The sequence below is a fragment of the Ammospiza caudacuta genome, chromosome 1 (assembly GCF_027887145.1).
Source record: "Ammospiza caudacuta isolate bAmmCau1 chromosome 1, bAmmCau1.pri, whole genome shotgun sequence".
Classification (NCBI taxonomy): domain Eukaryota; kingdom Metazoa; phylum Chordata; class Aves; order Passeriformes; family Passerellidae; genus Ammospiza; species Ammospiza caudacuta.
Genome location: NC_080593.1, coordinates 60,647,284 through 60,791,462, shown reverse-complemented (window position 1 = coordinate 60,791,462; position 144,179 = coordinate 60,647,284). Strand labels below are relative to the sequence as shown.

The 144,179-nt window shown below is 39.4% G+C and overlaps 1 protein-coding gene across 1 annotated transcript; it reads left to right on the top strand.

Moving 5' to 3' along the window:
- The first annotated feature begins 37,987 nt into the window (after positions 1-37,987).
- On the top strand, positions 37,988-134,715 carry CTDP1 (CTD phosphatase subunit 1). Its single transcript, XM_058803658.1, has 13 exons — positions 37,988-38,050; positions 51,722-51,805; positions 54,245-54,338; positions 56,194-56,322; positions 57,652-57,802; positions 62,976-63,066; positions 64,202-64,368; positions 65,907-66,992; positions 74,179-74,320; positions 76,595-76,825; positions 82,639-82,804; positions 105,329-105,507; positions 133,698-134,715. The coding sequence occupies exons 2-13, from the start codon at positions 51,765-51,767 to the stop codon at positions 133,837-133,839; spliced, it is 2,619 nt and encodes an 872-aa protein (XP_058659641.1). The 5' UTR covers positions 37,988-38,050; positions 51,722-51,764; the 3' UTR covers positions 133,840-134,715.
- The last annotated feature ends 9,464 nt before the right edge of the window (positions 134,716-144,179 follow it).

Sequence of the window (144,179 nt, the reverse complement as noted above, 5' to 3'; positions counted from 1 at the left end):
CAATGCATAACAAAGATTTATTTCTAAATTAATTCTAGAAAGGCAGTTATGTTCTCAACCAGCACTTATTCCAGGAAACTTCAGTGAATGGTAGACTTGCTCACATCTACTGTCGCACCAATTCAGTATTCAATGAGATCAGGCTAAGTTTGGTGTTTTCTGACCTATGGAAATGCTCATGCAGGACACACAGACACATTCAGGACCCCTGCAGTTCATGTTTGAGGTCATGGTGAGAACAGCCCAGCTTATCTAGTGGCATGGCAAATGCTAAATGCTATGAGTCACTTAGACCCCTGACACACTGCAAAAATGCACATTAGAGGGAAGTTGTTATCCAATCTCTTGGGCTTCTGCAGCTTTCCTTTCTTCCATCCTGAACAGGAACACAGCCAGTAGTGTTTCCACAAAGTCTTCTTAAGTCATGGTCTAAACTCAGCAGTTTTGGAATGGACTGTAAATTATCCTCTGCTACCCAACCCAGCAGATACCACAACAAGGAGCTTGCTGGGTCCTCTAGTTCCTAATGAGATTTTGGTGTTCCAGATGAATTAAAATTCTTCTGAAGCCATAGCTCTGTACATCCTGAAACATTTATTCAGAGCGTGTAAGTTCAATGAAAATCTGATAATTCATTACAAGCTATGGATGATCCTTTTCCTTTGAACATGTGTCACAGAGATGCATTTCCTTTCCTCATTCCACTCAAAGTGGTGTATGCTTATTAGTTTTTTCTTGGAAAAAACAGTCACTTGAAGGAAGATAAGTACTTGGTAGTTTTCTCTCAGGCCGTGATAGACAGAAGAGCTCTGTGCACACGGAGCTTGTTTATTCATGACCTGGTATAATTAACATATTGAGAGCTCTGTCTACTATAAAAACAGAAAACTGAGATCTCTGTTGAACTGAAAACTTTTAATTCTTTTTTGTTTTTAACTACCGTTTGCTTGGAGAGGAGAAAACACTAGTGCTGCCTGAAAATCAGAAAGGCAGAGGGAAAAAACCTCACGTGTAGTCACCTGTGCCAGATGCAGCCCACAAGTAGCTCCATTATTCTTCGTTGTCCTCTCAGTAACCTCTACCTCTTGTGCATAGAAGCACCTGCTTCTCTGACAATTCAGCCTCCAAGGGAGTTATAAGAACCTCCTCAGCCCCACTATGTGGGGACTGCAAGTCCCAAGAGCTATTTTCATTTGGAGCACATTTCTCCTTAAAATAAGGTGATAAGTTTAATGCAATGGTGTATTAGACAGAAGAAAAGGAAAAACTACCTTTTTCCCTACATTTGAGGTTTTCCAACTGACCACAGGAGCAAATGCAGGGAATAAGGCTCAATGAAATTATGGAGTGCTACCAAACTATTCCAGTGAAGTGTTTTCCAGATGTGCTGAGTAAGACTTTCATTGCCATGAACTGATTACTCAGAGTTCAGCAGATTGTAGAGGTTCAAATACTACAAATAGAAAAGTTTGGGGAATTTTGACAGTGATGTACAAGGAAAGAGGGCGAGTCCCATATTTGCAAATCACATTCTGCTTTTACTCTACCCAGCAACAATATCAGGGTTTGGAAGTGGTGTGTCACCTGAAAAATGTTTGGTCTGAGTTTAATTTCACACATGTGAACTCCAGTGAGGCCCAGAGCAGCCAGGCTAGCAGTGTGGGTCTCTCTGATGTGGCATAGCTCCCCAGAAGAGCAGCCAGCTAAAAGGATTTAAGAGCACCATGTACCTGTCTGGGCTTCAGTGTCTGAAAATCAGGTGTGCAGAAAAGGGCCTGTGGTTTCAGTAATGGCACTGGGGATGTGTGATTGAATACCTCACTGTGGACAAATACAGGTGGAACATCCATTTACAGTTGCAGACTATCTTCTCCCAAACCACCTCCAAACTTCTTGGCCTTTCTTGTATGCTGCCATTCATTCCTGTTCTTCCCTGCTTTTTTACCTTGCCTGAGCCTGCTCGGAGCCAGTTGTTACCACTGTGATGACTGCTGGAAGGGACCAGCACAGCTTTCTTGACATCTGTGTACTGATGCCCATTTTAGTCCCTCCCAGCTGGCAGGCTTGGCGAGATGCATTGCTGGAGTGTGGAACCACCAAATACTTTCCACACTGGTTCACTGGCAGCAGAATAGATGTCACTCAGGTGTTTCATCCACTTTAACATTGTAAATCCTGTATTCTACCACTGTAGTGTGTCACAGCTGGATGTGGGTGTCACAGCTGAAACAGCTGGATGTCACTTGTATTTTGATTGTTCTTTAAATCATATGAGCTCTCCCAAACAAAGAATTATTTTTCAACTGAAGTAGATATCAAAAAGGCAGGGACAGAAAGTCTGAAGTCAAGTAATGTTACTTTGAGTCCATCACAGTTTAGACATTATGGCTTCTTGGTAGTACACTAAGTACAACTTAGTCCAGTAGGGTTATTCAGTTTGTGTCTCTGGGGTTGTTTTCAGAAGGAGCTGAGCCAAAGCCCTGATCATAGGATCAGGGCAGCAATCCATCATTCCTGATGTTCAAGGTCACATCTGAGCTGGGTAACTGGCATCATCAGCTACAAGAGTACTTCTGTAAACCAAGATGATGCTGTTACTCTTGTAAGGAGAGAATGTGTTTTGCCGTTTCCTGCCATCCTACAGAAGCTTTCACCCTACCAGTGCCAATACACTGTCTCAGCTCCAAAACACTAGCAAAGGTTAGTAAACAGAGGTTCACCACAATGCTAAGCAAATTATTTCAGCAAGGTCACACCTTTGAAACCTCCAAACCTGTTGCATCTCCTGAAGAGAAAACCTTATATAAATTCTGAGATAAATGTCTTTGATTTTTCAGTCTGCTACCCCTGCCTGAGAACAACTGCTCTCTGCTACCTACGTTTGATAGAAGAAAACTGGAGTTAGGCCTCAGGGTTGAGTATGCCACCTGTGAAAGTCTACCAAAAAACTTAGTGCCTCTTAAAATGTTTCTCCAGCTGTTAGCCCTCAGGCTCACCCTTGGCTAGTCCTGCAGAGAGGAACCTCCTACTTCCCTGATTTTCTTCCTTCCAGGGTGCACCCAGAAGATATTTACTAGGAGGTGCTTATTAGGATTCTCTTGTTTCACATCTATATGAAGAGTGAAACAGCTAATCTCATAGAAGGGAAGGATTTACAGTTCCCATCTTTAGGACAAGAATAGAACTAAATAAGGAAAAGGCCCAAACTGAAGTAGGACTGCTCAGTAAAAGGGTTTCTTCTCCATTGTCAGTCAGCTGCAGACTAAGATAAAAACCCTGTCATGTGCGTGCTCACAAGTCAACATTGAGCTGCTTCAGTCAGCTACAATTACCCTATCACCATGGCATGAAGTGTCTACCCTTGGTTTGTTCCTTATCTCTTTTGACATATCAAAATTTTCAGAAATACAGTATCTTCTAGGTTCTTTACTTTTGTCGTGTTGCAAATTAATTAAACTTCCTGCTACCTCTCCTGCAACCCAAGTTAAAATATGAAACAAATCTTAGACACTTCCTGGAAATTTTTAGCTCATCATTTGTTCTGAGTTGCACTTTGCTCTCTACCTCAATGTTATTTCTTGCAGATTGTGGCTGTCAGGTGGTGGTGAAACATCTTGGATGAAACACCATGACAATTTTATTCTCGTCTATTTTAACTGTTTGTTTGTTTGTTTGCTTCTTTTCATGGCTGCTACTTTCCAAAATGAATATTCTTCTAAAATGATGGGGAGAAATGACACTTTGGGTAATTGCTGAGGACAGGAAGCTTCCTATTTGGACAGAAGTCCGATTCAGAGAAATTGTATTTAATCATGAAATACAGTCTCAGATGTGCAAAGAAATGTAAATACCAGCATGATTCTGCAATTAGGGCAAAACTCACATTGACCTGAGATGAATGTTTTACCTTCAAAGAAGCTGTAGCGTTTTAGTTTGTCTGTAAAACACATGTAGCAGGCCTTTCTTCTTTCCATTTAATTAAAGTTAACACAGTGGTCTGAACTCCTTTTATCTGCCTGCTCCTTCACTTGAATCCAGAATTTGATACATTTTTCAACAGAAATGCTTTAGACTACCCTAGAGAGACGTCTAATATTTTACCATTCCTATAAAACTATCTATCTCAGAGGTGTTTTGATTTTTAGAACTATGATCAGATAAAGCAGCATTGTTCAGAAACTGTTGCTAAATAAAAAAGAATGGGTGGTGCCCTGTTTGGCATCCATGCAGAAAGTGATGTGTGATTTATTATTAGCAAGCCAAGTATAAGAGAAGATTATCATATGAAGGAGTCCCAGGCTACAGGCTCTGTCATGAGTTTTATTTGCTGCTGCTCCCACATTCTGGAGGGATGTGCAGTCCAAGTCCTGGAGGAATTTTGCTTGATGAAGTGACCAGAGTGCCCCAGGAATGTGGAGCAGAGAATTTCTTCCTGCCACAGCCCTGCTCAGGCTGTTTTTCTCCCAGAAATGGGTAACCAGCCCTCCGTGTTGTGCAAGTGCGTGCCATGAGAAGCGTGGAAGTGGCCTCAGCTTATTTCCATCTGTGCACCACACAGCAGAAAGTCCATCCCCATATTAGCTAAAGTGGGCTTATTAAAGTTCCTGTTAACAGCTATGGTAAACTTCCAACTGACTTTAATGGGATGTGGATCAAGCACAGAAGCCACCAGGATCCAGAACCAGCAGCAATGCAATGATACATTTTTACTTTGAGTCTGAGGACACGCAGGCAAACACGAGCCAGCAGAGCGGGCTGCAGGCGGCACAAGATTAACACAAGCCTTACCGACGGATGAAATATGGAAGCAGTGTCCCGTGGTGATGAGTGTTATTGAAAACTCTAAGACAGGCAGAATAAAAGAAAACACAAATGTAGAAAAACAAAGTCTCGGTCTGTGCGATTACTGAATACGTGTTAAGAACAACCACAGAGTGCTGGAGACCGGAGCTGACCCAAAGCCAAGGAGGAAAACACAGAGGCATGGATAAGTGCCATAAATCACTCTGACAGGACTATCATTAGATCTGAGTGAAAGACCACCTAGAAGGCCAGAGAGAGGGACTCACCACGGCCGTCTTCTGCTGGAAAGCATTACTGCTGGATGTACGCTCCTCTCTAGAACTGCAGCTTTTGTGAGCAGCTAATAATAGTGCTGCTTTCCAGTTAGTATAAAGCAGGAATTGTTTCCCATGTGATAGTAGAACTATTTAACTTTGTTGACTTGCCTGTCATAACCCAAGAGCAAAGAGTTATGAGATAATTTCATTATCACTTCAGTATTTAACTATCCTGATGAGCTACTAAAAAATTACTAGATGTGTTTTCTCACAGCTTGGAAACATAGTGCCTACTTTCCTTTCAAGGAGTGGTTATGACCTCCAGAACAGATAAGAGTTTTCCCTGATGGGGATAAAACAACTTTTTTGTATCATGTATCTCAACAGCATTTAAGCAGGACATTTTGTCAGAGAGTGAGTGAAAAACAGAGATTCTGCCTTTTGTCCCTGTGGCAAAAAGTGTATCTGACAAAAACATAATTCTCTTTTACTGTCTGTGTTTCTAAAAGACATCTATTGTAACCTCAGTTTGTTTATTTACTTTTTCATTGGGAGGAGGAAACATTTACCGAAGAGTTCACTTGGGGAAATTGAAACTATCGCAACTTGTTTACAGATGGTCCATTGACAACTGACCAGGCTTAAATTTCATGATTCATCCTAATATGCCACAAATGACGCACTACAGTGTGCAAGGAGACTATCAAATATTGGCTACTCCTCGTCTTTCTTCTTGAGGCAGTTGATAAACCTGGTGTTGGTTTTTCTTGAAGGTGAACTATGCTCACATATGAGCATATCTTGCCTCTTTCTAAAGAAGAAAACAAACTGCAAAATGCAGCCAAGAAGTGTCAAAATGCATGTTAACCTAATGTTTGAAAAGTTTAATCATATTCCTCATGCGTGGGCCATTCCTGATGCCTGGCAATAAAGTGCTCCACACAGGCTAGGCTCTGTGTGGTTAAACTGAGCGACATTTAACTCGGGTTAACAGCAAATGGTGAGGCAGAGCTGAATATTTCTAACTTCCTCATGTGCACATTACCCAGCAATGGCTTGTCCTGGAGTCTTGTACTAATTATGACCTGAAAGGAAGGGTAAGATGGTGTTTTCTGGCTTTCTGAAGCATCACACCGTCACTTCCTTGGCCAGTTTTTCACTGTACTAAATTCCCCATTTCCACACTCAAAAAGGAAGTGCATGTGACAGGCATCCAGTTTTATCTAGCCATACTAAATATAACAAGATCTTAAGGACAGTGTTTTATAACACAGAGGTATTAATTGAATGTTCCTTTCACCACAAGTATTGAGGGCTCCACTCCTTACCAAACCTAAGCTTCCCAGCCCGTGGTGAGCCCTGTGCTGCAGCAGTGCATGTGCTAATGCTGTCACACTCAGCTAATTTAAAGCTAGTTCAGGTGTTGCTATGCTGCACCAGACACCCACAGAGAGATTAAGTGACTGGCAGTTTTTCATGCAGGAATAGAACTGCACCCTGTAGTCTATAACACTCCATTCAACATTGGTATTGCTTTTGCCACTGGTTTCTGCTAAAACTGGGACACTGGATTAGTTGAAAAACACTGCCAATAGGCAAAAAAAAAGGCCCAAACAATAGACACTCTGAAGAGTTGACTAAAACAACTTCCAGCTTAAAGAGACAAATCAGAATGTGAAGTCACTTCTGTTTTTGTCCCTCAGTGCTTAGTATAATGTTGGAGGAAATGAGCCAAATGCACTAACTAGGGGGCTCTAAGATCACAAAAAATTGAACAGGAAAGGTGGTTTACCTAAGTGAACTGGGATGCTGTTTCTACTCTCTATCTTTGCCACTAATCTGTTGTGTGACCCTAAATGCGTCACATCCTTGAGGTACCAGCTTGAAAAAAATTGATAAAGCCTCATTTCAGAGATACAGAAACACATTTAAAAGACTTCTATAGCCAACAATGACAATGTGCTTGGAGTATTTTAAAACTGCTGTTCAGTTTTCTGCTGCACAAGCTTAGTTGATCTGTCTCAAGCACTGAAAAGCACAATTTCTATTTGATCAAAGGCAAAAATATTTCCTCATTATGACAGTCCTTAACTTCATCAGGAGTTACTTTTCCCATTTCATATTAGCATTCCTTTAAAGTAGAGAGCAGGGTTTGTTGAAATTGTTTGTTCCAACAATTTGAGCTAAAGACGGACTGCTCTGTCTTGGACAAGCTATAATGCTTTTCCATAGCACGTGATGCCTTGAATCAGATGAAATCCTGTTGTTCCATGAAAGTTGGACCTTAAGTCTGTGCATGACAAATCTCTTGTCATATGGGTGATTGTTCCGTTTTCCCTCTGAGTTTCCAGGTGCTGGGAAAACAGGATTTATCTATTTGGAGTGTTTGAGGGCAACAGGATGTCCATGTCTGCTCCACCTTCTGCAGTGGTCCTCACAGCTGAGCAGACCTGACCTGCTCAGCAACAGTATCACTCCACTGACAGCGGGCCTGTGTCTGTCTGGAAAGGAGATCTTTGGACACCAAGTTAAACCGCACCTCAGCGTAATAGCTGCTTCCCTTAATCTCTTTAATACATTAATAATTCCAAAATTATCTTTGTCACTTACAAAATGGTAGTGTCTGGGCTGTAACTCTGGAGCAAAGTGATGGAGAGTGCTGTAAGCTGAGTGCCCATCAGTTTTAACAGCAGAGAAGTAGTTAAAACCCCAGACTTTTACTTCAGGGGGCAGTTGTTGAAGGGGTTTTGTACCCCAGAGAATATCTCTTGCCAGTCACCACTTATCACATGTAGAAAGTTAAGCTGAAATTGTCCACAGTTGTGAAACTGTGTGTTAGTGTCAACAGGTAAAACAAGATGAAAAGAAACAAACAAAAAACATCAAACACCAAAGAAAGAAATTAAAAACAACTGGCCCAGAAATTCTGGTTCTGGCTGCAGGGGCCATAGGAGCTGCCAGCTCTGGGCACACTGAATTCAGCATGTGCACCACGTCACGTGCATTAAGCCCATCACATTCCTCTTCTGCTGAACTACCCAGACTTCAAAACAGCAGCAAACAGCAAGCTCTTTTTTCCTCTAATCAATCTGCTGCAAGAAATGTTGTTCTTTTAACCAGATTCAAAATCTTCCTTTTCAAAATAATAGCAACTTGAGATTTGGGCAGGACAGTATTGACACTGGGAGAAGAATGACAAAGCTAAGACCTGCCATCTAGAAGTGGATACTAAACAATGAATAATATCCCTAGCAAGTACAAAGCAAAGCTCCTCTTTCCCCATAAACATGAAGCATTTTGTTCTATTTGTAAATTACAATATCATAGAGAGGAGAAAAAAAATCTTTTTTGCCCTCAGAGGGTCAGTTTTATGGCATTTGTGCCACTTTTTCTTCCTAGATATTTGACACATCACATTAATCCTAAAGCTCAATTTTCAACTCCAAGAAGCCAAAGGGATTCACAGTGATGTGGCATTCAGTCACAGTCAGCTCTTGTGCATAGGCTATTTGTGGTTCCAGCATTCTTGAACAACGGGGGCTTTGCCAAGCTTCTGCCAGGAGCCTTTGCACCATCCCTTCCTGGATGTGCACACGCCACTTCTGTTCCCTTCCCTCACACGCGCCCCTCTGTCATTTATATATGTTGTAGGGCTGGCAGCTGCAAGTGTTTATTGCTGATGTTTATCTTTGTGTACTGATTGTTGCTCTCTCCTCATGTAATTTTATTGTTTTTTTATCCTTAATGCCTGTTATTTGTTGGCAAAGAAAAGCTACTGAAAGACCAACAAAAAGTGCTCCAGAGCAGAGAAGCGTGCAGTGAAAAGAGAGATCGGATGGAGCCTCTTGTTTCCACTCTATGGACAATGGCTTGCAGTCATTTGAAGTGCGGCATTTTTCCCATAGCTTTTTTTCAAAAGCACATCTTGGCAAAGAGCCAGGCATGGGTGCAGTGGCCACTCCAGGCTGGGGGGTGAGTGGGGACCCTGGTGGCAATGGCACTTGATGGGAGAGAGTGGCTGGTGGCAGCAACATCCCCCCCACCACACCAAATGCATGCTATTTTCTTAATGCTTTAACATGTGGGCTTGCTCTCTGAATGACCTGGATTCAGAAATCAACTGGCAACAATTTTTTTTGAGGTCTCACCTCCAGAAAGTCATCAACACCAAAAAGGAGAGAAATTGAGAGCAAAGAATAGTGCATTACCTGACAGAATGGGAAAATGTACTGCCACACAGCTGAGACTGGTGCTTCTGATAAGGAGTGACAGACACAACACCTCACTGCAGGTTTTCTTTTGAACAGCCTTAGGTTACAATGTTTGACCTCAAGCCTGATCTTTTCTGACATTTAGAGGCAATGTGCTCAAGACCATCTTTGACATCTAAAACCTCATTGATAAATTCATCAATGATGTGTTCAAAACTTTTCATTTAATCTCACCACTGCTGATCACCCCAGCCATAACCAGAAAATCCTGTCATTGTATGTGTGCCTAAGTGCAAATTAATGCACCAACCTATGTGTGCCTAAGTGCAAATTAATGCTCTTTCTTGCAGAAAGAGCATCTGATTGCATTGCAGGTTTGACATGTTGGTAGATCAGAGTTTATTGCAGAAGTGGTGGAAGACAGAAAAAGAAAGTTAGAAAAGGGTACTAGAAATTAATATGCAGTGACAGACAGTGTTAATCTTTAAACTTTATTTCCTGTTCATATCATGAGATTTAGCTTGCCCCTAATGGAAACATCTTTAGGTGATGGACACAAAGGGATGGAAATCAGACAGTCTATACCAATGAAGATAATACACTTCCAATAAAATTCCCAGTGTTGCTTTCTGTTCAATGGAAAGCAAATTTCAGAATGAGTGGTAACACCACAGCAGAGAGTACTGAACTTTGAAGTTGTCAATAGCAGCATAGTTGTCTAGAAAATTCTTCCCCTGGCTCATTCCACAGTTTCCTGCTCTGGTTAGGCTTTATGTCTTCTCACATTTTTACTCATTGACTCTATTCTGAATCCCTGATTCAGCCAGAGGTTCTTTCAGAGGATAAACAAGAAGCCCTAAAAAAGTCTGTTCCTCTTTAACAATGTTTTTAACTACAGGGTTGATATTGAGCTTATTAGTAATTTCACAGGTAACAATACATCAACTTAAAAAGTCTTGGCTGTGATACAGCAACATATCCCTATTCAGCAAAACACTTAAGCACTTTAAATTCTCTGGACTTCAATAAGATTTAAGCCTGTACTTAGGAACCTAAACATTTACATAGGGTTTTTTTTCCTTCTTTCCACAGCAGGAATGACTTACTTAGCCTTTTAGTAAATTAAGATGGAACAGACTGTATAGTTCATCATAGTGCATCCCCATGCAGGCATGAGACATTAAATGGGCAGGCGACACAGAGCTGGGATCTAAGTACACTCACCTTTACTTCACTGTGCTCCAGGGGCAGGAGTCTGAAGTGTCTCTTCCTGAGTCTTCAAGTCATCTCTTCATCATCCAAACACCCCATTTGTCACAAAGCTTCATGTGTCTCCCAAGACCTTGATATAAGCAGCATTTTATTGTCACAGCCATTTGAAGTTGAGGAGAAGTCATTTCTCACTTTTTTAATAAATAGAGATACTTTTTATATGAATAAAAGTGAAAATTACTTTCCCTGGATACTTTTGAAACTTCCAAAAATAGTCCTAACTCTCAGCCAAAGTTACTGCTGCTGAGCTTCCCCAGGAGAGCATCAGTACATGGTACTGCTGTGTGAAATATTCTTGCTGCCAGTTAAATTGGTGAGAAATCACGTTTTGGTGGTTTTGTAATAAAGCAGAATATTTTGTGGCCTGGCCCCTAATTCTTGGCTTATTTCTAAAGAAACAAAAGCTTGTTTCCATAGCTACTAAAATAGGGAAACATCTCTGTAAAAAATTAGGCTGCAGTCTAGAACTGAGAAATTTCACAATTTTGTCCATAGTGGCATAGTGATTCCATCTGCAAATAAAGAACCTTGTTCTGTTTGCATTGAAACACTGCAGTTTGACAGATGTGTTTTCCTCTTGCTTAGGTTTGAGATGTGTAGGTGGGGGGTTCTCACACAAGTTCCTCTTAGTGCAGAAGTACTCTTTGTCACAGGACCTAATCCTGCAAAGTGCAGAGTGCTCTCAGTTCCCAGCAGTCACATAGAACACTCTTTCTTTACATTTTTTTTCTTTTGTATCAGAAAGAGCTAGGTTTTGGACTTGCTGATGCATTCCTTACCTACTTGAATAATCCCACAGGGCAACCAGATAAGGCAGTAAAAGTTGTGGTAATATTTCTTTTACTTTTGACATAGTGATAACTGTGGATAGGAAAACAAGCACTAAGGACCAGGGGATGCAGTCACAGATTCCTGCTTATTATTTTCTGCAATGGAGAGGTTATTTGCACACAATCTTCAAGTCTGGGTACGTATAATATGGAAAAATATTAAGTAGATCAATATAGCAAAGTAGAAGGAGATCTGCCAGGCACCAGTGTAACTGCCACCAATTTGTTTAGAATGACAAAACTTCTAATAGTAGATTGAAAAAATTACCTCTGTGTGGCTTTATTTTCAAATGTTTTCAAATATCATACTTATCTACTCTCTCTAAAAAATACAGCTTAATGAATACACACTCATGTGGGAATACATAACTACTTATAGAGCAATAATTTTAAAAATTATTACATTCCAGCGTTTTAAATTTTATCTTAACATAGCAATATGTGCTTCTATGAATGGGTAAGAGGCACAGAAGCTATCAAATAATAGCACCTTAATGAAGCCCCAGAGCACTGCAAAGAACAGCCATGAGTCCCCTGTAGAGAGAACCCACATTACTTTTTCACAGCCATGATGGTTGCTTAGGGCAGAACAGGACCTGCATACTTCCTGAGCCTTCACAAAAGACAGCCTGAGATGATGGGAACCATCTCCTCCAAACCATCCAAAAAGCTTATGAAATAATTTCACAGTTCAATTCTGCTTCATTACAAATGGGATTTTGTTACAGCTGCATCATCATAAGTCAGTCCCTGCGCATGCTTTGGCACACTACTGCCACTGCACTTCACTTCTCACTTAAGAGAAGCCCCTTTCAGAGGGCAGAAGCCTCCATTATTGCTAGTAGTTCCTGCTTTGTACAATGGCCTGAGGATTGGTTCTAACTCTATTGCTACTTCATATTCAGGACTCTCCTTCAGTAATATGCATCAGTGCATTTTCTATTAGCACTGAGGATGGTAAAATCCGGTGTTGTAGCCAGGGTCACTTACACAATTCATTTACTGCCAACATAGAGATGCTTGAATGTTCAGCTGTTTCTAGCACCCAAGAGAAAACATGGTGCTATAACTGGACTTCACATTAACTAGCTCAGGTGCTGTTTTTCCACAGGTCAGGTTTGGAACCAGCACTCAGTGTCTGTCTCTTGTGCCCCATTGATGTGATACAGACATTTCTCATTGAAGCACAGGAATTAGATTTGCTGTTTAGTACTTTGTAAGGTAAAACTGAGGTTCCGCTTAGGTGGGTACATCAAGCCTGCAAGTACAGCAGGGCTGCAGCTCAGGTGCTAACTGCAAGTGCATTTTAATCTGTTTCAGTGATATTTATAGGGTACACCCATACTACCCTTTGGAATCATCTCATAAGAGAGAAAAGACAGTCCATCTCTTAGATGATCTTTTTCTAAATTCTTAAAATTTTCTGGAAAAAGAGCTCAAGTAGCATGTGGAGCTGTTTAGTGCAGCTGAAGACCCAAGGTTGCTTTGGCAAACTATGCCCTGCTGGCAGTCCTTGCTATCCAGCAGAGCTGCCTCCCAAATGCCTCCACTGATGGCTGTCTAGTAGTGTGCTTTGAGGAGGGAGCCTGCATCCAGGGTTTTAAAGGCCAGCACCAATACCTTGAATCCTGCTGGCAGCCAAGGCAGCTCGGAGAGCACTGGTGTGACATGCTGCGAATTTAAGATCTGATTAATATACAACTGCTGCATTCCTGACTTCCTTCAGGCTCTGAATGGCAATAGCCAAAAGGAAAGCATATTACAGGAAGCTAATCTTGAGGTGAAAAGACTGTGGACAAGCATAGCAAGCTCCATTTACAGGAATTTTTTTTTATTCCAGGTAGATCAAAAATTGTGGAGTGGAAATTAAAATGCTTATTCAGAACTGCAGCACATGTGAGCTACAGCTGCTAAGCCCATTGAAGTGATTTGATGTTAGGTATTCTGGGGATGGAATGAGCAGCATTTCATTTTTCTACAACTACTAGCGGTTTGCTCTGACTGCCCTTATGTACCTTCACACCATCCAAGGGATTCTGATTTCTGCCCTGGACTGGTAATGAATGTTCTGTTTCATCTCTCCTGTTTGCAAGATGGATGCAGAGAGATTTGGTTGGGTCTCGATTGCAGATTGCTGGTATTGTTCCAGACAGACAGAACAGTCACTCATAAAATAATATTTTATGCTAACAGACATATATGTTGCCCACAGCAGTAGATAAGTTGTGTATAGAAAGGGGCACCTTAGGTGACATGCAGCTTTTTTGGAATATAATGTCCCACTAATGCTGGCTCAATTCACTTATTCATCAAAGTCCCTGAATGTTGCAAGATAAATGAGGATTTAATTCCTAGGAAGTAATTTGCTGTGTTGCATGAAAATTAATGAAAATCTTGCTGCTCCAATAGTGGTAGACAGAATGGTGGAAAAATATGCAGGTCTGGGACTAATTAATAAACCAAGGGATTTTAATGCATTGGATAGAACTGAGCCAGAGATTAATTTGGTCCACATTGCACATACTTTGTGTAACAAAGGATATTAAGGTCCCTTATAATGCAGTATTGTAGGATTCCTACACATTCAGTACTAGTTGCACCAGTTTCCACTTACCCAAAACAGAGACTTTGACAGAGACAGTAGCAGAGTTATGGTGTGTCACTTTTGCTTTGTATTGAATTTTTCCTGTGGTTTTATTTTCCTCTATAACATAACACATTATGGCTAAATCCTATGCGTCCTAACAAAGAGCAGTATCTTTTCTTATTGATTTCAACAGATGATTGCACAGAGGTGCTGCTTCAAGACTATACAGGTGACAAAATCCAGTCCTTCCATAGGAACTCCATTTGATCAGAACTTAAATATTCGTAGAAATATCTGCAAAACTATTGCTAAGGCTCTCTGCCCTCTTCTTTCCAAGCCTGTAGGAAAGAAGCATGCTTGTTTGCTCTGGAGACCTGCCCCCCAGTGGCAACACACCCTAGCCAGGCTGGAAGAGGAGAGCAACAGAGGCAGAGGCAAAAGTCAGATTTCACAGAAGCAAAAGATGATGCCAAAATTAAGTACAGCAATATGGCTATTGCATGGCACTAGGTAAAATAATTTGGTTAGGTCTGTACTCACACCCCATGGGCCAAATCACACTGGGAAATCATCATTTTGACCTAAGCAAGTCTCTTCTAGACTTGCAGGCACATTTTTCAGCCCTAAACACAGACTATGAATCATTCCTGGTAGGCAGTTTGAAAGTGGCCAGACTGATTTGACTGAAGTATTTCACCATCATATGGACACAAAATACATTGCATCTATCATGTTGGTGTCAGGGAATTTGAAATAGTCCATTTTATTATCATTTTAGATTAATATAGAGTTATTGTATATTAATTATTCTATGTCTGTACTAATAGGATGATTAGTATAGACACATCCTCTGAGACCTCTCTGCCTCACTTCATTCATTCTGTAATATAAGGATAATAATGTTTGTCTCTCCCACTGCCTAATAAGCATGCTGTAAAAAATTATGTTCTAAAAATGGTACATCTTTGAGGATTTAGGAAAGGACGAGGGGACGAACATGAAATAGCACTTATATTTTAATCTAACTTTTTCATTCCTTCTAAGCATGCTAGCAGCTGCTTTTCCTACCTAGTACCCAGCAATTTATGTTTTCTGATATGGAGAGAAGGGGAAGAGTCCTGGTTAAACTTATTACATTGTCTAAGTGAGAAGTAATTAATTTAAGAATTAGTCTTTTTATTCTGGTGGACAGCTGCTGCAGAATTGACTGCCTTCAAAGGATGGATGTGGTGTACCATTTGCCATGGGCAGAGGGAGAGGCACACAAACACACACACACACACACACACACATATATATATATTTATTTATATGTATATATATATACACACATGCACACATATGCTGTTGTATATATAGTAAGACCTGCTTATGTAAAGGTCACATAAAAACCATCAGCTATACAAAATAACAAGTTGGCTATCAATTGTCCCTAGAGCCAACATTCTCCAAGACCTAATGAAATCAAATTGGCAGGATATGAAAGGTATGTTGTTGCTCCCACACGTCTCATGCAAAACTTCAGGAAATTGCATTCATATTTCTTACACCAACACTCGCAAATGAGATTCACTTTTTCAGTGCAAGGACACTCAAAAAGACACATTAAAGAACTGCTATCCTCATCCACTGTGAAATTTCACTATGTTAAGTACTGTCTAGAACAGCAAAATCAAGTATATTGGAAAAACACCAGGAAGACGAAGAAGAGGACAGAGCAATTTGTTTGCTGATGTTGAGAAAAATAGGAGAGAGGCAGCAGGTCCATCTGTGCAGACAGGCCCAGGAGAAAAGCCCTGGTGTTGCCCTGTGTCAGAGGACAGGGTTTTTCCAGGAAAAAGGCAGGAGGAGCCCCAACAGGAGCGTGGTCTGCGCCCATTCTGTGTCTAGAAGCTGCGGGGAGGAAATATGAGATGTTAACATTCTAAACAGGCATCTACATTTCCTAGCATTGTTGGAGTGCTTAAATGTGCTGTGGGCTTTGCTTCTTTTCTTTTTCTTTACAAAATTTCTTATCTAGCTGTACTAGGACTTAAAGGAAGAGCAAGTTGAACATTTCCCCTTCCCAGACTCCACAGATACCTCAGAGGAAGATTATTTTGTGCAGAGATTATGTAGAGTAGAAGACTCAGGCTTTTTTGTTGTTGTTGTTGTGTATCACTTCATTCTTCAGTTCAGGAAATTATTGATTTCATTAATTCTACAATCACAATTTAACAAATCCCCTGAATGCTGATACTGCCCTTCTTCTGTTTTTATTTTATTCTTTTAATCTAACCTCTTCAGGTTCCTTTGATGATCCAGAGGGTGTTTATGTCACTGGAAAGCACTGTCTGGAAATTATTAGTGGTATTATGATCTTCTTCAGCCTTGGTGGTTTTCTCTTTTGCACTGAAGCAGACACAGAGTCTTCATATTATCAGTGATGATACTCAGATAAGGAGCAGTAATAAACCAGCGAAGCTGAGGAGAGATCAACTTAAACTGCACCAGCTTTGTTGGTGATGCTTTGTTGCACTGCATGGAGGAGGGGTCCTTGCCATGTGAAGCTACCTTAGCACATGGCTAGCATATGGTGAGCACATGGTGAGTGTGCACCCTACTGAAATCGCTCTCCCAGTCCATGGGCTACTTATACAGGAGAGAAGTTAAAGTCTGGAACTTTAATGTTTAAGGTCATCATGGCACAGAGGCAGCAGCTGAGTGCTCCTGCCTCCTCTGCAGATGCCTGTAGTCTTAAAAGAGCTACAGACAAAATCCCAGCAGCTTGAACAAACATTCAAGTTCAACTTCAGTGGCAAGGTCCAACACAGAATATAGATGAGAACTGTGGCTTAGAGGCCACATGAGATGATGATACTTGTTCCATTTACCCTTCAAAAATGTATTAACTGTAGAGTGTTTGTGACCCTAGGAATGCTTTAGGAGACTGACTTGTCATGAAGACCCTGCCTAATGCATGTGAAGTAGCCTGCATCTCTTGTTGCTGCCATATCTTGATAGCTGAGCTCATGCCCCTGTCCTAATGGAGCACACAAGGTGGGACAGCCAGGCTCAGAAACTTTGTTCTGTGGCTGATGTTTTGGAGCTTGGGATTTTTCAGGGATGCTAATTTAGAAAAAAAATCTTACTTATTCAAATACTGGGTTTCCAGTCTGGGGCAAGCACCTGAAGAACAAGCTGAAAAAGCTGGTTTATAATTGTCATTTTCTGATGGCAAAGCTACAAAACAAAGTGACAGTGCTGGGTGTTCAGCCAACTGCTAACTACAGCCATGCTGGAAAGAGGCTGAAGCACAAGAGTCGCGCTTAACTTGCACACCGAAGGAGGCCACTGAGAATGGACTGGGGAAACCTGGAGAAAACAAAACACTATGATTTTATTTCACAGCTTCATTCTAAAAGAAGCCTAAAAAGTCACTGCTGAAAGTCAGCTTTGCCTGGTGATTTTTTCTCTTGTTGAACTGAGGGTGATGTAGCACAGAGCCTAAGTGAGAGGAAGAGGAAGGTTTGGAAGGTGACTCACTACCTTTTGCACAAGCAGAGGCGAACACTTGGTAATTATGGGGAATATTAAATTAATACCTAGACAGACTCATAGCTGCCTTTTAATAATAAGTAAGAGTACTTCCTCTGGTGGCATAACATTGTACATTTAAAAGAGCTGTCCTATGAGGAGACTGCATTTTCCCCAGCACTGGAAAGATGCTGAATAGTCATCACATAGCAATACATGTTCTGAGTTTCTGTTCTTCCTTCTCATAACAGACATGAAAAGGAACAATCAAGGCTAATAACAAGTTAGTAAAGAAGGGATTCCTGTCTTTAAGCCTCTGAGTGCTTTGCTCAAATATAATTAAAAACAAGAGTTTAAAAGAAAAAAAATCCTTGTCCAGTAAGCAGAACAATCATAATTTTATCCTGTCTGGGAAGATAGAACCTTTCCAGAGTATCTGAATATACTTAAAGTAAGCACCTAGCAACACTGCACACACTTAAATATGCCTGGCCACTAGCTCCCAGCAGTTCATATATCAGGAGAAAGAAGTCTGGGCTGTTTGCACATATATGTGGAAAATTTTTGCATGTATGTGGAAACAGTTAAAAATCACTGGAAGTTGACATGCATCGTCTCAGGGTGATACCATGCCAGTGCTGCCTCTTCTTTCAACTCATCTGATCTTAGTCACCACAGTAACAGGTAGGTCAACAGGCAACACCACAGATTTGCCAGATATTTTTCAGTTTTGCACGCTACAGTGGTTTGCTGTCAGCCCTATCAGAGGCAAGTAGTGAGCCCAGCTTTCTCAGCTGTGTGGCACCGCTGATTGCCAGGCAGAGGGCTGCATGCTGTCCTCTTGCCATGCTAGGCACAGCCCGCACTCTGCATGGCAGCCCCAAGGGCAGGGCACTACAGCAGTCTGCTGGCTGCCTGGAGAAGTTGTGGATGCCCCATCCTTGGAAGCGTTCAAGCAGGTTGGATGGGGCCCTGAGCAACCTGATCTAGTGGGCGGCAGCCCTGATTATGGCCAGGGGTTGGAACTAAATGATGTTTAAGGACCCTTCCAACCCAAAGCATTCTATGATTCCATGATTCTATGATTTACATTAATGCTAGATGTGAAACCCTGAAATGAGATGTGAAGGCCATATCTTCCAACAATCTCAAGATGAAAGAAGTCGTTTCTGACCATACATTAAATTTGCTCCTATATTCAATTGATTGATAGGGGAAGGAAGACAAAGACAACTTTTTGAAACCCTGGAAACCCCCTTGCCTCAAACCAGTTGCAACAGGATGGATGCCATCATACAGGTGACAGCCTTTAGAAAAGTTTTAGCTATTCCTCAGATTCTTCTGATTGACTTCAACTGTTTGATTCCCACTGCTGGATGCCAAGCAAGTGGCAGAACACTATAGAGAGGAACTGATCCTGCACAGCCTGGCTAATTGATGCAGTCAGATCATCAGTATCTCATAGTCATCAAAAGCTATGTAACACATATTGGGTCTCAAAGTTATTCCAGTCATTAGTTTTTCTCCACCAGACTCTGATCTGGTAACAAAGAAGCACACAAGACACACTCTCTTTTGTTCACACACCTATGGGATTCATTGAATCATGGGATGGTTTAGGTTTGAAAAGACCTTTAAGACCCCTGAGACCCCCCCAACTCAGCATTGCCAGGTACCCCACTAAACCATGTCCCTGAGCATCACACCCGCACATTTTTTGAACAGTTCCAGGGACAGTGATTCCACCACTTGCCTGGGAAGCTTGTTCCAATGCTTGAAAACGTTTTCTGTGAAGAAACTTTTCCTCATATCCAGTGTAAACCTCTACTGGCACAATTTGAGGTCATTTCCTTTTGTCCTATTACTTGTTAACTGGAGAAGTGACCAACACCCACCTGGATACAGCCTCCTTTCAGGTAATTGTAGAGAGCTCAGGTCCCTCCTGAGCCTCCTTTTCTCCAGAGTAAATAGTCCCAGCTCTCTCCACCAGTCCTTATCAGACTTGTGCTCCAGGCCCTTCCCTATCTCCATTGTTCTTCCCTGGACTTGCTCCAACACCATATATGCCTTTTGCTTCCTGATTGAAAAAGCAATCCAGAGTTACCACCTGTGAACCTGGTCCTGATTTGTGCAGTAAAACGTGTAATAGTTTAGATAATCTGACCTCCTGTCTTATCTGGAGGAAACATGGCTTGACAGAATTCATCCACCCACAGGAAGATGCATTTAAATTAACAAAATGAACACTAGAGATTTTGTAAAGATGGGTAAAGTGATCTTTGATGAGTGCGTCTGCTCTGTCAGAGCCTTTGTCTACTATCACCAACATCTCGAGGTCCTTCCCAATATTATGGAGAGTTTGGTACAATACTGTAAATGCATTTGGTAGGAAAAAATAGTTTTTCTGGTTCTTCCAAAGTTCTTTTCAAGGGTCTGCCAAAAATTCTTGAGAATAATACATGGCGATATAGAAAAATCATCAAATACTTTCATCTATGCTGTACCTACCTATACTGGTCATGGACTAAATCTAAGTCTTCAGAGTTGTCAACTTTAATCGTTAGAAGATTATTTATAGAAAACTGATGTAGAAGGAGAAAACATTTGGAAGAAAGGTCTATGTTTCTTGCAGCTAATCAATTAGTTTGCTGGTGTTGTTGTATGTGTGTATCTTCATTTCCTGTGATAACAGTGCACATTAAACAATTCAAACACCTAAATGTTCATCTGCATGGCTGATCTCCTTGCTTAATCAATACACTTTCAGACCTAATTTTTCTGCACATAAAAATGTTTCCTTCAGAATGTACCTTCCCAAACCACTTTAGATATCTCCATAGACAACCCATGGCATAGATGTCATTTTTTACTCTTCATAAAACTTAAACAGTAGCTGTGATGATAAGAGGTTTCTATGGCTGATATGCTTATTAGATCTTCCCTTTTAATATTAAAAAAAACTTAATAAAAATGGTGTTGAAAAACCACCAGGGACTTTCCTTGTATGAGTATTGTAGCTTTTCTTACAAAGATGTTTCAGCAACCACATAAAAAGCTATTTAGGGAAAAAAAGGAAACAGTATGTTTAAAGCAAGATTAAAATAAGAGTGTGATTGATCTGAACTTCTCTTTTTTTTTTTTTTTTTTAATTCAAAGTTTGTTCTTCCCATATTGTTCAGGAAAATGTGCCCATGTGCAAAAGTATATGATGCCTAATTGGTTCTGAAAGTAGAGTTCATATGTAAATATGTGGTGTGAGAAGACAATGACAAATCTCCCCCATTACTCATCAGGATAGAGCTCTTGCTGATTGTCAGGGCAGTTTCCTGAGCTATCACAATTATGTTGCTTGAAGCCATATTTCCAGAGTACCATATATCTGTATCTGTACCATGTTTCTGTACTTAATTTAGTACAGAATATTTAGAGCTAGCAGCTGAGTTAAGTCTGAGAATGCATTTTCTCCTCCTGGCATTTAGGCTAGACCAGAAGAGGTGGGGGGAGGAAAGCATAAAAAAGAAATCTTAACCTTTTAATATTTAATTCTGTATTTTAAAAGCAAAACTAGGGAAACACAGCTAACAGAAATAACCAGGGGAATATAACATTTAAAACTAACTAAAGAAAGTGGATTTAGTAATATCTTTCAAAGACATTGTAAAGTCAATGGAGTTGCAGTATGTATCTCAGTATTGCATTTTTAATACGTTTTCTTATGGCTTGGTCTCTCTCATTTTCCCCCAAATTCAGCATATGGGGAAGAGTCAGGGCAGTATAAAGGTGCTGACAGATAAAGATTAAACCCAAAATGTATAAGTTCAACTCAATCAAAATATTGTTTTTGATCCAATCTCTTGTCTGTCTACAGATAGTTCTTGCATCCAAACACTTTCTCCCAAATCTCTCCGTAGTGGCATAACTTGGGAATGATATAGCTACCAAGGGGTTGGTTTCTTTCTATCTTTACTTTTGGAAATGTTCCGTTTCATATAAATTACTAGCTACCACTGTTCTAGAAATCAAAGTAGAGGGAAGATAGCAGGGAGAGAAAAGACACCTTGACTCTCTAGCCCACCAGTCAGGAGACACAGCAAAGTTCAGAGTCCAAAGACCTTCTCAAATAAGTATTTAATTACTAATATTAAGTGGAGCCCTCAGAAGAGGAGATATTCTTCCCATATCCGCCAGCAGACTGGTCACTCAGGCAGTCACCTAGAATACGAGAGACTAAGTGTAAGTCCTAAGTTAGGGCTAAATTAGAAAAACCTAGGTTAGAAGGTACCCTTGAGAAGTTCATCTGTTGGCTTATATTAAGATGGATCTTGGTGTTTTCCTAAACACTTGTTAACTAGGAAAATGTTACTTAGACAAATTGTGCAGTTCTAGAAACCCACTTTTTATAACACATATTTCATTAAATACATGCAACATTAAAAATGTTTATATAAATAGAAATTCTCTACTCTGAAAAAAATAAAGATTCAATGGGTCAGACAATTTTCCTGCAACTGACACCTATTAATGCTGTTCTGGGTATTCCCCTGGCATGAAGAAGTAACTGTCATCTTGCCACTAAGGATGTACCCATCATATTCACTGACCACAAGGAATGCATGCAAGATACTGCTTGGGTACCCACATGAGGAATCTTTATCTGGAACTACAGCTCGAGATAGATATATGCATCTATATAGATATATATATCTATATAGATATATACATCCACTAAGAATTAGCAACTCACTGAAGTACTTCCATGACATTATACTTACCATATGCAGTAGGTGTAGATATTAATTCAGCCTACAACATGCAGATTTGAACCTGTGAATATTTATCAGGAGGGTCTGCTCACTGGTTAATTGTGTCCTGCCAAATGCTGTTAAAACATTTTCTATAATGTATGTAAACCTCAAAAGTGGGGGATGTAATGAAGTTATGTTTAGATCTCAATACCTAAACAAATGACAGGTACAGAAACCTCCTACCTTTCTCCTCAATGTGTTTGAAATTTAAGGTTAATGTAAAGAATCAAACTGCTATTGGAAGGAGACAAGAAATATACATGTTTCAGCTGATCTACACTTCCACATAAGAAGAAAGATGAGGCAATGATAGGGAAGGGAATGAAGCTGTTAGTGGATTGTCAAAGAAAAGGAAGTGCTGGAGAAGAGGTTTTGGAATTAGGAGACGGATAAACATAAGTTCTGGCCAGAAAATCTGGAGGATAGATTTCGCGCTGGAAAACTGACATCTTTCAACAGACGAGCAATAGGTTCAAAACTGTGATCTATAAATGTGACTGCAGTATCTCATTTCAGGCCAGAAGCCCCATCTGCCTGAGGAAGTCTCCCCATCAGTCCCCATCTCCGACGGCCCAGTACAGCTGTGCCCAGCATGAACATGGCTCCTCCAGCGCTGTGGGAGCTGAAGCCAGGATGAGAAACTTGCTCATAGAACAGGACACCAAGTCACTGCATTACATTTTCTATGAGGTAACACTCTGTCACATTCAAATGATTTTGTCTGGAATATACTGGCTGAAATATTGCATTCCCTTTGTTGTCAGGTATATTTCCTTATTTTTTCCTGCATTAATTACAATCAGCATTTTCCATAGTAATAAACAGATATTCTTCTCGGATCTACACTGCACATGCACAAAGCAAAAAAAAAAAAAAAAAAAAAAAAAAAAAAAACAAAAAAACAAAAAAACAAACCTCTGTCTTCCACTGCAAACAGATTTTATTTTTTTTTTAAATCAAGCAACAACCATATTTTAAAACTGTACTCAATAGTAAATAATTAAGGGCGTCAATTTTTGAAATAATTTCTCAAGTTTTGTTTAAGGAGGTAGTAGGCTTCCTGGGCAGTTGAATCAATAACATTTCTTGACTTTGTAAAAAGCTGCAATCTCCGCAATGGATCCTTAAGGTTAATCAGTGAAACCAACTTGCTCCTTGATTATCTGTCTACCTGCCTGGCACTGACAGACGGAAGACAAGCCAGAATGTGGCCTCTGAATGTTTTCAGTAAATCATGTGCTTAACCCTTAGGCATCACTGCAGCCACTTTGGAACTATCTTGAAAAAGCAGTACAGAAAAGGCAAAGCTACTTGTTCCATTGACTCAAGCATTTGCACATATGCTTCCTCAGCACTGAATATTGTGAATTTGTCATTAGATCACTTCATCTGATACTTGTTTTTCATTAGTTGGAGCTGAAAGTCTCAGTTAGAAAAAGCTTTCTTGCAGAAGTGAGCCTTGCCATTGGATCAGCACATGCTGCATGGTGTGTTCTGCAAACGTGTGGCTAATGTGCAGGCGATAGGAATGGGAAGCAAAGCTGATATTTGTTTCTGTCATTTCTTACCCAGTTCCATCACAGCAGCCATCTTGCTCAAAGGTTTCCCCTGGTGTTAATCTCCTAATAGCTTGGTTTTCTTCCACCCCATTGATTCATTGGTCCAATCTTCTTCAAATTTCAACAAAGAGAAAAAAAGGGGGAAAAAGTGTTTTCCCATTTCCAATAGAAATCCCTGTGCTAATTCTCTGCCTTTTCCTGTCAGAGGCCTATAGGTTAATACTTGATAAAAGGAAAGAGGTAGGTATTTTTCTCCTGCCTGGAAAAAAATTCTTTGCCAGGGAAAACATCTGATCCTGTTGCAATGATTTTTCTTTTAATTGGAATGCAAAGATCTTATCTTTTTATTGCTCTTTTATTGTTGATAACCCCTCCACTTGCTCACTCCCCACAAATGTCCAGCTTATATATACAACCAGGGAAGCAGTTCACTTTTCCTCCATTTTAGCTTTAATCATTTGCCTAACAACTGAATTGTGCCCAAGTGGTTCATACATCCCTTCCCACACCAGTGTCTCTTTCTCAGATGCCTGGTCTGTGTCTCTCTAATTTTCAGGCACAGATTGGCCCAGTGACTGCCTCCTGCTCTATCAACTGCCTGAGGTGTGGGAGACCACTTTATGGGAATTCAGTCACACGGGCCGATGCAAAAATAACAGTAAACGAGAAATTTGCAGTGAAAGGGAAACATTGCAGGCAAGTCATACGCCTACTGCTCTCCTAATTTAGTTTCTTTGTGGCTTTGCATCGCCATACGTTCTGTAATGTCAGATTAGTGCGTGGGGAAGCAGCGGCTGCATGGATGGAGCCGAGGCGCAGGAAATCTGGGGTTTATTCTCAGCTCTGCCCGGCTCCCGCAGAAGCACGGCTTGACCCGTCTGCTTGCCAGCACACAGGCAGAGCCCTGCAGCCGCTGCACGCCTGCCCTGCTGCTGGGCTGAAGGCTGCCCTCAGAGACACGTCCTGGGAGAGCAGCTGTGGGCACCTCCACAGCCTCAGGGTTTCCACAGCAGCTCCACTGCATGCAGAGCAGCAGGCGTTTGGGGACTTCTTGTAACCAGGACAGCCACAGATGTCTAAACCCTGCCTTTTTCTGTGTGAGACAGTCCCCCTCCTCCTAATACCAATTTTCTGTCAATTCTGACATATGTGTGAGCGTGTGTTTGTGTACAAACAATACCACTTTGTCTGTTGCTCTCTTATTACTGTTGTTCTTAAGAACCTCTCTCACCATTGTAAGTTCTCAGCTGCTACCTTAAGTCTCTTAATGCCCTCTTAATGCCCTCCTCCCTTTTTCTTCCTCCTTCCTATATTCCTCTTCCCTTAGCACATTTTCAGTTCTGGTTTTGACTGCCTCTTTCCCTCCCCTCTCCAGCCCCAAAAATGCCCCTGCCACAGGAATTGTGTTCAGAGTGTGGCATAGTGAAGTGCCTGCATATGGATGAACACAGCAGTACAGGATCTGTGCTCCTGATACCTGTGCTGCAGCTGTGCTACTGGTCAGACCTCATCATATTGCAAACCCTCTTGAAGAAAAAAATGACTGCTCTCACATGGTCTTGTAGGACAACAAGCCTACTGGGACTCCATCCTAGCAGCAATTACAGTGATGCTGTCCCTTTCTCCTTCTGCCCCTAATTCCCCTGCCACACAGCATGTCACACCAGCCCACAGCTCATACCAAGGCTGCAGGTGTGCCAACCACTGCCTGCCATGGAAACAGATATCATCACCATCTCTGTGCCACAGGGGTGGGGTAAAGTTTCAGTCCTTAACTAAGGAATGTGTGTGTGTGACAGGCTCAGGGTCTGTGCAGTTGTGAACTTGCGGTATCTCTGGTTTGGGATACTATATCTGGAAACATATGAGAACATTAACTGAGTATTAGCTGCAAGGTTTGTTCTTGAAGGTGTTTGTTCTTGTTCTGCAGTTTGTTGCTGCAGTTGGACAGACACATTTAATATGTATTACTGCTTCTATCTGTGCAAGAAGAAAACTCAGATTATACGCCTGGAAAAGATGAAAGAACTTTTGTATAGTTCTGAGTGAAGAGGTAGATGTTTTTTCTCACTTCAACTTAGAAAATGTAGCTACATCTCATACTAAATAGGTATATTTCTGTCCACTTTTCAGTTATCATTATATCACTAGAACTGACAGAGAGATATGTTCTGTAAGAATTAAAAAAGAAAAATAATCTTCTCTTCAGATCAAATGATATTTTCCTGAAGTTACACCGCAAAGAAAAACACAAGTTTTAGAAATGTTACAAATATAGGCTGAAGTCTAGCACTCAGTGTAAGAGTAGCACTTCTCTCAGATATGGTTAAGAGTGCTGGGTACTAGCTATAGAAAATGCATTTTTCCTCCATTAAGTTTTCCAGTGAAGGCTGGTTCTGTCTCAGATCACAGTAGTCATCCCAGAAACTTCCTGAAACATAAAACTGCCCTTTATTGGGAAGGGGACAAAACAGAACTGCAGCTCTGGAACCTTTATCACACCTCCAGCAGCACTGCTGAACTCTATTTTTTATTTATCTGTCAGTGGACTACTGGGACTACTAAAGACATGTACATAAGCTTTAAAAAAGTGGCATCACTGATAGATACTGCTTGAACAACCCTTTAGTTTTTGTTTATCAAACTGTCTCCAGCAAGAGCTACACTCTTTCTTTGTACAGATTTAGCCATGTAGCCAGTGCAATGCTCTAGCTTGGAAATTATAAGTATCAGTGAGATGTTGAGTGTGTGAGAGTGTGTGTATGTGTGTGTGTGTCAGCAGTTCAAAGCAGGATGTATTGTTGAAAACTTGAATTGCATGCAGCAATGATATAGACCTGATAAGACTTTACTGTATTGCATCCTGATCAATGTCACAGAGCAAGAAACACCATCAGCTTCTCACTGTGAAGACCAGACCAGAAAATAGCACCAGTGGTGGCAAGTCAGTTGAATCAACAACCAGCAGAGCCCAGGTCTGAGAGCTTTCTTCAACTCTGCCATCATCTAAAACATCTTGGGCATGAGGTGCAGGCAGAATGATGATCCCAGGCTCCCTGCTGCCTCCTCTTGCCCGTGCTGGCACCCAAGCTGCAAGCCTGATAGGGGACCCAATTAACAACTGTTTGGTTTTGTCAGGTATATTTTCAGATTAAACTAATTTCCTGATTCGACATGCAAAAAGAAAATGGGAAGGTGAAACTGGAGAGAGAGAAGGAAGGCTGAACTGACCTTCTGAACATCATTTGCAGCTCTGTAGGCAGGACGTGCTCTGAGACCACACCAGCAGGGAGTATGCCTGCACACAGGCCAAAGATGCAATGTCAGGACTAAAGCTCTGTAAATTCAAAAGCCACTCAGAGTACATCATGTAAACAACCTTTGCAATACAGGTTTTGCACTGCGGGAGGAGGTGTGAATTAATTAAATGCAGAGTCAGCATACAAAGAAAGCTGAAGTACATTTCTGAAATATGGCAGCACCTCATGTGCAGCAGCAGCATTGTTTTCTTATTGGTTCTGTGTTTTCACAATCCACTCTATTTCAAAGGAAACCAGTATATCTTTGTTTTCAAAATGGAAAAAACAGTACTGGTTTTAATTTTCTGTCTAACTATGCTGTCACACGCACAAGGCACATACACAGACAATTGAAACACTGACAATTAAAATCTTGCACTGCCATCCTGTGGTGAATGCCAGTACAACATGAGGTTGTTCTGCTCACAGACACGCGGGTGATCCTCTCGGAAACGCGGAGGCTACACAGCAGAGCCAGCAACAGCTCAAGCACCGAGAGCTAACTCCGTGTTATCCCGGTGAGCAGAGTAGAATCTCCAATGACATTATTCCTCATTATTCCTCCAGGTCTTCTAGAGACCTTTCGGAAGACACACGGCCCATCCCCAAGAATATAGATTCTTTTATGGGAAAGTATTCTGTATTAGCAGTGAATAGCACCTAGGACACAGCAGGCCAGGTAAGCACGGATGGACTGGAGGGGAAACCTCAGAAGTCACTGAGAACTTGACAGGGCTTTAACTGGCAGTATGGGGAGTACTTTGGCTTGACTTTGACCTATGAAAAGTATAGCAAAGTTCACTTGTAAATAGGTCAGAAATTCCTGCTCACTGGCTAAATGAATTTTTTTCCAGTGAATCACTACTAGGCTTAAGAAGAAAAAAAAAGGGGGGGGGGGGACCAGCCAAAAGAGCACAAAGTCAGCCAACAAGGGAATGAGAGAAAAGGAGATGTCATACAAATAGCGTGCAAAGCATGCAGTTGAAAAGTAAAATGTTTACCAGATCTTGACCACAATTGAATTCTATGTGAGGATAGTTCTGACTTGTGCTATCACATCTGATGCTAGCTTTTCTACTATGATTTTGCTCCTGTAGAAATGTGCATTTAGTATACTGAATGTTGTCCCAGATGCATACACTGTTCACTTACTTTTCTAAGACAGCAGCACCGAGAAGAACAGAACACATAAATTTCTCCAAGAACCAGTGGTGGAGTGGTTCATCAGTACAGTGTGGCTTCATAGCTTACTATATCTCCATCAGGGGACTAACCTCATAAACACTGTCATAGTCTAGGACTGCACAACAAGAGCTGGCCTCTCCACCTGTGCGATCCATCAAAAGCTATAAAAAGCTGGCACCTGGAGCAGAGAAGATCCTGACTGAGGATCATTTCTCACCTCTGTTTTAAAAGTGTCCATCAGAAAGATCAGGGGGAGTCCAAACTTTGCCATCCTGAGAACAGATTATAAAAATGTCTCCCGCAAAATATCCCTAAATGAGAAAAAAACCCCTCAGAACCATCCATACAGCAAGTTTTCAGATGAAGTAAAAGGGAGAAGAAGATTTAACTCTCAGCTTGTGCAGACATCCACATGGCTGCTACATGTTTCAATATATGATTATGGGTTTATTAGTAATGTGTATGGAACCCCACTTTCCCCAGTTCAGAGGCTTACAACTAGCGCTACTGCCATAACTTATGGTTTTTTAAGATCAGCTTATGAAGCTTCCATGCTTGTCTCTTACATAGTATATGTTATGTCTTCTTTGATCATTTATAGTCCTGTCTTCTCCCTTCTTCTTCAGATGCTCTTCTTTTCATCCCTGCTTTGAATAAAATAAAATTATGCTTATCTCACTCTCCTCACCTGGTAATGACTTCTGTCTCCAGCATGTCCTTCCTCAGCAAGACACCAGACCAAATAACTTTTTTGTTGTCCCTTCAATCAGCAGCTCCCTGATTGATCACTTTTGATTCTGTTTCTTTTGATTCTTTGCAGTGCTATGACTTTTCTTTGCTTAAAAATCACAATTGACAGCTTCTTTCTTCCCCCTCCACATAACTGCTTGGTTTTCTGAACTTTTCCTGATACACAATAAGTGGGGAAATATTACCTGCAATCGTGTTCTGAACTTTGAATTTATCTGTCCCATTTTGCCTGTATAGAAGAAACAATATGATTTTTTTCCCCCAGTTTAGTAGATCTTTTTTCTCTGTTGCTCTAAATAAACAATTTTTTTCTTGTTTAATTACGAGTTATCTTACTCAGTATTTTAAATATTTGGGTTTTTTTAAGAACCACCCTATGGCACTCTGCTAGAAAAAGACAGTTGAGAAAGGCAAGTCCTTCAACGTGGTGGGAGCACTTCAGCCCTGCCACCTGCCAGGGACAGTGAAAAAATTCAGATCTGAGAAAAACTTAACTCCTTTTTTTTTCTCTTTTTCTTTTTCTTTTTCTTTTTCTTTTTCTTTTTCTTTTTCTTTTTCTTTTTCTTTTTCTTTTTCTTTTTCTTTTTTTCTTTTTTTCTTTTTCATTTTTTCTTTTTCCTTGTCTTTTTTCTTCCCCATACTCTTCCCCTTTACCTTCCCCCCACTTTTCTTTCTCTTTTTCTTTCCCTTTTCTTTTTTTCTTTCTCTTTTTTTTTTTTGCCTACCATAAAGGGAGGGGCAGGGTGAAAGTTGAAAAATTTGGACTCAATAAACCTTTCACACAAGTCTGATAAGAAGAGCAGATGTTTCATTAAGGCAGGGCTTTTTGGCTGGTTTTCATCTCTATATATTTTCCAGGGGACGTGAGAGGAAAAGAAATTTTCCCAGCTGTAGACTACTAGAGAGCAAAGTGTCTTTCTTAATCACAATCCATGGACTCAGCAGTCCCAAAAGCCTGCACAGGACAGGCTGGAAATCACTGCTCTAACATTTTGCAGTCACAAACAGCCTAGGTTATAAAAATTCCCCATCCTGTCTGATCGATGGCCCAGTCTAGCACTTGAATGAACTTCTGCTGTGATGGCACAGGAAACTCTGTCATCAGCTTCTCTTCTGAAATGAAAATGTTTAGACATGTCTCACTTCTGCAGAGGAGGAAGGGATTTAAGTTGTATGCATCCCTGCTAAGGAAAGGGAGAAGTGTTCATTCACACTTCCAAGTCATGCACTTCAAAATTACGTGGGCTTCAAGATGTGAAGCATGACTGTGAAGGCATCGTGGGAGTAGCCCTAACCTAAGTAAATAATGATTTACTTTATGACTAAAGACAGCAACCTGTAGGGTTTTCAAGGGCAGGACCAAAAGGATGTGTCTGTGCTGGTGTGTGTATGGGTAGACAGCCACATACCTGATGATGTGCATGCAGTAATCTCCTGTGCAGCTGATCTGGCATGAGCCTGTCTTGATGCTGCTATACAGAAAAACTTCCATGCACAGGTATTTGCACTGCTGAACATACACCTGTGCAATACTAACCCCACTCACAGAAAAGGAACTGTGGGGAAAATGTAACACTAACATTCACAAACTGTTCATTTTTTAATATCTTTTACTTTCAGGTTGCCCAAGAAAACCAAAAATTGAAAAGCTAAATTAGTCTCTGCTATATTTCCACTGAGGAGCACAGAGCTTTGCCAAAGATATTTTCTGGAAAAAAAAAAAAAAAAGATCCTCAGTTAACACAGTATGAAGATCACATTTTCAGACACTAAGAGACAGCTGATGGAAAAGCTGCTGACAGTACAATTTAAACTGCCGGCTAATTGACTGTTGCAATGTTAAGAATTTGCATTATCTCCTTTTGAAGGCAATTGACAATATTTCTGATAGTTCAGTGGGAGTGGGATCAAGCTGCAGATATGCATTTTATTGTATTCTGTGTGTTAAAGTAATTCCCTGGGTTGCTTCTGTAAAAGCCAGGGGAAACATTGGCAGAAGGTCCTTGGCTAAGAATTCAAGAATCTAGAGTCAGGAAAGGATTGCCACAATGGAAACTACCCAAACCTCTTTCACACAGGGCACTCACATCCAGCACAAGCTGCCTTAGTTTCTGATAGTAAGCTCTGCCAGTTTTTGAGGAGGGTAAAGCTTCTCTTCCTACTGGAATTGCTCAAAACACAGGATGAGGTTATTTAGCTTCCCCAGCTGGAATCTGTCACTGGTTATCACAGTGGATACAATAAGGTGTCAGGGCACAGAAGAGCTGTGAGACCTTTTAAATGCCTCCATATTTTTTCATACTATTTAAAAGTGATACCACCCTGCAGACTTCTTATACTGAGGAATTATATATAAACAGCTACAAACTCCCTGCCATAGGGAATGGCCAATCTGTGGCTCCTGAACAACTTCTGCATCACTTCTGAGTAGTTCAGCAACAGCTCCCATAATAACATTACATCATGTAATTGGCAAAGGGGCTGTCTAGCACCAGGGCAGCTGCTCCATTCAAATCCCCAGCCACAGGGGAAGCTGAGAGTGACTTTGCCCAGACACCCTGAGCCCCAGCTGCATGCCTGGGCTCCAGGCTGGAGCAGGGTCCCTGAGCTGCTGGTGAGCTGCTGTTACAGCCTGTCTGCAAACCACCCCACAGCTCTCCTGAGAGCCCTGAGAGATGGAGCAAGAGCCTCGTGGCTCTCCCCCATTTGCAGATCTCTCTAAACCACTTGGAGATTTTGGGAGGCTGACTACCTCGTACTCTACACACTCCCAAGAATTACTATGGAACAGGTATTAGTGAGGATTAAGTATGCTGTGACAGGCTTACAGCCTCAGTCATCAGTCTGAATAGGAAAACACTCAGCCAAGTAATCTTTAAGAGGCATTATATAATACATTTTGAATTTGCACTAAAGCTACAACACATAAAGCAGGGTAACGTGTCTTTTATTTTAAAAGAAGTCTTAGCTAAGCATGTTTCAACTTAAGTAACTACACTGCAGATTATCTTGTTTATCCTCTTAGAAGTCAGCTGTATTTTTACAATGTCTGTATTTTTAAAAGTTGATCATTTTCAAGAAGTGCTTTGCCACAGGGCTGTATCTACTACTGCACTGCTTTCACCCAACAGTTCTGTGAAACTGATGTCTACACCATGTGCTTTTGTTCATACTAGGTATTCAAATACAAAGGCGTTGTTAAATTCTGATGTCCTTTTTGAGGGGAAGACTGGGAAAAACATCTGCCTCTTGATGAAAGCCATCTGGTATAACCAGACATGAAGTCAAGCATCCTAACATGGTGTGCTCCTTAGGATTCTACTAGCTTCATAGAATTACAGATTCTGCCCCTAATGCTCTCATCACACACCGTCTCAGGGATTTTCCCTTGCACCTACCTAAGATTGATTGGTGCAAATATTTTGTAAACTTCTGTCTCAGGGCAATCAATATAACAAAAACAATAACAATTATTAAGTAGATTTCTGTTGTTATTCTCCCATCTGAGCTGTTCATCTGCACAACTACCAATGCAGAGAAAATCCCAAAATAGTTACTGTGGAAGGAGGGGCTGCAGAGGCTTCCTGAGGTCAGCAGTACTGCAGAAGCTGCAGCATACCTTTAGTTTGTTCCAGAGATAAGAGTTAATGTATCAGAATTGCTAGGGAGGTGAGCTCTTCTCACTTCATCTCTGACTGGAAGTGTCAGAATTCAGTCACTCCATCAAACCCACCAGTGAGGGATCAAATATTGTGTATCCTTACCCCTCCAAGGAGGCCTGGTAAGATAGATATGACATTGGAACATATAAAAGCTGTGTGATAGGCCAGCTTTCAAGAAAACGACAGGTGTTAAAGATGCGTGACCTTAAATGTGTGTCTTTGAGTGAGGGGAATTAGCAGGCAAAAGGAAAACTGAGCAACTATCAGTTTGAGATACCTGCAGGGCAAACAAAGCCAGACCATTTTTGTGTCATGGTTCTGCTCTGCTGCCAAGACTATCTTCTCCACATACAATAATGCAAGTAATAATTCAGTACCAACAAAGTTTATTTACCTGAGCTAACCTTCAAAACAAGGCAAGATTACACTTAGGGAATCAGGAAAAAATTGACAGTCTTTCCTGGTTTTCTTTAAGAGGTTATTTTCTAGGGCAGAAATGGGGGAAAAAAAAAAAAAAAAAAAAAAACAACCCAAAAACCAAAGATGCCTATGAATGTGAATATGAAGCTTGTCCCTGGTGCTTCATGCTGTGCTAGGAGTGTCCTGTCACTAGTTTCCCACTCACAGATGCTTTGCCCAGGGGACAATATCAGGAACAATACTGTTTAACATCATCATTAATGACCTTGACCATGGTGCAGAGTGCACATTCAGCAAGTCTGCAGGTCATACCAATCTGGGAGGAGTGAGTGACAGGCTAAATGGCTCTGCTGCCATCCAGAGGGACTGTGACACCCTGGAGAAATGGGCAGAGAGGAACCTCATGAAATTCAAGAAAAGGAAATCCCATGTCCTGCCTGTGGAAAGGAACAACTCCAGGCACCTGGACAGGCTGGAGACCAAGTGTCTGGGAAGCAGCTCTGCAGTGAAGGCCCTGAGGACCCTGATGGGCACCAAGCTCCCCATGAACAAGCAAAGGTAAACTTTGCAGCAAAGAAGACAAGAGCATTCCACGCTGCAAGGGAGGTGATCCTTCCCCTACATCAGCATTGGTGACCCCACATTGGGTGTGCTGGGCCCAGTGCAAGAGACTGGAATAACAGGAGCAAAAGGGCACAATGCTATTAAAATGCTTGGAGCATCTGTCACGTGAGAAGAGGCTGAGAGACCTGGGATGGTTCAGCCTGGAGAACAGAAGGCTCCAGAGGGATCTTACCAATGTGTATAAACATTTGATAGAGATGGGGGAAGGATGATAAAGAAGAGACTTTTGTCAGTGGTGCCCCTGTAAAAGGACAAGAGGCAATTGACATGAACTGAAGCATACAAAATTCCACTTAAACACAAGAAAATGCTTTTTTCATTGTAAGGTTGGTCGTACACTGGCACAGGTTGCTCAGAGAGGCTCTAGAGTCTCCATCTTTGGAGACAGTCAAAACCGAATTGGATGTGACCCAGAGAAACCTGCTAGTTGCCTCTGCTTTGAGATGGGGAGCTAGGACTAGATGATTGCTAAAGGTCCCTTCCCACTCCAGCTATTATTTCATCCTTTCCTTGACTATTATGACAACCAGTCTTGATGGAACCAGATTTTGCTAGATTTGGAAGTCTAAAAAGTTTTAATAGTGGAATTCCTGATGAATTCTCCTGATCCTTGAGGCTATCTTTTTTTCTTCTGCACTCTCGAGGCAGTCATCAGCCTGCTGTCCCTGAGCAAAACAGTATCAATCCACTCTACAAAAGAAAGAAGGCTGGGTGTGAGATAAAAACACTGAGGTGAGAGTTGAAGAGAAATCCTGCAAGTTGGCACTTCCTGGTAGAGTTTGAAGGTGGCCTCATCAGAGCTCACTGGGGGTTCAAAGTTCAGTTTTCATGTGCAAGAGTACAACGGCATATTGCTTCAGTGCTGATTATTTTTATTTTCATTTCAGATTTTCAAATTTTATTTATTTCAGATTATGAAAGAGCAAATAAAGCAACACAAGTAGTAGAGAGATGGAATACTATGCAAAAAGTACTCACTTTTTATGAAGCAGCTTTACCACATGTGCAGGACAGCATGAAAGGAACATTAAGAATAATACACAATACAATATGCCATTGCATCTGTGTACAAGGAGCTCATAATAGAGGCACAGCAACTTTCACTCCAAAATTTCCCAGTTTCTGTTTGCTGGTGATGGTGGCTGTCTCACAACCCAAGCTCATAATGATGTTCATCGCAATGTCTTGCAGGTCCAGTTCCCAACCAGTCCACACTGGTTTTAAGGTCTCTCTTAACCAATGTTGAAAGGGAAAAACTCAGGAGTACCTACTGTTTGGAGACTGCCTGTAGACTGTATGCTGGCAGTCTTCTCCCTGGTAAGGAAACTTCCCTGTCTGACCATCCAGGAGCCACTCTGACATCACCTAATCTGGGACCAAGGCCCCTTTGGCAGCTGCATCCTCCATACTCCCAGTCAGACCAGGTTTCCTTAGCTCAACCCCAGGTTTCCTTTAGCAGAATCTCAGACATCCTGATCCTTAAAATAATTTAATCATGGTGCAATATCAAAAATAACAGCTTGAGGAGGGTGCCTCTAAGGAGTGACAAAGGAAACCCTGGGGTTTTATACCCTCTAAGTTAAAGTATGGGAAAGTCTGGAGTCACCATCTCCTCCTGTGTCTCTGGGTTGCCCAGGTCCCCTGGGTGCACCACAGGTCCCCAGGCCCTTTGTTATGCAAAGGGTTGGCAGGTCATGGCCTCTCACCTTGGACTCAGGTTCAGGTTCCTGCCCCTCCAGTGCTCCACCTGCAGCTCACACTGCACCTGCATACTGAGCTATGGGCACTACATGTATTCCTCAACATCCCTACCAAAATCCCGTCCACTAGCAAGCCAGTCACTCTCTGGAAAAGACTCTTTGTGGAAGACCCTGGCATCTGCTGCTGAGCTCTTAGGTCAAGTTCAAGTTTCCTTAGTTCAGGAAACACTAATGAGGTAAAAAGATTTGGTGCACTGGCTACATAAGCACTAGAGATGTTGAGGTAGTTGAGCATTCCCATGGAATTCCCATGGAATGTTCAACTGGAGCATGGAGCTATGGAGTATCTCATTGCCCCATAGCAGGCTGCACTAGGTTTGGCACATGGCACAAGGCCTCCATCCTTGGCATGTGGCTGAAAAGATAAAAGTACCCTGCCATGGGTGGGAAGCATGTCCACGGCACCTTTTGGTGGAGAACACATGCCCTTAGGGACATCAGCTCCAGTCAGCCCCGCTAGCCTTGTTTGGCTGTGCCTCTGCCGGGCCATGTCCACATCCAAGATCCTCCGTGGATACACCCACATCCAAGCTCCTCTCTGCCAGACATCCCTACTCCTCCTCCCTGCCCTGCCAGTGTACTGCAGTGTGGGGCCAGCGCCACAGGGAGCTGGCTGCTCTGCCAGGCAAGGGCGCCCTCCTCTTCCACCTGCCCTCCCACCCAGGGGAGAGCTGGAGAGTGCTGCAGAGCTTCCAGAGGCTCCTCAGGGTCCAGGCATGAGGCAGCAGCAGCACAGAGCTGAGTGGTGTGACTGTCCAAATGTGTTCTGCAAAGGTGCAGCCTCATCTCGGGTGCTGTGTGCAGTTTTGGGCAACACAATATAAAAAATATATAAACCTCTTATAGTGTCCAAAGGAGGTCCACAAGGATGATGAAGGGTCTTGAGGGGAAGCTGTATGAGGAGCAGCTGAGGTCACTTGGTCTGTTCAGCCTAGAGGAGACTGAGGGGGGACTCAGTCCATAGCTTCCTCACAACACAAAAAGGAAGGGCAGGCATTGATCTCCTCTCTGTAGTGACCAGTGACACGACCAAGGGAATGGCCTGAAGCTGTGTCAGGGGAGGTTTAGATTGGTGCTCTGGATTTTGCTAGGGTAGAGTTAACTTCATTCACAGTGGCTGGAATGCAACTGTGTTTTAGATTTGTGCTGAGCACAGGGTTGATAATTTAGAAATGCTTCTGTTATTGCTGAGCAGGACTTGCACAGAGCCAAGGCCTTTTCTGCTTTCCATACTGCCATGCTGGCAATGAATGTGAGGGTGCTTGGGAGCAGACACAGCCAGGAAAGGTGAAGTGACCCCAGCTGACCAGAGGGATATTCCAGACGCCAGGACATCATGGTCAGTAAATATAGTGGAGGGAGTAATGAGGAAGGGGGCACATTTGGAGTGATGGGTGTTTGCATTCCTAACTTGTGACATGTGATGGGGCCCTGCTCTCCTGGGGATGGCTGAACACCTGCCTGCCCATGGGAAGCAGTGAATCAATTCCTTGTTTTGCTTTGTTTGAGCACATGGCTTTTGGTTTTCCTGTTAAACTGTCATCCTTTCAACCATGAGTTTTCCAGCTTTTGCCCTTCCAAGTCTCTCCCCAGTTCTGTTGGAAGGGCTGTGAGAAAGTGGCTGCGTAGGGCGTGGCTGCTGGCTGGGGCTAAACCAAAACAGTCGGATAATAGGAAAATAAAAGGCTCTTCACCCAAAAGATGGCTGAGCACTGGAACAGGCTCCCCAGGAAAGTGGTCACAGCACCAAGCCCCACAGAATTCAAGAACGGCTCGGAAAACGCTCTCAGGCACATGATGTGATTCTGGGGGTGTTCCGTGCGCGGCCACGAGTCGGACCCCAAGACGCCCGCGGGTCCGAACTCGGGATATTCCCAATTCCGGTTCTGTGACGCCGCTCGGGGCCGGCGGGCGGGGCGCGGGGGCTGCCGGGAGCCGTAGTTCCTCCCCGCGCCGCCCCGCGGGCCGGGCCGCCCGCGCCTGTACCTTTAAGCACGGCCGGACGCGTGGCGCGGCGCCTGCGCGGAGCCGCCGTGACCCCGCCGCCGTCGGCGCCACCGGTGACTGTCGGGGCGAACCGACACCCCCCCCCCCCCCCCCCCCCGGCGGCGGTAGCGCCAGGTCCGGCCCCACTGCCGGGCACCCCCGACTCACCCTCCGCCGCCGGCCGGGGCGATGGAGGAGCGGCCGGAGCGGGGTGGCGGGCCCGGCGCGGACGGCCCGGCGTCGGTGGCGGAGATCCGCGCTCCCGGCCCCCGGCCGCTGCGTCTGCTGGAGTGGAAGGTGTCGGTGGGGGCGGCGGTGCAGATCGGGTCGGTGCTGGCGCTCTGCGCCCCGCTGCCGCCGCCCGCCCCGCGCCCCGCCGGCCCCGCCGCCGCCCCGCTGCCGCCCGCCGCCAGCGGCGCCTCCGCCCGCCCGCAGCGCGGCGGCCCCGAGCGCAGGCTGCGCGCGGAGCGGCCCGGCGTGGTGCGCGAGCTGTGCGCGCGGCCCGGCCAGGTGATCGCGCCCGGGTGAGTGCGGGCCGGGGACGGGGGGGGGGGCGGCCGTGGCGGGACGCGGCGTTCGCGCTCCTTGCGAGGGGCCGGGCCGGGCCCCGCTCACAAAGGCCCTTCCTCCGGCGCTGTGCGCAGGGAAGCTGCTGTGCGAGGAGGAGGAGGAGGAAGCGGCCGGGGAGGTGCCGAGGGATCGTGCTCCACTCCCGTGTTTCAGAGCTGAGCCCTTTGCCGTGAGCTCTGTCTCAGAGAGCGGTGCGTCCCTCCTGCTGTGTTGGGGCTCTGTAGACGCTGCGCTTACTGGAAGCGCTACTTGGAAATCACAAAATCGCAGAACGAGTTAGATTGAAAGGGACCATATGCGTCATCTGATCCAGCCTCGCTGCTCATGCAGGGTCGGCCTACGACATGTTGAACGGGATTGCCTCCAGATGGTTCTGGGATATCTGCGGTGAGGGAGCCTCGACAGTCTGGGGCGCCTCTTCTAGTGTACAGCCACTAGCACAATAAAGAAGTTGTTCCCCGTGTTCAGGTGGAACTTTCTGAGCATCAGTTTCTGCCTACTGCCTCTTCTCCTAATAGACTCTTTGTTGTTCGCCTGTTAGGTTGGTACAAAACTCGGGGAGCAGACAGATAATTTCAAACCATAGAAGGAGTTTTAATGGGAAACAACAGTGCGGCAAGGCATTTTAAAATTAAGTACCTTTCATGTAACATTGGCCATCTAAATGTTTTTAATACTGCGAATGTTTTAATGTACGAGACTTCACAAATACAACCAAGATTTTATCTTTCAGAAGAGCAAGGGACTAAAAAAGACTTTTTTTTCCTATAGTTTAGCAACGGGTCTGTCTAATAAGGCTGAATGTTCATTGACTTTTAAATTCTTAAATGCCTGATAGTGGGGCGCCCAGATTTCTACATTGAGTTGGGCAAATAGCCTGCTACCCTGTACTTTAAGCAGATTTATTCTTTCTCAGCAGGAAACTCGTTAAACAATCTACTTCTTCTGGTTTATTACAGCAAGCTATTTACTTTGATTGCAGTTCTCTTGATTTTTAGGTGGGAGCAGCCAGGCCTAAACTTTCTTGATTGAAATTCACTAGTATATGCAAAACATCTGTGAATGGGAGTGCTCTGGAAGGTTCAAGAAAAACTAGTCTGATGCATTTTTATATCAGTCAGTCATATAATGTGCTACTGAGGAGGTGCAAGCTATGTGTTTCTTGTTATAGAGATATCTCTTTCCGAGATAAGACTGGCTTTCCTTTTGTGCTGCATCAGCATTCTGCTTTTGCATCTGGTGCAGCATGGGCAATCTTTAATACCTGATGTAGAACAAAGGTACTGTAAATGCTAAGTCGGACTAAAAAATATCTTAAAAGTACAGACTGAGATTTTAAAATGCCATATGCATGATGACATTCATGTTGTTAGCACTGAATAAAAGGGGAGATAACTTTATCAGTTTTTTTGTTTAGCTAAGCACTTGGAAGGAAAACCAAACTAAAGATATTATAAGTGAAAAGTATAATCGATTTAAAGTAGTCTGGATCTGCTGCTGATTTAGCAGCATTTTAGTTTTAGCTTTGCCCAATGTTAACTTCATGGACTGGAATGCACCAATTTTTATATATTGTACTTACTGGATTTGTCCAGTCAACTATCACTTGATTATAATGAGCAATTCCTTGCTTTGAGACAATTAGAAAATAAACTGTGTTCTTTATTACCATTGTTCTTGGCTTCTGGAATATTTGTATCTTAAACAACTAAAACATTGTGGTTGATATTGATCATTGCTCGGTGTTATGCTTCTGGAATTCTGACTTTTCAGTCAGGTTCCTCTGTTGCTTGTTGCTGTGGTATGTACTGGGTGAGTGCAAGGGAAAAGCTCAAATGAAGAGGTAGAATAAGCATGACCTAAGGGTAATAGAACTGTTCAGCTGTTGAAGACATAAATGCATTTTTTGGTCACTTAAAAGTTTTTTTAGCAAACATTAAATCTCTTGCCTGTGGCTTCCCATTTTGTGGCATTGAAATAATAATATTTCAGTAACAATATTTCAATATGGGTTAAGATGTTGCATTATTAAAACACAGGTGTGATTAAAGTAAATAGCCCCTGAAATTTATTCATCATCTGCTGAAGATGCCCTTTTTTGATCCAAACTATCCAGAATGGCCATGCTGCCTTTAGAAAAATGAACTTGATTTAGCAAGTTAGGCTGATTTAGCACTGAATTCTCTTTGAACCAAAGATACTTGCAAGTATTTGTCAGACTCTGAAACACTGTAGAAGTACTGTTTCTATTAAAAATATTTTTCCTTTTCATTAGAACATGAGAACATAAGTTGATCAAATCTTTTTATTTGAGGATAAGCAATGAGTGGCTGAATTTTCTTCTTTGTCAGATCATAATATTTCTGGAAATAAAGACATCATTTAGCAGAAGTCTCTCCCAATTAAGAAGACACATTTCTAACTTTTGATTATTTTTCTTTCCTATCCAGCATGAGATGGAATCTTTTGCTGCATGAAAGTAATTTTGCACATTTACAGCACTTAATTTTTTTGTACTGTTACTACCCACTTTTTAGTATTGACAGGGTTGCAAACTTTTCCCAGAGAAGAGCCCAAGGCATGCAGGCAGTAGGTAACTTCTGCTTATTCTTGCAGAGTTAGGCTTGCACCACGAGTCAGACTGGAACTTGAGAGAGAAAGGTGTCTAACCTTTTAGGACTGTAAATAACAGGGAGTGCAGGAAGAAGTTAATGAAAGGCCTTTGATGTTTAAGAAGCGTAATTTTGATGGGTAGCAGGAGCAACAAATAAAGTGCCAAAAATCCTGCACTGCTCTGTGTATTATTAGTGCCAGTTAGCCATCTGGGTTAATCATTCTGAAGGTGCTACAGGTATGGCAGGATTCTGGGTTGGGTCAGTATTAATGCTTTATGCAAATATTTACATAAGTGTTTCTAATGTTAAATGATTGTCTATGTTTCTAATATAAAACATAAAAGAGTATTACAAGTGTCTTGTTTGGTTCACATTAGAAGAGTCTTCTGAAAGATTTATTGCCTGTATATTTAATCTGGGTATCTTTGTGTCTTCCCACATACCTTTAATAGAAAAAATTCACATTCTTCTACAGAGTATATTCATGTTGTAATAAACATCATGTTTAAACTATCTGGATCCTAGTGAAGCAAAACTTGTTTTGGTTGTGGAGAAGATAGCAGGAAAGAGGTGGGGATTTGTTCTCTAAAATTCTAGATTTTTGTGTCATCGCTTGTTTTGGTTTGTATTTTGGGTTTTTTTTGTGCCAGAAACTTGATTATATTTTTTTAAAATAATATCTAATGTCACATAGGCTCAGGGCCTGGTTTACTGTCCACTTAAGGCCAGACCCCAGTACCATGTATCTGACAGTCTTCTAAGGGGGAAAAAATGCTAATGAATTGCAGTTCATTTTAAAATGGTGACACTTATAACAAACTACAGGAAAAAGTACCTTGCTGTTTGTTAGACACAAATGTTTTCATAATATCCTGGCAAATATTTGATGAAGGTATGAGTCTAAAACCCCCTCAGTGCCAAACATTGAGGATTGTTGAATAATACTTAACAATCCTAACTTAGTGTATCTCTTGTCTAATTCCTTTTTATGCCTGAATTCATCCCATTATTTTTATAGTAAGTTTCAGTATGTATCTTTCTGATTTCAGTCTCTTTTTTTTTTTTTAATTTTCCCCTTCTCCTTTCTGCTGTGTACTGTGATACCAAGAAACATTAAAAGAAGAGTATCTCTCTGGTGTTTGGTTGACCTGGATAGTGAAAAAGATGCAAGCCCTAAATGAGGGCGTTTGTCTTTGATTGCCTTCTCTTTTGCCTATTCCTAGACACCTAACAAGTTGGAAGCTCAAAGGATTGTTCATTGGACTGAATGGTAGAGGACAAAGTTCCTTTTTGTTACATGGCCTTGTTTCACAAAACTTGTAGGAGCTTCTTTATCTACGAGGATCAAGCTGCTCATTCGGGTTTGGTTGGAAACAGGCATCAGGCTTGGAATTTACCAGTAGTATGGTTGTAGCAGCCTTGGGTATGCAGTTTTTCTCAGTGTGGCTTTCTTATACCTTGGTTTCCTGCTTGCTTCATGCTAATATGAGAGTTGGTTGGAAGGGATGCTCAGACTTGAGTGCCTTCAACTTGCATTGAGCAGGGTGTTGGAAAACGTGTAAAGATGGCTTGGTTTCTCATCCTTCTCCCCCAATCTCCTGTTAAATGGTCCATAGTAATCAATTCACTTGTTTTATTTAGTTGCTTCGACAGGAGTGTGGTACAGGGAAAGGGGGAGTAATTTATCCTTTCAGCAGTAGCCCATAGATGGGTCAGATCAAAGTGATTGTGTAGATGCCAGAAGAGTCATCAAGGGAATAAATGGCATGTCAACACTGGGGAATAACATTTTTTAAGTTGTGTATGTTCCATTCAGCATTTTGTATGATAGTCTTTATTAATATTCTTATCTTTAAAAGGTTTCTCCCAAATGGCGGAACTTTCTGCTCTCTTAGTTTGTACTGTGAGTTGCTCACCTTACTTGAGCTCAAGGACTTTTTGCTGTGTGTGAGTCTGTGGGCCAGCAGACAGAATGAGATAGCTCATGGTAATATTTTATGCATCCCATTGAAGAACTACAAGCAGGTTATAGCAGTTTTTAAAAAATGTTGGTTTGTAAATGTCTGTGCTGGTAATAGATTGTATTTTTACCCAAATGGTCATGGATTCTCTTTCTTAGTTATTGCTGTCTAGTTTCTTTAGGGTACTTTTGAGCTTTACTTTAATACTAGAGTTGTTTAGAAAACCAGTCTTTTTCAAAGGCAGGTGCACATGTTGTTTCTTCTCTGCAACTGCGACCTGGTTTTCTGTAGTTTTTCTCTTCTGAAGAGAAAATGTATGGATAAAAATTCTCACAGGGGGACTGCAATGAGACCTTTAATTTTTATGTTGCACAGTACATAGATGTTTTTCCTGGGAAGGATTGAAAAAGTTTGAGGAAGAGAGTGACAAGACTTTAGCTTTGAATTGTTCTGAAAGTTTGTCTTGACGTATTAGTCTCAAGGTTCAGTAAAGAGCTGCTAGCCTTTAATTTTTGGGACCTCTTTTGGAAAATTATAATAGACAATTCATTTTAAGTTGTCACTTATAAAATATTCTTGTGGTTATCTATTTTATGTAGTTTAAAAATCAAAGGTTAACTTAAGGTCTTCTGCTATATATGGATAGCTGAATTGGCAGTAGTTGTCTTTTAAAGCAAATAGGGGAGCATGAAATGACTTCCTGGAGAGCAGGTAATGCATTACAGGTTGCAGTTTAAGGATCTTGATTGTGCATTTTGTCTAAGTTTGGTTATGTTGAAGTTAGACCTATGGAATTGGAAGTGTGGGAAGGATAGAAGTGTCACCAGTAGGAGAGACTGCTGGTCTTAAAAAGGCTTTGGAAGATGGAAAGGCTCCCCTTGTTTTCTTTAACACAGTGTTGCTGTGTTAAAGGAAATGCTTTCTTTTTTAAGATAACAGTTGGGATATTGCCAGGTCACTATTGCACTAATATCTTTAAAAAAAAATACTTTTCTACAACCGTTCTAAGAAACAGTGTAGCATAAGGCAGAGATATTGATGCAGTAGAATTGAATAATGCCTATTTGTTTGTTTTCTAGTGTTTTCTAGTTTGAAGATGGCCTCTAAGACTTTGCAGCATTTGAAAAGGTGTGAAAGGCAAATGGTCTTGGTTCAAGCTTAGTGGAGTGAATGCTGTGGATTCCCATTCACAGAAAGGCCAAGCAGGGGCAAGTGGCCCTAACCAAAGAAAGCATTGCTCAAGAAGAGAACTTGATCAACTTTACAGCTGTTTATCATACTTACCTTTTATGAGCTGAGCAACTTTCTAAGCTGTTGTCCTCTGCTTTCAGAGTGTGTTGGGTTTCTGGGCTCACACGATGCTGTTGTCATATGGTTGTTGTCAAATGTGGAGCTGCTGCTCCTCGTTTGAACACTGTGGTGTAATTTAGGACAGTTTGGTTCATAATTGCTCTTCAGGGTGTTAAAAGTTGTTAATTTTTCCTATGTAACTGTGTTTATCTGGTTTAACAGCAAGTCCCAAAGGAGAGTATGCAGGATGTAGCGTCCAGCTCAGTTTGCCACAGTATCTATTAAAGGAAAGGATGGGAGGAAGCTGTTAGACTGGAGGATTGTGCATCCTGCAGTAAGCCTCTTCCCATTTTATTTGCTGTTTGGAAGTAACAGGCAAAAGGACTGTGATTGCCTAAGTGTATGGTTTTAGCGGGAAAAGTGATAAAATGTTTGAAGAAGATGTAATATTCTGTTAATAGATGCAGCTTTCCAAGGCAGAGGGGGAGAAATCACAGGATCCTCACAGAGTTCTTTGCACAAGAAGAGGTAAAACCCATGTTTATAGCTTTGATGTCAGCTGCTCTCTGTGTGTTTGTATTTGAAACTCTCTTTCTCTGCTTTGATGTCCAGGCTGTGTTGGTGTTCATCTGTTACTGTTTGTCTAGATGTGAACCTACAGGTGCTGGAGGCAAACCAGATTTGTTCTGGTAATTACAGGTGATCTTGACTGGGTGTAGGAAGAATGCAGTGGTAAGTTGTTCTGAGATAAGGGGAAATTTTGCCTTTATCTGAGGGAGAGTTGTATGCCTGAAAAAACCCCCAAAAATTAGCCAGCAGTGGAATTAGTCCGATCCTGTTGTCTGGATTTGCAGCAGTTCATCTGCAAGTACCATTCTTTAGTAACTGATGCTAAAGTTCAAGTGTGGTTTGAGAAAACTGCGGGTTTAGGTTAATTGTTGTTCTGCCGATTAGAAGCCTATACAGTCACTACTCAGTCAGTTCAAATTTTTGAATAAGTGTCACTTAGATAGCCAGGGTTCATCACATAGATTTGGATTGATCCTGCTGTCAGATGGATGTTCCTCAACTCCCAGGTGGAGTTTTGCAGCAGGTATTTGAGAACTGCTGCGTGACTAATACTGCAGTCAGAGAGAAGTAGCAATAGAAAAGCAAATTCATAAAGGTAATGTCAGCATTTGACAACAGTAATGGGGGGAGTGGGCTGCAGAACTGTTTATTGCTTAAATTAATTACTAAGATATGACAGCCTGTTTTCTTCTGTGATTATTCAAAGTACTTATTGCTAGAGATACAAGTTACAGAGTTACAGGCTTGCATCTTTCTACTTCTGAATTAATTCTGTGTGACCTTCCTTATTTTGAAGGGGTTCTATATAAAAGCATTGAGAGCTGTATTTTTACCTTCTCCCTTTAAAAAAATAGTCTTGAATTCTCATAAGTAATAATACTTCTGGTTTAAAATGTTTTAAATAAAAAACACATAATAAATAATATTTGAAAGTTTTACTAGATCTTATGTAATGATTATACATTGTTAACTCTTAGAAGTGGCTTTTAGAAAAATGCAAGAAGCTGTTCACAGATGTCTGCATAGAAGGTGGAAGAGGGTTTCCTCCTTGCTTGTAATGCTAACTCTTCTCCACAAGTAAATAGAAATACTTAAAGCCTTGCACATCATGGAAGTAGATTTAAGATATTTTTTTGGATTATAAATAAAACCCAGAAACTCCAGGCCCACGTTTCTCTTGGCATTTATGACCTTAGTCTCAATCTGTATAGGTATTTTGCCTGAAAAGTAGAGAAAAAATTCACCAACAGGTTAACTCCTAGTTGTGAATAGCCTGTATTTAACAGAGGAAAAATCATCTCAAGACCATTAATTTCCCCACTTGCTTTGAAAAATTGAGATGATGCCTTCAAGTGTGAACTGTGCTTTCTGTGAGCTACTGCTCACAGCAGTTCTTAGCAAGTAATCTAGGCTAGGGTACGGGGGTTTTGTTTAGGTTTTGGGGGAGTTAATCAAACGGCCTGCCTTGTGTGGGTGAGGCATTTGGGGTTCATGCATATTTGAAATGCAGCTCTGTGTGTTTGCTATCCTTGAGTGTAAGTCAAGTTGCTTCTGTAGTGGACATTTCCTCCAATATCTTGAAGAGGCTGTTGGCCATGTGTTGCCTGGAACAACAAGGGCCATGTGTTTTGTGAGTCCTTGGTATTTTTAATCAATTATTCAAGGACCCTCTCTGCTTCCTCACAGATATTAATGAGAGTTAAATATATAAATCCAGTTGTTAAATACTCTTATGTGGTGAGACTAAGGTGACTCAGGCTTTGGAAATATCCTTGCTACAAAACTGGAGTCCTGTGTAACAAAGGCTGTAGTTTGATGAAAATTGGTTGTAAGGGCCCTTAGTAGGGATTCTAAATGCTGCAGACACACACGCTTTCTTATACCTGAACAAAATATTGTTCTGGTATAAGCAAACAAAAATATCAGTGTTTCGGAAATCTGACGAATGAAACCGTAGAAGCAGGCTTTAGGTTGATGCTAACTTCATCTGACAACTGAAGGATTTTATGCTCATATTTGTTGTGGATCAGTTGGTTGATTCAGTAATGGTTGGTATTAATAATCATTGATCTGGAGATGTGTTCATTTGGTATTTTTACCCCTTGACAGTTTGCCAGTAAAATCCCCTTGAGCATTCTGCCAAACAAGGCAGTGATTATTCTGTTTGCTTGCACACCAGCATCTCCTTTTGCTGCACTACTACTCTTGGACATCTTCTAATGCAAATTGGAAGGGCATGTGGCGTCAGATTGAAGGCAGCAGCTCTAAGGGATCACAGTCACAACTTGGTCTGTGTGTTTCTTGTGGTATTTGAGGTCTCTCTTTATACCAAACAGAACTGAGGAAACCCAGCAATTGCTTGGCTGCCGTATCTTGCATGAGATATGAATCAGTGCAGGGCAGTACCTTCATCTTGGAAAATTGCACTGTATTTTCAATGTCAGTGCATGATATCTTGAAGCAGACTTTTAAGATAATAAATAAGACTTATGTTTCCATGACTTGGAGTTGTCCAAGCTAGTCTTTACAGATAGGCAAGATAAATGCTAACAAAGTGGCCTGTTTACTGTGGAGAGAAAATGTGAGTTGTTCAAACTGTGTCTTGTCTTTCCCCAGTCTTAGCCTTGTTTGTGGAACATTTGCAGCTTTGATCGGTCACCCTTGCTAGACTGGTTTTACCAGCTGCTTGCCTCTAAGACCAGCAGAAAACTTGGTTAGGGCTAGTGAGTTCTATCTTGCAGGGTACTGAAATTGTCTTTTCTGGTAGTGCCAGAGGAGGGGGTGGGCTTTCAGGGGAAACGCGAGGGTGGGGAGTAAGGAAAGTAGGCTATTGCCTTTCTCTGGCAGCATGACATTGGAGCTGTTGCCTCTGGAAGTGAAGCCAAGCTGTAATAGAAGGCCATGGTTAATGTACAGTCAGGTTTGACTTGTTCTGAGTAACAGAGGAAACCTCTCTATTCCTGTGTTATGCTGAGTATCCTTATGATACAGGGCTTTACTGAAGACAGCTGTGAAGATATCTTGTGGCCGTTGTACTCATGTGCTGCAGCTGGCCAGCCCTTCCTGATGTAAATAGTAAGCTTATTATGAAAAAAGTCTCAGGGAGTTCTTGTTTTTGTTGTTCTCTAACTCTTGTACTTGCTGCTGGAAGTGTTAGACATGCTGAAAAAAAAATGACCAACCACAAAAGAAAATTTAAGCAATAATAAAATGTTTCGGGGAATGCTTTTTGTTTGCAGTGGGTTCCCTTGATCCAGTAAACTGGTTGCTACAACTGAGGTGTAGCACAAATAGAGGAACTCTTTTTTATCTTTCTAATGTAAATCAGTTACCAGGAACCAGGTTATGCTTGATACAAAGTTCTTCCATTTGGAGTCAACAGTAATGACCAGGCCTTAGAATTAGCACAAGCATTAACTTCCATTGTTAATAAAAGCAAAACCTTCATGTTGGATTTCATAAAAACTTTCCCCCTTGGGTTTTTTCTTTACCATGCTGCTTCCTTAAAGCAGATATATTATTAAAAGACTTGGTTTAAAAATAGAGTGTGTGTAAGTACTGGGAGAACAGTGATGAGCTTATGATCAGTTGCATCCTGAGGCTCTTGGTAAATATCTGTTCCAATTCATGTTTGTGGCCATAAAAAGTAAAATTTTACCTTAATGGCTTGCCTAATTTCTGTGTTGTTTACATGTACATCTGGAAAAAATGTGATTAAGGGCCCAGAGTAGGTTTCCTTATTTACTAGTTCGAGCTTCATTGTACTAAAGACACCATGTGGGTGGTTCGTGGTTCTGTTGCAGTCATTTAGCTATCAGACTGGGTATTGGAATGATCTACCACCTCCATGGTTGCTCAGAAAAAAGTTTGCTTGTCATAGTGCAGTGATTCTTACCCAGTTTCTTTACCCAGCTCATCAGCACAGTTGGGACAGTTTGTAAAACTAGAAAAAGATTTTGCATCTTTTGTGGCAGTTTCCTTGGAATGCTGTTGTTGAAGTAGCCAGTTAGCTCTGCTTATCACGGTGTGGATCCTGAAGAAGATAAGGATGCTGTTAATGTTGCCAGCAGTAAAGTGTGCCCTAGTTCCTCTTATTTGGAGGGGGTGGGAGGAGAAATCTGTTTTATCTTTGTAGAAATGGAATAGGGAAAGGCTCTGTTCTTCTAAGTGGGTTTCACTTACAGCCCGGAGAAGAGAACAGGAAGAAACCTGAACCTGTGTTTGGTGTATGCACCCATTTAAAACCAGTCATGCACACTCTGATTCAGCTCACTTTTGTCTGATAGTTGGCTTTGATCTTGGCCATTACATTTTGAAAATCTCTGACTTCAAAAGTAAAGGAGAGCTTCTAGGCATGAAATTTAAAAAAGTTGTTCTACTTGAGGTCTGTGTTTGTTCCTCTTTAGTAATTAAAACACATGTGCTAAAATTTAAGTATGCCTAGCCTTAGTAGAGTTGAGGCTTTCCTTCTTCAGCACTAAGAAGTGTTGGGCTTTTTTCCTGAGAGAGGTCTGCCTAAGATCCTGACAGTTGTAATTGAAACTTGATCCTTTGGTTGTATGTTGCTCAGAGCTTTATCACAGCTCTGGAGTTCTTCCTGTGTCCTTTGGGTTAAGCATTACAGAGAACAATATGACAGAGGACTTTGTATCATGTCCTTTTTTTTTTATCTCCAGTACATGTAAGTGTGGCCAGGAGTTCTGGTTGTGTTTAGATTTTGCAGGAGAGGAAAATGCTATTTAGTGGTCATGCTTGGTACGAGATAAGGTACAGAGGTGCTGTTTAGGAACAGTATCAATGAGTAACTTAGAACTCTAATTTTCTTAAAAGACTCATTGCTCTTGCATGTCCAATTTTGAATCACATCTTGGCCCCGGAGTATGCCAGCTTCTCCTGTTGCATACCTGGAGTGTGAGGTTACTTTCACTGTGAAGTAGAGAATGTCTAGAGATATTGTGACTTCCAAGCTGGCGTTAAAAGGCTTTTTTCTTCTGAACTATTGAAAACCAATTCATTTGGGGTATAAACTCAGGCACTGTAATCTCTTAAGCATGTTTCTGTACCCTGTACTGTGGAGCATGTTTTTTGGCCTTTTAGGTGTGTCTGTAATCTCTGATTCGTACACTGAGCACATGGTGAGAATGAAAATGGCGTAGTCATTAGTGTGCATTGGTAGCCTAAAAGGGAGCTTTGCAGTGAATCAAGGTGAAAGACAGAAAGATAGAGATATTGTCAAAGGGAGTGGGGAGAAGAGTCAGATGAAATAATGCAAACATAGGGGGATGAGAGGAGACCAAAATTCTGTGCAATCTGTGAAATGATCACACAGTGAAGGGCCACTTTATCTTGTGCAGCTCTTTTAAAGAGCCAAGAGTCTTGGTTTTTTTTTTTGTTTTTCTTTGTTTTCTGGAAATTTGTTTTCTGTGAAATACATACCATGTTTAAAAAAAAAAAGGTGATCTGAGATGCCTACACAGGAAGAGGAGGCGTAATTCCCAAGCAGAAAATTCTTCTTCTGTTCATCATTCTCTACTGCAGTAGAGTCATCAGTTGCAGGTATTATTTAGAAACTGAATTTCTGTAGAATTCCCAAATGCTTAGTAGTCAGATATATGAATGAGAGATTTGGGCATGCAAAACAGTTTTCTTCATGTTGCAGTCTGCTTATTGCATACAGGTTTGAAGCCATACTTCAGACACTACAGTCAGTATATGAAAGAGCTCAGATTTTGGGGTTTTTTTGCTTTTTGGTTGGGTTTTTTTTAGCTGCTTGACCTTTAATTTTTTTTAATATTAGAGAGATGCTGTAGCTCAGTATCACAGAGTTGGTGAAATTTTGTAGTAGCTGAAGTACTGCTATCTACTTAGAATTTTTTAAAAATAGGAAGTCTGAAAGATCAATTTCTCCATCTATAATGACAGAAACAAGTCTTTTACAATGACTGTTAAGTGTTTGAGAGAAAATAAATAATGATATTTTCAAGACCAGGAATTTTGATAACTGGATCAGGAATACTTTAGTTGGACTATTCAGCTGAAAATTAGAGTTTGTCTTCTAAAGAGTTTGAGTTTGGAATAGTGAATGTCACACTTCTCTGTTTCCAGCTCCAATTTCTGGTTTGGTTTTAGCCATTGTTTAAAAGAAAGAATAAAATACCAGTTCCTATGTCTTTATTTCAACATGTGGTGAGTCAAGGCTTATGGATCAGAAATTAAAATATTTTTATGAGAAGATTGAAGCAATATATGTCTGCCATGAAAATAATAAGATTAAGTTGGTATAGAATTTGTCTGCCCCTGTGTTTGGCATTGGTGAGGCTGCACCTCAAATCCTGGGTTAAAGTTTGGACTTCTCAGTACAAAAAAGACATTGAAGTCCTGCAGCATATCCAGAGAAGGGCAGTGAAGCTGGTGAAGAATCTAGAGCACATGTCTGATGAGGAGCAGCTGAGGGAACTGGGAGTGTTTAGTCTGGAGAAAAGTAGGTTCAAGGGAGGACTTTATCACTGTCTGCAACTGCCTGAAAGGAGCCTGTAGCCAGATGGGAGTTGCTTCTTCCAAGTATCAGGCAATAGGAGGAGAGGAAATTACCAAGTTGTGCTAGGGGTGGTTTATACTGGATATGAGGAGAAATTTCTTCACAGGAAGGGTTGTCAAGCATTGGAATGGGCTGTCCAGGGAAAGGGTCAAGACACCATCCCTGGATGAATTTAAGACATGCAGATGTGGTGCTTAGGGACATGGTTTAGTGGTGGGTTTGGCAGTGTTAGGTTAATGGTTGGACTCTGATTTTAAAAGAGAACCTGAGCTGTTCTCTGATATTAAAGTTTCTGCATTTGGTTTTCATTACTGTGTAGCTCAGTAGGGTATTGATGGGGAGTTGTATGTAAATGAATGTAAACTGTTTCTGGACAAACAATACTTGTTCTCATTGAACTTCCTTGCTAAACTGTGCTTAGAAACTGACCCTAGTATATGGTTCAGTTGGCTTCTAAAGTTGTGAAAATTAATAATTTGAAAATATAGATGATTGTCTTTTTCGCCATGTTGTGGCAAAAGCATATATCTTGAGGTTATGAAACTCAAGTCATAACCAGAATTTATTCCTTGAATTAATTCAGTCTATGGGTTACTAATCTACATGTCTGTAATCTGCCTTCTGTAAATGGAATGCCTATGACTTTTTCAGGGCTGTCTTGGTGAGACTGGAAGGTTGCAGCCATCCTGTTGTTATGAAAGGCTTGTGTGCAGAATGTGGCCAGGATTTAACTCAGTAAGTATTGTCAGCTTTTTTTTCCAACTTCTCCTTGCTTCTGATTAGGAATTCAAGCTCTTCCTTCTCTCATCTAATACAATCATAAAATATTCTGGGCTGGAAGGGGCTTGGAGATCATCTAATTCCAACCCCCTTGCTGTGAGGAGCATTCCACTCAACAAAGTTGCTCAGGGTCCCATCCAGTCTGGCTTTAAACAGGGATGAGACATCCACAGCTTCTCTGGACAAGCTGTTCCTGTGCCTCATCACCCTCACAGAGAGCAATTTCATTCTTACAGCTAATGAAATGTACCCTTTTTTGTTTAAAGCCATTCCCCCTTGTCCTGTCTCTACACATCCTTGTAAATAGTTCCTCTCCAGGAACCTTCAGGTTGCTAAAGGTTGTAAAGAGAAGGCTGCTCTGAGGGCCCTACTCATTTAGGATTTAAGAACTGTGCATGCTCTTTCTTCATTGAGGTAATGGAGGGTAACTTAGGTAGAAAATATAAGGAGCATGGGTAGAGAGGTAAATTCTCAGCACACTGATTTTCCATGTACTCACCAGAGACTGGGAGTTGTATGGTGTGTCAAGATTGGCTTGCTTAATAAACTTGAGAGCTTTATCTGTGCAGGTGCAAATAGCTTAGAGGTAATAGCAGTCTCTTTCATATGCCCTTGCTTCATTTGTACTGTGTCTGAATGGGAGCTAGCTTGTCTCCAGTGCTTTCAATTTAAGGCTTCTTAACTGTTTTCAATTTTTTGTGAAATATTATGCCATGGAACTAAAAGAACTTAAGCCTTAGGTAAAAAAAAAAGAAAGCAAATTCAAAAAATGATTGTATTTCTCCTTTGCTGTGTCTCATTGCTTGGTAAAGAGTATGTTTCTTATGCATAGCAAATTACTAATTCAACAGCTGTTCCAAAACAAGCTGTATAGTTGCTTGGATTTTATAAATTAATGTTGCATACTCATTTCATTTGGCTGGAAATACTTATGTTTCATTTTAATTAATGCTCATTGTTAAGAATTATTTTGTGAACATTGTCCCACAAACCAGTGCAAGTGAACTGGATATTGAGAGTGGAAGAAGTAGCTTGGTTAATGTTTGGATATAACTTTTTATTTAGAGTTAAATATTAATATTTTGTAAACAAGTATTATTTGGCAAACCTAGCAAAGTCAGGATAATCATGAATAGGGCTTTATCTGTCCTGAATGAACACTTGATTTGAGGTTTGAATACAGTCACATCTAAATATTGCTCTACTGTTATCGTTTCATATAATAAATCCAGACAAATTCAAGGTGTCCAGCAAATTGAGTTTTATTCACTTAATACTTCTTACTATGTCTTATGTCTAATTTTTAAAAGCTCATTTAAAATGCCATTTAGGGTTAAAGATTAATTTTTCTGAAATCTGAAGCAAAGGATGTAAGATACTAAAATGTACAGACTTCAGACCAAATAAATACTTTTGTATTTTTTTGTACTGGACATCAATGCTGCCATACACTATGGTACAGGGAAAGATGCCTCTCTGTGGTTGTGTCTGCCTCAATTCAGTTCAGTACAGTTGATCCTGAGCAGTTTGCTTATCACAAAGTGAAATCTGGTTTAACTCTTGTTGTAGATCTGATACCAAATCTTGTCCTTGATGGGACTGGTACATGGGAGAATTAAAAGATGTGCATGTGTCACCTAGGTCAAAATTTGTATGGCAGGTTTTTTGAATATTGTTGAGCAATTAGATGTCAGAATTCGCAATAAGTTGGTTGATGTAAGATAGTGAAAGTGATCCTATAGAGGGTTATTTTCTGAGTTTTGAAGCAATTTTGTACTTGTGTGTGCAGTCACACACCCGGTCTCACATATATGTATATGCACACAAGGGTGACACCTATTCTGTGTTGATATCTATATATGTACACATCATTTTTTTCCAATGGTATTTTTGAAGCAGCAGTCACCCATAAGTCACTCTGTGTGCAGAGAGTAACTTTGTGTCTATCCTTTGCTCATATTTTTCATATTCTGGCTTGGAAAACAAGTAGATAATTGCATGCTGAGTGATTGCAAAAAAAAAAAAAGAAACTGAGTAGTTTCAAATTTGAGTGGTTTGGTAGTTTTCACTAGTTTATAGCTTGTTTTTTGATGCAAATCAATCCATAAATGTGTTTCATCTTAGTGAAAGCATGTGTTACAAAACAATTGTATGGAAGTATAACTTAGTACAGTGACTTTTTGCAGTTTTTTTTTCTGGTGAGCTTGTTTGATCTCAATCCATTTTGTCTAGTAACTTGCATTAGCAAGAATTTGAAAAAGTGTGTTAGTTAAAATAGCTCTTTTTAATAATTTTTTTGGTGGTGAATAGTTTGAGGCTACAGATTTTAGTCCATTTAACATTTTGCTAAACTATTTTTCTCTCATGTGATGTTTCTTTTCCCTATGTGATTAGGATTCGAAGCAAGAATGGAAAGCAGAGCGTACCGTTATCCACAGCAACCGTATCAATGGTTCACAGTGTCCCAGAACTGAAGGTTAGCTCTGAGGTAGGTACCATCATTTGCTTTCTTTGTTCATACCTTTCACAGTAGCTCCACAGTTGAGAAACTTAATTACAGGAGGTATGTACTTGATACAGGAAATTTGGTGTCCATTTGAAGAAGAATTTGGGGTTGAACATTAGTGGCCCCAGGGTTTTGTGAGTTTATCTTAGTGTAGATTGATTTTTCTCATGGTTCATACTGGTGTTTCTTGGAGCTATATACTGCAAAGATGTCAGTTTGACAGCAGCCTGTAAACTTAGCAGACAAACATTTTTGTCACCAAGAGTGAACAGTTAGTGAGAAGTTCCATTAGCTGACATCTGTTCAAAGCTTGCAATGTCTCTGAAACCTAGCTTTAACCTTCACCTTGAAATTGACCCACTAGATATGGTGAAGGTAGTTTGCTGCAACTTACCTGGATGGTAAAATTATTTCATTATTTTTCAAATACTATAAGTATTCTGAATCTGTTAATAGTTAAAACATTCATCTGAGTTATCAAAATATGCTTGTTTATTCCTCAGTTTGTGATGGGGAAAGAGCATGTTTATTTTGAAGATGAACATTCTGTTTATCTTCTTTATCAACCTGGTCTCTTTATACTTTTTTATGTTACTACTTGATTTTTTTTTTCTGGTAATTCATCAAAGAACTCTAGTGAGGGAAACTGAAGATGTAAGCAGCTAGAGGTGTCCCCATGATAGAGGAGTGTTTCAAAGGGCAGTTTGCCCTTGATCCTTGCTGCTTTGTAGTGCTCTAACTTTACTTTTAAGTTCACCTGTCTTGAGGGTAACACTGCAACTTGCTATCAGAAGTCTATCAGGTGAACACAGAGCTTCATGTGGTACTTGGAAAGTTTGTAAATATGTGCAGGAGGAGTAAATATTGACTGGATTATGAGTTGTGTGAGGATTATGGATCATATGGATTATGAGGTCTTAATGCTAGTGCCTGTGTGACACTGCATAATCTTAGCTTTTTATGTCTGAAGGCGTACATTCTGTAATTTGAAGTTCACAGGTATCATTTTGGTGACCAGGAATGTCAGCTTTAATACTTAGTGTGGGGTTTTCAGACATATTGTACTTAATTATGCAAAATTGCTGGACATAGCAGTGAAAAGTTCTCACACCTACTGATGAGTTTTGCTTTGTGTTCAAAGTAACTGCTATTTCATATCAGGACACTGGGCCTTAAATCAATCGTTACTTATTTGTTGTCGCAGACATCTTTTTGTGAAAATCTTTTCTTAGGATTTTTTCCCTTCTGAGAAGCTGAGGCCTCGGAAACAGAATGTAAACAATGGTTATCTGCTGCTGTGGAATGCATCAGGTGTGTCTGTGATTGGGCCATCTTGAATGTTTACAATTAATGGCCAACCACAGACCACATAACTTAGACTCTCTGTCCAAGCCACAAACCTTTGTTATTCATTCCATTCTATTCTTAGCTAGCCTTCTGAGGAAACCTTTCCTTCTATTCTTTTTAGTTAGTTATAATCTAATATCTATATCATAAAATAATAAATCAAGCCTTCTCAACATGGAGTCAACATTCTCCTCTCTCCCCTCGTCCAAGAACCTCTGTGAACGCTGTCACGATTTGTTACATTTGAATGTTTTGAGTTTTTGAATTTTAGGAGGTAATAGTGTCACAAAGATCTGAGAGTAGACTTTGAGAGCTTTTTTTTTTTCTATTAAAAAAATTGTTCCACAGCTGCCATTGCTACAGTTATGTTGAGGCATCATTTCTTGTGCAGTTAGTTTGTAGCAGAAGGGCTTTTCAGGTGTGCACAAAAGGTGATAAACCCAATGTATTTCTATGAAGCTAAGCTTAGCAGTGAATATTTCTGTTACAGCAAGCTGAGCAGCTGGGAAGAGAAGATCAACAGCGACTGCATCGAAATAGAAAACTGGTGCTCATGGTAGATTTGGACCAGACATTGATCCATACTACAGAACAGCACTGCCAGCAAATGTCCAATAAGGTATCTGGGGTTACCTTTCAATCCAATATAACAACAGAAGTGTTTCCAACAATATTTAAATGATGGTTCTTTAACAGAACATTCTGTGGTTAGGTAGAATTGTAGTTGAAGAATAAAAGAAAATGAGAAGCAAGTCTTCTGTAATATGTTCCTTTTTCTCTACATTTAAATGGACATTTTTCTTTCATCCATTCATGCTTTCCTGCACTTTTCCTTTATGATAATTTTGAGAGATGTTTCAGGTAGCTAATTTTAATCTCTGCTTTCCTTCCTCTGCAATTCACAAGCTGAGTACTCAGTAATGTGACTACCAACTCTGAGGCAGATACAGTGAATTACTGTTCAAAGTCCCTTTTTGAGCAATCCTGTGTTCCTTTGTCTGTCATTCCATGAGTATGTGTAGGGTTTTTTTTTTTAATCTTTTTTGGGGGAGTAAGGAGGGGAGAGGTTGTGTTTAATTTCTTCACGAAACACTTGTTATTGAACTGACAAGGGATATTGGCTTGTAACATTTCGAATGTGGAAACTCTAAATCAAGAAACACGTTGAAATGTGTACAGTGTCTGGAAAAAGAGGATACAAATTCAAACATCAATAGCATGAAGAACTGTGATTGCTTAGTTCTTTTCTTTCCTCTTGCCATTCTTGCATGTAGCCATTCGGTCCAGTAGGCTAAGCATATGTTCACAATTGCTAGGAAAAAGCAAGCTAGAAATGTGCATTGCAATTAAGAGGAAAGGAAACCATGAGTATTCAACTTAAGGATTAAAAAATCTTGTGTGTCTGAAAGGCTATGCCTCTATCAGTATAAATTCATGGTTTGGAGAAAAATATTTTTTTAAATATTGTGAGGTTTTTAACTGGGATCAATCTATAAGCTTCTTTCCTGGTTTGCTCTCTGTTGCTGTGTTTCCATAGGCAGACTTTGCTGGATAAAATAAAATACTTTCTTTGAGCTCAATGCGGATTGAAATGAGTCTGTCAGAAGTTCACTGTGAGGTATTGATTGTAGTGAGATCCTGAACTTCTGTGAAATGAGCACATTGAGAAGTTTCTCAGATTGGTTTGCCATAAATGAAGATTTGAATGAAAGACACCTGCATCATAAATTTTTCAACAATGCAGTTTCCTGCATTTGAAAGCATTATTGTTGGACTGCCTGGCACAGAGCAGAAACATGCTTTGGATTTTACTTATCTACATAATCCTGTGACCAAAACCCTCTTTGAGTAAGACCAAATAAAGTTGAAGTGAGGGAAGAAGGTAGCTCTGGAATGCTGACATTTTTGTTTGCTATTTTGATAATATTCAACATGGTTTTTCTTCTAGGGAATATTTCATTTCCAGTTAGGGCGAGGTGAGCCTATGTTGCACACACGTTTGCGTCCTCATTGTAAGGAATTCCTGGAAAAAATTGCCAAGCTCTATGAATTACATGTTTTTACTTTTGGCAGCAGACTGTATGCACATACAATTGCTGGTGAGTAGTATGTTTCATTTAACAATATTTACCTACCCTGACTTCATACTCATAACTAATTTTCTTTATGCAGTTGTTTTCAAGTATTTGTTCTTTGTTTTGTGCAAAGCCACTTCCTAAATAGTCCTGTGGGTGGAATTCTTAGCTACTTTACAAGGCAGTGCCTGTATGGCCTGTAATTTCAGAAATAATCCTTTTTTTTCCCCCATTAGATTTGCTTTGTTTCACTGATGGTTAGAGAATCAGATTGTTAACTAGTACCTTCTTATTAAGTAAGAAATTATGTTGATGGACCCTAACAATGATCTGCAACTTCGCTTGTCTTACAAATCTAATATAACTGTTCTGTAAAATTCAGCAATGTGACATCATCTCATCCTGTGAGGAACGCCACCCCCGTATGGTTTCCTTTCACCAAAGGAAGTTCTGCTGCTATAAATCTGTTTACAGCATTTCTGTTTATGTCCTGGAGCTGAGATACACTTAATGAAAAACAGAAATCTAGCAATATTTTCACATCTTTTTCTCAAGAACTTAAAATCTCCAAGTGAAAACTTATATTTGAATTATAACAGTGGTAGTCTATTGTGTGGGTCACTGGCTCTGGCTGAAATGTTTTCTTGTTTCTGAGAAGCATAAAAGAAACTTGCCCTGGTCATGCGAGTGTATGGGTCTGAATCATGTTTGGAGGGACACCATGAGTTTAAACTATCAAGATGGGGTAAAAGCCAATTTTAGTCTTCTCTGTCAGAAAAGCATTTTCTCCTCAAACTTCCCTTTATCAAGTCTGTTGGTCTAAGATAATATAATTAGCAATATTTTAGGTTATAACTGTGTCAGACTATCCATACTGCTGTTCCATGTCTCCTAGCTTTTTTTTTAAGTTGTCTTTCACATTTGCTTTTTTTTTTTTGTGTCATATTGCCAGGAGTGTTTTGAACAACAATGTCTCAGTAATCTCACTTCTTGGCAAGAAAGGATGATTCCAAAATAGAGAGCTAGTTAGCTCTAAAACACTTCAGAAAAAAAAAAATACATAATCAGACAATTCTTTATGCATGTTAAATGCCATAGAAGAGGCTTTTAATGGCAATTATAAGAGACTTCTGAATGGCAACATACAATATTTCTGTGGTCAAAATGTGGTATTTGTGGTCACCAGCTAATACTCGTTGAAAGGTTTGAGGTATGTCCTGTCCTGCCAATCCAAGTGAATGTTTCTATGTTGCTCAGTCTTTGACCATAGTTTGAAAAATCTTCCTAAAGCTTTGTCAGTCTTGCTGTTGGATTAAGTGTTGTGTACTGCTAATGCATGAACAATTCTGTGCCTTTCTGTCCTTAGAATGCATTTTTATTTTCTGTGGCAAAAGAGAATAGTTTTCTTCTCACTCAGTTTAAATACAAGTGAGGGGACAGTCTTCGTCACTTGGATCTGTGTGCCATGATCTAGCCTAAGGTCAGAAGCTAGACTATAGCAAGTGGCCTTCAGAGTCAGGGAGGAGTTGCAGAGGTAGTTAAATCAGGATGTCTAAGTGCTTTCCCTGTCTTCTCTCAATGTGTGATTTGGTCCACTGCCCATTTTAGTCTCTGAGCCCCAGTGTGGATTGCCTGTGCTGCCGTAGGCTGACACTTTTTGCTGTCACCATGCTCAGGCTACCCCGTTTATTCCATAGAGGGAATAGCCACCAAAATAGGGTACTGCTGCTTCCTGTCACCAACAGACTTGTGGGTTTCTGCCTGAAGCTGTTTGACCTCATCAGAAGCATTCAAACTGCAAGTGGGTTATTTGTGCAGGGCTGGTGATCGTTTCAGCTGAAGTCTATGGACGAGCATTGGGTACAGGCCTTGGTCCCCCTGTGCAGCCAAGATGCAGTTCTGGAGGAATACGTGGCTGATACATATAGAGAACACTTGATGGCAGTATTGGTAAAATGGTTTCTCACAGAGCTGTCAGTTTGATACTTTGTTATCCCTGTGTTACATAAAGAAAGAACTTGTAATAAAATCCTGGGGAACTTTTTCACAAGAAAAAGGTTGTTTGCTTAAGTCCTCTGTAGACTTCTTATATATCTTTGTGAATCCTGAACTCTGAGCTGCACCTTTCATATCCTAGTCCTTTTCTCTCATCTCAGCTGATTCCTGCTGGCTGTTAAGTGGGATTAGCTGATATTTGTAAACACCATTTATATCTGCTGAAATAATTTATATTAAACCCTTTTTTAGTTTGACATGTTTACGAAGTGATATCTGGTAGTATGTTTATGAAGATGAGCTTTGAATTTTATTATCTAGAGCTCCCTGGAGTATTTCTCCACTAAATAATTATTTTGAGTAATTGTTACTTAAATTCTTCTCTCTATAAGAGAAGTTTGGTATATTTAAAACAGATGTCAGCTTAAAAGCTAGTTATAAAATGTCACAGAGTTTTAAGTTCAGAAGCTATTAAGTAACGATAAAGCAATGTGAAATCACTCCAGATTTACAAGGAAATTTAGGAAGTAGGACCAAGTTGAGAGCATTCATATGTATGGTTTGTTACAGCAAGTATATTACAGGATGTATACAGTGTGTATGTATAATCACCAGTGTCTGAAATTGTCCCAGCTTTTGAAAGATTGGGTCAACAGCTCTTTCCAGGTTGTAAAGTAGAATGTCAACTTGAACTAAAGGTAACATAATTCTTCAGAAATTCAATTTTAGTTTTATAAATAAAAGGACTTATTCAAATTCATGTTGGTACCAACTGTTACATAACTTCTCCTGGGAACTGCTATTTAACTCAGTCTAAGATTTGAGACATCGCCAATATGAGTTAGTTTTCCACATTGTATCTTCTGATGGTCTTAACTTAGTTTTTACTTATTTATGAATTTTATTTTTTAAGAGAGTCTGTATAAGAGCAGGCAATACGATTTGGTAAGTCTGTGTGCAAAGAGCCAGTCTGAGATGGGAAACAAACAGCTGGGGCAATAGTCTCTGCTATAGTGAGTAGACTCACTGGATAGTCCTTCCTAATGTGGCCAAGGGTAATTATAGTGTCTTCAGTTTGTTCAAGAAACTTGGGGGCATACCTAGCACTGTGTCTAATTTATGAGACTAAATGGAAGCTCAGTTTGTCCCAGTCTCTCTTGGTCCCTATCTCAACCCAGGAGCCCTTCTTTATATTTTCTCTCCCCTGTCCAGCTGCAGAGGAGAGTGAGAGAGTGGCTTTGGTGGGTGCAGGTGTGTTGAAGAAAACAAATTATGAAATTAGGGAAATGTTACCTGCCATTTCCCTGAGATGTGAAAACATCAAATTGTGTGAAAACATCAAATTGTTTATGTTGATTTATTTGACTAACATCTAAAAGATGTTATTAGGTAACATCTAAAAGAAACCAATTTGACCTGGAAAAAACTTTTTAGAAAGAGACCAGTACTGTTTTCTATGTTGTTACTCAGGTAGCTTAATCTTGGACTCTCCTAAGGTGGGCTTGTATCTTTGCAGATGGATCTTTGATGAGCTCTATCCTCATTGTATTTTTAGTTTAGTGGTAAAGTATCACTGTGAAGCTTAAGGAATGCTACCTTATCTCTAATCTCTGGCAGCCAGGCTTTCTGCATTTGGACTTTTTTAGTTCAACTTCATTTTTCTTACAGTTTTAGCTCGGCAGCATTGTGGCTGAGGGCCTCACTCATGGCCTCTTGCCATGTAATTAGTGCACTTCTGTCTAATTCAGTGGAGAGAGTTCCTGTGTATTCAGACAATTAGGAGAAGAGAGTTTTGTTGGGGAGAACAGCAACTTGTGTGACAGCTTGTGTAGTTTGTCAAAGTATATGTGTGTACAGCACTAAATCTTTGTAGCTAATTCTCTCAATTCATTATGCCTAGGTACTGCAAGGGTCTCACTACAGGGGATGATTCTACGAGTTTGCAGCAATTCTTAAGCATAGTCGGGTGAGTTAAGGTTGAACCTCTGTCCTTAACTCAGAATTTTCTTGCTTTTATGGGTTTTAAGTTATTCCAATTACACATCAATATTATTACATACAGGATCAACTTTTAGAAGTGATGACTGATTTTTAGGGTTTTTTTAGACTTTGTTTTTGAAGTCCCAACTTAAGGTACTCTTGGGAGCTAGACTGTTAAAAGGAGTTGAAGACGTGTTCTGTGCAAATCTGAGCTCCTTGAAAGAAAATTAAAGTTGGTCCATAGAGCAACTATGTAGTCATTTTGAATTCTGTTTCTGGTTATAATATGGCCATCATTTAAAGTAAAAGACAGTAAAACTTGAAAAGATGGTTTCCAAGTAAGTATTGACTGCTTTGTATTATTCATAAAAATGAGAAGTTGATACTAGTTTCAGTACTAATTCAGTAGAACAAAAAATACAGGTTAGCATGTAATATGCCAGTTTCTTTCTAAGCAATTATGTGGCTGTGATCTGCTCATGAAGGTGAACTTCATTGCTGCAGACTAGATTCAGAAGCATGTGCATGTGTGTTTGTACACCCAAGTCATCATTTTCCTAAATAATAGCACTTTATCTTGCTTGAAGATCAGTTAGCATAGCTTCTGTTTTGGTTTTGGGTTTTTTTTTTAATTTGTTCGTTTGTTTGTTTTAAAGAGTGCAGTCAGAAAAGTTACTACAACTGGGCGTAAATATTTCTAGAAATTCCAGGATATACTAATTATGTGCAAATGTATTGAAGTAGTTGTTAGAGGTACAACTTAAAACCTACAAATGCAAGAGCTCTGGCTGGAACTGTCTCTGAACTTCCTACTGTGCTTAAATATTGCAGCACATTGCCGACTCTTGTGAGACTTCTCTGCAGTCCCTAGGCATAATGAGCTAAGGAGAGCATTTAGCTTTAAAGAACCAGCTATAGAGAGATAAATGTAAGTTGCAAAAATTGTGTGTCTATCACCTGCTCTATCTCTTTCAGCCATATTTATTTGGCTGTCACAAATTCAGTTTTGTTGCCATGTTGAAAGAAAATTAGGTGGAATTTTTAAAATTCTCACTGAATTAGCTACAAATACTTGATCCACTGTACTTTCTTCCATCTGATCTCATGTCTCAAAATTGTATGTTAAACTGCTGTTGCTCAAATTAAAATAGCGGAAGTATATAAAATATAAGCAAGGAACAAACATCTTGAACATTAACTTTTTGATTTCTTTTTCCAAAAGGATTTTTGGACCCTGAAAAGAAGCTTTTTTCTCATCGGATATTGTCAAGGGATGAATGTATTGATCCATTTTCTAAAACTGGGAACCTTAGGTATGTATGTGGATCTTAGGTATTATACAAAACATGACAATAAACAGGGAAGATATGCTAAATAAAATAAAATAAAAATTACTCCCTCTGCATTTAATATGTTCATATCCTTCTTTGTCTGCCTCTTAAATATCAACACCATCTCAGTAAAACTGAGGTGTTGGGCATTGCAGCATTTCCTCTACTTAATGGGTTCTGTGGTAGCAGAACAGTAAGTGGGATGCCATGGCATCATGTTTTCACTTACACTTCTTATTCTTGTAATAACAACCATATTTCCACTTTGTCTTGTGATCTTATTATAATGACTTATGTTGTGGGTTTTTTAATTAAACCAAAATTCTCAGTTGGAGTTTAATTCATAATTCAGTACCTAGTATTCTGGTTTTCAAATGTGCTAAAAGCACCTTCTGTTCCTAGTGTTTCTTGAAATTAGGTCATCTAGAGCCTTGAATTCATATTCTAGTCTAAATTCACATTCTGATCTTTTTCAGAGTGTTCTTTCTTTTTTCAGAGTATAAAGCCAAGATTTTTTTCTAAGACAGATCTGTTTAATGCAATTTTATGAAATACTAAAAGTTATTGCCTCTCCACACCTGACTGTAGCAAATGAGAAGCTTTTTTTTCTTTTCTTGATGCTTTTTATATGTATCTTAAGTACTCTACCTTTTCTTCCTCCTAGGTGATGGGTGATAGTAGTAATTCTGTTTCCTTTATCTTGGCTTGAATGAATCTAGTCTTTGAAACTCTTCTTGTGTCTTTTTACCTATCTGTATAGGTAGTGTATTGACCTTGTGAAAGTTGACTTTGGGCTATTGGTTGACAAAAACCAAAGAAATCAAGACTGAAATGTTGCGATGGTTTTTTCTTACAGATGTTTCTTGTTTTCTGCTTTTAGCCTTTGGAACATAGATTTTAAAAGAGCTGTTTCCCTTTTATCCACTAACTTTAATTTGTTCAAAGCTTGTGTTTTGAATTCCATAATTTTAATATTGCTGGCTTTTTGTAAGTTTCTTTTGTAAGTTCCATGTTCTGCAGACATGCTCATAATAAACCAGGACATCCATAGAAATTTATTTCATTGCTATGTAAATTTCTAAAACTGGCATAATTTATCAATTATTTTGTCTCTTAGAGATCTCTTTCCTTGTGGAGATTCCATGGTTTGCATCATTGATGATAGAGAGGATGTTTGGAAGTTTGCACCCAATTTGATAACTGTGAAGAAATATGTATACTTTCAGGGGATAGGAGATATTAATGCACCTCCTGGATCAAGAGAAATGCAAATGAAGAAGAAAGGTAATTAGATTGTTTTTAAACCATGTCCACTTTTCAAGCATGACAGATGTAAGTCACTGAGATGGTCTTAGTAATACTGCAGTTGTGCTCAGATGGGCAATCCCAGACTGTTGAAGTTGACAGTACAGATGTGAGTAGCTTGGTAAAACTGGACTATTCTTACTGAGAGCATTTCTTCTGGCGTCCACCAGAGCAGAAGTGAAGCAGAAGTGTTGTGGCTGAGAGCTGATTTGGCAATACACCAAACTCTTCAAGAATGTGTAGGGGGACACACTTTCTCCCTCACACCCCCATGTAAAACCTGCTGACTTTTCCTTCTCTATAGGTTTCACCTCTTCAGTCCCCTTCCTTGCCCTTGGGACTTGGAGGAATAGGCAATAAACTCTGGCCTCAACACACTGCTGAAAATGAATGTTGAAATCTGCTTGCCTCCCAGTCTAAATCGTGCTAATAAAATTAGTGTGAATTTTTAGCACCTAGTGAACATAGTGTTCTGGCATTTGACAAGAATCCTGTGTTCAACAGGCTCAGCAGTGTAATACACATAATGGATTTAGAAAGTACACATTACACATTAATTGGTCATTATTTAAGGGCAAAATGTATTTGAAACACAATGTCATAAGAAAGAATTGTCAGGCTTTTTCCAGTTTAGCCAAGGGTTTGGGTTTTTTAATGTAATACTTGTGACATTGCTCTTTCCCTTGTTGATAGAGTGTCCAAGACAACAGTAGAAATAGTATGATCAGCCTGAACCGGGTCACTGTGATGTGAGACCTCTACACTTGACTCCTGTCCTTACTTGCAGGGCAGGAACATGCACACAAAAGGGAGACAAAATAGCCTGATTTCACACAGTGTTCCCAGTGAGCATTTGTGTGCAACAATTTGGAAGTCTGCAGTTTCTTTAATTCTTTCTCTGCTTCTGCAGACATCTGTGGACACATCCTAAAACTATTCTTCTGCTTTTGACTCTATTACCCTTTTACTTGCATTCCATCAGTCTTAAATTAAGCTTGAATGGCATCTTTGTATTGCTAAAATACATATGTCTTTTCAAGGGCTAAAGTTCAGTTATTTTGTTATAAAAATTAGGTAATATGAAAGACATGGCTGTTTATTTATAAAGTTCTTATAATGTAGTACTGGATTAGGACTTTGAAACAAATTCTGCCCATCTGCCCCCAGTCTGGTTATTTTCATTGCTCAGAGTTGTTATTGTAGAATTTACAAGATAAATCCTTTAATGCTTGCAGAGTTAACAAATAATTACTTATGACCTGTGATTTAAAGGAAAAAAAATTGCTTATCTAACTTCTTTAAAAAAGTAATGTTTATATTTGAGAGTCCTCTCTAGTAATCATTAACACCTAGAGAATTTTAACAACTTAGAAAAGTCTAGTGATCACTTCCAAGCATAATTAAATCTAAGTCCATATGTAAACTCTGTGTTTAAGGTCAATGAAAATTAAATTTTCTTTAATCTGAAAATAAGAAAAAAAGGGAAAAATATGTTTTCTTTCTTGCCTATGTCTTAGCAAACCACTCTGCAAAACCTGAGGCATTGGATTCAGCAGCGATTTCAGCAAAAGATGTTGAAGAAATAAAGAATGTTATATGTGTAGAAGAGCACAGTAATGGTCTCAAGAAAACTGCAAAGGACACTTGCACTGCAAATGGGAGTACTTCTGTAAGCAGTGAAACATCTGATGGGGATGTGAACTCTCATAATAAAGTTAATGCCCAGGACTCCTTAAATGATAGCACTGGTCACACAGTGGACAGTGAGGTCACTGATGATTTGGCAAATACGAAAGAATCTCAGATTTTTTCAGAACAAGTTGATACAACACTTACAGAGAAGCAGCAAACCCAAGAGAAGATAACAAATGACTTGGACTTTGAACTGTCCAGTGACAGTGAAAGTGATGACGGATTGGATACCAAAAAGTCATCCACCTCTGTATCAGATAGTGACAACGAGGAAAAGAGAAGTTGGAAGAAGTCCAAACAACCTCTGCAGGATGAAAATTTGCAGCAAGAGGGTTGCACTGATGTGAATGAGAAAAAGGATGGTCTGGTGAACCATTCTGGGGAAACACAGTCTTTACCTAGTGAAATTATCCAGGACAAAATTGATCATGAAGCTCAAGAGGAGAGTGAACAGGAAAGCCTTTGTGATTTAGGAAATGGGTCTGGAGACAAGAAAGAAGCTGAAACAGAATCTCAGATTAGTGAACAGTCTGGAATTACAATGGGTGAGTCCTTAGACCAGAGCATGGAGGAGGAAGAGGAGGAAGATGATACAGATGACGACGACCATTTGATATACCTTGAGGAGATCCTTGTGCGAGTTCACACTGATTATTACACCAAGTATGATAAATATCTGAAAAAAGAGATTGAGGAAATTCCAGACATCAGAAAAATAGTACCAGAACTGAAAAGTAAAGTCTTGGCAGATGTAACCATCATATTTAGTGGACTTTACCCGACAAACTTCCCTATTGAAAAGACACGGGAACACTATCATGCCACAGCACTTGGAGCTAAAATTGTGAAGAATCTCGTACTTAGTGCCGATGATCCTGATAAAGCAACACATCTCATTGCAGCAAGGACAGGTAGGTTACTGAGCAGCTTTTAGTCTGTTAGAGTTGATGTCTTGAGCTCTTTTGTATAATCTACAGACTTTATTGTAACTGAGATTAGAATCAAAATGAAAGATTCTTCCTAAAACAATTTAGCAGCCTTTTTAAAAGGATCTTTCTCTTTTTTTTTTTTGCTCAAATGTGACTTTTAATTGTTACAAGTATGAGCCACTAAATACCCTCTGATGCAATGTGTCATGTCTCAGTTTTTTGTTAAGAATTGGTGATACTAATAGTCCAAGACTCAGAGTTGTTGACTGGAAACCCTTAATATTTGTGTCAAAGAAATGTTTATGATCATCTTGCTACAAAGGTGCTTTCTTTCTCAGTTTCTCAAATTCACCTCTCATGGTTCAATTTCACTTGGTATGGAATTCAAATAAATTATTTTAAGAGACTGCTAATACCCTGTCACTGCACTGTGCTTATTATTTTGTCAAAGGAAATGTAAGAGTTTAGCATAGCTTTTGGGTCATCTTTGACAAAGCTGCCTGGTTTTTTATAGCTGTAATGGATAGCAATGTACCGTTGGTAGCTGCCATAGAGGAGCTACCAGTCAGCAGCTCTAGCTGCTGTTTTGTTGGGTTTTTTTTTCATGCTCTAGCACACTGGTTTTTATGGGTGCAGCCTGAGTCTTGGTTCCCTCATTGCTGGCCTTTTGAAATTACATGGAATCTAAATATCTGATAGTCAAATTCATGAAATCCAAAAGTAAAACTGCATGTTTTAAATCATCTAAAATTTACAGGTACTTTTGGACACACGTATACATCATAAGCAAAGAAATACATTATCTGCCACCTATTGGATTTTTTTTGTACTGCTATTCATGTGGGGTTTTAGTACACCAGAAGCAGCTTGGTTTCATTGGCTTGTATTTTAAAAATCTGTATGTCAAGAGGCATTTAAGTAGTAAACACATATGGTAAATGGAGATAGACGCTTTAGTAGTAAAAACAACCTAAAACTCAGGAGATGGAATTAGATGCATTGAGATTAGCTGGGATTCTTTCTGGGTTGTGAAGATGTGATAGTTGCAACACTGAATGTGAAGGTTTGAAATCAATGGATGCATCAGTTTAGGACTCCATTGTTTTACTACTGTTGCTGAACAGCTGTTTTAAAACTTCATAAATAGGAGTAATTATTTCAGCAAGGAATTATGCAAGTTGGTCATACTTCATTGAAGACATAATAGCCATCAGTATAAGAGACGATTTTCCAATTTTAAATCTTAAAATGTTTCATTTCAAAAATTGCTTTGTTTATCTTAAACTAGATGACTTCTAATGTAGTTATACATCAGATGCATCTGTTGTGTGATGGGGTAAAATTGATAGGATAAATGTAAATTAGACTGTCCCAAACATACACATTTCTCTAGACTGAAAAGTGTTGAAAAATCCATTAAGGTACACATCATGTGATAATGAGAAGCAGTTGACTTTTTTTTTAATGTACCGTTTGAGGGTTGTGTATTTATGTAGATGAATCTATGCATCCTTGTGTTCTATTTTTATAAATAAATTATTTTCCACCTGCACATTCTTAGTAAATCACACTAAAGTACATTTGAATATGAAAAACTATTTTAACTTTGTTTTTGATTAAATTGCATATTGCACTAATTGTAGTTGAGGTGAATTGGCAGCCATTATTTCTGCCTAATGGGCAATACTGTTGTCGTCTTTCATCATCACTTAATTACTTCTGTAACAATGGCCATGAAGTAGAGGTATTTATAGTGAATAAAACAGTATGATCCAATAACCCTTTTTAAGGTCCTTGTGGATTAAGTGGCTCTGGTTTTATGATGGAGTTTTGGTTTTTTTTAACTGGGGACTATTATTCTCTCCTCTGGAAGGTGGGAGTAGTTAGGCTGCATCATTCTAATTTCATGACGGGAACTCCTTAATCAGAGATTTTAAGGGTATAAATTTTGTCCTGTCACAGCTGGATTTGTGATAATACATCTGTCCATGCGATTTTCGTAGCGGTTCTTTTATGGTTAGAGAGCAAATTATTGCAAGCCTTTTGCTGACATTAAGCCATACAAATATTGCATCTTTGTCTCCTGTAGCAAACATCTGAAGCACTGCTTGATGTCTAATTGCTGGCGAAAAGAGGAAACAAAAGCATGTCCCTTCTTGAGTTTTTTTTTTGGAAGTCAGTGATGTGAGACCAGGCAATGTTATCTATACTTTTATCTTTTTTTTTTCTTATTTTGACATGTTTGTGGAAAGTGATTTTAAAATACCTTTTAGTTCAGTATTTTGGGTGACACCACTAACAGTGGCAGACCTGGGACTATGACAAGCAGCTGAATGTGTATGTTTGCTTTTTACTAGCCGAGATGTAAAGAAGGCACATACTTAATCTGCAGTAGTGTTTGGGAATAAATACTATTAGCTTTCTCATTTTGAAGGCAAAGGAAGAATTTGGCAGAGGACGTAAAAGGGAAGAAGTCAGTGTGAAACAGTTAGCCCTTAGGTCTTGAAGTGATGGGGGTTCCCTGCACCAGAGCTTGGTGCACTGAAATGAACAACTACTGAAAAACATTTTAGGATGTTTTTACAGCATTCTTCCCAGCCTATTAGGGTAAATAATTTAAAATTTTTATTCTTTATATGTACTTGTCTCTTTCTCTGCAGATAGGCCTGTTGTTTCCCTGTAGACATAGGTACTCTGAATTCTGAAATTAAATAAATCCTTGTTCCTGAAAAAACCTAGGTCTTTCATTATATTGGGCAAAAATTACTGCCTGGATTTCTGTAAAATACAGGATCTTTGCATCATCTAATCAGCTTTCATAAATCTGAGTGACTGACAAAAGGCCATCCTATAGTCCTTTCCACTTATCTATGGGCTGCATAGATCTTGCTTCAGTTTTTGAAACATCTGCTGTTTGCTTTAAGTATCAGTAAACTGCACTGTAGGATGAGTTTTTTATAGCTGTGTACACACTTGGCTAAGCACTTATTACACTATTTCATAAACCTTGTTATGTTCCTTCCTGAACGGATGAAAGACACTGTAGTTGATTCTTGTATTGAGTATTTGCTGGTGGAGCAGATAGAGCTGTTCAGATCTCTCAAAAATTATTGCAGTGTGGTAGGAATGGAAATACATCAGTTTAGGCACCGAATTTTTCTTTTCTTTTTCAAAATATATTTGAGCCCTTCCATTTCCTACTCCTCTGATGTGTCAACAGCAACTTTTCCTGAGAAATATGTTCAGGGGCCATGTCTTTTAAAAAAAAATCGGGTTAAGCACTGCTCTAAATTTGGCCATTGACCAGGTAAGCCTGTTGGTTTTACAGTGCAGAGTTAAACCTGAACTTTAGGCATTGCTTCAGAACAGCACATCTGTCACTTGTTTTAGGTCAGTGTTCTTGCAGAAGAGGATTTAATTTTTATATATAGATCTTGCTTTATAATCATCTGAAGAGAAATAAACTTTTAGCCATCCAGATTTTCCAAGCAGTGTCTGGCAGCCTGGTTGCAAACTGCCATAAGGATATGTTGATTTTGGTCTGTTGGAATCAGGAGAAAGTTCTGCAAGTGCTGCTGGTGATCTCTCCCCATTGTGTGCTTTGGTTAGTCCTGATACAACCTTGAGCACTCACACGGAGTTCTGCATGAGACTGAATCAGAGGCCACAATTGCTCAGAGGCTGAGCAATGTTTTCAACAAGTTCAGAAGTAGAATTGATGAGCGCCTTCCCCAGCTTTGAAAATCACATTTTCCAATACTATCTGCTTCAGACTGTATTCATCAGGGAGTAGATGTGATCAATTTGGCCCCCAGCTGCTTCATGTGGAAAACCTTCTGTGCCTTTTTAACTTTTTGGAACAGTTTTAGATTTTGAAGTAGGGGAACGTGATTAGATGACAATAATTCAAAAAAGTAGTCTGGAAGATCAGTTTTTCTCTAAGTGATTTTCAGCTCAGAGGGGCAATTCAGATGTTTTTAGCTGCATCAGAAGTACTGTTGCTTGGATGGATTAAATCTTTTTGCTGTTTTGTCATAATAAGTGTAGTTCAAAAAGGAGAAGTTACACTGGGGAAAGGGAGAGGAGACAGCAAACATATTATCACAGTGCTATTTCTTCTCCTTGTTAAATTTGGTGTTTCACTAAATGTTGTTTAAAGCTAGAAATAGGAAGCCCTCCCCAGGAGGACACATTTGCATTCCCTCATGCAGTTTTCAGTATGCTGGAGTGTGCCATAGGCCACTGCACTTTAGAAATGGGGAAGAGGCAGAAAGCCTTGATGTTGTGGAGGTGAGAAAGGTAAGACTTTTGACTCTTAGGAGGTGGGCTTGGTTACACACAAGTCTGTGTCACCAGCTTTCACAGAATCCTAGAACATTTAGGTTGTTAGGGACCTTAAAAACCATCTAGTTCCAGTAGCAACTTCATACAAAATTGTACTATTTTGGCTTTCATGTTTAAGTTTTCTGTCACAATCCTGTTGACTAGAAAAATTTGCATGGCTCCTCAGCATACATCCAGTATGAAACAATCAGATATGTGTGAATGCAGAATGTGGGGATGGGGAGGAAGTAGCAGCAAGATTAAACACCTGACATCAGTGCAGAAACATGAGTTTGAAAAACAGTTGGAGAAAGCCATTTCCTCGTGTAACTTCACAGATTTAATATGAGCTGAAGGTGCAATTTTATAGTTTTGTCCATGTTTCCCCCAGTCAAGTGCAGAAGGAGCAGCATGGTCCCGTTCTCCAGCAGCGTCACCAGCTCTGGTTAGCTATTATGGGCTTACTAGTGAAACCACTGCTACTGCGTGTGGTATTCAGTCAGCTCCAGAGCTGTTATGTGCAGGGCAGTATTGCCAGCTCTGTCTGATACCTGATTCAGTGTTTAATAACAGGCACAGATACCTAAACTTCTACCAGACTTCTTGCTCTTGGTGCCTTTTTTTGCTCTGAAACTTATGCTTATGAACGTGATTTTAGCATTCTGTTTATAACAGCTGTCTTCTTGCTGATTTATTTTTCTGATGTTTTCATTCCTTTCCTCCTTTATTCTCAAAAAAAAAGCAATGTCCAGGCTAAGCCTTAAACTTCTTCAATCCTTTTTCTCCCAGCTCTCATAAACTGATTCTCTCTCAACGTTTGCTTTATTTCTTCTGAAATATACCCTGTGTATAAATTAAACACAGACTTATACATAACTATTTCTAACTGCAGGTATTTCTGCAATTTCCATTGAGGTTAATTAAATATTAATATCTCCAGTCAAAGCTACTTCTGGCACTGTAAACTGGCTCATTTCCAGCAATTGTTGCATGAAATTCCTCCTCAGCTGCTTTTGTAACACATAATTATTTGGAAAACAGATTTCTTAAATCAGGGCATGTTTTCAGGGAGTACATAGACCTCCCTTATTAGGGTTTTATGTTTTAGCCAGGTAGAACCTCTCGAACTGCGGAAGTGTGCTGGATTTAACACAGTTGCAGTTCTAAAATTGTTTTCACTGAATCTTTGTTGGACAGTGATTTTATTTTTATTATGTGGCAAAAATTAAAACATGATGTCCAAATCATTAGAGGTTTGGACAGGACTGTGTCTTGAAGTACTTTTTTTGTGTTTGTGTTCATCTTGGGTTCTTAAGTTAACTTTGTTTTTCATGTATACTGTATAGTGGTGTGGCATAAAGCTTTATATGTACAGCTCTTACACCCTGAACTGTGCAACTGGTTGCATTTACACCTGAAAAAAAAAGAAATATATTTGTGCACACAACATTGTTTTCTGCTAGTCTAAATCCAAGAAAAAAAGTACGTGTATCTAGAGAAAAACGTAGCCCTACTCCTGTATTCCATTGGGTTTGGGGTACAAAAGTTAGGGAAACAGAGGCTTTCAGGAGTTTCATAAAGGGCAATTATCTCCTGCCCTTTCTGTTTAGTTGTTTAATCTTACGGAGGTCTTAAACTGAGCTGTCTAACCAACTAGTTAGGTCAATCCTCAAGTGCATTTCAGTTCATCTGTCTATCCCAGTGGATTGTAGTTCAGCTTGTACAATGGGTATGAAATATTTGAGGTTAGCTGCTTTGTCTCATCTTCAAATTATGTGAAGAAGCATGGGTACTTCAAGATTTTCATTTAAATTGAAACAAGTAAAATCGTATTGTTAAATGACAATCATGAAGATGAAACTCCAGGGAACTGTGATGAAAATATCAAATTAATTTACTGTTCTTGCTTGCTTGTCAGAATTGTTCTGAAGCTTGATTTTTTTTTTCTAGAGGCTTCATTGCTTCATTGTTCTCGTGTGTGTGAAAACAGACAAGGGCTCATATTATTAGTATTATTATATTTTACTTTGTTTCATTAGCTGTTGTTAGCTCACTAGTGCTGTTTTTTTCCTGGATTCTCCTCCCCATCCCACTGGCGTGGTTGGAGGAGTCAACAAGTGGCTGGCATTAAACCACAGCACTGATTTTGATGCTTTTTGGCAGATTTATAGCAACTTCACTTAGTTTCTCTCTGGTTCTGGCATCCCCAGAGAGTAGAATTTGAGATCACCTGTTACTTGCAAGCTGCACTGTTGATGGTTTCACCTGGATTGTATGATGGTCTCACCTGGACTGCATGCTAGCCTACTGTGTTTAGCTTCACATTCTTTGCTCCTGTTTCAGCACGAAGGAATTCTATCTGCTTTGCCTCCATCTCTGGTAGATGGAGGTTGTTGGGTGGGTGACAGCCAAAAGGTAGTGTGCTGTATGAACAGAGAGCCATGTGTAAAAAAGTTAGTATGATAAGTTAGTCAGGATTCAACAGCGTTGAAAAGCTGCTTCTTCTTGGACTGCTAACAAATACAAGTGAAGGAGATGTTATACAAAAGTGCACTCGTGTTGTTTATTGGGCTAACATGCAGAGATTTTCTGTATAAATCTTAATGGGCTACTTCCATGGTGCCAGTTCTTCAGAAAGTTACCTTCATCGAGCTTGAGTCTGAGATACTGCATCTTACTCTGATTCTCACTTTTATTAGCTGTGATTGTTTTGTTGGACTGGGGAGAAGTGGTGCTTTTTCTTTTCTGTACAATTGATGACAAAATGTTCTTAGTTTTAACTCTACACTGGTTTATCTTCTGTGTTTCTGGGAACACTGTAATGTTGTGTTTGACTCTGTAATAGGCACAGAGAAAGTACGGCAAGCTCAGGACTGCAAGGATCTCCATGTTGTAAACCCTGATTGGCTGTGGAGCTGCCTGGAGCGATGGGACAAGGTTGAGGAACAGCTCTTTCCCTTAAAGGATGACTACATCAAAACACACAGGTAAGTGCTGTTCCTTCAGGGAATAGGGGCCATGAAAACAGGTTTTTCTGATTTGTTAATAAATTGGTTTCTGACAAGTTCAGATGCTTATGGATTTTATGGAAGAGCTCCCTGATTTTCTCCATTTCTCTTTTGTTTAAATTGAAGACTGAGGGATCAGGAGTCAGTTCAGTAACTAGCACAGTCAGGAGAGAACTTGTGGTAACATTACTTTCTTTAGCAGTTACTGTTGTTAGCTCTTTTAATTTTGAGAAGTTGCCCTTTTCAGTTCATCCATAAGCCCATGGAGGCTTATGGAGGGAATGCCACCAAAGCACGGGATCATTTATGCTGCCAAAAAATGTACATACTTTGACGACATGAGAAACTAGTAAAGTATTTTTGGTGAAATTTGGCAGTGGTGGGAAAGAGAGAAACAGGAAAATATTATAGAAAATTCTAAGAAAAATTAGAAGGTGTGAAGACAGGAGCAAAAACCGGAAGGAAGGAACTAGTGAGAGGCGATTTTGGGATTATAAGAAAGTGCTGAAAGAGAAAAGGTAAAAAATAATTAGTGCACTATAGGGTGACAGTAATAGAAGAGGTAGCCAAAAACATTATTAATAAAGAAGAACTTGGACAATAACAGTCCCCTGCATGAAAGTAGCATGGCTAAAGTAACTCATGACAAGGTACTGTCAAGCCAGCTTCTGCTTCTTGGTCTTGGCTTATCTGTTTGGATAGACCCACATCCTGCAAGCATATCAAAGGATCTTCCCTTCCATGTTTAGACTGGAAGGAGCACAGCATAATGGGATTTCTGTATTAAACTGATACTGATGTGATTGACTGTGCTAGGGATTTACTTTCTACTTACAAGATGCCCTGATGAGGGCAGAACATGGGTGTGTCAGGCTTTGAAGACACCAAAAGAAGAAACGTGTGAAAGTTAGGGCATTTTATCAAATGCAGCATTAGGTTGAGACACAGGATCCCTATAAGTTGGGAAAAAACATTTAGCCTGCTTATGGCTTGACTAGGATACTTAGTATTTAAAAAGTATCTGATGGTTTTAAATCAAACTTTGGAATATTTGCACGAGATGCTTAATTTGACACTGCTAAGTTTACAGTAGAAACCTTTGCAGTAGAAACCTGGACAGTAGCTTGTGAACATTTTTTTTTTGATGTCTAGATGAATGTTAGTCTTCGTCCCTCTGTTAAATTACTCTTCCTTTTTACTGAGACATGATAATTTTTCCTACTTCTGTGTTTTCAAATACAACACCTTTTAACTTCATACGTCCCCCCCCACACAAGCTTCAGTCAGTAAGATATCTATCTTAATGCAAATACCTTTACTTTAACCCAGTATGTGCAACTGCTTTGGAAAAGATTTTCTATTTAATGAAGCTGCTTGAAATAGTGATTACAGGTCCAAAGCACATACAAACTCTAGGGGAGAAGCCTGAGAAAACATTTGCATGTAAAATGAACTTAAGATAGCAAGAAAAGAATAGGTTAACTTGGAATTGGTTTACTGTGTTACTGCTGCAAGACTACTTCAGAAACATCCATAAAAGCATCTGGTAAAAACTCCAGTTTTGTGTCACTTCTAGTATTTGTTACAAATTATTTGAATATTTTTTTAACATAGTGTTGCTTTCATGGAGCATAACATGCTGTTTTAGTTGATGATTTTTTAAAATTATTCAATTTGCTTGCTTTTTTTTAGTGGTACTTCATGACAATTGGATAGTACGGTGATTCCTGCAGACTGGTCTCTGAATGTTTCTGCTGACGCTTCTGAAGTTATGTTTTTAAAATGCAGCAGGGTGATCATAGGCAGTTTAGTATTTTAAAAAGTTAGTTAGGATGGCTTGCAAGTTAATACTGCATGTTTATTTTCTCTCAGAGCAAATTTGGAGACCAAATAGAAAGATTGATACGATAGTCTTCTGTTCTCTTTGTTGCATATATGCTGATTATCATGCTTAGCTAATTGTGCTGTTGTTGCTACCTGCAAATAATTTTAGTAACTTTGTGTTTAGACAATTTCTAAGGCATACTTATTAATATTTTAGTAATTTAAACATGACATTATCTTGTATTTGCAGTTTTCTGTTTTAAATTCAGTGGGACTTTATTGAGGTGGAGGAGAAGAAATGTTTCTTTAGAGATTTTCCAAACCATTTCCCTCTTCTGCTTTAGAAGAAAAGGGAATCCTTGTTTTTTATGTTCTGGTTAGCTCATTTAAATTTCTAATGCAATTTTTTTTCTGAACTCCCTCTAACAGAGAAAATAGCCCTGCCACGTTTCCTGATACACCCAGCACATTTCAGACTGCTCTGTTTCACCCAACGCCCATCCATCCAAAGTCTCAACCTGGTCCTGAAGTTCGAATTTATGATCCTAACACTGGAAAGCTGATCAGGAAAGGCACACAGACATCTGGGCCGTCAATGTACATCCAGTCTCCAGCTCCTCCCATCACTTTGCCAGTCCATGGTGAACACTCATCCTTCAGGTACCTAAAGCATAGCTAAGAGTCACATTGTCTACATTTTTAGATTCTGTAGTAAATCTTACTCTCATTACCCCTTCATTTGATTAAATTGATATTTTTGCTTTACTTTGTTTGCTTTCTAAAAAGGCAAGAAAATAAGCAAAAGGAAATAATCAGCTGAAGTGAAGTCAGAATGCTACAATTCCAGATGCTTTCTGTGCCTCACTGAAGTTGAACTGGAAACCTCAAACCAAATAAATTCAGTGTGTAGTTTGTGTAGTCTAAAGAATGTTACAGTAAGTGATTGCTGAAGTGAGGCAGCTTGATGTTTCTTAAAGGGTCTTGGAATACTGGATTGTTTTTTGTTAATAAAATATACCTGATAGCATTTCACTCTTGTTTATAATTTTTTTTTCACCTAATTCCTTCAAATGGATCATTAACTTTGTTTTTGAGGAGTATCAGAAGCAATGGAAGAGTTGTGTAGCTGACTGAGCATTGTGAAATAAGGCCATATGGCTGAGTGCTCGTTACTAATCTGTAGATCACTAAGTCAAGACACTAATTGTGGAGGAGGCAGAGGCAGTCTGCTTTTTGAAGTACAGAGGCTAGTATCTATCTGAATTTTGTCAAAATTTGTGTTAAGATGCAAAACCACCCCTTGTCTCTTAAGATGTGTGAAATATGTAGAATTCATCCCCAATTATCTAAATGAAAGATCTGACTTTCTAGAATTCTAACAAGCTCAGCAAGGCTTGTTCATTCCACTGGTAAAGACGTATCAAATTAAAGGCAAAGCTTTTCTTTGTAAAGTGTTATCTTTTTGTAGTATTTTTCTGTTAACTGTTTGTAGCCTTTTTCTTAATTCAGCTTTCCTCTTGTTTTCAACACAGGTTTTTTGAGTCTCTCTTGTTTGTGAAGATGTCCTGTTTTCAGTTCCTTTTTAACTGTGTCTTTCAAAGTCTATTTTCATTTACTGTCACATGGTAAATGAGCATTAGAATCTTTAAATAATTGACACAGTGTGTATCCAGAGAGGAGCTAAAAAACATTTTTGGGTTTTTGGTCAGTTATTGCTGAAAGGAATTCTTCTAGAACTAGAGCTGGGAAGGTTTTACCTTTATGTAATTGTCATACTTGTAAGGTGCTTCACTATGATGGGTTATGTTGATATTAATACATCATCGAATGCTTTCAAAAGAATGGGTTTTAATGGTTTCCCTACCTTTGTCAACAACTTGATGAAGAGTTTGTCCACACCTAAGCCTATTTTTCCATAATGCTGAGGTGCTTCTTCACTTGTGTATTATACTGAAAAGGAAGAAATATATTTTAGGTGTCCTCTTAATTGAGTTTCATACAGCTTTGGACAGGTTTTGTGGGCAGAGTGTGTCCTTTCTACTCCCATCTTCTATTTCAGTTCAGTGGGGGGTTTTTGTGACTGTCAGTGCTCAGAATTGAGATGTTTTAATCTGACTGTCAATCCAGTTACTCCGTGTTGCAACTTTACCCCACAACTATGCAGCTGTAAGAAAAGAGATAAGCATAAGGTCTATGCTAAGAAAAATTATTTTCATTCACATTTCCTGTTGATTTTGTTCTAGTGGTGAAGTTGGTGACCTGTAAACCCTAATCTCTTAATTGGGACACATCTCTGTTCCTCAGGGCAGTTCTGTCTTCTTCAGATCCTGAGGAGAGTTTTGGCAAAGTGTAAGAGAAAAGAAAGGCTGTGTAAATACCACAGTGCAGACAGAGCAGAAAGGCTGTGAAGAAGTAACAAAAAGCTGAATAGAAGCAGCTCTTCTGTGTCTGACTGAGGAAGAGCCAAGGCAGTACTGTGAGCTTTATCTTAGTGCATACGTCACTGATAGCATTTTTTTTTTTAGAAAAGCTTCACATCTGCTTTAAAATTTGGTATAATACTTGTCTTAAGAAAAAACTACACTGGTGCAGCAATTTATTGGTAGAGGACTATATTTTTTTTTGTCCTGACAGACTTAATGTGCTCCCTCGTTCACATTCTACAGAAAGAGGGGAATATTTGCAACTAAGCTATTGATTTTTAAAAAGAGTTAAAGTTGTTGGCACTCCCAGCTGCTCCTGTTGTGGGTGGGTAGTTATAGCTTCCAATAATTTTCTTTGAGTTTCTCAAATCTTCATCTGATTCTGAATTTCAGATAGTGGGAAACAGAATTGCACTGCTGTGAGTGCTTGGGGACGTGGTAGCTGCACATGGCAGAGCAATGGTTCTTGGTGTCTTAGACTAAGAATGGACCTCCTTGTGCTTAGGAGAGAGCCTCTTCCTTACAAGGCAGATTATTGCAAAGGGTTTCAAGTTATTTGAATACCATTTCATAAGAACAGTTTCAGTTCTTGCTGTCTTGGGTTTCAACACTTTTAGTTTCTTTCTGGGATTCAACCTGAAACATAATATAAAATTGGATACAATTAGTTGAAATTTATACATGTAATTTGCAGTGAAACTGTCACCAGTGAATTACAGATGGTTCAGTTAAGGTAGTTAACATTTCAAGCAACAGGTCTTGCCATCCTGCTCAGCTCTGAGGCTTGAGAACCTGCTTTTTTGTCATGGCTGTTGCAGCCCGTGCGGAAGAGTGAAAAAAGTTCACGGTTGTAGTAGAAGGAAAGGGAATGCAATGCTGCTCAGGGGCTGCTAGTGGCCACTAGCTCTTCTTTGTCTGAGAACAGGAAGGATTCCTCTCTAAAAATAACCTGTATGTCAGAACTTTGACATGCCTTATGTATCTCAATGATTTGCATTTTCATACAAAAACTGTATTCTGCAAGCACTGCAGTAAACACTAAAGTTGTAATGGATCATGAGACATGTGATGTAGTTGTTCAAAGTTGTTCAAAGTAATGCAAAAGCTAATGGCAGCTTGGACTAGAATAAGGAAAAAGTTATACTGCAAGTTACATTTTAGTGAACACTAGTAATATGCTAACAGATGAGGCAAGGCTTAAAATATGGGTGTCATTTACATGTGAAAAGTTAAAAGTGGCACCCTGGTTTAAAATAATGCTAAGATGCACTGAATGCTTGGTTTGAAAAGGTGTGTCAAGCAGATGTTGGTGGCTTAAGCCATAGTTGAAGATTTTTATAAATTACTTTCACTTACAACATTTTTGTCTGAATTTATATGTTCATAATTACTATTTTTCCTACTTAATTTTATCAATGTTATTATGACAGGAAAAATATGAAGTGTCAAATTGAACATGTGACTGGAATTTAGATATTTTTAACACTTTTGTGATGATAATGTTATTTTAGCTTTTACCCTGATGTGTCACAGAAGGTGCTTGTTGCTTGCACAGATGTTGGCCCCACCCTGCATATATGTCCTTGTGCATGTAAGACTATCAAGCACTAATGAACCTCTGTGGAGTTGAAGATGGTGTTATTTTTAAAAAGGATTTATGAGTTACATTTAATTAGAAATAAATGTAAATTCCTGCATTTTCATGTCACTAGTTCTTATTCAACTTAAAGGCAGCTGAAAATGTAAAAGCCTAAAAAAATGGTTTTGACAAAATAAAAATGTCTTAAAAACCTTTTAAAAGACTTTATTTCACATTGCTTTTGGAATGCTTTCATGAGAAGGCCCAGTGTTTCTTGTCTAGTAGCAGTGGGAAAATACTGGAAAAGGCATATGACAGAAGCCTTTAGAAGCTATTAATACAATTATTTTACAGCTAATATTTGTGTGTAATGTAAAAGGAGAAGTTCTCATCAACCATATGACAATGTGCTCTTAAAAATATGCCAGATTTATTTTGATTTATTCCTAGTCTAAGAGAATCTGCTTGGCTGTCATGCTGCATATAACTTCTCTGCAATTCTTGGAATGGTCAAGCTTGTCATATTTTTATTAGAGTTGTGTAAGATGCCTGTAGCTTTTGTTTTCCCATTCTCTGATTTTCTAATAATGTGAATGGCATCACCACCTTTTCTGCCTAGGTTATATAATAAAAAGGTAAGGAGAAATCATACTTTAAAAGAACCATTTGGAAAATATAGTAGAATGACATATTATCTTTGTCATCTACCTATGAAGATTGCCATCTAAAAGCAATTTAATAGCAAAAGAAAACAGTGATCTTTAAAATAGAAAGCATAGTGGAGGGGAGAGAAAAATACACAACCCAAAAACTGGCAGCAGTAGTGAGAAACTCTAGCAAAAAACCAGTTTGCTTAGTTCGTTTTTGCAGGATCCAAATTGTATAAGCTTCACAGGAAATTCCACTGTACAGGAATAGGAGACTACAAAGGGGCACATGTCTACTGTGCTGTTGAGTTGTGTGTGCTGCTGGGGGTCTTCTGCAGCAGGTAGTGCAGGTCTGGGTAGCATGGCAGTGGCTCACCTCTTTTTCCCTCACAACCTCCCATTCAAAACAAGATTTCAAAATTTCCTGCACCTGTCCATGGGATCTGAGAAGAGAGATGTGTGTTTCCTAAATACGAGCTGTCAAAATGAGCAAAATTGACAGCTTTGTATGGCTTTCAGATTTCATACATTCTGGAATTTAAGTACTGAGGAAAAAAAACCCGTGACATTTAGATAACCTTCTTAAGAAGTTGTAAGGTTCACCAAAGGAGAAATAATTTTGTAAGCTTTTTCTGTGGGGGACTGTTGATCTTAAGCTGATTCTTGTAAATCCTGGCTTGATGAGAATTAGCCATTCTGCTAAAAACTCTTGTTTGCAGGCAGAGACTACACTGTACCTTTTTTTCAGTCACAGTCATTCTCAAAAACAGATTGATGGTCTCTCACCTGTTTCAAGTTGCATCTTGAAACTGATTTCAAATACAGTTGCTTTTTTACCTGCTTTTGGTAGTCATTCTCCAAATACACAGTCTTATGGCTAACATAAATATTTTGTGACCCGTGAGCTATATGACCTTTGAATTGGATTCTGGGCGGTGCTGAGCTGCTGTAATTTGTTCCAGGAGGCTAATATGTCAGACCAGTACTGGAAGTTAATCTGTATTGTATAATAATTTTAGCTTCCAGAAGTCTTTAGTATTTAAAGTAATAGTCACAGAAAAATTTACCCAAGGAAGGTAGAAGTCTCCTGCTGTTGTTGTACATGTAGTCTATCTTCTTATTACTATCATAAAGCAATTCCCATGAAGATATGGTTATTTTATTCATTTTAATGAAGATTTTGATATTCCTTTTTGTTTGAATTAAGTATAGTAATTAACAATGTAATAAAATACAGACTAAAAGAAAAAGCTACTATATTTCAATACGTTAACCAAAAAGAAATATTAGCTGTTTTGCAGCTTATCCAGGCTTGGCATGTGGGAAATATCTGAAGACTGACACTGCAGAAGTGCTTTCTACATGCAGAACTCTTGTCTCTAAGGTTGAGAAATAGAAGGATATACTTAGAGACTCAAAATTAAAAGCCTAGCATAGATCAGGGAAAATGCATTAGAATGTCAACATTGCTTTTGTAATAATAAATTTGTCAAGTGGTGGAGAAACTCCACTTGTGCAGAAATATTAATGTATTTTAAGGGCTGCGCATCTGCAACTACTGCAACCCTTGGCAACAAGGAAGATTTGGTGGTTATGTAAAGGGACAATGCAAAGGCAAGAGTGTGAATGCCTTGTCAAAGGTAAAATAAAAGCTTTAGCTGTCAGACTGAAATTAATCAGGAGACTTGACTGACCTGTTGATGAATGCAGAGCTTTATTAAGTGAAAGTGTAGATACATGGCAGTCATAAATTGTTTATAGGATTTTATTTGTAGCTGTGAACCAAGTAAATCTATCTTACATGATACTCCTCAATTTTTTCAGAGTCGTTCAGCCACATCAACAGCAGATGTTTGAAGAAGACGACCTTCCAGCAAGTGAAAATGAAGAGCAGCCTGGTCCATCTAAGAGGAAACGCCAGCCAAGTATGTCTGAAACAATGCCCCTGTACACGCTGTGTAAAGAGGATTTAGAGAGTATGGATAAAGAGGTGAGCTTAACTAATTCTGACAAATTTTTAACATGACATAAGTTCTAACTTTCATTAAATAATGCATGTATGTGAACTGACCTTGTATGCCACTACAGTAACTTCAAGTAAAAGCCACAGCAGATAAAAGTACGGCTCAGGCTAAAAAGTAGTTACGTTCTGCAAAGCAGTACATAGTTCTACTTTAAGGGTTACTAACACACCGCAGTACTGTGGTGTGTTAGTAGACCTTTAAAGTAGAATTTCATTTAAGAATAGCTTCTTCACATTAAACATGTTATTGAATTTGCTCTGGATAGCTTTGCCATGTGTCACTTTGGAGTTGTTTTGCTTTACTTTTTTTTATGGTAAATCTCAAATTAATGTGGACAAAAATCAGTGGTGGGATGGGAGAAGAGGGGTCTGCAGATGTAAAATGCACTGACTATATGGAAGATTGGGGAGACAAATGAGAGCTGGGGCCTCGTTATCTACAGACATGCAATTGCAGTGTTGTTAAGTCATAGCTGTAATTGTTTTGCAGATGAAGGGAGCTTTCTCTTGCAGAGTGAGCTGCATGTCTTTCATACTAAAGAACATTACTTGAAATTCATTGTGAACCTCTAGCTGTTCACTTAACATTCTATGCACTTTTTTCAAATGAGCCACCATGTTACATAAGATGAATCTGTGTATCTGTTGATATGTAGAAGAAAAATTACAGATCACTGTGCACCATGTTTTCATGAATTTATCCTCTGTGTGACTTTAGTATAAAATCTAGTGACCCTGGAGCTTGAATTCATCTTCAGGCTTGGATAGTTCATTGGGGTGGGGACAGGAGCATATAACTTGCCATGTTCTTGGCAGTAAATTCATTCCAAGGTTCTAGCTATAAAAGGCTTTGAGCTATCTTTTGAGCTAAAATTTAATAAAAGTTTGAGAAGGGAACTGCATATTTCACCAATAAAAGAGACTTTATATATACAGTACAGGGTAAATTCGAGATGCACTTTCAGAAGAATTTAAAGCTGGTATTCTGGGAAAATGTCCCATAACTTTCAACTGCTGTGATGATCTCCTTTGAATTTCTGGTAACTTCAGGCTTCTAACTTTACCTGGTAAACTTTACTTTGGAATTGACAAGTTTTGATTTCTGTTGCTTTTTGTTCTGAAGTGTTTTGCCCATTTTATCTCAGACTTTCCCAGAAACAGTATTTCTCCTTGTCATGATACCAGTCCCTGAATCCATCTGTGCCTTCCATCTGTATTGTCAGTAATACTTAAAGACAATTAATATTGTGGGTCACCTTTATGATTTTATGTACTAACATTTTTTTCTAATTATGTGGCTTTTGAAAAATAATAATGAATTACTGATGCAGTGTGTGCACTGAGTCAAAGGGAAGTGTACATGTTTTTCAGACTCACTGCATAAAGTATTTATTGTTCTGTTTTTAAAGATACTATTTAGGAACCCTGTAAAAAGTCTGAATCTTTTGGCACCGTTGGTTTTGTGATTGATTGCTCTCTGCTGCTACATTTATGACTAAAGAAATTAAAGTTTCTCTATTTCTCCTGCAACTATAAACATCTTAAATTACAATGATTTGTTCTTAAATTATGCTTTTGCTTAAGCAGCATATTGTGCTTGGAAACTAGACCACATGAACTTCAAAAAAAATGAAGCCCAAATTCCAGTGACTCTTTTTTTTTGTCATAGTTGGATTAGCTTTGGTTCCAGGAGTATGATTTGAGGTAAAAGTTGCTGCCAAAAGTTTTCCCTCGCGCCAAGTCTCTGTTCCTTGGGCAGCTGAACCAGTGGGGGGGGTTATGTTTGGGGTTTGTTTGGTGCAGAAGCACGGTGGGATTTTTCTGGTATTTTAGCTTCCCAGTATGATTTTGTCAAGGATCAAATATTAGCACTGAGACATGGAGGAAGGGCGCATGCAGAACATGTATCAGGGGAGGTTTAACTGTACATGGTAGTGCCAGCAGATCATTGTCTCCTGGAAGCTGACTATAAAAGGCAAGGAAAACTTGGGACTCCTAGCATCACCTTCGTAAAGGTGTTGTGTTCACATAGAAGAAATGTAACACAAGTAATTAAGCAGGATTTTCTGGCATTGTGTAGGAGTACACTTAGGAAACAGGTGATGTGTGGTAACAAAGTCTATAAAATACAAACGTTCAGTGGAGTGTACACAGTGGAGTCTGCTGTCAGGAGCATTATCAAATAAAGTGAAAATAAGCTCAATAAGCCTTGCTAGTGGGGACCTAGTTCACTTTGGTCACACTGTGACTTCTTTAACTTCCAGAGAAAGGTGTTTGCCCTCACCTCATTCTTTATCAAAACGTTAAAAGGTAAGAACCTTTCTGGAATTGTCACTAAGAGATGTGAAATTTCTGCTTTTGCCACAGAAATGCTTTTGCTTCATTTGTATGCATTCAAGTGGCTATGGCAGCCACAAGAACTGCAACTACCTGGGCAGAGTGAGGGAGTCTGTTCCAGTCACAGCAGTGATTTCTTGCTCCACTTCTGGGGTGCTCATGCTGAGGCTGTTTGGGTTAGGAGTATGTGGTCCAAGGAGAGGGAAAGCAAGTTCCAGTGGGATTTTGCTGCAGTGGAAGCCACTCTAGGCTCAACTGCTGTGTCTCTGCCCTTAGCCACTGTTGGTAATCATGGGACCCTATGGCAAGCCAGCTCAGGGAGCTGGTTAGGACAAAAAAGACCATTTCCAGATTAATCTTCATCATTTCCAGCTTCCGGAAATAACCCGCTGTTGCTGCTGCATGAGTGCTAGTGCCAGGAGCAGGCAGAGGATGGGAAGAGCTGGGAATAAGAGTGAAGGCAGAGCTGCATTTAAAGCTTTAAAACTGCATCCTCAGTATTTTTACTGAATTCCCTCATAAATTCAGATAAGATCAAAAGGAGTCTTTTAGCTTTAGGGACTGGGATTTTTTAAAATTAAATCAGAAATGCAAGCATTCATATATACTGTTTCTATGGGTATAACTAGCAATAAATAATTCCTTTGCAGTTAACATGTAAAGAAAATCTTGCTTTTTCTTTGCAAAAATCTGTGGAAGACCACACAGCCCCGGGTAGTTTATATGTGGGAGAGTTGTGTTGGAAATATCAAAATGGAAGCTGATAAAGAGAACTAAATTATTATATATTCCCAAATTAAATCCCTTTCCTTCCTTAACCTATTTGAAGGTGTGTTTGTCACTTTTCCTAGTAAAAAAGCTTCTGCTGTTCAGTTGGGAAGAACTACTGTGCATAAGCATCTCTTAATATTTGATCTTATGTAGATATTTTTATCTTCTCTTATTTTTTCAGTTGTAATTATGCTATGCATACCAAGTGAATCAAAGAAGATGAATAGCATTTCAGCTATTGGGTTGCAGTTTAAGGTCACTTAGCCTTTTGTATCTTTTTTGGTGCCAGAGATCTGGGAGATTGGCTCCAATGGTAGCGTCCTTTCCCTCTGACATGAAGGACTGTTAGAATTTTAGAAAAATGGAAGTACGTGAGTGTTCAGTGTAATAAAATTGCCATTGAAAGGGCAATTGCCAAATCAGAGTAAGTGCATAAGGAATGTATCCCTACTTGGGAAATGTGCAGTATCCTGGTGCTGCTGCCTGACAGTCGAGAGAATGTTTTCCCTTTTTTCTGTACTGGCCTGACAGAGGTGCTTTCCAACGGATTGCTGCTGTTTGTCTCCGTTATGGGATGGTAAAGGCAGCAGAATTAAATGCTGCCAGTCAAATAAGCTTGTTTATAGTCACTTTTACAAGATTGGATAATTTTTTACTTCTAAATAACTGGCTACCTCCTACATAACCTGCAAAAGGTCATTCCATAAAAATGCTATTTATATAGAATTGTATCTAGTATGCTGTAATCTTCACCAAAGAAAAATCTTGAAAGAAATGGTTTTCTGTTGGGAAGGGTGCAAGGTTTGACAAGAAAGTCTCACAGATATATATGCTTGGCAGAAAGATTTTTGAATGTAGAGTCTGATGAAGGAATAGAGATGGAAGCAAGTTTTGATATAGAAGGTTGCTGAGCCAGTTTTACTGGATAACCAAGGAAGCAAAGGGTGTGTTAGGTAGAATGGGTTTTTATGACTTAGAGCAAAGGATAAACCCACCTCAAACAAGATGATGTTTTTACCAAGCAGAAAGATAGTACAGGCAAACAAGTCAGCAAATGTTACAAGTAGAAAAAAGATCTCAGAATTTTCCACTGCAAGAAAACTGCATAACAACTTTTAGCTTAAACTGTAATGTACTGACTTTTAGTAATTGGAGAATAGTAACATGAATATGGTAATTATAGTAGTTATGATAGGCTATAGATAAAAGTTAAGGTATAGGTTGGTTCTACTCTGGTATTAAGGTGCTCAGCAAAGAAAAGTATATAATGCATTGTAACCAAAAGGTTACAAAACCAAAGGGTCTCCAGCCTGCCTGCAGCTGGAGCTGACAGCTGTAGGTAGGCACAGGCTCTGTCACCCACGACCCTGGACTGCTGTAACATCTTGGATGGAATAAACTGCATTTTGAAGAGCATCTGGAGTCCCACATCTCTCCTTTAGGCTCTTACAATTTCCAATCAATTAAATGCAGTCAATAATTAACTAGAAGCCTCTTGTTCCTAATAGCTGTTCCAGGATGACTTTTGTTTTGTCAGGATCAATTCTGTCACTTGACAGGGAAGTTATCTACCTTTGCTTTCAGTGTTCTTTAGCAGAAGCCTGTTCTGCAGGGAGAAGAAATTAGGCTGTCTTCAGCTCTTCTTTTTCCCCATTCCAGCAGGAATGGACTCGCTCACCTGCAGGAGCCTTTGTTACTTGCTTGGGGTAGGATTGTGTGGCATTATCATCTTTTGCCAGGGATAGGTGGAAGCTCCTGACCTCCCAGTCACTACAACATTGTGTGCATCTGCTGTAGTTTACTGAGAAAAAAAACTGAAAGTGGAATCCAGGCTTCAAGTGACTCTTTATTTGTTTCCAGAGATAAGATCTATTAGCTAAAGCAAGAAAGGAATGGCATACAAACCACATGAAGACGTACACATCTTCCCTTTCATAACTGATCGTCTCTGTACAGGATGCCATGTAGCCCTCCTTCCCAGAGATTACTCATGGATCACCTTGTGAGCCGATTTCTTCAGAACTGATTGCTAGTTCCTTTTTATTAGGGATCATTTTCTTCTAAATTTGTATTCCTAAATTATGTTTGGAGAGAACCTTAACGACTGGGATGGCATCATGCAGTTACTTTGTGAAGTTGATCTAATCCTAACAGTGTTGTGTCCTATGTGTTATAAATAAGCTGTTTGTTTTTACATACTGTTGCTTCCTGATGGGCGTTAACTCTGCTTTTCTGTAAAATGCGTTCTTTCTTCATGAGTATTTGTTGCAGACACAAAAGGTGATTTTTAGCCTCGTGCATCATGCTAGCTTCTTTTAAAAATTGAGTCAGCTTTATATAGTCTTAAAGATTTTCCCTTTTTTAATAAATGTCCCTTTCATAATTATGTTGACTTTCTTGTCTGTGATAAATGACTTGACCATGAAATAAGTAAACAAGGTCAAGAGTTTTCATTCCTCTCTTCCTTTTGGCTACAAATTATTCTCATCTGTTCCTTCTAGAGCAGTGGCTGTCAGTTCCCTTATGTTATTTTTCAGGTTCTTTCTAATTCACTAGTCCATGTAAATAGTAGAAATGCATAGCAAGAATCTTAAGATGCTTCATTTGTAAAATGTCAGTGATAACGAAAAAAGAAATTACCCTGAGCTGAGCTGAAGATCCTGCTCTCAGTTGCTCATATCTCAGCTGCTGCTACAACCATGGTAAGAGTAGAAGGCAGACAGCCATAGGTCTTCATATGTGTCAGTACTTCCAGGACCAGTCCTCGACAGATGCCAGTAGGGGTTTCACCAGTGGGAAGGAAGTTGAAAAGGGATTTCCAGTAAGGCAGTAAGATTGAACAAGTTCACTAAGGCAGAAAGATTTCTGTTTATTTTGCAGTACCTTCCCATCCAGGATGGCCCAGGATTACTAAGGTCCTGGAACAGCTGTGCACACATTGTTTATTAGCTGTACAGTGCTTCGGCTTTTGTGTTTGTTGGTGTGGTTTGGTCATGGTGTTTGAGAGTAGCATCTGTGTCTTGTCAAGTGTCATCATCTCTGCCATCTAAGGTAAAATATTTTCCTGGTTTAAATTCCTCTCAGTTTGGGACTTGGGACAGGGGAAGAGAGGGAGGGAATCTGATACCAGTCCGACCTCTAGCTTTCCCATCTCTCACTTCAGTTAGTGAAGCTGCAGAGATTCCTCCCATCTGGTTGGGACATGTGGTCAGCAGCTGCAAAGTGGCCACATTGCAAAGGTATGTTCTGTGCATGAGTGCATTTAAGTGTAAAGATTTTTCTTGAGTGGAAATTGCCTAATGAACTACTTTTGCATTAACATGGTTCTGTTGATTTGGGATGTATTCTGTGCATTCTTTTCCTTTAACTGAGCTGTAATTTATAGGTCATATACAAAGACTGAAATTGCACCATTCTGCTCTTACATAAGGCCACTTATGCTCTTATATTTTGTCACTCTGCATTCTGCTTTTATCTAAGCAAGCTTTATCCCTTAATTTCTGTTTTTTATTTCACATTAGTGACTGTACCATGCAGTGAATTAGGAGGGAGAAAAACTCCTTCAAAGTGTTGAAAACTGTTATCTCAGTAAGTGGTTAGCCTCTTGGTTAGTTAAAAAGTACTAATTTGATGTGGAGGATGTGGTCTCTAGAGCAAATAATAGCTGCCTAGGCTCCCTTGGACAATTACCTTCCACATTAATGGTTCTTTGAATTTCCACAACTACGTTTGTCATACAGATTTTCTTTTTTGACACCTTAGCATATACTATGTCATAAATTGTACAGATGCTAAATTTGGTGAGCTTCTTGTAAATTGTACCTTTTTTTGAAGGAAAAAGAATAAGACTGTGGGTACTCTTGATGTTGTTAGTGATTGTCATCCAAGTCCCTTGGCCCTTGGAAGTGATGAGGTCTTGCTGTCTTGTCAGACAGCTTTCACTCTAACTGGACTTGTAAAAACAATTAAAAACTATTAGTGAAAGTAAATGTGCTGCTCTTCATCAAGACGGTAAGAGACTGTTGTGAAAAGGATTTGCTAACTTCTGATATAAGCAGACCTGAGGAGAATCAGATTGGCTGGTCTCAGTCCATTGGTGCATCCTTGTGTCATTTCCTATTGTCACCTTCCTTCACTGATGGAATGCTGACTCTCAGCATTCCCCACTGGCTGCTATGCTCTCAACAGAGTTTTGTTTTCTGTGTGGAGTGCTTATTACCGAATGGCTTAACCCAGCAAGATTACATGTGCTGCTTGCTTTTTTTACTGGGAGATGAATTTTCTGGAGGGAAATGGTGAGGGTGCAATGCTAGGAATCAGGTTGCTGGTTTGTCTTCATGAACAAGTGATGGCTGGCTGATGCACCAAGAAATATGATGTGTTTTTTTAAAGAACATAGCTTAAAGCAGGTGTATAAGAAGGAAAGTATGTTTACTGCTACTCCCCCGTTTTACAATTTTGACGTTCACCGTTTTCTAATATAGTTAAATAATACAGAAGTAATTGAGCATTAATGTTAAAGCAATTATTTCACCCATATCTCATCTGATTAGTAGAGAAAACTGAGTAAAGTTTTCCAATACTATTTTTAATAGTTTGACAGTGAGAATCGGCAGGACAGAACTAAGATACTGGTACAGCGCATTGGAGAGAAAGATGATGAGCACTTAAAAGAAGCTGGCCATCAGTAGTTTGTTTCTGCCTTTTTTTTTTACTTTGGAGAATTAATTTTCTACCAGAAAAGGGAAACCACTCTAAAAAGCAGCTATGCTTTCTTCTTTTGTTTTCAGAAGATTAGTTTCAGAAGATAGAAATTTGTTTTTAGAAAATTGATATTGGTCATGCTTAAATTGTAAATCATCCTGACCAGAAACATTGACATTCTAATTGTTATTCACCTAACAGAAAGAGCACTAAAATATATGTAGTGTAGATAAAGCTAGTGAGATTCAAATGGATTATCAAAATGTGAAACGTATGTTTGGCTATTTTTTCGGTCTGATATTTCTCTACAGACCATTAGTTTATGCATTAATTGCATAGAGCTGATTGGCTGCTAGTTTTAAGAGGGCATCATGGTTCAAGCTTGCTTAGCACTTTTTAGAAGTGTTTGGAAAGAGGCTTTTTTATTTAATACCATGTTTTACAAGGAGACAACTCATTACCAAAATAGGAAAAGGATTTTTATCAAAGTTGATATTATCTCAAGTAGGCAATCAGTTGTGGATCACATCTGTTTTTCTGCACAGGTTGCTTAGAAAATACTATTTAAACACTGGTTTTTTAATGTACTTGGACGTCTTATTTTCATTTCAGAGATTTTTTTTTTATTTTGTGTGTCATGACACGCAAAATGTAATCTTTTGGCATTCAGATGACACACGGTATAAATATCTGCATTTTGTAGATAAAAAAGGAGACTACATATATATGTATGAATTAGTTTAATGGCAGTCATGACAAGTTGTTAATTAAAATATGATGTAAGACTTTTGAGCAAAGTGAACATGATCAATGAAGTTCTTGGCTGGTCAGGCTGTTATGGGGAAAATAAAAGAAAACGTATCACAGAATAAGCTGAGTGGGAAAGGACCCACAAGGATCACAAAGTCCAGCTCATGGCCCTGCACAACACCATTCCCAAGTGTCACACCATGTACTCAAGAGTGTTTTCCAAACACTCCTTGAACTCTATCAAGATTGGTGCTGTGACCACTTCCCTGGAGAGACTGTTCCAGTGCCCAACCTCCCTTTGGGGTGAAGAACCCTTTTCTGATATCCAACACAAACCTCCCCTGACATGACTTCAGGCCATTCCCTCTTTTTTATTGAGACTTCACTTTTATTATGCCTACTTTATTCATAAGCTAAGTACAAATATTTGTGCTATAATAGATATTAGTAATGGGCTGCACCAAGTGGACCTCAACTAAAGAAGTAGCCATGCTTGCTTCAGCACTAGCTTCTTCTTGAGGAATCTGATAAAACTCAAAGTAATCAGATTGATGGATTGTCAATAGAAAAACAGGGAAATCCAGGCAAAACTTAGTTAGCCCAAGACTGGTCTGATTTACTTGCCAGCAAAGGTGCTTCTGCCATCTTACATAGTCTTCATACTTTCCTGATTCAATCAACAGTTGATTCAGATCCTCTGCCATTCTCCCAAAGGTGTTCACAACATTGTTTCATTGTAAGCTTGGGTTTTTAGGAGAGATTCTTCTTTTTCCATGTTGCTATCATTCTGTTAAGCATAAAGTAAAATTTATTAGGCAAATAAGGATAAATCCTGAGCTCTGTGATACTGCAGATATTAATGACTTCTGGCTTTTAAACTATGCCTGATTTTATAGCAGATGTGTTATTCTAATGTTACTCCATATGACATGGAAAGTAGTTCTATAAAGCTTCCACTTCTAGAATGTATATACAAGGTGTTGCTTTATTCTATGGGGAAGAAGACTTTTCCATACATTCTGTGAAGGTTTTTCAGCCGACTCTGGTAGTACTACCTGTAGCCTTGCCTTAGTAAGGAGAAGCTGAAAGCCTTTTTCAGCTGTTTGTTTATGCAACAAAATGGGGAAAAACCTCTTTAAATAGAGTTCAATAACCTTATTTTAGCATCTACATCTACCTCTGTATGCTAAATGAAATGCAGCTAGGCTGTCAGCACTAATTGGCCACAGTTAAAAATGAGATGTGTGAGCCATGTTAAACAATTTGCAAGCTGATCCCTCACATAATTCTGAGCAGCTGCATAGAGGGCCTGATTGAGCCTCATCACGAGTCTAACATGTTTTTACATTTAAATTTGAGCTGTTACTCTCCATGAGAGATATTTAAAGGTGTCTGCTCAAGTCCCAGTCTAAGTCTGAACTGTTTTTTTCGTAGCTTTTTTTTTTTGGTTCATCAAGACCTTCTGATACTTGTATTTCAACATAGAAAGAAATATAGATATGCAGTATGGCATAATGTATGTTAAGTGCTATGAAGAATCTTTGCAAACATTTGCATAATGCTAGTCTGCTAGCAAACCTAATTTGTGGTTTAAATTCTGGGGTGATAGAAATGCAAGTCCATTTTGGTAGCACAAAGGCAGGGTTATTTCTACCTACAGAATTGAAGGACAGTTCAGTTTGTACCATTACTTTATGATCAGCTGATCTTGATCAGTTATCATAAGGTGACTTACTGTTAAATTTAATTTATGCATAATTGCATTTGCTTCTTCAGAGACATTTTCAAGGGAAAACATCTCTGCTTTGGTAGTTTTTTTTTCTTTTAGGTGCCAGCTTCAGGCACAATGAATACAGCTACTCTGAATGATAGTCTCTTCAGCTGCTGGCCTTATCTTTCACTGTATTATGGATTGCTTCTTTTCTTTTTCCTTAATTTACTCCATGCCTTATTCTTGCTATTGAGTAGGTTTGTTATGCAGGATCCTTCCACATATGCAATGCTCATATTTCAGCACTACTTCACTTAAAAGCTACATGCTTGTCTGTACAGAGTCAAGCAGTCTAATTGCCCAGTTCAGTAGAAACTGGTTCAAAACTGCTGTCTTCACTATCATCCTTAAATTTCTCATAAAACCATGGTTTTCCCCAATGCTTATTATTTGAGGTCGTTTTGTGAGCTTGAGCACATTGATAACTATCTCTTGGTTCTTGTAATAATAAAAGCAAGCTAATCAGGCTTATTGAAGAGGGAAGTTCGCTGACAAATAATGCTTCTTGAAGCCAACTGCCAATGCTAAGTTAAAATTAGCAAGTCAGGGCAGATCCAAGCTGGCTTACCCATCTTAGAGGTGGGTTTGTTCATAGTATGTGTGAATAAATCTATACTGAATACAGCATATCAATGGTTTTATAGCAGTGATTTTGAGCTAGTAAGCCCTACTGTATCCCAGTTGCTCTACAAATCAATAGTTTGAGTTCCTTTGTAGCTGTGATAACTGCAGAAAGCTTCTGCATGCAGGTAAATGAAAGCAGTTTTTTGTCTGTCTTTTGTTCTCACCATAATGTTTTCAATTTCACTTAGACTGTGACTTCTGAACAGCTTTATATCATGCTGAAAAAGAAGTAAAGGAGTTCAACCTCTGAAAACAAAAAAAAACTTATTTTTCTCTGAAATATATATGTAGTGATGAATATTCAGTCTCTCTAAGCAAAAGGTATGCTTTCAGTTAATCTTGGGATGGTGAAACCCAGCCCTGTGCTGAGAGAGAATATTGTTAAAATATGTGATAACAAAGATTCATTGAGAGAAAGCTTTGAAAGTTGAGATGCAAAAAATGGGAGGGTGGTGTGCACATTTTATCAGCAATTCTTTTTATGCTTTTATGTATCTTCTTTTTAGGGTGAGGATTGCTTGGGTTCTTATATCTTCTGAAGTAAAGTCCATATTTATGGCTGGTGTTCTTCAGCATTTTCTGATCATGACTGTGCAGTAAGAGTGCATTTCTGGTTGCAGCATTTCAGAAGTTTAGCATCTGCCTCTGAGCTGGAGCACATTAGCGTCTCTAAGGTAGTTTAAATAATCTGTAATTCAGGTTGAAGTGTTGGGAAATGAGTTCAAGTCAAGTTTCCTCCCACTCTGTTTTCTCAATGTGATGGGTTAACCAAATGGGTTAAGCCCTAAATGCTTCTCAGCAGTTTTCAAGGACAATGTGCTGAGTGTATTTGCAGGTCGGCTGTGCTATTAACTAATGCCTTTGAGGATGACTTGAAAGAGAATATGTAGATTAGTGTCCTAGTACTTCTGTCATAAAAGCTGAGATTTTCTGTTTAGAAATTCAGGCTGCAAAAACCTGGATCACATCTCATATTAGGAAAAAAAATACCATTTTAAATTCCATCCACCAGTTCAGCAGGTATTTCCAGATAAAATAGTGAGTATATGTTGAGATCTGTCCCATTTTCTTTCAAAAACCATTTGTGCAGTGATCAAGTTGCATTAATGGAGGAAGCCTGTCCATACCTGTTCAGAGCTGCCTCTCTGCATCAGAACAAAACTTATCAGCTGAGCCAGAGTGCAAGTGAGTTTTAGCAGTAGATGGTACTTCATGCTGGCTAGGTGCCCAGGAAACCCATTGCTTACTAGGTTTGGGCCATCAGTATGCTGTCCTCTACAAAATGCTCATGGAGGGAATCACTGCAGTAGATGTGTTTAGCATCCATAGATTCTTTTGTGTTTTTAAGTGAAACTACATGAGAGCAGATACTGTCAAGAGGTCAAAGGATGGTATTTATATACAAAAAAGGCTTGCTCTGAGGGACTGATTAGAAGCAGTACAAGCAGACTAAGTATTTTTGTGCTAAATTATTTTTACTCAAATTTCTATGTGTTTATATAACGTAAATAATATAAAACCAGGTTAGGAGCTCAGAAATTGTGTAATTTCCTTGATAGTAACATACTGCTATCATGTTGCCCTCAGCATTTCATTAGCAGCTTCCTACTGATGTTTCCCCTTGGCAGTGAAGTGTCAGAAAAGATCACTCAGAGTCTAGGCTCTGTGCCCTCTTAAATTGCCATGTGTCATTTTTAATAGAATGTTAGGATTTCTAACCTAATATGTCAGTGGTATTTTGTGACTGTATTTAAACAACCTGTGCAAGTGTTCTTTCATTAGCAAATTAGATTAATTTATTTTTAAAGAAATCTAGATTGTGCATGTCTCTTGCTAAATATCTAGGAGTAAGAAGAAAGTTATGATAACTTCTGGCAAAACTGTGCTTTGGTTAATAGCCAGACTGACAGTTGTTAGTCTTGCAAAATTATAAGACAAAGCTGTTCTTTGCTGTGTGTCAGCAAAGCATGCTTTCTACTTTAAAGAAAGGGTAGCTTTGAGAACAAAGTGTGCTGCTGTCTTGTTTTAAAACAGGTGAGCAGTACAGCCATAGGCTGCTACAGCTTTTTAACCTGTTGCTATAAAGTTTTGCAAGATAAGAGCTTAGGGACACATGCATGCAGCGAGCTGAAATCCCTGAAATGTCCACCTGTGTTCAACAAAAAGGGAACAGGTATGGATACTTCTAGTCCTTATCTGACCTTTTTTGTTGGTTGGGAAAATACTACAGTGATCTTAGTCATCGTACATATTGCAGACTTGATAGTTGCTGTGAATTAAAGTATACAAAAGATGCATTTTTATAAGAATTTTCTCCTTGTTCCTTTCTCTTCCCTCCAGGAGTTTCTGTACATTAGTATTCTGTTTGTATAGTATCAACAGAATCTCTAGGTATTCCAGTCTCTGGATATTTAGATAGTGCTTATTTCTACAAAAAGACAAACAGAATTTGAGTGCAACTGACTATCGCCTGGGGACTCACTCACTGCCTCATTTCTTCAAGGTGAAGGTTTGCCTAAAGTGAAATCAGGACACTTGGTAATATCTGGCCCTTGAACTTGAGCATGCAGCTTGAGTTTCTGTTCTGTTGCAGGAATTTTTGTTTTGTTTTCTAAGACTTTAAGGTAGAGGTAAACTTGAAAGATGGCCCAGTGACACAAATTTTACTCTTCTGGAGAGAATTTGCTAATAGTACCAATAGGCTGTAGCAGTAGTGCATGGTTCAGTTGATCAGATTATGAAATTCTGTATTGGTCACTAAAAAGCATATGGTAATACTTTAACATAACTTCTCCAGGCATTGGTCTGTTGCAGTCTTCTGCTATTCAGGTTGTGGCTACACATTTAAAGAGATCTGTCTCCAAAGTCTCTTTGCAGCTGCTTTTTCCTCCTGTGATGTACTGTTACTGCTTGTGTGTTAGTGTAGACATGAAATGAAGTGGGACAGGGAAGTGGTGTAGCTAAGCAGTAACCCAGCTTTAAAAAGCAGTTGTAGGTCACTAAGCTGCTGCTGTCTGTCACACAACAAGCAAGGAGATAAATGTATAGCTTTTTCTGACCAGCTTTGGTTTCAGCAAGATGCATTTTCATTTACATGTAGTCATCCAGGACATAAAAGTCAACCTCTAAATGAGTTGTATGGGAAAGAAATCTTATAGAAGCTTTTTTCTAAGGTTTGGTAATATTCCTTAAACTGTTTAGAGCAATTGTTTCTCAGTCTACCAAAGCTGATATAACAAACTGCGAGGTTTGATATTCTGACCTGAAATATGCCTTTATCAAAATTAAGATAGGACAAAGGTAGTTCTCAGTGTATGGAGATTTAAATAGAGGAAGTGTGCTTCTTCTGTTAAATCATGAACAAGACTAGTCACTGCTGATATTTCTGATTCATCACCTGCTCCAATGAGCTGGTGGTAATTGTGGTAGAGAGCAGTGAAATCTGCCTTGGAAGTGTTTGAGACAAAAGGGTGTTGGACACTTGCATAAATGCATTGTGTTACTCTAAAAATTGAGTCAGAAATTTGAAAGGAGAAAAAAGTGCTCTAATGCTAAAGAAAAAAAAACAGATGAGAGAGAATGTGAAAGACAAGTTCTTCTGAGGTTACTCAGAAGAAATGAGACTGAGTTACATCACACATTCTCCCTTAAATTTTATGTACTGAGGGACAACTTAACCTGATTCAGACAGCTTGTCCTTCCAGTGACATTTTGTAATAAGAAAATGTTTTGTTTCAAAAGCAACTTAAATTCAGCCCAAATCTCTTAATACAGACTGTGTCTATTGTAGGAAAGTTTAATTGTTCACAGGTATTATGCTCTAATATCACCTCTCAAAAGCATGCTGAAATACTTGGTGGCTTCTTTGAAGACATGAGTGGCAATATCTTGCTCCTCAGTTAACTGTACCTAAACATTTGGCTGGTAGGAATAAACATAAAAAAAGCTTTTCAGTTCGTGGAGGAAAAGAGTTTTCATATACAGAAGAAAAAATTAAGATCAAAACTAAGTTTAAAATTATTATACTTTTCCAGATTAGGAAAAAATATTTGTGATGTCAAACTAAATGGATTCTTTTATGTGCAGTAAAGTCATGGTGCAAGCCACAGTTGCTTATAGCTATGAGAGTGACCTGAAAAGTCATTTGCTGCTGGGGAGGCAGTGTTCTGTACCCCATGTCATCAGAGGATTGCTTCCCTGCAAAGAACCCCAGGACAAACCTCTTTCAACTACTTGCTTTTTTGCCTTACCTAAGGCCAGAACTTTTCATAAATAATGGTCAGTAACAGACTAAAAACACATTCTTTCTCTGAAGGGTAGCTGTAGATCATGCTCTTACTCACTGGCCCTTAACTTACATTGTTGGAGCCTTTTCTGGAATTTTGACATGGATATTTTCAGCAGTCTAAATTGAAGAATCATTGCATTTAGCAGCCACAGAGCTCCTATGTATGCTGGAGTGTCGTTGTTTTAGAAATGCTGCAACCGAAGGAACAGAGGGCTCCACACTTGCTGCCTCCAGTGGGCTCAGGCTGTCTCCTCTCCATCCCAGCCATGAGCTAATAGGCAGGAAAGTTGGAGTTTAAATGCTGTTCTTATTTTTAAGTGGTTCTCATTGAGTCTGTCCTCCTGGATAGGTGAATAACTGTATTCTGGTCACACAGGTATTACTAATTTTTTTTTATCTTAGACTTCACCCTTTGAAAAAAATTACAATGAAGATTTACAGGCCTATTGCTATTTAACAATCTTTTGGCAAAGGATTTCTTTTGAAAACAGAATAAAGGAAAGGAAGATTAGAGTTATGGGTGCCTTCATATAATTGGAAAAAGCCATAGCTTCCAGGCTCCAGTGATGTCCCTGACTCAGAAAGGCTTTGGATAAATGTGATTGTATTATCTCCCTTGAGACATTTTCTCTTTAGAGTCTTTGAATTAAAAAAATGTTAATATTAAAATCAGTAACTTCTAGTCCATGTGAATTTAATTTAAATTTCACAAATTAGTAGTTAGGAATGGGCTTTTTCCTCTTTCTGGCACCAGTGAAGTGTTACCAATTTAATGAAAGAAAGCAATGTTCATTATACTAATAATCAGAGAATCATATAATGGTTTGGATTGGAAGCGACTTAGATCATCTTGTTCCAATCTCCCTGCTGTGGCCAGGAGCACCTTCCACTAGATCAGGTTGTGCTGAGCCCCATCCAACCTGGCCCTGAACACTTCCAGGGGCATGGCATCCACAGCTTATCCGGGCTGTTCCAGTGATTCAGCGTCCTCACAGGGAAGAATTCCTCCTGATATGTAATCTAAATCTCTCCTCTTTCAGCTGAAAGCCATTCCCCTTGTTCCATAACTAAATTTATGTTTTAGAAAGACTTTGGCATCCTTAAGTCAGCACTCAAGGCACCCTAATTACCAAGGAAGGATTGCACCTTGTGTTTCTTTTAGCAGTTTCACGTATTTGTTCTAGGCATCTTAAGAATGTTTACAAGGTTTCTACTCAAATCTAGACATTGCTCTCCAGGTGGGAAATTCAAAATTTTAAATGGCATTATTTGAAGAATCAATCCCATTCAATCATAAGCAAGGATACTTGATTGTTATAGTGCTTTTTAATAACAATATTAGTATGCAATCTCTAAGTGATATTTTATTTTATTCCAAAGTATTAATTGCAGTAGTAAAGCCCAAATATAGTGAATTGTGCAGCTGTAGTTGCAGTTACCTTGCCTTTTCATTTGCAGAGGTTAAGTGGTCACATTATCAGAGGTAGTGGGTTGTGGTTTTTTCCCTTCAGATCTGTCTTTTAGGAGCACGGTCTATTGCCCAGGGCTGCAATTAAAACTTGTGATGGCATTGTAGCCAGTGCTGTCAGCAGCGTTGGGAACTGCAGCTATCGGGGCTGCACTGCCATCCATTTCCCATCAGGGTTCCTGTGCAGCCTCCAGGGGTTGCGGTGGAGCTCCTTGTAAGTAAGTTCCACATGGTGTTTTTAAATTGCTGGTTTTCAAGTTTGAGCATAGCAGCTATGCTCAGCATCGAGCCAGGGCTTTTTCTTCTCACATAATTGCTTTTCATCCTGAAACTGGAAGGTTATTACCAGGAGCCGCTAATATTTCTATGTGCAGTTTGATAACAGTAGGTGAAAATAATTCCAGACCACAAGTGCAAGTTACAGGTTTGGTTTTGCCCTCATTCTAAAGGCCTGGCTTGGAATATAAATGAAAAATCTGTTTACTGCCTAAACTAAAAAAAGCTACCTGTGGTTAGTGCCCCTTCATAGAGGAAAAAGGCAATCACCTCCCACTCAAAAATATACCATAAAGTATTTAGAAAAGCAAAATGTATTTTAAATGATACTTTTTGAGTATGAAGCTTTCTTATTCTGGAACTCCAGCTGCTGAGGAACAAAGCGGTAATGTCTTTAATTAATACTTTTCTATTACAAAAAGACAGTAAAATGTTGTAGTGTTTCCTTAATTGCAAATGAAGAAGCTACTGGTAAATATCACTGGGGGTGTCTTTTTGTTGAAAGGTAGCTACAAAAATGATTATGAATACAGATATTGTAAGTGATAAAAATTGCAAAGAAAAACACATTCCCTTATTTTGAAACTATTTGGATATTCTGAAAGCTTGTCATAAAACCATTTTACACCATTAAAACCAGATTCTTTGTTAAATTTATTCACAGAGTAAATAACTGCTGATATATGATCATTAATACAAATTCACTTCAAGTATTTTTCCTTATTCTAGGAAAGGTTTGTTCTATTTTGAAATTTCAGTTAACTCTGTCTTTATGTACTACTATATTTCTTAACACTTTGATTTTGCTTTTTTGCTGTTTGGCTTCACTAGAAATTAAGACTATTTTATAGATATATTGTTGAACTCAGCTGTTTTTATCAAGGGTACAATGGAACACATACATAAAAACTAGATTAATGCTGTGTTCAGTAGAAGATAGCATTCAAATAGGCATCTATCACAGAAACTTTACTCTGACATATGAAGTTGCATAGTTAGCATCTGATTGTGCTTAAGTTTGTCATATGGGTAACGTGTATTATGCTGTTTAGCACAGAACCCGGTGGGATTTGAAATTAAGGGACTGCCTGTGAAAGTTAAGTGAACCAGCACTTCACTTTCTGCCTCCTGCTCGTGCAGGGGCTCTGCCAGTCCTGTCGTGGCCTTTCGCTCTTCCTTGCCGTGTTGTGCTGCTTTTGTGTCCAGCAGTTAAACTTTCCGAGTCAATTGCACAAATATCAGCTCTTCTGTCCCTCTCCTGATAAACCTTTCCTTGCTTTACCAAATGCCTGGTGTACACTTAGAGGAGCTTGAGGAAAGAGAGGACAAGCATTTGTGACTGTGCCACAATAATGATTTGTCAAGTGATTGTGTGTGCTGTCTAGAGAGCACTGTTGGGTGACCTCTTGCAAGCTGGGTTATGGGAATATAACTGCACCTGCTTTAGAGTTATCAGTGCTGTATTCATTTCTGCAAATTACTTTATAGTGTGGAGTTAATAAACTTGTGCAGTATTATTTGCATTTCTTTTGCTGCAGACAGAGCAGTTTTGTTTTCACCCCTCAGCACTGGAAGGTTTGCAAGTTCAGTGCACAGCTCCAGAAAGATGGAGCCACCACTCTCTCTAGTTTGATTTACAATCTAATACCGCCATTCACTGTTAATTTCACATGCTCAGAAGTGCTGCTTGGTTTGTAATTTTCAGTGTCCTTTTTTCTACCTCTGTCTTCTCATTTTGCTGCTCTTTTAAAGTTTCTAAAGTCAGTCAACTGATTTCTGTACCAAAAAGCAATAGTTAGGGACAAAGCAGAGGGGAATGTTGGAAAGGAGCCAGGGGTAAAGATTACAGGATCATTTTAGAGTGATTTTTTGACTTTATATACCACGGGGGGAATATAAGGTATATATTGAAACCTTTTGACACATTCAAATGGCAGACTATATTATTTTTTACCAGTTCTTCCTAAAATAAAATACATTCAACACAATCTGAAAAATACGCGCTCAGGATGCACACGTTTTATGCTGAAATGGAGTTGAGTTTTAGCTGTACTTAATGTCAGCACTGATTGCTTGCATTGCTTACAATGAACAGATGTTTTTGTGGCAGTAGAAATAGACCTAAAGAACTCCTTGTAAATACTTGGTAGGTTGGTTTTTTTCTATTTCTCCCTTAACTTACACAATCAGTTGGAGCAAAAGTCTCTTTGGAAAGACTGGTGGGGAGGGGCAGAAATGTGTACTGGAGCACAAAATTTATTGCTGTTTATCAAGCCTATTCTTTTTGTAGATTTTTTTCCATACCAGTAAAGAGGTGTTTCAGACAATTGTACCACTTTTGAGATCTTTTAAGCAGTTCCAAGTGTTATCCTGTTGGCTGTCTAAGGTAGCTTCTCAGTTCTAATAGAACTTAAATGCCAAAGCACTTGCTAGTTTAAGCACAAGAATTAAAGGTTATTCACAGCTCCTTTTTTTTTTGAATATGTAGTTTGCATTACTGTGTATGTAGTTGTTAGTTCCAAAAATTGTATAGTTCTCTGTCATATTAATAAAGCTGTATCAAAACATTGCCTGTAACTTAATTTAAGGAAAAATTGAAGTTGCTCATAGCAGTTTATTTTTTTGGTGTTTTTCTTGGAGTCTTAATTCATTTTAAATGTATAAACTCAGCTTCTGGAATAAAAACATTTTTGGCTCATCTGGCTGGTTAGTGTTATGGAAGGCTTTGACTTCCCTTTTAGCAAAGCTTAATGTACTTTTCAGCTCTTAATTGGAGAATGAGGCTAAAAATCTCATTGCTTTTTGGTCTTTATACTTTGCATGAGTGCATGCTCTACTCCTCCTAAACGAGAAATAAAATGGCTTTGTCACATGATGACTTTTACTGGCTTTTGTAATTGAATGTTCAAGAGTTGCCAGGCTTTTGATTCTCTTGCTGAATTAAACAACTTCCATCTTCAAGGGATGAATAATTTTTCTTTTTCAATGTTAATTATTGTTGCTGGGTTATAAAAGTCTATTTTAAAGGTAGCTGCTATGGGCACTAAAGCAGTAAACATCTCTTCACTGTATCTTACCAGTAAGATTTGGAATTAGCTGGCATTTTCTTCTGAAGTGTTATATGTTGCATTTATATTAATCATAAAATCCAATAACATAAGCTGAAGCTATAGTTGGTTCTTGGTACATCTGTATCTGTCATATTCTGAATCAGATTAAAAATTTCCTCTGTTCTTTGAACTTTCTTATTTATTCAAAATTCAGGTGTGTGTGTGTATATATATATATATACATATATATATATTCAGGTATAGATAGATAGTTGATGTTTAGTTACTAATGAAGTTTTTTTACCTGTTAACTTGTTCAAGTGTCATGGGCTGAAATCTCACTGCCTCAATGAAAATACTGTTTGTTTTCCATTTCTTTTGAGAATTGTAGAAGATGATGATGTAACACTTAGATTTTTCAGCACATTTGCAATTTAGCCAATAATTAAGCAGGAATTCATGTTTGGGTGCCTTTCTAGTTAGAGATTTGTAGGGACTATCCCACATCATTTTCATATGCAATGATTTTTTTTTTAATTCAGTGTATTTCTGTGAAATGGCATATATTTGTGCACAACTAATTCTAGTAATTCTGATATTAAATGGCATTTCAGATTTCAAACAAATAATGTTATCATTGTACAGGATGAAGGAAAAACAGACATGGCAATAACTAGACTGCTAGTCTGTCAAAATTGTTCACACAAAGTATATTTTAAAATACTATCAAACTTCACTTTGAGACAGGCATCTGCAATACTGAATGTCTATCAGCCTAACTTTATCCTTTGAAAACCTTAACATATTTCGTAGTGACAACATAGTTTTAAACTTAAGACTTGCTGGAAAAGTATTGCCTTTGGAATGAAGATCTGTGATTTTTAATGTTAAAGACTTGCAGAAAAGGAGTTGTTAGAGCTGTGGATCTGTGCTGTCGATTACTGGCCATGTCAGCTACCCGGAGAGTCTTCTACCAAATCTATACAGGCAGGGTCTTCCTGCCATCCCATCCCAAACAATAAGCTTGAAACATTTGAGACTTCCACTGCATTCTGTACATACAGGAAATTCCCCATCCTGTGTACTTCACATTCTTCTCCTTGGTTCACCATTGGCTTATCTCTAGCACTGCTTTCAGTCTCTCTGATTTAATTTAATTGCATTCCATGGTTCTTATTTGCGATGCACACCATAATTTCTGTACGTAGGAAAAATGGTTTTGGACTAATATTATGGTATTTGACCCAGCAATTCCTACAGTTTATACCTGAAACTGCCGTCTGGATTTAGATGTGCTGAACTGGTTTGCATATGCTTTTAACAAGCTAAACAAGGAAATTAAAGGTCCATTTATGAATGACCAAATATAAATTACTGTCTTACAGCTTTCTTTAAGCTTTTTGGATTATATGTATAAAAGCAGCAAATAAACAGCATAAAAATTTTTAGACCATTTTCATATGCAGATATTTTTCTCCTTGATAAAGCTGATGTGGATTAGTGAGAACAAAGAGTAGTAGTGAAGCATATTTTAATTTATGTTGAAATAAGCTGCTTCTAGGAAAAATTCTTTAACATCAGTAGAAAAATGCTCACACATGGCTTACTTCCATGTCTCCTGCCAGTCACACAAATTGAGAGACTGGGAGGATCTCCACCTATATTTTCTTATGTTTTTATCTCTTTTTGAAGGTTGAATGCTAACTCAGAGAGATTATAACCTTTTGAAGCTCATTAGGGTAGATCATGAGTATGATTTGCTTTTAATGATGGTTTCAGCAAAGCCAGGCCTGTCACATCAAGTTCATAGGTTTTGAGAGGATTATCAGATCCTATGGTAACTTTTCAAAAGTAAGACAAACAATTATTTAACAAAATATGTAAACCTTTTGATAGATTTGTCCTTATTAATTCGCACAATCAGGCAGTCGCGTTAAAATGGGGTTTGTACTTTCTGTTCCATTCATACTGTATTATATAGAAATTGACTTCTTTACCATTATATATGTGTCAAGGAATACCTCTAAATGTAAGAGATCTTACTGGAGATTTTAATTTGCCTTGCCCAAGTGATTCTATATGTTATAATAATATAAAATGTATCTAGTAGAAAGTATGCATCAGTATGTTACAATAGTATAAATCATCTATCTCTTTAATTTCAGAAGACAGCACTCTTTTTTTAATAGTTTCTTGTGTGACTATCATCTATGTGAGAATATCTGCCTTAAGCTAAGCATAGAATAAATGTAGGTTATTGGAATAAAATGTTGCTAGAGTTGTTACAGAAGCTGTGTTGAAGACCTTGGGGTTTAATTTAAATTTTGACAGAGAAGGCCAAGGAAACTTGAAGCATATTCTTAATGATGATTTAAGAGTGATCCAATGATTATGAAAGATTAATACAGAGCTGTCTCGTGGAAGATAAACTGACTCCTCCACTCTTTGGCAGGTGGATGACATCTTAGGAGAAGGCAGTGACGAAAGTGACACTGAAAAAAAAAAGCCGGAAGAGGAAGGTGAAAAACCTCAGACTAGTGCAACAGAGACTCTAGGAAGGAAAGCAGATCAGAGACCTGGATCATCATCATCGTCATCAAGTGAAAGAAGTTTAACAGGCGGTGTACCCAGGTATGAATTTTTCAAATGTAAGAAGTGTTCATGATGTTTCATTGTGTTTTTGCTTTCAGCATGCTTTCTTACAATCTGGTATTTGCCATCTGATGTGAAATTATACGTAGGTAACTTTTTCTTTTAAGTGTCTGAAGCTGTCATGCTTATCTCTGCAATGTTTTGGGATTTATTTTAGGAAGTGGTCCTAGTAAATGTCTTATTGAGAACCAGTGTATCACCTGTTCAGAAAGAACTGAAGGCAACTGAACTGCACTTCTTTTAAAGTTGTCTCAATGCTGTGTAAGATACAGACCCATGTCCTCTGCAATGTTACTTTAAGTAAAATAAAGTATGGTTTGTAAAGCTATGCTTTTTTTTGTCCTGAATTTTTGAGACAGTTTTATGTTGTTCAATGAGGTTGTTAGGATGCTTTTCTACTTAGAAATTTAAACTTGCTAGTCTCTTCTTCAAAATTGATTTTAGTGTCCCAGCATTGACTGTTGGATAATGACTATCAACCAAGTTGCTAGTATACTAGAACTTAATAAGCTAAGTGCTTATGTTAAATATGTTACTGAATGGTTCTCAATTTGCAGCCTGTTAATACTTTTTAAGCTTAACAATTTAGACTAAGCAATATATGATTTTAATTTAGAATTGCAAGTGTCATAATCTTGTACTATAGAGTGCTGAAAGTGAAAACGTGACTCAGATGTGTGTTGTGGTTCCTTTCTGCTCTCTAACCAAACTCAATTCCCAACCATAAGACTTTAGGCTCTAACACTTTTTCCAAAATAAGGATAAGTAGTAGGTTGTAAGCAACTCACATTATTTTAACTTTTCTGAGCTTTGTTCTAGCACACAAAGAAGGTATGAGAGAAACTACAAAGACTGCCACAGAATGTGATATATAAATGTTTATGGAGATATTTTGAGTGAGGTAGTAATGTTGCCTTATTGTAGAAAGAGCTACAGGAGAAACTTGCATAGCCTTTTAGTTTATCATGGGTATTTCTAATCATTGAACTTCTTTAGAAAAAAGTCTGCAGGTTTAAAGAATTTGATTTGTCTTAAATGGATAGAAGAAAAATTTTCTCCCAAGTGAAGTTTGAAAGAGGAAAGACAAGCAAATGATGAATGTTTCAGAACACAGTTTGAAGCAGCAAGGCATGTCACTGTTAAGTCATCCTAATATCGTGATGTTTCATTGTGTGAAAGACATACCAGTTTTTGGAAACCAAAAGGAAGAAAGAGTCACATTAAGGAATACTGCTAAATAACTATTCCCCAAGTATGGTGTAAAAAGATAGAGCAATTGCATTTGTAATTATGTTTTATTCCATATACAGAAAGGTTTTTAAATAAGCTTGGCAATACTTCTTCACTCAGAAACTATATAGACATAGTAATGTTCTTGATGGGATAAAGTCTTTGAGCAGCTTCTTAAGTAACTTTTCTATTCTTTCCACCTCTTAAGAGTTTTCTTGTCAGTTTGCTATATTGTGTTCAGTATTGAGCTTGATAGGCATGCTGGAAAACATACAAAGTGCTGGTTCAGATGCTGACCCAGTGTCTACTGGGCAGGAAATTCTGCTTGATAAGAAGGGAGCCTGTCATTCCAATTACATTTTAAGTTTGAAGCTTTAAACTGAAGTTTTCATGTTCAGTAAGTTTTTAATGTGCTAAAAAGGTACTGTATAAGAGGGGAAACTCAAGAACAGTCTCTGAAAAACAGAAGATGAACAAGAAACAGTCCACATATGATCCAGTACTCCTAAGATCTGGCTCAGCTCATTCCTATTAGAGATGAGGCCTACAGAGACTGTAGGTTTCTGCTGCTCCTCTACACTTTTCCAGTAGTTGCTGACACTGGAGCCATAACACTTAAAAAAAAACCAAAAAACTAGCGCTTACATTTATTGTTAGTCTTCAGTCTTGAAACTTACAGAATACCATGATCATTTCTCTGATTCGTGCCACTTCTGAAATTCTCAAGCATGGAGGAAAAAATAATCTTTGAGAAAACTGATAGGCTTCGTTCTCCTGGATCCATTGCTAATTCATAATCAAGGAAAATTGAGCTCAGAGGCTCAATAATCCCACAACTATCTTTTCAGTGCCCATTTACTGAAAAACAGAATTTTAAGGGGAACAGTGATATTTTGAATCCTAAGTGTTTTCTTTCAAATATAATAGTACTTCCTTAGAACAGCCACTCTTCTAGAAGACAAAAATTAGAGTTTTCCTTTCTTTCTTACTGATAGAAAAGACTGCTGCAAACTCCAGTGCAAAATTTTGTTGATGACATCTTTTTATCCCAGTTGAATGAATATATTCATTGTCACTGTAACTTTATTCCAGTTTTTTAAATAGATTTAATTTAAGGGGACTAACTGCTAAAGAAAAGGGGATCAAAATATCTGTATGTGGTCAATGCTTGGATGTTCAAGAAAACATTTAACCTTAACCTTAAGTGAGCAAATCATAAAGTTAACAATTGCTTGTGTTTGCAGGTAATTGGAAAGTGTTGTTTGTCTGAAGAAAATTCAAATTAATTTTGCTCTTATTGGTAGAACTTCTCCCACATAATTGTTTCAAACTTGTCATCTGAATTCTGTGGTGTGTCATTATTCTGAACGACTTACTTACATTTCTGGAGCCATTAGAATTTTCCATGCATAATAGTGAGGTCCTTTTGAAAATCTCTTGTTCAGACTCCCTCAGTAAGAAGCAGAGTTCATTATTGGAATTGGCCACAACTAGAGGATCAGTTCATTTCTAGAACTGCACTGTGGTTTTGGCTGTGGGCCTGCCATGTCAGTGGCCATGGGATTACAGAGGAACATGTCTCATTTTAAAGACTGTTCCCTCAAAGCTTATTCCATATAGATTTGTGTTGTTGAGGCAGCACTTCAGTTAAGCATTGGTGAGTGAGATTGAATCTTGCAGCTTGTTCAGGGGGATAAGATCTCTGCATAGAATTACAATTGCTGGAAAACTACAGAAAGCAAATACGGCCCGTTTATTGATTTTGGCAATGAGATAATGAATCCCAAATCAATCAAAGTATATTTGATAGGAAGAGCAGCTCATTGTTGTTCCTTGATGTAATTTGGTAAATAAATGCAGTTTTCCTACTTGAGTGTATTCAATGCATTTTAATGAGCGTCTCACTCTATTTCTGAGAGATCCAATATATCTCCTTAACAAAGTAGGAAACCCACTCAGCCTTTAAAGAGAATGTATAATCATTGAGTAGGGAAAAAAAATAGCCCTAAACTCTGCAAAGAGATCCTTGACAGGCAACCACCTTCTCTCCCAGTTGTGGGAAAGACTGATTTGCTGTAAGAATTTGCAGTAATAGGAGGCATTTGTCAGCTGGAAGCTGCTTCCCTGGAAATGCTTCTCTTAAGGTGAAGCAAATTAAGGAAGTTCAACACAGATGATGTGATGGCTCCAATTTTATAGATTATTACACTTGCAAAGTTTCAAATTTTGTTTGAGTCTGTTTCACAGAAAACAGCCAGAATTTGTCTCCCATTATTAATTTCATGTAAGTTCAGCATTCTAAATTAAATGTCTGAGAGAAGAAAGCATCCTTCAGGTAATAAGACAATGTGATGAATATTTTTATACATAACCAAATTCTGACTGATTTTTGCAAGGTTGTTACAAGTACTTTTTTCTTGGGTTTAAAACTTAACTTATGTGGGTAATAAAACACCTGGATTGGCCAGCATGTTCCAGTCTGTACAGTACTCTTGTGATTCAATGACTATTCAGAGGGATGTTTTGAGATGTTAGGAGCTGAAACTTTCACCAACTTTATTTTTCCCAAAACTATTGATTGCATTCAACCTCTAAAGTAGAAATTTTTCTTAATTCCTTTGGGTACATTTTTTTCTTGGCATAACAATTGTTCTCATAGTTACTGCAAGCTGAGAGTATGTTTAAATGACTGAATTCCCTTATATTTGTAACACTTTGGAAGTAAACAGACTCTTTGATGTAGTCCACATAAGCAATTAAAAAATTACAGCAGTTTCAGTGAGGTTTTCTTTCCCAGAAGCAATGGTGAAACACTCCAGACTGAAATCCAGGATCAGCTTCTAAAGAAAAGTGCTTCTGTTGGCAGCACATCTTGCTGTTTTCACATGAGCCAGCTGTTCTACAAAATTTTAATGTCATTCCTCTTTGGAAGTGATTTTGATGAAGACTTTAAAATAGAAGACGATTCTGAGCATGCAAGGCATAATTTGCTTCTGTACTTATATATTAAAAATAAGTTTTCATATAGGAATGTTTTTATTTGAAAGAGCTCTTGTTACACAAAATTTCCACATGAGAATATCAATACTGAGGTAATAACAGCTTTTTGAAGCTATTTGAATTAACTTTTTTTTTTCCTACAAAGGTAGGGGTTTTTTTTTCAAGTGTGCGTTGTCCCAAGTACTCTACCCTCTGCTACATTGAATCAAGTTGCTTTCAGTTTGCCAGCTAGAAAATTGTAGGTCCAGGTTCTAGAGGATTTGAATAAATGGAAACAAGTGCTGAATCTCAGTTGATAGTTTCTGTATGAAGGGTGTGCCTTTTTCAGGCCCTCTTGAAAATTGTCCAAATGTGCTGAAAACCAGGAGTCCTTCAGCTGTAATCTTTATCTGATAGGCTTAAGATCTGATTAGTGACCACCTCCAAAGCTTCATTAGGGTAGCTTTAGACAGCTGAGGTGCTTCCCATCCCCTTTTAAACACATTCTTTGGGTTATTAAGACATTGGTTTTTTGACAGTGGTGCTTTTGCTTTCTGTGTTCTGTTTAGGTTGATTATCTGCTTCTTTTTGTCTTTGTCTCACATATGTGTGGTAAAATTGACCTTTCCTAATTTGTCTTTCTGAACCTGTCCTTCTATCCCTTCCTCTCCTTGGAGAAAAAGTAGTTGGAGATAGGTTGTTTTGCTGACTTGAACTTTCTGCATCTGTTAAATCCCACCCTTTGTATCTTATCTTCTTTACAAAGCAGAGAAGATGGTTTTATGTGCCAAGGATGTTTGTGCTTGGAAAGTGTAGTTACAGACCATGCTTTGTTTCATTTAAGTAGCTGTTCTTCATGAAAAGTAGATTTGATTGAAGTGAAATAGTATCCAAGCTCTTAAGTAATTCCTTCCCTATAGCAATCTTTTTCATAAACCTTTGGTGAATACTGGGGAGTTATTCTGAGTGTGTCTTTACTCATTGATCTGTGGACCTTTAGCTGAAACCTGAAAATTAAGAGGTTTTTAAATCAGAAAAGTTTAACAGTATTAGAATGTAATTGCAGATATCTAGAGAAGTCACTGACAAACTCAACTGTTCCAATATCATATTGGATGCATCTTATAATTACCAGTGGAAAATTTAAAAATGCTCTAGAAGGAATTGGGAACTGGAAATGTTCCTATTCAAACTGTGTGCCAACATGTTTTTGTTTATCCCCCCAGTTATTATCTTTAGATCCCTTTTTTGTAAAGATGCTGATCATATCACTTGGCTGTAAACACACTTCGAAAAATCATCATTCTTATACTATGGCCTCAAAAATGTTATATATAATGAGTAGTGCTTCATTTGCAAGTGAAGTAACAGAGATTGCTGGGACAGTCATTCTTTTGAAGGAGTATTTGAAGGCTTTTACAATAGAGAACACAAGCATTCAAATGGCTGTGATAGAGCAAGTCCTGTAACAGTGCCACTAGAAGACAGAGATTTTTCTTCTCACTAATGAGGTGAGAATTTCTTATAAAATGGAATTTCTTATAAAATGCTGAGTTACCCTGTAATTAATTTAAAACTATTACACAATATAGTTTTCAAGCTCTCTGATAAGAGAAACTGCTTGCCTTTTTTTTTCTTCTTCTTCTTATTAGAGCAGGATGAGGGATTCAGCATGACTTCTGCCCTGAGGAGCCTGTCAGCTGCAGGCAGTGCTTGTCTGTGTGTTTTCTCAGACCAAAGGGCAGGTCAGAGTCAGGTTTTTTCCACCATGTGAAATAATTTAAGTGGAAAACTACTTTTTATGTCTGTAGCCACCAGAAGAACTGTGAGGCCTGTTTGTTACTCGTGGCTCAAAAAACAAGTTACTGTGCTGGCCACTTGCTGGTCTTTGGCATCTCCTCAAATAAGAAGTTACCAGCCATCTTCTATTCAAGAGTAGAATTGTTGTGGACAAGTCAGTTTGTCAAGTGAGGGGAAAGGAGTGCATCCTGTGGAGAGGGAGTGCGGAATTCTTCTTATGCTGGTGTTTCTCCACTGGGGAGATACCTGCCTTCTAAAACAGCTGTGAAACAGTTTATCTGCATCTTAACATTTGCTCTCCAGTGACGCTTGCCATTCTCACTGAAGAGAGTTAACAGTATGAAGGATCTCTAACTCCTTAGGTGCCTTCCAGCTGGTCAGACAGTATTCAGCCTTCAGCTATTTATAGAGTATTGTTCACTTCTGTTTAAAGTCTGCTTTTGTTCTGGAGATTTTTTCTTCTGTGAGCAGAAAGGAGTACAAGGAACACACAGATTTGGTCAAAGTCACAAGGGATTCTCTCTTTAGGTCTACATTTCAGGTCATTTAAGGCTTTAAATGTGTTCCATTCTGTTTCAAAGCTACAGTACCAATTGTCTTTCCTTAACATTTCAAGGAATCTTTTTGAATTTAAGATTGACTCATCCAACTCTTTTATACACAATATTTGAAATAATGGCATTTACAAAATGGCAGTAATATTCTGTTTGTTTACTGTGTCTGAACTGGATAATATGTCTTTGTTGGATGCATTGCAGGAGTTTGCTCAGATGCATGTTGTTGCATGCTTCTTAAATAGCTTTTCACAAAGGATTCAAAATTCCATTGCCATGAAAGTATGATACAAAATTTGCTCTGCTTCCTAGGAAGTCTTTACTAATGGAAAGGTCTCTGTAGATTTTTTATGCTAAAAATGTGATTTTCAAGTTTTTTTTCTCAATATTCAATTTAATTAAATCTGCATTCTGCTATAATGAATGCACTGTAAAATTAGGGCTTGTGTTTTTTCCTTCCCATGGGGGGGGGTGAGATAAAATCTATATAAATTTGTTAGGTTTTTGATGAGAAATTATCTTTCCATTTATATCTTAAACTTCCACATCTGGTCTGTGTGTCCTTTACTTTTAGATTTTGTTTAATTTTCTTCTGTTGGTGTGGTAGAGGAGCTTTTTATTTTATTCTTAATTTAAATGAATTAGGCTTTATTATCTCATATAGAAAAATTCATGTGGACAAGTCTAAAAGCTTAAACATCATCAAGCATAGTTAGAACTACTCTAGCTGTTCAGAAAACAATTAGCAAAAGCATAAAATAAATGGATATATTGTTTATTTCAGATTTCATCAGAGGTTAATCAGAGAGGATATTTAGTGGCAAATGTTTGAAAGCAGAAATGTGAGAAATGAAGGAGTTTCTGTATACAAAGTAAGTAGTACTCAGCCAAGAAGCAAATGATAGCAGTGAGGGTTCCTGTGGTACTTGGAGGTTGTATCTCCTGCAGTGTAGTAGCCCAGGTGAGGAGTGTGCCTTTGAAGTGCTTTGGTGTGGCTCCCTAAGGGATCTCAGGGTTCACCATTTCCTTTAGGTGAGTGTAATCTGGGGTTTCACTCCAAGAGCTTGCTGTGAACCAGCCACTAATGTACCTTCCATCCAGAGAATGAGCTGAGAGGTTGTCCAGAGTAAAACCCTATTTGTGCCTTAATCAGCTGTAAGGCCCATGTGCATGGATGCCAAATGTATTGTCTCAGTGTATACAGTGTCATCACGACAAAAGTTTAAAAGTCACTGGAATTACTCTGTTTAAACTTTTATGTGCTTACAGAGTTGGATTCCTTTTTTTATCTCTTTTGATATTCATACATCTAGACAGTGAACACAATTTTGCGGTTATTTCTTGAGCATTTAAATGTTGGTACATTGCAATACGCTATTTTAAAATTTCAAGTGGTTAAATTACTTAAATTATAAGCACAACACTGATAAATGGTAAAAACAGCTGTATAAGCAATGAATGCATGGCTCAGTTTCTTTATGAAAGCACTTAAGTAGATGAGTCATTCATATCTTCAAGCTTGTTAATGATTTTAATGGCCTAAAGTTTCAAACTGTTACTGAAAATATACCTACTACAGCTTCAGTTAAGTTGCAGACTAAATTACAGTTGTGTTTCCAGCTGCTGATTAGTCTTGTTGGTAAGCAGAGTGCATCCAGTTGTCAAGAAGACTAAGAAAAATACTTGAGAAAAGGAATCTGAATATTCAGTATGTAAGGGAAAGTTTGCCTCCTGTTTTTTTCAGAGAAGTCTTCTCTGCAATTTTGCAGTTAGCTTTACTCATATAATGTCTGTAACACTCTAATGTCATCCAGTTACACTGAAAAATTACAATTTATATTAGAAAGTCTATTCTTGGCTACATATATAAATTGCATTTGCAGCCTGCAAGACTTGGAAGTGATGAGTCCATTCTTCTGATTAGGAGGACTTACCTAGGAAAGTAAGCAGTCCAACAGCTTAATTATCTGTAATGTGTGCAAACAATTTCTTGCACACTCAGGGAAGAGCCTAATAGGCACTTGTACCATCTTCAGCTTTAGATACATGAGCTGCTGCTGCATTGAGAAAATCAGAAAATTGTATGTGATTCATGTATTCACTCTGCTCTTAGTAGAGTCTTAGTCATGAATTACCATAATCTCCGTTTTCAATGGTCATGTGGCTTGAAATTGTGTTTTATCCACATACAGAAAGGTAGGCACAAAACCAGATACATTCAGATGAACTGAAGGAAGTTGTAGAAAGCAAGCCTCTGGGACTCTATAGAGTTTTTTTCCAGAGTAGCCCCTGGGAAGTTATTCCTTTTGCAGAATTTTGCAAGGAACCCTCTTCCCAAATTCATAATGAGACAGATGACACTCTGAAAACTCTTCCTGCCACAGGAATCTGTTCCTATTTTCTGGTTTTCCCACTGTTTTCTAGTATCATGAGTTGTCCAGGGAGAAGGAATTCAAATTTTGAGCAGATTTGCAGAGATAGATCACTTAATGTCTTGTCTTTATAATGTATAGCCTGGGTTTGTTCAGCTATGGCCCTTTTTTCCCTGAGAGCTGATGTTGTCAGTATGTAAAACACCTGGGAACCCAATGGATTGGGTTTTGAGGCAATGGAGAATGAAAATGGTGGGAAAGTAGATCTCATTATAGCAGGTCTGCCCATCTCTGTTCTAGTGCTGTGGCTGTGGAGGCAGGACCAGCATGCTGCTGGGTTTTTCTTCTAAAAGTTTTGGAATGTATTTGAGTGAAAGATGAGGAGAACAGGCAAGAGTAATGGTGTACCAGATGTGTCTCCTCAAGTTCTTCTTGCCCTCAGATGGTTGCCCAGGTGTTCAGCACTGGGAGCAATTGCCATAACAGAGAAGAATAATTTCATATTGCTGCAGGCCTAATCTAGCATTTGTTCTGCATCAGGGTTCTTCACATGATCGCAAAGTTTCTGGTGTTTGATGGCTTCTCTGGTCTTGGAGAAGCATGTGCTACTTGTGTAAGGAGTTCTCAAAAGAGCTAGAGAGGCAGGGCAGTAGTGCTGCAGGTTTTAGTATCTCCAAGGATGAAGCCTCAACAGCCTCTCTGGATAAGCTGTGCCAGTGCTTAATCACCATCACAGTGAGAAACTATTCCCTGATGTTTAGAGGGAACTTAGGTATTTCAGTTTGTACCTGTTGCCTCTTGTCTTGTCACTGTACACCACTGAGAAGAACCTGGCTCCATTTTCTTTACATTTTCCAGTCAGGATTTTGTACATGTTCATTAGATCCACACTCCACTCCATCAGGAGTCTCTGAGGATCCTGAGACACATAACCGAGGGCCTTAGTGAAGTACCCTCTGCTTTTCCCTCATTACCTAGCCAGTGATTTCATTGTAGAAGTGTATCAGGGTTGGTTAATCAGTTTCCCCTTGATGAACCCAGTTCATCTCTACTGATCACTTTGTCCCTCATGTGTCTAGAAATGGTTTCTTGGATCAGTTGCTCTTTCACCTTCCCAGGGACTGAGGTGAGGCTGACCTTCCCTCAGTCCAGCTCCTGTTCAAGGTAGGAGTGATATTTGCATTCCTGCAGTCATCAGGCACATTTCTCAACCACCCTAATCTCTTAAAGACTGAGAGTGGCCTCCCAATAACATCGCTCATCTCCCTTGGCACTTGTGGGTGCATCCCATCAGGGGCTATGGAGTCAGGTATGACCCATTTGCTTAAGAGTCCTTTCCTGTGCTGTTCCTCTTCCTTGCTGGAGTCTTTCGCCATCTTCTCTGGCCTCTGAAGATTTATCTTGCTAGTAAAGAAAGACTGAGGCAAAAGAGACACACTTACCTCAGCTTTTTCTGTGTCTGTGTGACTGGCTCTCCTGCCCCATTCAGCAGCAGGCTCATATTTTCCAATTTCCACATTTTTCCATTTCATACTTATGGTACAAGACCTTCCTGTTGTCTTTGACTGCATCAGCATCTCAGGGTCATTGCAGCTAAGGCTGCCTTCAGCCTTCCCACCCCCATGTCTCTGCCTCATTCATGCCTGAGGTCCAGCAGAGCAGCTGCCCTCCCTGGCTTCTCTGTTGCTTGCCCTGCCACTGTGCAGGGCTGTGGCAGAAAGGCTGAGGTCATACTGTGCCCTGAAGGAGTGAAAATATCTGAGCAATGTAAGAGCTGGATACAAACTAATGGACACTGAAATGCTGGAGGTGAGCTTGTATAAACTCAGGTCCAGCACCTCCAAGCAGCACAACTTCCCACCAGCAGCTTCTTTTGAATAGCTTGTACACCCTCCAGAACTAAGGATGGGATGCTTCCAGTGTGCTATCTCTGAAGGGCTTGTTTTGAGTGTATTTTCCATTATTCCACTGCTTTTCCACCCATCTGGGAACATTATGTGGAGCTGCAGTACATAAAGGTGGGTCTTGCAGTGCCCTGGCTTCTATCAGTGGGTCTAAATTTTGCTTGCAGTCTCCTGCAATGTGCTCATGTTGCACCTGATAATACTCAAATTACATGAGTTTTCTGGTGGCAAGAATAACCCAGATTATCCTGTGAGACTGACCTGATCTTTGTACGTCTTGCTGGGAAGAAAGGAAGAGAAATAATCCTCCCCACAAAGTCTTGTTGCCCCTGTTTTGTACAGGTGTGAAAACTAAGGAGCATTTTTTGTAAGAATAGTTTTCTGTAAAAATACTTGATACAAAGCTGGCTATTAAAAGCTGTTCTCACTAAAAATTGCTTTCTCTAGATACTATTGACACATTGCATCAAAATATGGAAGAAAGAAGGAGAAATAACCATGTTCTCAGTGGAAAGGCTCATCTTCCAAAAGAGCTCAACAACAGTGACATAAACTGTAACAAGTCTTGAAAGTTTTCCTTCACTGTACCAATTAAAACAACTTTGATAATTGGTGTCATCTCCTGCAGAGTTGTAGCATTGCTAAATCTTTTTACATTAAAAAATAACCCCTCAAACTGTTCCTATTGCCTGTATTTGTGAAGTTCTCCTTTCAGCGTTTCATGGATTTAACCTCTTTCACTGTTCATAAAGGAAAATATATGAACTTTAAGTGATGCTTTATAACAGGAGCTTAGAGCATGAGTATAAAGTTGATATTAAAGTGTAATAGCTATGACATCTATATTGCTTATCCAGGGAATGTCTTTTTTTCCAGCAAAACACTTTGCAGTTCTTTTGAGTTGAGGAACTCTTCTCCATTTCATCACTTTTCCATTTCTACATGGCTGGATGTCTTAGGAAAAAGGCATGTTTTTCTTGTGAGGATGAGGGAGAATTTGAATTAACCAAGGTAGAAATTTTAGGGAAACTAATAGAAAAGATGTTAAATGTCAGGGATGATACCTTGATGTAAGGAACTGGATATTTCTCGGGGGTCAGAGCAAAGACAACCCAGCTAAATCAAATCCTAAAGACAGTAGAGAAGAAAATATGCTCTTGTAAATCAAAATTAGGTGCTTTGGGTGTAAAGCACCACATACTTTGCATGGCAAAGTCATCACTGGATTTTCTTGCTGCTGTGATGCACTGTGAACAGTACAACCTTTCCAGGGATAATGGAATTATTGCATTTTCTTTCAGGTATGTCTTTCAGTGACTCCCAGTCTAGAGGAAGAGAATTTTCTGAATCACACTGTTTGAATGTCTTAAGAGTTTAGGTACAGGAATGCCTTTTGTAGATATTCTGTCAGTTACTCCTGCTGGTAGTGTTTTACAACTCTGTAATTGGTTAGACTTCCCATTATCTGAAGCCACTCTTCTAAATGAATATGCCATAGTATCTTTCTATAAATAAAAATGTGAATGAATAATTCCCATGGGCTGGCTGAGGCTTTTATAGTCTCTTGAATGCTTATTCAACATCATCTCTCTTCTCTCATCACCTGCTTCAACATCATCTGTCTTCTTTTTTTCCTTAGGCTTCAGAAAGTTGTTGTCAGTTTCCATTATATAAGAGCTTTTAAATAATCTTAAGATTTCTGAAAAGACAATTGATAAAACCCTATCTTGATTTTAAAAGGAAACTGTCAAGTCTATTACACCCTTCAGATGGCTTCCTTTTAGAAATCAAAATATGGCACATGTGTATGTTTATGTAGATATCAACTGTCCTTCCTGTCTGGAGATCATAAAATAAAACTGAAACTCTTCATTTCTTCGGCAGCAGGGACAAAAGGCTGTGTTCCACAAGCAAAAAAAAAAGCAAATTACAGTCTCTATAAGAAGAAATTTTAAGTGACTGCTGTCTTATGTATGTTTTGAAGATAAAGCATTTTTAAAGCAGTAATTTTTATACTGGAAGTTACATATATTGATCTAAAGAGATCAGCTTTTAATGATATAAATATTCATAGCTTCCTTTTGTCTTACACAGTTACTTATAAAAATTTAAAAGGGGATGGAAATGGGCAACTCTCCCAAAACCTAGACATCAGTTCTGAGGGATAAGCCTGGGTGCAATGGAAAGATCTCTGCAGTTCAACCTGGCCAGTTTTGCCCTGAAGATTCATCAATTAATCTTGTAGGAAAATGACTGTGTATTCTTATTAAAATATATTTTATTTGCTTCTCTGGAATATAGTGTTGTATATTTTTGTGCACCTATCTAATGCTTTAGAAAAGTATTAGGAATATTATTAAAATCAGGAGATGTGAGAAAGGTATGCTGTGTGATTAGGCAAGCTTCATGCTTGTAGCTCCATTTGGGAAGCTTGCACTGTTTTAATTTTCTTTATTCTCATTCTTGATGGTGACTTTTATGAGATTAAACAACAATGTTGACAGCCTGTAGCCTTAGGTTTCTTTAGAAATTGTATGATTCTGTGAGGGAAATTAAAGCTATAAGGACTTGCATTAGGAAAAATCACAGAAGGACATTGTTCACTTCCTTGCAGCTTCTGACAAGTTCAGAAATACTTGGAGTTCCTGCAAAGGTCTCATATAATATCTGTTAAAGAGGAACAGGCATTTTGGAAAGCCTCAGATCATTAACTGCATAAGGAAAAAAAAATCACAGGAGAGAACTGAGAGTGTGAACTTTCACACATCTAGACTATTAACTGCAGCTAAAATTAACCAAAGTGCTGGTTCACATTTCAATCATGAGACTTCAGTCTTGGTCTTGTATTTCTCTATATTTCCTACAAGGAGCAAATGCACAGCTTGTGCATGTTTGCTCAAAGTGTCAAGCTGCTAAATTTCCATTGCAGGGTTTTTTTTTCCTTTTTTTAAAATGGAGATTCTTATTCTCCTAAAGGCTTTTAGAAAGTGAACTGCACAGTCTAAAAGTTCTCAGGTCCAACCAAGCAAATCTTGGCACAGAATCAATGTGCACTGTGAGAGCCTGGGTTGATCCCAAGGCGTCCCTTTAAGGTATAGCTGGGCCTTTCCCACAGTCCTGAAATGACCAGAGTTGTGGTTATGCCTATTATCTCTATGTCAGCTGTCCTAAGAGAGCTGGCTCTGCTCACAGCTGCAGCAGCAGAATGGAACACATCCAGAGTGCTGCTGACTTGTGCCTGGTCAGTGGTGCTGATCTTGTCCTTGCTAATTATCACAATATTATCACAAATACCTGGGGTTTTTTCTTAAGTCTTACAAAGCAGGTGCCATAGCTGAAGTTCAATAGGACTGAATGACTTTTGCTGATTTCTCCTAGGATGAGTCTTTTTTGGAAAGAATATCTGAGCTATTTTTCTTGTACAGTGTTCCTAAAAAACTTGAATAAATTGTTTTCAGTAACATTTATATCCACAAAACATAAGATTTTTTTCACATCAAGTCTATCAAATATAAACAGCAGTTGAATTTTTTAACCTTCTTTCCTTTTTGTAAGAGATTTTTTCCAAAGCATTTCTCTATGGTTATGTGTTCCTTTTTCTGGCAAGTTCCTTTAGCATTTCATGGTATGAGTGAGGTATTCACTACTTAATCTGTCACCTAAATCTATTAAGCTTTATGTTAAGAATAATGTAAGTTGTTACAATAGTTCTAAGAAGATTTTTTTTTTTTCATTGTTCACCGAAAAACTGAACAGTGGTGCTTTGAACTTGTGCAAGATACTTTAACATAATTCTCTGGTATCTTTATGTTTCCCTCCACAATATGTAAATTGCCAAAAGACATACAAACTGCAGAAGATTACTTTTCTCACAAAGTGATGGGTTATAATACTTGTGCTTGTGTTAGACCACATGAGATGGGAAGATTGAAAATGCTTTGAAATACAGCATGGTTAGAGCGAGCATCTGCCTTTAGCCTCTTTTACTGTAAAACTGTGAAAATACCTACAAGTTGTTCAGGTGCAATAATACAATATCATTCAGTCCATCTGTGTCTGTGTGTGCAGTTATTGCTTGGCTTACACTGATACTATGGTTACACCTGTTAGTTAATATAGCAACTATGCAATTGAGATCAGGAAAAGAAGTGTCTTTGGAAAAGTGAAAAATAGCATAAAGCTGTCTTATACTGCTTTCAGTATTGGATTTGAAAGCTGGTTTGTATTAGTATGTTTTTTATCAAATTCTCTATATCAATACTATTTTTTGGTCATGGGTTTTCATATTTCAATACTATGTAGATTAACTGTGCAAGTTTACATGATGCTAAGTTCTAACAGTTCTGGTACTTCAGGGGAAGGATACACAAGCAATTAAAAATCTCTGTGTTAGTAGTATGTTACAAGACTTAGGAAAGAGCTGTTAAAATACATCCTTATTTTTCTCAATTCACTTAAGGTCTAAATAGGTTTTACTTGTGCTTTTCAATAGACATGTGCTGGTATCTGTAAAATGAATTGGGGAGTCTAAGTTGCCATTTTTTCTAGGGGCAAAAATTTGGAATCATAATATAGGTGATCAAGCAGGAGAGTTCCTTGTTCCCCTTGTCTCCTTAAATGTGTTAATAAATGCTAAAGTATGTGCAGGAATTGCTGTTATTATTACATTTCTCTGTTCTGACTTTTGATGTCTATAATGATTTAGTGACTCTGTCTATAACTAAAGAGTTCTGAGTGAATAATGAGATTGATTTCTCAGTAATGCCTCAATGTATTTGAAGTAGAAGTCTTTCTGTAGTCATTGCCTTTTATCACTGCAGAGCCATTAACTAATAGCTTCCATCCTGGGACAATGGAGGGACTAGAGCCTGAGGGAAAATAATTTTCTATAATATATCTGCAAGAAGCACCAATCTACAAGAGCTAGATTTTTGTAGAAGCAGACTTCAGAAATCATTTGTTACAATCATTTTGGGAAGAGTGAGGGCTGAAAAATTATGAGAGGCATTCACATAATCAGAGAGAAAGAACAGAAAGAAGAGACGTGCTTTTTAGCAGAGAATTCTTGTTTAACTGTGAGGTTACCTGAGGAAGAAAGTACAAAGCAATGAAAACACTTCAGCTTGGAGAAGAGGCCATATGTGGTAGGGACAACCCTGGCACCCTTCCAGGACCCCAAACTTAGGTTTAAGCAGTGATCAAGACTAGTGAAAAGAAAACAGGTCAACATGTTTGTCTTTTCATGTAGCTCTGTTTTTCTTGTGCTTGTGCAGTAGTGATGAGTTTGTCTCAGGATCAAGAATGAGTGTTGAAATAATCAGTATATCACAGTTAAGAGATCTGTAAAATCCACATTGCTGAGATCAATGTTGAAAGAAAGTGCCTGGATTAACTACCTGGGAGTGAGAATAGCCCTGAGCAAGTGCTGGGAGCCTACAGCAGAGTCAGGTCCTTGTGGTGAAGAAGGAAGAGAGCTTGTGTTGATGAGATTCCAATCTAACCCTACCCAGGGGTACCAGGAGCTGTCTGACCCTGTATGAGAAGCCTCCAGACAAGGAGAACTCTTGATAATTTAATACTACCCCTTCTAAGTTGTGAGAGTGAAGAGTTTTCAGAACAATGCACAGATGTTCATCAACTGTCAGGTAACAGGCAGTTACCTAATACTGGTTCCTCTAGCCCAGCTGGGAGAGATGCTACTGTGTGAAACATTTCATTTAGGTATTCCTAAATCCAAAAAATGTCAAAAGCATAATTTATGCTTGAATTAGTGAAGGCTGCAAGAAACCAGGATGATGGGGAAGGAATTTGAAAGTTACTGACTTGATCTGCTTAATGCCCTGCCACCTTGAAGAATGAGCAGTCCCAGTTTGGTTCATGTGATTGCTAGGGCAAGAGGGTGAGAACTAGAACCCTGAGTGAATTTAAAAACCTGAGCTCCTAGTGTTCCCTCACAAAGGGAGGAGTAGGAAAACCATTTCATTCTGTCTTCAACTTCAGAGCACTTGTAACACCCAGAGGGGACAGTTCCTTTCTCTTATGAAATCTGAGTTCCAGTAAGAAACTGGAGCATCAGATTGTCATATGTATCCATTTCTGTTCCTGCACAGGAGTAATTAACTGCACCAGGTTCCAGTATCCTGCTTCCACTCACATAACCCCAGCACCCAGTTCCCCCAGCACCACTAACCTATTCCAGCAGTCTGTAGATATTAATGTTGTTCTGCATCTGTGGCTAATGGTGTGGGATAAGAAAGATGTAAAGCAGAAGTTCAGGGTGAGGCAAGCCCATAATGTACTGCTTTGGTTTGTGTGTTGGTGAAAGAGCTGCACTGGGAACAGAAGAATAGCAGGGGGTTGCCCCTCAGGTAGTTTAGGCAGCATTTTTTCCTTTAGTCAGGCCAAGTTCTTCACTGCAATTTATGAGCTATTAAACAATTTATGTTTTTCCTTAGTAAGATATGTGGATATCTAAATATCTCTGGAGAATAAGGAAACTAAGAAGTACATTAAGATGTGTCAGTGAAGGTTTTTAATCCTTCATTATGTTGAGACCTAGGACATTAGTGGGAAACTGTAAGGTAACATTGTTCCAATCAAGAAAAATAGCTCTAGTTTCCCTAATGAATTCTAAAAGTACGTTAAATTCCACATAATAACTAATGTGCATTAATCTTGATCCCTGCAAGTCTTTAATGGCTGCTAAACAGCAGTGTGTTTCTTCAATTAAAATGCCAGCTTGAAGCATGTGCTAAAAACGTTGGTAGAAGAGAAGCAGTACTGCTTCTTAATGGAAGGGGAGGAAATCTAGGAATCAAAATGGGTAGATATTCCCATTTCCAAGTAGTTTATTAATCACTTCTAATAGGTACTTATATTGGAAAGAACAAAGTCAGATATTTTAGAAACCTTGGATTTGCTTCAGAAGACTGTTGTATCTGTATCAAGCCAGTTGTGGAGATCTGTCCCTATGTTGTTTTCAGCCATGCATGTGAAAAGCAGAACAGGGATGTTTTGATTCCCCACACCACTGTAGATGGCAAAGCAGCAAACATGTCCTTTACTGTGTGACCCAAGCATATTGCCACTGCATTGCACAGAAGTGGTCCCCGTTTGCTGAGGGGAAAGTCTCCTGTTCAGAGCCTCCTTCTGCTGTTCTCAGATTACCACTGTGGCTTGAGTGTGCCTTTAGCTATCCCAGTGAATATTTACTGGAGAACACAATTGAATACATGACAGTATCTGTTTTGCCAGTTGCAGTGAAATATCCCATCAGACAAACCACATCACGTTAAGTATTCTTGCAAAGTATGTTCCTGCTAGGTAGAGAACCTGTAAAGCTTGCAGATTAACACAAAAAATTGTGAAATTATATGTCTCTGCTGATGTTGCTGTTTGCTTCAGACCACTGAATGGTAATACCAGAAAGTTTTGTGTCCCAGGTGTTAGCAAGGGTGGATAAACAGCCTCTGAGCAGTGGGGCAAGATCCTGGTGTGTGGCCGGGCTTCTCCTCTCTGCCAGGGCTGTGCACAGGCCCTGCCCCTCACCCTTGAGGGTCACCTGTGCAGGCTGAGGAGGACAAAGGGATATCTGAGTAAGGTCAGCTGTGAAATGTGTTCCAGCAGTCTGGGAGAGGGCTTGTTGAGTGCTTTTATTCCTAAAGTCAAACAGAGAATTGTCTCATCCTCTACCTGGCATTTCAGACCTTGCTCCTGTCCCTGCATTCATGTGGCTCTCTCATTCTCAAGCATTAGAAGAACAACTTGTTGCAGTCTCAGTTTTTGTTACATGTTTGAAGTGCTGTGTCTGTCTAGTCATTTGGCACCTGGAGAAACAGCTTTTCACATTCCTCTTGTGCACATCCATATATCCAGGTAAATTGATAATTTTACTTTATCAGGGCCTGTGGCTAGTACCATTACATGGATAAGACCAGGTTGTCCTGGTTTAACTCCAGATATTAAGAACCACACAGCCACTTCCCCCTGCCCTGTGTGGCGGAGAACCAGGAAAAAGTAAACCTATGGATTTGAAACAAAATAAAATATGTAATAGCTTCATAATAATTGTAATGAGGAGGTAGGTTTAATTTCCCTAAGAGAAACAAGTGATGTGTGATACAAATGCTCACCACCTTGCTGCTTCTCCCTCAGCAGCAATCAGGCCCTCCTGTCCAATGACCCCCAGTTAATGTGCTGGGCATGGCACTGTATAGTCTGGAATAACCCTTTGCCCAGTTTGGGTCAGCTGTCCTGGCCATGCTCCCTCCCAGGTCCTTGTGCAGCTCCTCACTGGCAGAGCACAGGAACCTGAAAAGTCCTTGTTTCAGGGTAAGCACTGCTGAGCAATGACTGAGCCATCAGTGTGTTACCAACATCAGTCTCACACTGAATTCAAAACATCACACTGTCCTGGCTAGTGGAAAGAAAATTAACTCTCCATGACACAGGCTCAGCAGCTGCCTTTTACTCTGGACTGATTAAAGATAATGAGATGCTTCTCTTTCAGATGCCTTCTTCATTAGTGGTATGGGGGAGACTGCAGCTGAATAATACCTTGAATCTAGGTTTTGGACAGCACCATCATAAAAAAATTGCAGCTTTGCACCAGAAAGTACAGATCAAGTATAAACTGCCTTTGCTAATTCAAATTTATTCCAGAAATATCAACAGAAAAAACTGTAGAGCAGACTGTAGGGAGGCCCAAGACTGTGAGCCAGGAGAGCTGCGATCTGCTGCACTGGGTCGTTTGTCACATCATAGCTGGTGTGAAAACAACAGGTACAGGGAATTCTCAGCCGTGTGGTTCCATTTGGCACATAGGCTGGGGGCTGGCAATGCCTTTTGATCCATATTGAATTGGTGATGCTCACTGACCCAGTATTATAGAGATCCAAATTTAATGAATGCAGACCCACTTTTTTAGGGACTTTATTGGAATTACACAATAAAAAAAGATAGCTGGCATTTTGTTTCAAATGTATTGCATGTATTTTTATGCTGTATATATCATTTATGCTAACCTTATAAAACTCATGTAAAGTCACATGGTTCTGGCAGATACTTTCACAACCTCAATTCAGATTTTTCTTATTTGTAAACCAAGCCTTGACCCTACTTTGCTCTGTTTCTAGTGGAAGCCTAGCAAATGTCTAACAAATTTCTGAAAATTTCTTTTACTGAGAAGTGACTTCCTGCCTTGATGTCATTTCATTTTCTAACTTACTAGCTTTTCTAAAACATCCTGTAGCAAAATGGACTGTCTGAAGTCAAGTGCTGACCTTTCAATGCTGATAAATTATTTTCTAGGTTCTCTGTAGCTTTGTATTATAATGCAGTCTTCTTAAAACCTGTTTTAATGCATGAAAAAATATTTATTGTGTGCAGTTTCAACAAATAAATAAAGAAAAATATAAGTTGTCAGGGCTAGGAATTTAGGGAAGGAAGAAGTGAGGATTGCCAAGATAACATGTCTTGCCATTGGGATAAAGAAATAAGTAGTAGAGAAATGTAGTATTGCAGGAAGATGCTGTACGATACAGGGAAAACAATCGTGCAGCCCGTTGCTAGATGTAGCAATCTCAGTGCTAGGTACTATGGTGTAAGCCACAGCCTCACAGCAGCTCCAATTCCCCAGCTGTTGTGCAGTAAATACTCCGTGGAAGCTGACTACAGGAGCTGGTGCGCTACTGGCTTACCAGACTGTGAGGCAGGCAGCAGAGTCAGTCAGCTGGGGGTTATCCAGTTAAATCACATGGCAGTGTGAGGAGGATGAAGGGCTGACCGGTTTTGGCAGGAGTGACCTAGTGAATTTCATGAAAGAATATACCTGTGTGGAAAGGGGAGTGTGTATTTTAGCCCATAGAACACAACATTTTAAAGGAATTTGAAGTCTCTTTTTCATGCCTCAGTGGCAATGACAGTACTACCAGTATCCATATAGAGTCAATGATGTGTTTTGTCTTATTTTCAATATTTTATGATGAAGCAGAGATGTTGTTAGTTAATATTCTTGTGTGCAAAGCAGAGAATGAACATCCTAGAAGGATGTTTGGTTTAATTATTTGCAATTTAATCTCCATTATTTATTGAAAACAAGGGCAAAGTAAGAGACGAGTTAGTAAAAATCAGAGTTGAAGGCTTTGACTAAAGATGAAAAATCATCTTTCTTTATAACTTGGTGTAGTCCATAACCTATAGATTATTATAATCTATGGATATCTTATTTTAAAAGCCACCATATACCAAATCCTATTTCAACCTCCTTGATTATCACAGTCAGTGTGTTGTCAACTAAATTCCACCTTAACAATTTAAGAAGCCAAATAATGCATTTTGAAGAGTATTCTCAGTGTTTGTAAGTGATGCTGGCAAATCCAATCAGGATTTCAAGTGTTATTTTGCGGTGTTGGGGGTCTTCAAACTGGAGTTGGTTCTTCTTTATATTGTTGGCACAGGGGTACCTCTGCATACACATTGTGCTTCTGTGAGAAAAATGAAGGCAGTTTTACTTTTCTCAGATAAATCAGATGATGTTTCGTTTCCAACTTCTTGTTTTGATGTATGGTTTTGAGTTTTCTAAATTGCCCATGCACCCTAGTTTTTTTTTTGCCCACTTTTCATCTTAATTTTTTATTGCATACAACCATTCTTTGAAACAATGACTCATTTCAATCTCTAAGGAGGATCACTATCTGAGACTATTTCCATCCTATACAGAAATTAGTTTGAGGAATTAGTCCATTTTCAAAAGATTCTTTTCAAACCAAATCCCAGTAGAGTTGGTGTACAATGCCCACCCAGGTACTGGGAAGAAAGACTTGAAACTATTTTTGCTCACTTCTGAGCCTTGGTATTACAGCCTCCCAGAATCCCTACAGAGCTACAGAACTACTGTCTAACTTTTATTGTCAGATTAGGTAATATTTGTAAACTAGAAGAAGCTGGAAAGAGAATTGCAAACAACAAAGGCCTGGTTTAGCTTTCAAATAGGATTAAGAAATCATATGCTAGAGTGAATCTGTGCATTTTTCCTTATGAAAGTGTCAGGTAAGAGTCTGGCATTCCACATAGTGAAAAGTGTATTTAATTTTCTTCTTCTGTCTTCTGGCTCTCTTCTATATGTCAATGACAAAATTATTTGTTGTCTGATATAAAACCGCCGCTGTCACCTTTGCCTTTTGAAGAAATAATTATATTGCATGTTGTATATGCCTTATAAGTACATGGATTATTTTTAAACAACTTGAAGCTAATAACAAGTAATATTTTAGGGACACAGTTTCTATTTCTGTGACTTAATTACAGAAGCGAAATTGTAGGTTCAACTTTTCAATTTTCCATTATCCAATTTAATTGTTATCTGTATCTAAATTAGTTCGGTGCAGAGAAAATCACACGGCATTTAATTTTAAAGTTTTATTTGGTTTTGGAATATCCCAATGTTTAACTATTAAGAAATCACCATTTTCTTCAAGAAAACATTAATATTGTTAAGAAACCACTGTTGGACTGATTTTCTTGTTATTAAACTTTCCCCTTGATCTGAACATTAAGAAGACAGAAGCTCATCAATGAGGCAATTTTAGCAAAATTTATCAACTATCCTTGTAAATCCAGAAATTATTACTATATTGTGCTATATTAAATTTTCAGTGACTTCCTGACTTAAAATACTCTAAATTTAGTGTTTAGTTCAGAGAACTACCTATAAAGCTGTTGTCGGATGTTTTCAGTTTCCAGAATAGTTTCTCACCATTGGATTTGTGCACAGGTGTGCTAAATTTTAAGGCAGAAAGGCACTGAAGCTGTACAGAATTTAATTAGCTCTCACTTTACTGTTGTGTTAGTTAAAATACTCTTCAGAGATGTCAGTTGGAATTGCTGGGTGCCTGCAAGAGGTTTTTGTGAACAGCGTTGAAAGCACACTGTTCCTCCCACTGCAGGGGCTCTCTCTGCACCCCGAGGCTGTGCAAGGAACATTCTCAGTGCATAATTTTTCTGCATATTAGATTTCTGGATCACGCTGTAATCGTGTAGACAGCATCGGGTGAGTTCTTGAGGAAATATATGAGTTGTCTGGCATTTGTTCCTGCGGTGCTAAATAGTATCCTGTTTGTCCCAGCAGGAGCAGAAAGTGAAAACACACACTGCAGCTTGCCAGCAGTGCTGGGGTAGTGCTGTTTGTGCTCCCACGGCTGTATGTGTGCCTGGCACTGTGCTCTGCCAGTGCCAGGGAGGAGCACCAGGACAGAAATCCAGTGTCCCTGCACAGATGTTCCAGGGAAATTGCCAGAGGGGAAACACCTGCGTTACAGGCAGTCTGTGGACAATTGCTCACTCTGAATGGGCATAGAATCAGCATGGTTTGGCTTGGAAGGGACCTTAAAGATATTGCCACGTATCCCATGTTAAAAAAACATAACCTCAGACTTGGAACATCTCTCTGAAAATTTAACCATCTTGTCTGTCTGTCCCATGTAACATATTAATGCTCACAACATTGATTTTCAGTTTGTGTGTTCTCAGAGCTCAAGGCATTGAAGCTTGTTAGCCAGGTACTGGGCTGGCATCTTCAGAATGGGTTGAAGAAGAGTTTTACTGGATAACCAGCCCTACTTCTTCATAACTGAAGAATATTGCCAGAGAACTAGTTTGTCTGAATATAGTGTTCCCACAGTCAAATTCCTGTCGAAGGAAGTCAAATTCTAGTTGCATTACCAAATGCCACATCACCTTCTTTCCATTGTGGAAGAAGTTTACAGAAAGCTGTGGTCTAGGTGTGTATGGAATCCAGGACAAACCTTCCACACGGAGCTTTGGAGGCATGCCAGGGTGGTGTAGGTTGTGGTGCAAGGCTGTGATGATGTTAGAAGGCAGCACACAGTTCCAAAATGCTCTTTCCAAACTACTTATGGCTGCTGTGTGAGTGTTCTCATTAGAGAGAAACTTGGCTGTGTTTGGTAGCAAATTGAAGTCCTCATTTATAGCGTCAGTGCTGTAAGCTGATTGCTTGTAAAAGACTAAACACATTTAGTCTGCAGACTCTGCCTTGTTATTGTAGTGATTTTAGGAGATACTGAAAAAAGTCAAGTCAACTTGCAAAAAATAAAGGGTTTACTCATTATCAGAATAGTGATGGGGATTTGTGGGTATTTGGAGTTTAAAGGATATGTGAACGATATATTTAAGTATTTTCTGTAGTTTTCATTTACAAGTCTAAAATGAGGTTTGGAATTTAAGATTTAAGTATGCTTTGTTTAAAGCAAGGGTTACGTTGCCCTTTGAGTTCCTTTGCTAATTAGATGTTTCTATTTTAATGTAGCACTGTATTTCTTAAATGGGTGCAAAAAAAACAGAGACAATCTGCTTTTCAAGTAAGAAAAGAAGAATGTTTTTCAACATTATTTTCAGCCAATTATAAATTAAGACCTTAAGATAATAGAAGCAAGAAATACTGGGCTTCTTTCACTTTGTTTCCTATGGCTTTCTTAGTGAACTAAATTTAAAGTGAATTCATGAGAATGGAGTTTTCATTCGACTAGGACATTCTAATCAGATTTTAGTGCTCATTTTCATGGATCAAGAGCTAAATAAATTTTCATTTTCAGTAAATTTTTCTGTGATTTTTTATAGGTATGTACTTTGTGCTATTGCAACTCTGTAAACCTGTCGCTTCATTTGGAAAATCACTGTTTCTTATTAGCATTCTTTGGATGAAATTTCCCTAAAAACTACTTTTAATTGTATGTAATTACAAATAGTTTTTTCTTTTTATTTTTAATGTCATTGTGAATTACACTTAGTTTATTTAAATCTCTTGACAATTCATATAAATACATGAGATTTTATGAAATGTAGTTCTCTTTTGAAAGGATTTTTCCAGCACATGAACTGGTGGGCCTCCTTGTACTGGATATTACAAAAGAAAAATACTTAATGCAAAGGAAAAGGTAATCTGGATTGTAGAGGTTTTTTCACAGAGTTGTAAGATATTTAAAGTTCTGCATTCATTGTTTTGGCAGTTGTTTATATGTGAGGTTAAAGATACTCAGTTGTTATAAATGTGTTTAGCTTTTAATAACAGTCAAGCAAAATTCGTTATAAAAATGCAAATCAGGCTAATGGAAGCCTGCAACACTGCTGAATCATTTTCTCTAAATAGTAAGAAGGAATTCTGTATGAGCTTAACTTTTCCACTCAAAAGTGCTACATACTATGGCTCTGAAATGGGAAATTACAAAGAATGGGCACAAAACAGTGAGGAAAATATACATTTTTAATTGTTTGTTATGTTAATAGTACACCACCATGGGGATATACTGCTTTTTCTCTGAAGATAGAAATTATGAACAGAGTGTTATCTCTCTTTTCTGAATTTGCAAAGAAGAAGAGCAGCTCTGTCTTCCTGACATCCTTTCTCTATACTTCTCTGAGGGTTAGCTTTTTATTTCATATCATAATACTCATTTAAATGTTTTTTTGAATACCTGTGAAACTGCAGTTTACAGTACACAAATACTGAAAGATTTTTATATCACAATAAAAAAATGCTAACATTCAGAAGATTTTTTTTCTATAGAGAACTAATACTTAGCTGTGTTTTCTTTTTTGGCTTTTTTATGGTTTTTTCCTCCCTGTAAATGACTAATGTTTCATATTGAGATTGAACAGGGCTGTCATTCTAGCCTTCCTGAAATAACAAGAACTGACAAAACAGATAATGGTCAGGCTTTTGGATTTCCAAAGATACTGTTTAATACAACTGAATGAGGGATGAAATATGGGAGAGGCATCCATTAAGGTTTTTGGAAAGTCATTTTATGGGCTGGAGCTCCATTCTTTAATTAATTAGTCACACTGAGTATTTCAGATTTCTGTATTTAGTTGATTGTCCTCACCAAAATCTAGTTGCTGTGAAGTACATTGAAATTTTAAAAGTTATTTTCTTGCATAAAGTAATAATTTTGCTAGTCTTTGCTGTTATTATTTAGAAAATTAACTGTTCTACACTTTCAAGAAATAATGAACTGGCAGTGAGGTATTATTTCAATGAGCTGTTATTTCTTGTATTTCTTCACAGACCGTTTTGTTTTTTTTCTGTGAAATCTGTGCTATTGATTTATGTCCCAGTAAATTATAGTATTTAGGCTCTAAAAGCCTGCTTGTCCTGACACACCCTTCAATACAGTATCTGCAGTTGTGTGTACGTTTCAGATGTGTAAATGACAGCTGTCAGATTTTTCAGTGGGCAAATACCATCAGATTCCATAGATGCAGTCTTACAAGCAGATGAATGCAAATGTTTTCAGCTGTGAGCATTGTGGTATAGATTCCCTTCATGACTTTATTTCTCAAATAAATAAAGCACTGCATGTGTGCTTCTTATCCTCTACTTGTTAAAGGTGCACAACTCATTTCTTCTTTTGCTGAGTAAGACTCTTTCAGGTTTCTTTAATTCCCAATTAGCTTTTCTTTGCTAAAGTATCATTAATGCCTGAAATAGCACTGTAGTTCTGAAGGCTGAAACCATCACTAAGCAAGTGTTGCTAAGGCTCCACATATTTGTATAGCCTTTAATGAAAGTGTGCTGAGATTTCTTCCAATTGGGCATTTTAAGCATGGGAGCTTCCTTGTCCAAACTGCATGCTAATAGAGGCTGTGTGGAAATAATCACTGTTATGCCTGAGAAACTGCTTTTTATTGTGAATTAGGCTACATTTAGTACCCTGAAACTGCTTCAGCACACCACATTTGAGTTTCAGTAGCAAAGTATTCAGGTAGCACTTTTACTTCATCCCATTTTTCCTTGTTAGGGATTTAGAGCCCAGAGTGTATCCAAGGGTTTCAGCCTTGCCTCCCTGGAATATTAATTCTACCACCCTATGCTCAACAGCAAAACCCACCTGACATCAGTGGGAGGAGGTGCTCTGTAAAGCAGCCAGCAGTATCTCTTTGTCCACAGCTGCAGCAGAAAGAGAAGGTAGAACATAGTACTGCTCACTTCCCATTTTGATTTGGACTTCCCTTCTGATTTCCCACCACACCTTGTCCATCTATCTCCCTGAAAAGTGAAAGGATGAGTCAGGTGTCAGTCAGCCAGCTCACACACCAAGCAGTTTGGGCTAATGAGCTTTCCTCTTTCTTGGAAAACAGCAATCAACGTGTCTGTGTAAATGAAAATTGCTTTGTATTTCAGCATTGCTTACAAGCTCACAAGTTTGACTCTTAATCTTTGCCTTCATTTCTTTTGGATATGTATCATTCATGTCAGTATTTATCAAATGTCTTTCTTTCTTGCTATATGCTATTTCTCTGTGGTCTCAGAAGTAACAGGATTATTGTTAAATTACTGTTTTACCTAAAATAAATCATTTTATGAGTTTTTCATGACTGCAAGTGAGTGCATTCTCTTCTTAATGAAGCCCTACCAAGCAAGGAAAGTTATTTGAGAGATGCCTGCCCCTCTGCATGTATTTTTCTGCTTGAAATTTGAACAAATTATCCTGAAGGATTTTGAAGGTGCTTCTGCATCTCATTATGAATTCTGTGCAATGCAAAAATCTCAACTTTATTTTTGTCTTAGAAGTACACGTCTGATATATAATTCCCTTTGGCAAGGAAAAGAGATTTTATGTTTCCACAAATCCGAATTATTTTGCTTATGGCTATGTCTCAGTTGAAGCATTAGATTTTCCTTGGAGATCTTTCAGAACCAGGAACATGATTCTTTCAGCAGGGTATGGTGCACATCAGTTTCCTGTTTAAACTGGTTCATTCTCCAGAGATGCAAAGAAATGTGTTGTTCAGCCTGGCAGGACTAATCCAAAGAGACACAAAAGGGAAGGATGGGACCCCAAAGTTTGGAAGCATGAAAGTGTACATGCTGGTGCAGTGAGATGCGGTTCGTCAGTTGTGGTTTTATTTTGATAAGAAAAGCAGAAACTTGAATATTTCGAAATCATGCAACATTTGTATTTTGGTAATATCTCTTTCACACAATGGCTTCATTCTTTCTTTTGGGATGCAAGAGGAATGTAAATCTACTCATTATTCTCAAACAGTCTCATACTTTCTTCAGAAGAATGGAAGAAACAAATTAACATTACTTTGTTCTTTGCACCTACTGCTGACAGCACATAACAGCAATTAAAAAACAAGTTGTGTGAACTGGCTACTGTTAGTTCATGAAAAAGCAAGGGCCATACTTTTTGTCTAGGCTGAAAAAAGATGAGTCCTCTAGCCTCACTTTTTCTCATGTTGAATATGAGTCTCTCAGTAAGCACTGAGACACCTCCATTCATGGGTCTTGTCTCTGTCTGTCCTTCCAGGGGTCACAAGCGCAAACTGGATGAAGATGATGCTGCCAGTGAATCCAGTAAAGAATCCAGCAATGAAGATGAGGAAGGAAGCAGCTCTGAAGCAGATGAAATGGCAGCAGCACTTGAAGCTGAACTGAACGACTTCATGTGAGAGTCATGCAGAAGACAGGATTTGTAATTATATTTACTTCTCATAAACAGATTGGACTTCAGATGAGTCCCTCACGTCAGTACTCAATGTTTTTCCAAAATGTGTGTGTATATTTTGCAAAGCATCTCAAGAGGTGATACGTTATTTTACAAAATCAGAAATAGATGTTTTTAAGTTGTTTTACTAAATGAAATATACTTTTTTAAGCAAAAAAAAAAAAAAAAGTATTAAATGGGACATGGTGTGCTATGCCAAAGACATGTTAGGAGCTCTGCAGAACCTTCATGTATAGGACAGTGATACAAAGACTTGTGATTAAACATACATCAAGTTTCTAAAAATATTGCCGGCTGTGGTTTATGTGTTACAATAAAGGAGATGGAATTGTCCGGGCTGTACAGCAGGAACCTGACGAACTGGTCATCCTTTTCCACAAATAAAGCTATCGAATATAAAAGGATTTTTGAAATAAAAAAGAACTATTTATATTTGTATAGAAACAGACAACGTGATATGCAAGCTTTGTGAACTCTGCGCTTGACCCACCTGTCATTTGCTTGTAAGAGAATACATAGTGGTCAACATGCAACATTTTTAGGTTACTTTGTTGAATAGTTGAGTTCTTTAGAGACATCATTTAGATTTTTAACTTTTCTTCTTTGTAACCAGAAATTTAGCACAGCAGTCTGTGTGGTCCTGTACTGCCACAAGATGCATATTCACCCATTCGTGTTGTCTTGGAAAGAACAAGTGCTACTTCAGTCTAGACAGAATTTAATTTCTTTGGCAAGAGATCTGATGTAAAGTTTTTGTATATTTCATATTTGACCCACAAAACAGATTTTCTTTCATTTAATAAAGGTTCATTTTGTATGCTTTGTTTCTCTTTCCTGTTCATTTCCTTCCATCAAATATAAGCTTTTCTGTATTATCTTTTCCTTTATTCTGCATGAAAAATGTTGAAAGCGGGAGCAAATTTGTAGATTCGGGCAGGTAGCTGAAGGACAGAAGAGAAACAGTGGCTCAGAAGATTGATGGGCTCTAACATCTGACTTTTCTCAGGTGTCTTTGACTGGCCTCTGAAATTACCATAAGAGTTGTCTCTCTGGTATTGAATTTCTGTGGCTGGGATCATGGTTTATTCTCAATTGTTAGCAACTGGAGATTGAATCCTTTTAACAATATGTTTGCAAAAGAAGACTTGGTAGTTTGTATGTCATGGTTAAAAGGAGTACTGGTGCAGGAATACTTCATTTTTCCACTTAACAGTAAAACAGAACATTTCAGTGGAATCTCAGCTGCTTTGCAAATAGCACTCTAATTTTAAAGCTTCATAATGACAATAAAAGGAGGACTGAGAAAATACAAGAGCCTTTTCAGATTCATACTGGTTTTCCACTTAAAAATGCAAAGTCAGCATCCACAGACAAAAATAGTGAATTTTGTGGGAAACTGCACAGTTTCCTGGACATTTACACAGGTACCACACAGCTGAATGTTACAGTGCCCTGCTTGCTGTAGCTCTCCATGAAAAAAAGCAGGATGTCTCCAAGTGACTTTTGATCATATAACAGAAGAAAAAGACTAATGCTTGTAAAATGGGACATCAGAATATTTTCTTTTTTTTCAGCAACCTGAATACAGCATCCCCAGCTACCAGAGGATGACTCCTTAATTAAATACTAAAATGCCAGGGGTTGTGGGGCGTGTTTTGTGTTTTCTTAAAACCCCAATTGAAATAATGTGAAATAACATCAGCTTTCTGGGTCACTGTGATGCTGCAAATGACTTGACAGCAGAAATTTCAACAGAGACTTGTTCTGGCTGATGGTGTTTGCCAGTCACGCAACTCTGGGGCAGCATTTACACTCTGAATGTAAACACAGGCAGCGAGCAAAGCCAGCCTTTGCTGGGTGCTGCATCCCAGGCACCGCAGCGGCCTCACAGTATTCCCGAGGGGATTCCCTGCGGACAGGCTGTCTGGTGAGGAAGGCTGTATCTGTCTCCCAGTGTTACTTTATGAATGATGGTTTAACTGGTGAGAGGGGGTGGTCTTAGTAGGAGTCCTAAAAGCCATCAGCACTCCAGTATCTCTTTAACAATCCCTGCCCTCCAGTCCTTGTAGTAGGGGGATCTAGCACAGGGAGGTTGAGCAACTCCTTGCTCACTGCCAGAGCAGGGCAGAAGACACCAAGCCTGCTTTCTGCTGAAAAGCTGCTGCTCAGCCTCAGTGGTTGTGCTGAGGGCACTGGTCACCAGTCTCTGCACAGGTGGGAGAGACAAGTGGAAACTGAAGATTTAGTAGATGGTAAGTTACATGCCCATTCTAACCTGGCAGCGAGAAGTCTGGATGTATGAAATTGTCACTCACTCCCACTAGCTTACACTTTTTTGAAGGTGCAGGAGCATCCTAGGAAAAGCAACAAATGTGCTTTGTGAAAGGAGTTTAACTCTTCATTAAGTGACCTAGATATTTGACTGGGTGTTTTATCCTGCCTTTTTGCCCTACTTCTGTACATTTGGTAGTCAGCTAGGACACTGACAGCTGAAGAGGAGGCCGGATTTCTGGTGAGGCTGTTGAACTCACTGGGCAGAACTGGTTTCTGAAAGGGTACTAGGTGTGGAAATGAGCACAGAATGGGCACCTTGCTTCATCAAGCTTTCTAAGCATGTACTATCACTGCTGGCTAGGAAAGATGGCTCCTAAGGGTTCCTGGTTATTTAACAACTGGGAAGAACCATAATTTTGATTTAAAGACCAATAGTTTTACTTTCTCCTTGACTTGCCCTCACCAGTTCTTAAGAGAATGAGAAGACATCATGGCTCTGATGAGGATCATACAGTAGTTTGGTTTGGAAGGGACCTTTAAAGGTCATGTACTCTATTCTCCCTACAATGAGCAGGGACATCTTTAACTAGACCAGGTTGCTCAGACCTTGGTCCAACCTGGCCTCAAATGTTTCCAGGGATGGGGATGTAGTGGGACCTGTGGTCAAGGCAAAAAGCATCACATAGTGGCCAAGCTTTTCTTGTGCCTGTGCTGGGGACCGGGGAAGAAGAGGGAGCCATTGCTTAGCACTGAGATGTGGAAAGCTCCAAGTGAGCAGATACTTTCCCTGTTGGGTTTTGTGCATATGTGAAGTAGGCCTTGAGTTTTCTCAGAGTTGGATAGTAACATCCTCTGTGAGGGGTGGGAAGTCTCAATTTTCCTTCTTGGCACTACTACTTGTGGAATAGGTGACTGTCTTACAAGTGTGAAAATACGCATACACAAACCCGGAGCTGTACCTAAAGAAAGGTTTCTCAGCTCTGCCTAATTTTACTACAGTGAACGTTGCAGTAGGTTACAAGTTGAAGAATAAATACATAGTGGTCTTGTTAAGGAAGAGGATCTCATCATGTAGCTGAAAATTCAGCATGAGAAGACTCCCAATTCTCACTCTCTGCAGGCAAGCTTTTATACATTTGTTTTTCTTATCCAATCCCACCTTCTGTTGTCATTTCAGAAGTGTTTGCAGCCCAGCACCTGGCCCAGCCTCCTCTCCCAGGAACAGGAGGCAGCAGCATCCAATCCCCCAGGCAGCATCACCTACAGCAGGCGTGCATACCTGTACTGAGAGGCTGCAGCTGCATATCCTGTGCTCCTGCTGACCTGGCTTTGAGAGAGAGACAGAGAGATGGCCTGTAGTAACAGCAGTAACAAATAGTACAGAGAAGTGAAAATACTGCCTTTTTGTAGGCTGCGTGTGAGTGCTTCTGTGTGGGAAAAGGAATATCTTTCTTCTAACAATTTATTCCTCAGTGTCATACAGTTCATAACCATAAATGGAAAAACCTTTGCTTCTGGTCTGGTCTCCCATGAAGATCAACTCAACCATTCCCAGCAGCTGTTAAGTCATTGTCCCCAAGAACCAGGCCAGCTGCTTTCCTGGATCTCCTCAGGGCCCACATGAATCCTGTTTTCTTTCTTTCAGAGTAAGTCTGTTGTCACCAATATATGCATGACAGAATGGCTGAGGTGGGAGTGGACCCGGAGGTCATCTGGTCTGATCTTCCCTGCTCAAGCAGGGAGAGTTATCTGTTCATGTCCATGTCCATGTCCATGTCAGTGTCTGAATGCCTATAAGGATGGAAAGTCTACAGCATTTGTTCAGTCACCTCACAGTAAAAAGATTACTTGGTGGGGGGGGGGGGGAAGTGGAAAAGAAAAAAGTAAGCACAAGGAGCATGATTGCTGGCTAAAACAGAGGAGGCATAGAACTCACCCCCGAGTTTCTCAAGGAGCCGAAACTTTGGGATGCATGATTGTCAGAAGCTTGTTTTCTTTCAAGTCCAGAGCCAGACACTATACTGGAGGATCCCCTACCACATGTTAGTGAGAGTGTGACTTCTAATAAATACGTGATGGGTTTTTGAGCCACTTGAGAGTTTATTTGGGAGCAGGATTTGAGAAGGATGTCAGTCACCTGGAACACAGGATTGCTAGAACTGTGGAGAAACAGACATGAACTATAAGCCAAGCCCTCTTTTGCACAAATGTCAAGTACTTCAAATGTTTCTATTCTGGTACAACAATTTATCCCTTTCACTCCTCTCATTCTTCGTGACTTTCTCTTTTTGCTGGAGAGCAGCAGAAATGCCCCGTGACCTGATCCCAGGGAAGGGTGGGGTTGGCATAGTTCCCAACCCCAGAGCACTCAGATCATTTACTTGGTGAGATGGGGGCTGATTTTGACTCAGCTTCTGTTGTGTGCACTGAGCAGAGGGCGGGTTTGATGTATTTGAAGTACTTGACATTGCTGACTTCCAGGGGACCTTTTAAACCCCCTGGAGTTCTCATGCCCACAAAGCCTGTGCTGCCACCCCATGAGTCAGAGCTCCCTTGGCAGAGGATGATTAATTCTCTTTTCTTTCCACATTCCATCCTAACTCTGCTCCCTGAAAAGACAAGGAGCCATATCTGGTAGATGTAAGTATGTATGGCACTTCTAAAGATCTCCATCCCAAGATGAAGCTGGGTTGACTTAGTCATTAGGTGGGTTTAGAGGCACTGTAAAGGTAGAGCAGATGCTAACCTGAAACAACAGAGTTAAAAGTGCATTTTGTTGCCCTATCTGCAGGATGGACAGCTGTGTCCATGGGTTCCTTCCATGTGCTGTCCTCTTCCACTGAGCAGTACTCCACGAGTCAGCACACTGTGCCGGGAGACTGGGAAGCAGAATAGGGACAGATCTTCCTCCTGAGGCACCACTGCGATCCTCCTGAGCCAAACTCTCACCAGAGCTGGCAGACAGTAACTGTATTGCAGAGCCATATGGATTTAATAGGCGATGACAAAACACCCATCCTTCTCCAAGTCTGCTCTTGGAGCAGTGCAGTTCTCCATCCCTTCTACACCTGCCAGGGGAAGCCTTGGAAAAGTGAATCTCAGAGACAGGCCTCTACTGACAGTAATCATGAGGGAGAAACCTTGACCAAGGACTGTCAGAAGAGCTGGGTCCTCCTTCCTTTCCCTTCTCTGTGGGAGACGAGCATCTCTAAGATGTTTTTCTGTCAGATTTTGGATGTTGTTGCTCCTTCACAGCAATCAAGCTGTTCTTGCTGAAGCACAAACTATCATTGCTATTGATCAGTTGTAAGGGTCAAAGGCCATAGGCGACAGCCTCTTCCTCCTACTCCTCATGCTGCCTTCAGACCAGGTGCTGATGCTTTTCTGGCAGGAAGCACAGCAAGAAGTCAGAAAAGCTTCTTATCTTTTCAGATCTACCACTATGGATATGTATGACCCTTTCAGGACATGAGTAATAAATATGTCACTTAGCTTCAATACAAATGGTGCTTGGGAGATTCTCTGTTTCAATTAAGTGGATGAGCATGGTCCTCAGAGAGCTCAACATGTCCTTGGGTGAATTAATGTTTTAATAATTCAGCTTTGTCTCTCATAATCTTATAGTTGCAACCCACAGAAAAGCTTTCTTTTCCTTGATACTGAATACCAAATTAAGAACACTCCACCTGATTCCTTTGCTTTTTGCATCCTTGGATCCAAGCTCTCTGCCAACCTGTCAGACCAAGGGGGGAGCCCCACCACAGGGCCCATATGTACAGCAGCCCTGTGCCATGTCCACAGGACACAGCCACCAGCTGCATCCTCCTTGGGTCTGCTCCCTCCAGGGGCTGCCTGTGGAAGCTGTGTCACCTGTGAGCCTGCCTCAGAACAGCAGCTGTGCATCTTCCAGCACCCATCTTCTTCACTGACCATCACTTTTCCCTTGCTGGCAGAAAAGGCTTTCAGCTTGCTGGCACAAAGCACATCTTCCCCTGCAGCTGGCTCCTCCTGTCAGCAACGCAAGACACTTTTCAGTGATTTGGGTTTTGGCACATTAAATCTCTCTTCTTTTTTATCATTCCTAAGAGAGCTAAGGAGGTGAAAGCAGGCCCCTGGTGGGCTGTGGGTTTGGGAAAGAAAGAAACTCAAGAGTCTGAAAGTTGTGCATTACCAGAAGAACTCATCTCTCCCTACAGAGGCTATGCTTGGTCTGCGTCCATCTGAACATATCCTTCAGGCAAGGAAAGGTGAACAAAGGCTGGACACTGTTTCCTTACATGAGACGGTCCTCAGTCTATAAGGGGGGAAAAGTGGGAAAAACAGGAGTTCATTAGATTAGAAATTCTGCTGTACAGAATGTGCCCAGGCCTGTATCAGCCCGACACTACTGCTCTCCTTGAACCACAGCCCATGCACAGGCCCCCGAGCAGAGCCCCTGGTTTGCTCCATCACAGGAGGGTACCCGTAGGTGCACACTGGGGCACAGCAGGGGTTAATTTCAGCTGTGGCTTTATGTAACTTTAAATTGCCCACATTTGACATCTGTGAGGCAGAGGCACTAAGAGTCGCAGTGGAAGTGCTGAGGAACAAGTCCGTGACTAATTCCTGTTTGATCCCCGGCTTATATCGTTTACCTCATTACGGGACTGCCTGCAGCCTTCAGCTGCTCCCTGCCTCCCCAGGGTTAATGGATTTCGCTCGCCTCTGTGCCACGTCCCTGCCGCAGCCGAGCTCTGCAGGCAGACACAGCGCGGCCTCCCCAGCCCGCCGAGGGTGTGAGGGGAGCCCGAGCGCTCCGTGGCGGGGCTGCAGCCGCTGCTGCCCCAAAATGCGCCGTGCTCAGAAGCAGCCCTGGCCACGGTGCTTTGCTGTGGTGCAGCACAGGCTGGGACATGAGTGGCAGCACGGAAACAGCTGCTGCTTTCGGAGAGCAAATAGCTGTCCGTGCTGGAGAGGGCCGGATTGCAACTCCGCTGCAGCTGCCCTGGAGCAGCCCGGAACAGCATTCCGGGCCCCTCGCTACAACACAGTCACTGAGGCGCTGGAGAGTGTCCAGAGAGGGCCGTGAATCTGGTGACGGGTCCAGAGGACAAGTCCAATGAGGAGTGGCTGAGGGAGCTGGGATTATTTAGTCTAGAGAAGAGGAGGCTCAGGGGAGACCCTACGACTGCCTGAAAGGAGGGTGTAGCCAGGGTGGGATGGTTTCTTTTCCCAAGCAGCGAGGGATATGACAAGAGGAATGTACTTCAAGTTGTGCCAGAGGAGGTTTACTTGGATCTGAGGAAAAAATTCTTCACAAAAAGGATGGTCGGACATTGGAACAGGTTGTCCAGAGAGAAGTGTTCAAAAGGCACCAGGAAATATTGTTCAGTGGTGGACTTGGCAGTGCTGGGTTAGCGAGTTCAATGAGCTAAAAAGTCTCTTCCAACCTAAACTATTCCATAATTCCATGAGACAGCCCCTGTGTGCAGGTCTCTGCCTGGGTTTGGGTGAAGCAGGTCCACACAGTCAGCATGAGCTCCATCCCCCAGCAGCCTCATCTGGGATCCAGGTCATGGTATTAGGGACACAAAATGTGCTGCTTTTCTTAGATCCCCCCATTGCTTGGTGCCTTTGTGCTGCAAAGGGCTGTGGGACACCATGGAGCTCCCAGACCAGCAGCTCCTGCGTGGTGGGAACTGCTGTGTCTCCCTTGATGGAAGCCCTGGAGCCCTCCAAGAAGCTCACAAGGGCCGAGGAGGTTCCCTTTGGCATCTCTGGAAGCTATTACGGACCACTTTTCAGGTCAGAAGTAAGAATTTAACCCTAATTCAAGATCCTCTTCTGGGTCATTGGGGAAGTATTTGGAAACCTAGAGAGCACAAAGGAAAAACTGTCTTCATTGTGCAGGGTTTCCTTACATGACACTGAAGGCTCACTGCTTGTAGCTCTCATGCTATGATTTTCACTTGGCTTTCTTGGGAGATGTTTAGCTAATCATTATCATTTAACACCTTTGTATCTGTAGATATTGCTGCAGCACTCTTGTGACACACTTCTGCTACTGGCTGCTATCAACTCTCCTCCCACTTAAAAACGGTGGAGTCTGTGAACTACAGGAATTTCAATTTGCACTTTAGAAAAATGTGAATATTCTTTTCTGCTCCTTCAGGTTGTGAAGCAAACTTTGAAATCCTGTCCTGGCTGCACTGTGAAAAAGCTCAGCAGCTCAGCCACGAGTATACCTGATGATTTTTAAGCTAAGCTCACAGCTTCATGGGGGTTTACATGCAATTTTGAATGTGAGGGGCTATGAATAATAATAGTAGTCTTGAGGCAACGAGGTGTAATGAGGTAAACAATACAAGATTTTCCCACTGAGTTGAAATGAGGCTCCTTCAAATCTTTTGTGAAATTCTGACACAGCTCAAAGAAACGTTTTCTGAGGAGCACGTGGGCTGCAATATTGGGAACAGATTCTTCCAATGTTAACAAGGATACTGCCTCAGAAATTACATGCAAGCATTTTCAGAGTTGAATATCTTATAAATATATTCTTTATGTTCTGATGTGTGAGATTGGGCACAGGAGGGTGCATCTATTTTCCAGCAGAGAGGATCTGAAAGATGCAGTTTGAAGAGAGGAGCTACAGCTCAAAGATGAAATCTTGTTATAAAGTATCTTACAAAACAAGAAAGCTAGACCAAGATTCAGAATATTTGTGGTGAGAGGGATGCAAATCATGCCACACACCAGTGACTTCAGTGCAGTTGTGTAAATACCAGTCCCTCACAAAACTCATGAGTATACTTTCTTTCAGACAATTTTTGCCCCATAAAGACTACCTGAATTGCAAGCACTGAGTGAAAATCACCTAGGGCAATCAGTAGAATTTCCACTTGCTATTTCCTTCCCATTATCTTGGCATTTTGGTCCAAATGTTTTAAAAATATTTCAAAGGTCCCACCTTGAAACTATCAACATGAAGTTCTTCATTGGTGCTTTCAAGAGGCCCAGGTTCAGCTGGCTGCCTGTGTGCCCACAGACTGACTGATTAGAATAAGACTACATTCTTGTTTGCATCTGCTCCTCCTCTGTCTTTCCATGCTTTAAGCGAGAAGGCCAGTGTGGCCACCCATGTTAAAAATTGTGTGAGATGCTGCACCTGTGTGAGGGCAAACCCCAGTACCAGCGAGGCTGGGGGATGGAGATGGAGAGCAGCAATGTGCACTTGCCATCTAGAAAACAAATCCTGTCCTGGGCTGCATCAAAAGAAGTGTGAGCAGCAGGGCAAGGAAGGGGATTCTGCCTTTCTGCTCTGCTCTGCTGACAGCCCCCCAGAGCAATGCATCCAGCTCTGAGCTCCTCAGCACCTGTTGGAGCAAGTCCAAAGGGTGTCACAAACACGGAGCATCTCTCCTGTGAAGACAGACTCGGAGAGCTGGGATTGTTCAGCCTGAAGAAGGGAAGGCTTCAGGGAGACCTCATTGCAGCCTTTCAGTACTTAAAGGGGGCTTATGAAAGAGGTGAGAACAGATTTTTTAGCAGGGCCTGAAGGATAGAACAAAGGGTAGTGGTTGTAAACTAGAAGGGGTAAATTCAGACTAGATATAAGGGAAAAACTTCTTATGGAGAGAGAGGCAAAACGCTGGAACAGGTTGCCCAGAGAAGCTGCGGATGTCGCATCCTGGGGGACTGAGTATCCTGGCCAGGCAGAGCAGGGCTCTGAGCAACCCGGTCTAGCTGAAAACATCCCTACTTTATTCAGGGAGGGTATTAGACTAGGTGGGCTTCAAAGGCCCCTTCCAACTCAGACTGTTCTACCATTCTATGAAAAACATCAAGGCCCTGAAGCTGAGCTTCTGCACCAAGTTGATTTGAAGAATAAATTTTGAAAATATAAAAATAGGCTTTTAGCAGCCTGCCTGACAGAGGCAGAGACATTGTGTGGGCAAACTGTTCCAGAACACGGCTGTGCAATGGTTATTAAGAGCTGTACTTCCATAATAACAGTGCTGGGAGCTTTCCTTA

Bases quoted from the DNA above. Each gene is read 5' to 3' on its own strand.
- CTDP1 (XM_058803658.1), top strand. From the start codon at position 51,765: ATGAAAGGCTTGTGTGCAGAATGTGGCCAGGATTTAACTCA. The intron at 82,805-105,328 runs GTGAGCTTAACT...ACTCTTTGGCAG, and splicing joins TAGAGAGTATGGATAAAGAG to GTGGATGACATCTTAGGAGA. The intron at 105,508-133,697 runs GTATGAATTTTT...CTGTCCTTCCAG, and splicing joins TTAACAGGCGGTGTACCCAG to GGGTCACAAGCGCAAACTGG.